General features: G+C 33.3%; 1 protein-coding gene across 5 annotated transcripts; it reads right to left on the reverse strand.

Moving 5' to 3' along the window:
• Positions 1 to 2705: 2705 nt before the first annotated feature.
• Positions 2706 to 108316, reverse strand: LOC123696481 (putative polypeptide N-acetylgalactosaminyltransferase 9). 5 transcript variants are annotated; one of them, XM_045642664.1, is made up of 14 exons: positions 108124 to 108316; positions 71719 to 71780; positions 22781 to 22810; positions 11982 to 12010; positions 10716 to 11336; positions 9921 to 9965; positions 8830 to 9022; positions 8377 to 8546; positions 8058 to 8222; positions 7461 to 7924; positions 7194 to 7376; positions 6237 to 6341; positions 5280 to 5408; positions 2706 to 4830 (listed from the first exon to the last, which is right to left on the reverse strand). In XM_045642664.1, exons 5-14 carry the CDS (start codon positions 10945 to 10947, stop codon positions 4669 to 4671), a joined length of 1848 nt encoding a protein of 615 aa, XP_045498620.1. In that variant the 5' UTR covers positions 10948 to 11336; positions 11982 to 12010; positions 22781 to 22810; positions 71719 to 71780; positions 108124 to 108316; the 3' UTR covers positions 2706 to 4668. The 5 variants fall into 5 exon arrangements, with proteins under 5 accessions (XP_045498620.1, XP_045498617.1, XP_045498619.1 ...); XM_045642661.1 differs by lacking the exon at positions 6237 to 6341 and adding an exon at positions 6919 to 7026; XM_045642663.1 differs by lacking the exons at positions 6237 to 6341; positions 108124 to 108316 and adding exons at positions 6919 to 7026; positions 90133 to 90150.
• Between the last annotated feature and the right edge of the window lie 35863 nt (positions 108317 to 144179).

Raw genomic sequence — 144179 nt, forward strand, 5'->3', positions numbered from 1 at the left:
CAAGGAAATTCATTTTGTCACTTTCCTCCGCTCTAAATTGATAACGGCCATGTTCGACAACCGGACATTGCTAAACAAGATTCCTTACCACATTTATTATAAGAATATTTAGGTATAACTTGGGTTTCGGAAATTCAAATAACTGTTTATGCTAATAAACGTATTTTCCAACGTAATATAGAGTCAGGAATTCTATAAAAATCGATAGAAAATTATAGAAACAAGGCATACATACATTTCTAATATTTAATTCATCATGAAAATAATAAAATTTTCGACTATCCTTATAAATTTTAAAAGTCCATTTATAGAAACCATCGACGAAATAAAACAATAGCACGAAAATTGAGCACAATAATTTTTTGCGTTATACTTTTTAATTAAAAGTTCGCAAAGAAATGTTTTCTGAAATCGGCTAATAGGCACCTTCGAAGGCATTAAAGTTCTACGAGTGTAGCGGATTCCAGTCACGCCTCGTGAGTTCGTAACACGTTGGAGCTACGAGCTCTATGGTAACTTATTTTATAATGGTTGTATACATACTTAAATTTAATACGAAATTGAGAAAAATATGTAACTAATAATATACACCGAGAATCGCCGTTTGTTTTTGAATAAATATTTTAAGCTCGTAGTCATGGACTGATAAGCCTTTTTACTAATCCACGCTGTAATCTCAATGTCCTCTATATTAAATTTTACTTTCAACATTTTTTTTTAATATGATAATTGAAAAACGGAAAAATATGTGAAAGTGAGTATGTTTAATGTAGGTTATTCAAATTTGCAGTATAGTTTAATTTATATGTAAGCATAAAATTATGTTAGTGTGCAATCTTGCAACACAATTTTGAAGTAAGTAGATAAAATCTTCAATCGATTGTATCTACTAATCTAATCGATAAATCTGGTGACAAAGGTTTTATATCATAAAATTGAGTATTAATTTAGTATATGGAACAGTTCTATTATATTTAAAGCACGTGCAAATAAATATTTTGTGCATTCATTACTTTTAATTTAATAAAATAGAAATATACTATCCCAAGCCTCGAATATTTCAATAATTAAGAAATAAATCAATAAAATAGGTTGATAATAAAATGATTTTAAGAGTTCTAAATGTATAATAAAAATTTTATGGAGTAATACGAGTTTGTGGACAGGTTTTTATTTACAACATTAATGCTTGTCCGAATTTTATTGTGAAGCTTCCTAAAACAGGCAAAGACACATAAATAATAGATGTTTGACCCAATACTTGTATTTAATTATTTATGTGGACGTCCCTTTATTATAGGGTGTCCAGTGGTTTCAATAAAATTACTGTGTGTATACGACCAAATAGAATGTATTGTAAATAGAAATCGCGCTACAAAGTAAAGGTTTAATAGCAAAAGGGTTATGGAAAAAATGAGTATATACAAGTATGTACTCTGAAAAACATTGTTTTAGGATAGGTAGGTAATAAAATTAGTATTTTGAATATTTGGTAGATATTGTAATGATAATAATTCATAATTAATCTTTTATCGACTCTTCTATCTTCTATTAAGTATTTAGTTTAAATTGTGTTGTAGAAAATCTTAATCTAAGAAATGAAGTTTCAAATCTGAATCGTCAATTCAATCATGAAAATACATTTATAGACAACTAGCTGCTCTGCGCGATTTCACCCCCGTGGTTCCACTGCTGTTGGTGATAGCGTGATGATATATATAGCCTATAACCTTCCTCGATAAATGAGCTATTTAACACCGAAAGAATTATTAAAATCGGACCAGTAGTTCCAGAGATTATAAGCGCGTTCAAAACAAACAAACAAACTCTTCAGCTTTATAATATTAGTATACTTAGATCTATTGTAGCTCGATATTTTTGTTTTATTTTTCAGATGATAACAAGTTTCGCAATTCGTATTAGAACCAGATTTTAGAAATAATTATCTTAACATTTATCAATAACTACCTCTACATTCTTCTTCATCAATAGATATTTAGTTTCTGATACTTACGTACCTACATTGAGCACTGTGTGTCATCCTGTCGGCTAATTTGTCGTGGTATAAAATAATATTAGGATTCGTTGAATAATAACTATCTCGCTAAGAACTATCTCGAATGAACATTTTTAATTAAAAAAAATTCAAATCGGTTCATTCGTTTGGGAGATACGACACCACAGACAGACGATGAAGTTATAATTACATACCTACCTTATAATAGACTACAAATAATAATTAACCCTTCATAAAATAGCTAATTTATTTATATCAGAGATATAAAAACAAACCTAAAATACTTTTAGTACTTACCTCGTAGTTCTTAGACTTTGTTTTTGTCCAATTTTAATTCCAAATGCGAGAAATAGCTGATCGTGAGAGAATTTTATCCCGCTGCGATTTAAGTCGGTAAAGTAGTTTTCCTTCGTATGCATTTATATTTTAGTGAAAGAATATACTTGCATTTAATGTATTTACTCGACTATTTACTAAATATCTATTCACCCCTATTTTGCCAATAAATCAAATATTGAATAATTATTTCTTTAGGGGTAAATAGGTGATCAGTCTTCTGCGCCCAGCCTGCGACTGGGAATCGAACCCAGTACCACGCGCTACTACGCCCCGGCACTAAACCTTACACCAAGGCAGTCGAGGTAACAACTGATATGATATTTTGATTATTAGAAATAAAACAACAAAATATAAATCCAACATAATGCTTTATTTTACAAATATTACTACCGCCATTTATCGTTACGACACGATATATTACATTTAGAGACATTGCATTATATACAGAAAATTTAACATTCAAATACAATTATTACGTAAATATAAGGCACATTTATAACTTCCTAACTCAATATTATCCACTATGTATCTGTACACATCTTAATATTAATAAAGAGAAATTGTATCTTTGCTACAAGGCAAGTAAAAGTACCTTAGTAGTAATTTATTTATAAGAAATTGAATATCTTTGCGAAATATTTGCCTCTCTTTATATTGTAGAGTTGTAGCCAACAAAATTACATACATCTAAGACGTTATTAAGGAAACTATTACAAATTGTTTTCCGAATATATATTTCTGAATAAATAAATATACATGGCAATAATTACAATCAAGTACTTATACTGAATTAAATTTTTTAAATATTAAAATTTGACCAAGATAATGAATTTACATCAAATAAAATAGAAGTCTGTTAAAAATAATAACTTTGAAAGATGAAAAAGGCTTCTTTCCCACGCATTTTGCCTAAAAGCATTAGAAACCACAAAAATAGTTGAAGACTTTATAATTCAAACGATACAAAATTATTAATATCGAAGGCAATACAGAATCGCCTCCATAGTTCATAAGGACTATTACACAACTAGTTATAAGAAATGTTTATAATAAACAATCTTCCTAATCTCATAAATGCTTATTTATTTATATACATCAAAAAATATAAAGGAAGAGCTACACAATAGATCAATCACAAATTTTACACATCTAGAGTTTCATTAGTGAAAAAGCACAATTTTTCTATTACGTAAAAATGCGTAAGGTAAATAGTTATTGTTAATATATAAATACATAACTATTTAGAAGCCATAATATGCTAGTTTATTTAATAATAATGTACTGGCAGTATCGAGTATTTATGTACAATAACTATATTTGTATATCACAAACAGGAATGTTAAATGGAGATAATAATATGAATGTTAGAGAACATCAGTTATAGTATAATACAAAATTCGTCTTTCTATTTAGTAAAATAGAGATTCAAATAAATACAATTTTAATAAAATACGAAATAAATAAAAGTAAAATCTGATACAATTTAAAATAGCTCTTTTGATAAATATTATATTTTCAAACGTGGAATTTTAACAATAACTCTGATATTATAACAAAATCGAAAACAACACTTAATTTTCACCGTAACACTAAATATAATATTTTAACATCTATATTATATACAAAGGAAATACTCTTTACATAGAGCCTATAAGTTATTCAGTCAGTTAGACAGACTCATTTCAGTAACTATTAACATAATATTGAAGTAAATTCGTTTAAACAATAAAATAGATTTTAAAATACATAGTATGTTCATACTTTGAACAAAATAATGACAAGACAAACTACATAACTAACTAAACATTGAAGATATTACATCAAAAAATCACATATTATATCTGTAGTAGGACCTAATGCATATTTCGATAACATTTGTTATCCACTGATACTAACAATATGTAGTCAAGATATGTACATTTAATAATTTCCTATTAATTTCACATTAAGACCTATAGTTAATACTTCACAAGGAATACTATTAGGATATGGTAATTTACAATTTGATATGACTTGACATCGAGTCGGCATAAAATCGTTACAAAAAGAACATTTACACGTAGGAATTTCAATCATAACAACTAGTCTTAACAGTACGAAAATAGTAGTGAACAGAGAATCGATAATGCTAACATCGATTCATCTATAAACATTAGGCCTAGAGGGGTCGAAGATTGTTTCGGAACATCAAACGATATCTAGAAGCACGATGCGTTCAACAACAAGTGATATAGAACTAGGGGTACAGTCACAAGGAGAACTCACTCAGTCCATGTCTGTTATATGAACAGCAGTTCGTCGTAGGCCTCCGGCTACTCAGCCGTGAGCTCGGGGCTGAGCCGCTCCGGCTTGAAGTTCTCCATGTTCCACATCTGCCGGGACTCGCTCTCGTTGCACGTCTCCATCACGATCTTGTCCTTGTTGCGGTTTATTGACATGCACTTCTCGCTTGAGCCGTGCCGTAACAACTTCGTCTGTAAAGCGATTGAATGGGAGCTCATTTTTAGGGTACATAATATGTTGTGATCTATAATGAATATGATAACCAAATAATTTTGGCTGCATAATTTAAGAAACTAACTAAGATTTCATACGATCAATTAAGTATTGCAAGAACTGACTCAAATTCTCTATTATGTTTCAGAAGGTCTTGAAACGTGGTCCTCTTTTACATATTATATAATTTTCATCACCATATTCAATTGGACCCTATCCTTTAACTCAACTGCAATTACCTGATTCTTTACAATGCATGCATACATTTTAAAGTATTTGTAGAGATACTCTTAATCTTAAAGTACGATGTTTAATACAACCATGTTACCAAAATTCCCAGACCTCAAAGGGCATAGAATAAAAACCATTGCGAATTCCTTAAAAGTACGTTATTGTGGTTCACATAATTGAAAGGTTATTAACTTACATTGGGGTCATACAGCCATAATTGATTACCCTTGGCACCATGGCACGGATACAAAACAACGTCGTGGCCAGAGTAATCAAGACATGTTTCGTCTCGGCGAATTTCACCGTTCTTTGAATACATCCAATACTGAAAATGTCGACATACAAGTTATAATATTGTTTTAAAGTTAAGTGAAGATAAATGAAGCATCAAATCCAGTGAAAAAGAATAAAACATATATTTGAAATAAATTGTGAAAACAAAATTTATATCATAAAATCAATGGGCAAGATAATTCAATGCTTATCCCAAAACCATATACATAATAATACAATTAATTAACATCAAAATATAATATAATAGCTGCAAGCTTGAACGTTAAATTAAAAAATATATAAAATATTAATCATACATAACTATACATATAATACATAAATAACTATACAAAACAGAGATTAAGAAAAAGTTAATATGCATAGGTAATGAACTTAAACACTAATTTATTAATCGTATCGACAGTACCAAGGCATTGAAGATACATGATATTTATATATTTTATAATTTTATGTAAAATAAATATGTATTATTAATAAATAAAATACATTTGTTTTGTAGAAAGCTGTTTCGTTCGAAATACAAGGAGTTAGTAGAGCACACAAATCAAGGCACGAAATCATAACACAGTTAGTTTTGTTAATGTGACACAAAAAGGTGACTGGCCCAATTTCCAATTATAAGTCAATTTATGATTCTGAATTAGATCGACTATCTTGACTTATCAGCAATTCTCCCTCAATGACTGTCAAAAAGTCGATATTTTTCTTAATAAAAACGACTTATAAATTGAAAATTGGAACCAAGTTAGTCATGACATTGTAGGGCGTGCCAAACTTACCCAATATTCTATGATCACTAAACACCGACTACTTGATGAAGCGAAAGCTTATGTGGAAACGATGGCATTCAATAACAAACCTGGTTCCCATATTCTCCATGACAAGGCCATAGGGTTACTGGTTTTTTCATATCTTCAAAGCGAGCCGCTGAGTCGATGCACATCTCCGAAGACGGATTCGCGATCTAATGCCATCACAAGTTTTAAAAGGCGTGCCACAATAAAGCAAGCGTGCAGATGAAGTTATTTCTTGAGATACGACAATAGGAACTCATGAAAACTATAAATTTGGACAAAAAATACATCTCAAGAAATAACGGATAGTGAAAAAGTGGTTTTTCTAATGTTAAAAATACATGAACCACTTATTCTTCATATTTGAATAAGTTCAGAGGTGGAATGAGACGAGTAGGTACCCCACAAATTACGCACTCAACACAATACGTATGTATAGAGGTACCTGATTTCCACCACCTCCGTGGCATTTATGTAACATTACTATTTCTGGTTCTTCATCACTTTCCTGAAGCCCTGCACCGTCGAGGCAGTAAGGGCGATCGAGCGCTTCATTCCGAATCTAACGATTATCGTCATACAAAACCAAGTGGATCAATACGTGCATTATATGATAAACGGATAATAAAAGGGTAAACATTCAATTGTGCAAAATGCGAGTGCAAACGAAACGAAACAGCCAGACACAAAACAACAAATAAAAATCTTCAACATGGTACTGCCGAGGGCTCGTAAACAATAAAAGACCTGGTTTCCTCCTTGACGGTGACACGGATAAAGTCCGACTGGTTTATGGTGATCTGACTTGCGCGTCGGTGAATCCAAGCAAGTCTTTTGGAAGGCGACATTTCGAATCTGCACGAAAATTGGTACACAATTTTGAAAAAAAAAAGGTTTTTAATTATTTTGCACTCGTGAATATTTTTCATAAAATTAATCCTGTAATTTTTATTATTATATAAGATATCGCAAAGTTTACTGTAATTCTATTTAGACTAAATGACAACATCAAAACAACGTACCTCGCCATGTGCTACTGATTCGCCGGGAATGAAGAGCTCAGGATAAATATTCTTCAGGTACCATTCAAAAGATTTGCATCCAAGATTTTCTCGTAGCGCCACTCGACTGCTTATGTCACCGTAATCACCTTTGTCGTTACCGACGCGCTGATAATAATACTTTGCATAGTCGTCTAGCCATACCTTTAAGAGCAAAATTCAAATTTGTTTTCACAATATTTTTGAAATTATTAGTGTATAAAGTAAAGTAATTGAAAAAGTTCGTACCTCAGCCAATCGCACAGAATTTTTCTTCAGCACATTTACGCCTGTTCGCCATTTATACGGCGATCGTTTTCTAAATATATGGCCTACGTGAGAACAGGGAACGATTTCTAAAGTTCCACCGCACATCCAAGTTTTGAATGAAAGTTCTAGGTTCTCTCCTCCCCAAATATCGAAACCGCTATCATAGGTTCCGAGTCTTTCGAAGAATTCTTTGTCGATCGCAAACAGACCACCGGCCATAGTCGGCGACCAGACCGGCTCTGCCGTGTGTTTGTGTCTCGCACGTTCCCTCGCTGGTACTGGGTGCCAATTGAATTGGAGATTCCAGTCAAAACCACCAACATTGACAGACGACGAGTCTCTGTAGTGATACTCGAGTGTGTTGTCATCGATGACATCAATAACGGGACAGACGACTGTTGTCTTATTTCGTGCGATTCTATCCAACAAGGGTTCAAGCCAACCTATAAATACACATTATTATACTCATAAAGTATGTAATGAAGAGATAAAAATGAGATAAACGTGATAAAAACAATAGAAAATATAGTTTTATTTATTCCTGAAAGATTCCTGTGTTAAATCAACATCAATTACCTTCGGTACATTCACAGTGACTATCGAGATAAGTTAGGACGGGGGCCGTGACGTATCTTGCTCCAAGCAAACGGGCTCTTATAAGACCTTCGCGCCGGGTGGCACGAACGATACGCACTTTGGGAAGTGCGGACATGTAATCATCTAGCTGTTGCATTAAATGTGCTGAAAATAAATCATATTATTGGTTTTATTTGTATTGAGATCAAAACTAGGAATGATTGGAGCAATAAATAATCTCAAAGTCCTTAAAAAACACGCGTAAATAGAGACATTAAAATTACGTTTATGTATCATGTAAGCCACATATTTTACTTACGCATATCAGAAAAGTCATCTACAAGGACGATCTCTTTGATTAAATGCGGAGGCGATCTATCAATGACTGAATGGACGGTCCTCAAAAGAACTGACCACGCCTCATTGTGAAAACATATCACTACAGACGTCTGCGGTAAATCCTCTAAATATCGACCGGGCTGTTTACACCTAAAAATTACGATTTATTAATTTCAAAAAATATTTTTACAGTGTCAATACAGTATTAATAAATAATACCTTCTAGACGGATAAAATTACAGACAGAAAACAAAACAAGTCGATCGAAACGGAAACACATAATATCCATCCCACAAATCTATCTGGTCATTCTAAGTGAAGACATCCTATGAAATATAAACGTTTGTGCCGCACTATTTCTCATATTATATTACGAAATACCATCTACAACCCGTACCCTATTAAATTACCCACATATCAAAAGGATGCTTACCACTCGTCCCTCGGGTCGGGCAGCTTCCTCCTAATGGATATTAGGTCACTCACGTACTGATTGAATGCATTCTTTTTCCAACCTTCCGAAACGGCCGTTTTCGCCTCTTCGCTGATATTTTTGGGTAAAATTACCGGCTTCCCGAGCTCCCCAGGTGCATTGTCTGAACCTGGCGCGGCAATCACTCCGAGCCCTGCGAGATCAAATTCAATTATTGGTGGGTAATTCAATTTGGCCAAAACATGCCAATCGGAGTTTATATGTTTGAACCTTTTCTATTAGGTTAGCAATAAATAGCCATAGTAGACTTTAATTGTGTTTTGTTTATTAATTTACACACACAACAATAATAGGTAAAACAATAGGTACACTATAATAACTAAATATAGACTTTGTGTATATCAGCAAAGGAACAACACTTGAATAAAAAGTAAAATAGCAGACCTAAGTCCTTTTCAAAACTAATCATTCCACAGACGTGAATGTATAGACGGATTTGATAGGATATCCGATATAGCACTCCGTCGGACGCGCGGCACGGGCGCTAATACCAGCGATTAACAATATCCCTTCAACTCATGAGAACATAACCCATTAGTTCGCACTTCACGTTGAATTACTTTCGACGCTCATATCGTTTAACTGAATAGGTACTATAGTTTAGATTAGACTTAATGTTACGATGGAAGTGTTATGAGAGTTTATGGACGAGAAATTGAGTTGATTGCACATACATTTAAAGCAAACCCTGATATTGTCAGCGTGATGACATAGCCGATGATATTATGGTAAACGTCACAAATGAAAGTTTATGTCCAACGAATGCTCTGACTCCTATCATAATATATGCATTGGATAATAATCATAATAATACAACGAGCTTCCATAACTGAAACTAATTTGAAGATAAAGATAATTTGGTATCGACTTATTCATTAATTAGGAACGCTTACTAAAAAACTGAATAAGTTGGTTTGTGCAAAAGTGTCGATACTTGAAAGTGAAGAATTGAGTTGGTTAGTTTGTGAAATAACGTGGTATTTATTAGAACTTATTCTATTAATAATAATTAAACATGCAATTACATTTACCTTCGTTCCCTGCGATCCGACCAAGCCAATCGACTCTCGTCCTCGCTGTGATGGATAAATTAAAATTATCATGCAAATTCACTGGATATTTATTAAGCTAATATTTACATTATCATGATATTAGAACAAAAATAAACAAATAAAGTGGAAATCTAAACAATGTAAATACTTCGTTTAATTTATTAACGTTCAATCCAAATACTAGTTTCATTGAAATTTTTTAATAAAAATATTGACTAGTGAAGCACTCGAATACCATAATGCATGCAATTTGTGCAAACACGCAATTGTAATGGTAAATTGAAATGCGAAGTGCAAACATTTTATAATATAATAGAGAAAACCTCTTGACCGTAATTACCAACGCTTATTCTTCTAAATACACTTCGCGGAATAACGGAAGCTCGTATTCTCAGGAGTTTCTAAGGAGATGAAAACAATACTAAAGGCGGAACTCTAATGGAGCCATGATTTACAAGGGTCATAAAATCCCGACAGACGATGTAGCGTAACGAGAAAATGTTGCAAATAAATTTTATATTAATTACACATTTTATTACATAATCCTTCTTCATGCAGAATGATGAAACAATGGATAAGCAGACAACATTTTGCTTAAGATAATGTAATTTTATGGCAAAATCTCGTCACGTAATATTCAGTAGTCTTTTTGCAAGCATTAAATGCGACAATGTTGTGAAATAAACCCTTTTGTAATTTACGTAAAGGCGAGAATAATTGCTTGTTTACATCTAACATCCAAAGCGCATGCATTACACAAAAAGGTTTACTTACCGTCGGATAAGTTGTTTCCGTACGATTCACTTTTCCTCTTTGTCGCAGTCGGCTTTGCCATTTTCAATGGTTTCGCTTCTGCGTCCTCGTACTCAATGGGAGGAGCGCCGATAGCGTTCCTCGCGGCTCCATTAGTCGTTAACAACGCCACCATGAACCACAGTGCCGTCAGTATTAAAACGGCTTTTAGAATCAACGTCCGCCGCCGTAAGAAGAACATGCTGTACTTCATTTTTACTATGTCACACTATTTCTCTAATTATAAATTAGTTTTCCTTCCTTTGGGTAACTTTTATATTATAAAAGTTAATTCTCTAGTTCATTACTTCCTTAATTAGCTACAATTGGAAATACTTTTGTAGATTTTGAGCAAAACGTTAACTAAATAATCACATACAGGTGACTAGCATAATACAAGATATGTCCAATTGTTGGTGATACTCCGATATGATAAAAGATATGATGATGCTGGACGTCTCCTTTCTTTTTACATGACTTAAGTTACTTGGAAGAATTATTCTATAACATTGTACTAGTCTTGAAATAGATTAGACTTTTTCCGAGCTCTTCGATTCATCTCTGATCATTCCTTCGTCTGTATTTGTCCATTGTATGAAAAAGCTGAAATGTAAATAATAATAAACATTTAGCAGCTTATTTCAAATAATAACACTAGTCACTACCTATCAGGCATATAAATTAAATATTATACATAAAACAAAATAACTAAGAAAAACCACCAGCCAAATAGATCCGGCAAGTACTCATTCACATTAGAGTGGTTTCGTGTCGATTTTATTTATGTTAGAGAAAAGGAATTTAAGCAGACAAAAATAATACAACGAGAAAATCCCTCAGAGAGCAGATAATGAACCAATGAAGCTCGCTCGAATACCCATCCTACATGTTTGTATAGTCGCCGATCTTTCGTCAAATTCCCGCCTCCTAGCTGCATCAGGGGTAATTGGGTATCTGTGCTGGCTAATTTTGAACTGTAAATTCTAGATGTAGGGTCGGTATTCGCTGAGATGTGCATAAATTTCATAAGTGCTCTAAAATATGAAATTTCAGATACGATCTGATTGCACCGACACCGGCGATGCAATCTTACGCTCTTGGATACCGAAATTGAGCGAACGTAAATGTAAATTTCGTGCAATTTGCTACTCATCGTTATTAGGTATCGTTTTTGAACAAAGCGTATTTGGTTTTGTTTTTATAAGTAGCGGATGGTTTAACATTTAGTTGGTCGCTCATTCAACTTACCAAACTTCACTAGGATGCCCGCCAAAAACCTGAAACAAAAAAATGCAAAATAAGTAATCGAGTTTAGATACTAATCAAGAGAAGTGCTAAAATTAGCAATACAAATATAATATATTTGCGGACAATATGTTAAATTAATAAACTAGTCTAGTGTCATTATAAAAATTAACTTAAAATGAAAATATTTCCTACTTAAAGAATGTCCTAAAATATAATAATAATGAACCCTGTTTATACATAAGTATAAAAATGAATTTAAATAGCCACTAAAACAATCTCTTTTTATTTTTTATAATTATTATTCCAATAAAAGATTTCACAATGTCGATTTTTTAAAATAAACCCAATATTAATACTTTTGTAAATTTACATACTAATTAACGATTTAAATTTCGTGAAACACCTCATTGAAAACACCTTTTATATAATATAATCACATTGTATTTTTTATTAATTAAACTTGGCAACTTTTATTATTTTTATTGCCGAATAAAGTGTGTCGCAAAAAAAACAAAACACTCTCAAAGGCTTCATTTGCAAATCTACCGCAAAAGTTAATACGCAATGAAGTTTCACAAAACTTGGGTCCCTTGATATTATTATATTGTTGTGAAAATGCTGTTTTAATATTACAATCTATAGAAACGGCACTCAAATGAAAAAAAGGACTCAAAGATCGTAATAGCATATGAGTTTAGCAGAAAATGCTGGCTGAATGAAGGTTATATACGTGTGTTAATAGGGTAGCTATCAATTTGATTCCTTCCTTTCTTTTACTCGGTAGACAATTTGATTTTATCAAGTCTTCCTTTTCGACCCGCATTCAATTTCTTTGTTTCCTAATACACTTAGAACATGTTCTTTTAAATATCTCGACTCTGAATGACGCACTTCAATACCATTAGTGAAAATAGGACAATAAATTAGGCTATAATTATTATAATGGATAAAAGTAAATTAGTCCAATAAACGTTACCATTCGTCAGGGAACTTAATTATGATTTTAGAGGCAATTAAATCGTGAACCTTAAACTATACGGCCTAATGTCAGCGATTTATATGGTCGCCTGAAAAGGATGAACGTTTATTACGGAGATTTACGTTATTCTATTACTCGACTCGTTTCTGCAGCATAATTTACAAAGTCCATTCAATTGAAACTTTGAACATTTTTATATCATGTATATTGTATTTCGAACATGTTTACATTTACGCAACATGTTTGAGTTAGACAGATGTATAAAATTTGTTATTTACATATGCCAGATTATGAAAGCTAATTTTGATTGAAAATTATAACGGACCGTATTTTATCTATATTTAGAACTAGCTTCCGCCCGCGACTCCGTCCGCGCGGATGTCGGTCTTCGCGTGGATGGTTTATTTCTTCATTTTGAGTAACTCTGACAATGATATCTTATAAATATATATTGGACCCAAATACGGCTAGGCCTATAATAATACGCAACGTGTGTTCGCGGTTCTACAGAACAACGTCTATGGATAAAACTGAAAAGATTAATTTTTTTCTACGTATTTTATTTAAAAAGTATCCTATTATACGCCCAGGATAATAAGGTATAATTATACCAAGTTTCATCGAAATCGAACCGTTAGTTTTCACGTGATGCAGACAGACAGACAGACAGACAGACAGACAGACAGACAGACAGACAGACAAAAAATTTTTTAAACACATATTTGGGTTTGGTATCGATCCAGTAACACCCCCTGGTATTTATTTTTTCAATATTTTCAACTTATTTTCAATGTACAGAATTGACCCTTCTACAGATTTATTATAATATGTATAGTTACAAATACAATGAAATGAGATGACAGAGAGAATTATGAGTTTAATGAATAAACCAATTTACGGTGAAAACAATATTAATATGTTAATTATTATTATTATGCATACAATATATTTTATTCCAATAAGAACGACCGCTCGCCACACTGGACACGTCCGCTCGCATCAAAATTCATAAATTTTATGCGTCGCGCGGCTTTTTTTTTTTTTTTTTTTTGTGTGGTGTTTCTCAATGTTAGCCAGAAGGGCTTCTACATTTTAACGCGGACGCGGGGGTGAACTGAAGGTTCACCCTGGTAGCGACATGCACAAGGGCGTCCCCCCTTGACGGGGACCACGAACCTCGGCTTGAGCTGTCGCTTGAGTGGAGGAGGCCAGAAGGGCCCTAATCGGACGGGACGCGTCGCGCGGCACGGATCGCAGTCCTTATATAGGAGTCGTGGCAGGCGTGGCATCGTGCGGCTCTCGTGTGACGCAAACGGTTCAAGCCAAATCCGACTTTCGGAGCTACATGTTACGGCGCTGAATCCACTGCGGTATAGAACAACGTCTATGGATAAAACTGAAAATTTTAGTTTATTTTTTTTTCTACGTATTTTTCCAGGATAACAAGTATCCTATTTTACGCCCAGGATAATAAGGTATAATTATACCAAGTTTCATCGAAATCGAACCGTTAGTTTTCACGTGATGTCTTCACATACAGACAGACAGACAGACAGACAGACAGACAGACAGACAGACAAAAATTTTTTTAATCACATATTTGGGTTTGGTATCGATCCAGTAACACCCCCTGCTATTTATTTTTTCAATATTTTCAATGTACAGAATTGACCCTTCTACAGATTTATTATATGTATAGATATGAGTATACTAAATATGGATATCTATAAAATGTGTTTTGATTAATTTAATTCTATCAATCGTTAATATAATATTTAGGTACTACAAACAACTAATAAATACACGTAACACACTTTACAAATATCTAATCTAAGAAAGAGTCACATACCGAAGTTTTAAATAATAATCATCACGATCATTCTCCTGTCGTAAGGGACATAAACACAACAAACTATGTCAACAGAAATCCAATTGTCACAAGTCAATTATTAACACGAAACCTCAAGCATGTAGGTGCCTACACTCTTTATGCCTTCATAAAGTTTTCACACGTCGTAGTATGCAGGTCGCAAGGCTGCACGGCGGTCACTGGCCTCCTCGGCGCTACTAATGACATTTACTGGGAATTAATGCCGTACACGGTTGCTTTTAATCCATTTTATTTGTCTGATAATCCAATATTGTATTGACACTTCAAATGTTTTCGTGTCAGGGCGGCGTTGCCAATATGTCACGGGTGATGGGGTGGATATGTGACAAGTTGATGGGGTTTTTTGTTATCTATATATGTAACGGAAATAAATCGCCAAATGTTTTTTACAACTGGAGAACGGATCGACCAATTCGCTAATTGTTTAAAGTTTTTGTTAAAACACAAGGAATGTTCTTATGAAAACCACGAAATAGGGGCAATAGGACAGAAGAGCGTCTGCTGGGGCAGACAGTTGTTTATAAAGAATATTTTCTGTCGCACAGATATATACATTATCTAGAAATTAAAGACTTTTTAACGGATTTTAAACGCGATTTATTCATTCTATTATTTTCCCGACGTTTCGAATACTTTACAGCGAGAGACTGTCTCCCCGTGACCACGCTCACGCTCGCTGTAAAGTGTTCGAAACGTCGGGAAAATAATAGAATGAATAAATCGCGTTTAAAATCCGTTAAAAAGTCTTTAATTTCTAAATGTATAATACTCGCGTAAAATCAAACCCTAGAAAATACTATATAAATTATCTTTTTCGTATCTTTTGTGGAAAAATATTTAAGAAAATGTTTCTTATTCATTAATGTGTTAACTAGAATATTTTGCTTAATTGGATTACGTAATTGCCAATGCGTTTATAACATTAAAAAAAACGCTTTTAAAATTATATCAAATATATATAAAAAATATTACTTTAACTGTATTTCGCTAAATCTTTTCCAAGAGGCTTATTTTCCCAGAATAAAATACATAATAATTGTGATTCCGTTAATACTTATTTTCCCGGCCTTGTTTCTCTGATGATATCGCTTATGATTTTAATAAGAGTTAATGTTATTTTATATATAAAATTCTCGTGTCACAGTGTTAGTCTGCATACTCCTCCGAAACGGCTGACCGATTCCTCTGAAATTTGGTAAGCATATTGGGTAGGTCTGAGAATCGGCTAACATCTATTTTTCATACCCCTAAGTGATAAGAGTAAGGCAGAACAACGTTTGCCGGGACAGCTAGTAATATATAAAAGTCGGTGACTGACTGACTGACATAGTTAGGTATCTATCAATACACAACCACTGAACAGATCGGGCTGAAATTTGGCATGCAGCTTGATGTTAGGACGTAGGCATCCGCTAAGAAAGGATTTTGATCAACTCTACCCCCAAGAGGATAAAATAAGCGATGAAAGTTTGTATCATGAAAATTTATCTTTCCACGCAGGCGAAGCTGCGGGCAACAGCTAGTCAATTAGGTTTTATAATGTGGTTAATTTTCTGTATTAAATATTTTCAGATCCTTGTTTTCAGTTGAAATCGCCACAGAGGAGTCACTCAATCGGAATTGATTATATCTTTCAGGAAATGCAAATACGAGAATACAACGCATTTATTAATTTGGAAATACGTGTTTGTATGATAATTAATAAACTATGTTGTATTTAATATACTTATTGATATTATATTTTTGTTTTAATTATATTATCATATTCACATCTATTTTTAAACATATTTTTTTTTCTTTCTTTCTTATTTATTAAATACTAGCTTTCCAACCGAGGCTTCGCCCGCGCAGTCAAAGAAAAACCCGCATAGTTCCCGTTCCCGTGTGATTTCCGGGATAAAACCTATCCTATGTCCCGGGGTAAAAAGTAGCCTATGTCCTTTCTCGGGTATCAAAATATCTCTATTATACCAAATTTCATGCAAATTGGTTCAGTAGTTAAGGCGTGATTGAGTAACAGACAGACAGACAAAGTTACTTTCGCATTTATAATATTATAAGTATGGATTTAGTTCTTAAGTAAATACACCAATTATAATGTGGTAAAAAATTGTAAATGGACTTGTAAAAAGATTTTCCATACATGTTTTGTTCTTACTGATTTTCAATCAATTTCTTCTAGTACTTAGTAACAAAGCAGGAAACAATATTTCCTATTTCCGCCTATTTCTTATTATTTCCTGTTTTCCTTATTCCTTCTAGAACCTTTGGTTTTCATGTTCTTTCTTTCATTTATCATTAAATACCCGTATATACAATATACATAATATTCAACCCGCCGAATATACACAAATATTAATAGCAAAACATTTTTATTAGCAAACTAAAAAAATGTGTTTACACCGCTTTTAACTCAAAAATGACTGAACGAATTTTAATGATTTGTATTTTGCTGGATTCAATAACTTTAAACATTTGAAAACCTTACAAAAATGTCTATCGGCGGTGGCGGATTGAGTAGTTAATAATAAAAAAAACACTAATAAGATACACCGGAACCATCCACACCACTACTTACTATTGTCATCACTCCACGTGATTCCCACACTTATTGCGCACATGACAAGGCGCAATTTGCCATCTAACAACTAATTAATCGATTGATTTGTAATTAAACCTGACATGCACCGTTCGAGGCGGATGATCACGGCCGTTGATCGCCGCATTAGGACGCGCCTTGGGGAAAACTATTACGTGTATTTACGCGTTTTCAATTAACACGTGCAATTTGTTCTCTAATAAAATGGAATTTTTATTAAATTAGCAATGATTAAACGTGGAGTTTACTTTGATGGAGATGTTTCTTAGCAACCAAGCGACACTTTACCTAACTACGTAGTTAAACAACAAGTTTTAATTATAGTATCGGCCAACAATTTTCCACAGTCACTGAAAATTGTGAGATTCAATGTCAATAATAAACATCACATACACATTTGCGCAACAAATACTAATTTGTTCTAGATATATAGGTTATGATGAATAAATACTTATAAACCATTTGAAATATACTCATCACATGAACCGTCCCACAAATATTTTAAATATTAAATAGTAAACTTATCTAACGCATAGCATATAAAGCATGGAATTTCTATAATCACGTACGAAACGAGCAGGAAGCCTTAAAAATCCAACAAATACAAGTCTACAACATACTCCTGCGAAAACAATAAGGGAATTTCAACCAATAAGTTAATAACCCGTCCCAATCCTCGACCAATATGTTGTAAAATTTAATCACAATACGATGTAAACAGACATTGAAGTATGAGCTTAATAAGCTAGAAGATACTCAAATGGTTGTTTAATATTAAACCGCTTTGTTGGTAAGAAAATGTTTTCGTGTGGAAAATTCGTAGTTGGCGGCGGTTCCGTAAGCGCCATATCCTTTGAGCGTTTTACCGTTTAAACTTTGTTATTTCTTTGTAAATAATTAATTAGATAGAAACTTTTAACGCTGAATTTTATTAGTTTCCAAGGAAATACAGAGAGTAAAGAAGAAACTGTTGATCTCTTTAAATAATAATCTGCTTAAATATGTATTAATATTATTTTATCACAGAGGAAAAGCACAAATATTTCGAATACAGAAGTTCATAAGTCCCACAAGAAAATATAAAAATAATTCCGTCCGTTCGCACAGAATGAATAATATTCAAAATTACATCGAAACTTATAGATTCCCAAGTTTGCGTAGTGAAAATCTCGCCTCCATAATTCATATGATTGCAAAGCGAGCATGATTCCTGCGATCTCCCGCCAAAGAAATAGCGACGATGTATGGAAACTTATTCATAGTTATCTGATGCAATGAAACTCACGGTAGTTTTTCTCATCGATTTTACGTTCGAACCTTATAAATTATTCACCACTCAAACTGAGTAGGTTGGAGTAGGTACTATTTGTGAATCTTAATACACATTTCAGGTACCTCGTTAATCACTATTATAGGTAAATGCATGAGGAATGAGGATAAAAGTAATACAATACCTACCGCAGTTTTAAGAAGATTAACAATTACCTACAAATTTACATTGCAAAATGATAATCTCCATTTTATAAAGCTGTATTCAAAATAAAAAATATTACTTAAACTCATTATCCAGCATGATAACCGAATAACAAAGACACAATACCACTGAGCGCCCTTATTATCATCAATTGTATTAGGCGGTATACCTGACTATGCACAAAATCCCTACTCGAATCGCTAACGATACGTACAATACAATGTACATAAGAAATAAAGGAAAATTTACAGAGCAATGATGTGAGGGGATCTCTCGTTTAATGAGACCACAACTTAGCTGCAACGAATCGCTTTTACTCGCTTCTAGGTACGTCTCCTTAATTGTGCCTAGAACCACTAGAACACACAATTCTCTTTAATAAATCAAATACTAATACTATAAAGCTGAAGAGTCTGTTTGTTTTGTTTAACATTCAGGATCTAGATAGGTGTTAGATAGCCCATTTATGGAGGAATGCTATAGGTTATATTATATCATCACGCTAAAACTAATAGGATCGAAGCAATGCGGGTAAAACCACGGGGCACATCTAGTACGATATAAAACCTACTTAATTAATATTTGTATTGTTGTATCTTAATTGGTTTCTGATCTTGTTATTTATAGATCTCCTGCTAAGTTTCTCCAATACAGTTAATACCTAATAATAATTAATTATTAAGGACATAATTAACTATAATTTAGTGAAGTAGACAATAATTTCAGTAGTGCTTTATCAACAATGAAATCTAATTCAAACAATTTTTCTCTCTTCTTTCAAATCCTAAGTTCTAAACACGAACTAAAATTCGTCTTAGTTAGAGTATTATTCATCCTGTTTCAGTCGCCTATTATCACGTAATTATCTTACTCCTTTGCTTATTTATACAATCTTTTGAAAGTTTTCTTACATCACCGTGCCGTTTCGATGATAAACTTTTAATTTCCCTCAAGCACACGAGGCATGGTGATGCGGTTAATGCCTAATTAACCACAATCGCGAATTCAAAGTCAGCATAATTATGTATTCAAATCTCGAATGAATTAAACGTTTAATACCCAAATCTTCCATTAATTAGCTTCATCCATAACAATGAGATGATGCTATACTTAAAGAGTTTGGTTAAATATTACAAGTTGAATTTCCGAAATCTGCCAACTTCTGTTGCTCGGCATAATTGTGTAATACTTTGTAAGGCTTCTTCGGGTTGCTTTATTGTTGTACTTGTACTTCTAAAGTGAATATTAAAGTTCTTTAAACATGAATAAGATCGCTTAGAAGGTGTTACTGGCCATGTTAAAATGTCCTTCCGTTTCTAAATACGACTGAAGTCAATAATAAATTACTTTTAAAAAATAAGATAACACCATTCAGCATTTAAAATTAATTTTACATTGATATCAACTGCAACGGTAAGATACAGCGTGTGTGCCTGCGGGTATTTGAATACCATTGGAATTTGAATTCCTATCATCCCGTTCAAACCAATTGCAGTAAACAATTGAATTATGTTAATAATATTAAAATAAACGATAAATACTGCTCGGATAGCGTAAGCCTGCACCAGACGTTCCCGACGTAAAATATTAAACGCGACGTATAAATTCTTTAGTTACAGCCGTAAATTCACACAAAGAACCCACTGCCACTTGCTTAATTCAGGAGTCTAGCGCATTTTCTTATTGTTTACACTTATTTATGTCATACATAACAAGCCGGCTACATGTTGCGGGCGACAGTTCAGTTAAACGCGCTCATCACAATAAAATATGGCCTCCCACTCAAGCACAACAGTTAGTAGCGCTCACAACATTATAAAGTAGAGAATTATGTACACTAGTCACTAGAATGTATGAAAGTTATAAAATGCACAGCAAACGTATTTACATTACGATAGTAGATACTTAGGAAAATTATTAATTGAAATTACTTAACATTTTTATTTTTTATTTTTTCAAAATAATGTTGATTTTTCGATGGTATTTTCTATCCTGATATACGCAAGAAGCAGATTTAACTGTCCTTCGCGATAAAATGACGAACATCAACTACCTCTTACAACTACGACCTTCTAGCATCAGTAAAAGTCGACACCCTATGTTCTTTTTAGACGACTTCACCATAAACACGATGAAAGGGAATGTTTTAGCGATACACTCGTACGTGAAAGCGCGGTTTATTTGAGCATCGATCAGTCCACAGTTTCCCCAGCGTCGATTACAGATATCTATTACAGATTCACTTTCTAGTTTGGCCATTTAGCTCAATTACCTACGTTTTAGAGGCTAAGTGTGAATATCTACGTAACATTACACTATTTATATTTGAACGAGGTAACAGTCTTGAGCTTCAAAATAAAGAAGAATTTTTTTTTAAATTATGTATTTAATTTGTAATATTATATAGGATGAACACCAACAAATTGGTATAAATGTGTTCAAAGTTTAAAAGTATAATATAAAAAATTATATTAATAAAGGTATAAGGACAAAACCTTGTCATTCCTTTTAATATAATTAATAACAATGTTCCTACACCTGATTAAAAGTACATTTAGAAAAATATCGTGATATTTAGCACGATCTACGAATCAAGCACTTACGCTGAGATCACCCACCGTGTCTAACAAGACCTTCGCCATGAGCGGTTGCTAAATTAGAAAAAAAAATTAATTGGGCTCTCTGAAGCAGCAGACCTTGTAAGGACAGGCTGACCTATTTGCATATATCTGTAAATTATTATTGAACTAGCTGCTACTTGCGGCATCACTCGTGTGTTATAGATAATTTGTTTGGACATGAGATGTTTCAGCGCGGTAAAAAGGAGCTATATTATTAATTCACTAACCTTACCATATTTACCTACCAACCTAGCCAAATCTATCCTTTATAGTTTATACCATCTCCAAACACAATATTATACTAAAATCGATCCATAGAAATGAAAGACAGGCAAACAAACATACTTGCATTTATAATAAAAATGAATATTTGGAATTGACGTTGAATATAAGTTAAACTAAAAGTTACTGCGTGAGAACATTGCATCGTCATCATCAGAGATATAAATTGTATTTCAAAAAGCTCTCTGTAGTGAAATGTTATAATTCTCAATCTAAATCCATTACATTTCCACGCGTAAAATCCACATGACAAGCACATAAAATACAATTTAAAAGTGATGATATAATGTTTCGGAGCAATGGGATAACCACTTACATCCTGACAAAAGCAAACTACGTCGAAACAACGAGCGAGCCGAAAAGTTTTAAATAATAATAAAAATTAAATCGACTCCGACCATTTTATTTGTGTTTACATTCCTAAAAACTTGCGTAAGTGCCTTATGCATTTACCCAATAATGTAAACGTTTATTTTAATGTTACTGATTCAGAGAACTGATACAGGAATAAACCTACAAACCAATAGATAGTTAATGATCGATTAAGCTTCACTCAGGTTACATCAGCCCTAGGAACGATTGCCTGACATTAATCGAAATTAATCGCGAGCCCGGCATAATCACGTCTTACTCCATTACGCGTACATTAAAGCTATCTACATGGACCGCATCGAAAGGGTATCCCCATTAGCCACATACCCGATACATTAATAACTTCCCCGTAATGATCCCCAACTCTGGCCTTCACTTTTCAAACGTAACGGGTCAATTGATCGAGTTCATGTCCCATCGGCCCCCGTCACTCACAATAGGTGAATTAATGGCTGAAAGAAATGACATCGAACGCGGCTTTTATTGAAAATGTTTAATGGTGTTTTTCTTCTCTTAGTATATTTTTTCATTCTCTTCCATTAGCCACCGTAATGTGTTTTCTTGCGGAGTCGAAAGCTTACCTTTTTGTTTGAATCGCCGTCGCACCGTAACTGTCGACAAAAGACGTTTATAAATCAACTGTTCGCGTTGAATAATACTGAATAAGGAATAAGTGACTTTTATCATGTTTAAATTTTGTAAATAAATGAATAAGACACTTTTACATAAAAGTATAATGTTACACAAAACAAAAGGGACGTATCCCCTTTGTAGTTCGTTACTTTTATCCTGAAGATTCAAAAAATCAAATACACGTAATTTAATATTATAAAGGACTCGGATCCGGCTTAACCCGATCGCAACAGAGACAGGTGACCGAAAATCACGGTACAAAAGATCCTTAACGTATGATAGGCTTAATTTATTTTCAGAAACCTTTCTGAATTAGAATCGTATTTGTCGAACCAGTGTTTTATGTTATTATTGTACGGTGTACCTACACAGTTTTCTGGCGTCATACAGTATAAGACGGATCTTATGTGTCAAAATATAAGGAGAACTCAGGCGTAAAACTGTTAAAAACTGTAGTTGTTACCTTGTACTAACTATATAATAATGCTTCGTCTCATCAACGGGCAGTTTAGCTCATTCATTATTAAAGTGACCCAACATCGTAGGCACACTATCCAAAAAATTTCAATCAAAAACGCTCCTCTTGCAGCTCGAGTGGCACTTAATGTTCAACGAATTTGGCAACCCTGTCGATGCAATCTCGAGAGCACTCATGGACCCTCGTTATACCGGCGGATGGCTATTAGGACCGCGAGACCGTGGTCCGACGTGGACGACCGCCCAAAACACTTACGGGACGCGCTGATCTCCTGGGGAGGACGTCGGTATCTAAGGGCCATGTTAAAAGAGGATATTAGAGGTTGTAACTTTCATCTTAATGTAATAAACGCATTACTTTATTTCTTATCGTGTCTAAATGTGTGCTATCGAAATTGTTGTAATTAACTAGAAGTATAGCATTTGGACTACAACTCGATAAATCAGCACCTTCATGGAACTTCAATTTTGTTTATTGATTTAAACTACCAACAGTTAAAGAAAAAGAAAAGCAATATAAAAAAATCCCTGTTCTTAAAAAATTTCTCAATGTTAAGGTATATCAATGATACCAATTAATTTTCCATCCCACTAAATACATCTTAAAAGGCTTCCCTTTAAACATAACATTACTGTTTAATTGTTTATAAGAATAGAGCAAAAGCCGTGCCGTAATACGGGGCGACGTAAGGGCTTAAGAGCTTTAAAGTGACCACACCATTTCAGCTTCCGTCCCTACGAGCCCCCGGGCTACAATATCACCCTACACCTCAACAAGGACCCGACGCCTAATTGACTTTACATCGGATTAATAATGGTTCAGCCCTTAAATATGTTTACTGGAGACCGTTACGACTAAATATTTCCTTGAATAATACAATATGTAAGGAAAACACGCTACAGATAATGGGTAGTTAGAAAATTAAGTTAAAATATCATCAACGATTTTAATAAAGGTTAAATTAGGATGTTACTATTTAAAACTAAAAGGGGTAACGATTGTTTGAATTGGCTTTATTCGTAATAGGGTCAATGACGAAGAGAGGTTAAATAATTTAACTCTATTATTTGAAGATATAATAATCGAATGCAATTCAATGTTGCGGCTTGGTTAAATTGTGAACATAGGTTAAATATAATGTATAATAATAGTAGTAAATAGTATGACCCACTATTGATTATGATAAGATTATGAAATTTTAAATTTTAAAGCTCAAATAAAACAAGTAAAAACCTTATTGCATTTTCAATTCACCCTGCACTCACACCCTTCCAAATCTAGCATACAATAAGTTAAATCTAAATTGTAAACAAATTAAAGAAGAGACAGACCCGTACACGTTTCTAGCTGTATTCTAAAAACCCGTTTCTGAGTATATCAATAGCGAGTTACGTTCCTTTCTTAGCGCCAGGACAAAGTTTTAATCACGAAATGCAAGTAGCAAAGCGGTGCAAACTTGGCATCCGCACTTTCAACAGCCTTTCGCTTTTAATAGATTGTCAGGCCGTATAACAAGTTGGTGCACGATTGTTACTTATTGAATGCTAAGCACTTACCCGTACGAGTTTGAGTTTCAGCGTCACTGCGAGAAACTTCGATGGAGATCTTTTAGTATCCACGTGCAAGAGTTGAAAGCGCTATTCGTTTTATGATCTGAGTTTTGTTCCTTTAAATATTGTACTGCATTGTCTCTTGTTTGAGCGTCTAGAAGTATTTTTATAAGTTTTTTAGTTCCAGGCAAGAGAAAAAGATTGCTTGGATAATTTTTATGTTATGGATAAAATGTTACGTATAATAACTATTAAGTTCCTCTGCACAGAGTAATTAATCATCATCATCATCATCATCATCAGCCCATATACGTTCCCACTGCTGGGACACGGGCCTCCTATGAGGGTACAGGCCATAATCCACCACGCTGGCCAAGTGCGGGTTGGCGGATGACACATGTCGTCGAACTTTTTAATTCTTCGACATGTCGGTTTCCTCACGATGTTTTCCTTCACCGTTCGAGCAGTGGTGATGTTACAACATGCGCAGATAAATTGAAAAATCAATTTATTTCCTGCGCGCTTATTAATACCGCTAATTAATACCGAAGCTTAATTAATTTATTAGGCAATATTGGTATATTGTATTTTGCTTAAAAGGGGTGCTATTAACACAACTAACAGGCATCTCGGTACATACTAAAACAGTGTAGGTACGTGATACAATCAAACGCTTGCGTCACCTCAGATATCCATCTATAACCTGCCTTCACAGGCGAGTCACGAATGCATCATTAAGAAGCTTCCGTGTGATTCCCGCCACTTGAGATAATCTTTTTGTTATCTATCGACTGAGATTACCTCGTTCAATATGTTTGCGAATGTTTCCCATTTGAGGAATTATGCGTGGAACACGTTTGTCGAATAAACATAGAATGTATATCGAGTGCAATGAACCGGTACAAATTTCTTTGAGTAGACAGCGTGGACGATTATTGGATAGTTAGAGACACCTACATAACAGTTGTTTACTAAACATCGTTTAATTTGTGTTTTCTTATATTCACATTGTTAATAAATTTGCTTTTAGTTTGTTTATTTGTATTTTTTTGTTAGATTGAGCACCTACATTAATTATTTTAACACAAACGGCCTAACTAATAAACAGTTAAACAAAGGATAAATTTTAAACCATTTTCTACCATAGCTGTGTCCTGTTCTTGCTCACATGAAACGTCAATCATAAAAACAAGACAGGTTGTTGCGATAACTAATCCATTGAATAGCGAATGGGTAACATTATTAGTAAGACCGTAAGTTTATAAAGTGTCCATGCTTTATCACCTTAAAAAACACATAATAGGTATCATATCATTTTTTGCTTGATAACTTGATAAAGCGAATAATAAAGTGTTATGTTATAATATATTAAGACGTAATAATATTAGTTCCCAGGCGTCGTAATTCATTTTTATACTCACAAAACGTAACTATACACAATCTCCCTATAAATCTGGGAAATACACAAAGTATGTAGAAAAAGACTTTGAATGTAGCGGTGATAGATTGCTCCATCATTGCCCCCATTTGCATAATGAGATCCATAATGTTGACACGTAAAGTCTGGAAAATGTATTCTTATGTAGGTTTAGTTGAATTAAGCTTTTCCTCTTCATTTGGGAGATAATTGAAAGAATAATACTAAATAAACTGAAAATAATTATGTTAGATATTTTTTAACATCGTAATTATTTTATGATTATTATTTCCTGTATAATAAGATAAAAAAATCTAACACATAGAATTAGTACGTGTAAAAGAGAGATGAAGATGCATTTAAAGTTTTTATTGTTTTATTATTAATCACAACAGATAGAAACATTATTTAAAATAATTTCAGCTTTAAAACTTAACGCAAGATATATACAAATATGTGCATATTACAATAGTTTATAATAACCATTATAAGTGTAACATATTATGTACCTATAGAAATAACATAATACTATAATACCCTTCACACATCACACTTGCGTCAATAGCGATCAACTAATTAAACCTTGTTAACATCTTATACATTATTTGGAGACAAATTAGCTAGAACATGAATTAATATAACGTAATATATCATGGTTGATAGGATCAAACAATGTACTAATCAGAGTATCGATGTATCAATATATAACAGCATTACTATTGAATCAACAATGCAATAATAATTGGTTTTTAGGGTTGTCGGTCAAAAACTATCAAAGGAACGAATGGGATTTCATTCCTTATGAAATAAATATTTATTAAGATATTTTATAGGATTATCCAAGATAATGCAAACAAGAAATAACGTACCTACGATAATAAATAGCTACGTTTCGCTAATTACAAAGAGAGATTTCAGCGTGGCGTAGGAATTAAAGAAGAAATAAACTTATAGTTTATATTACCATAGATATCAGAAAATTTTCTAAGAATATCTCAACTAGCGCCCTATTCGAAGCGCTCCATTCTGACACCTGCTCGACGGGCAATCACGGCGCAAACGTTTCAATCGAGCGGGCGGTGTGCACGATGCTCCAAGTTTTAATTACACCCATTAAGTGCTAATGTTAAATGAAACTAAAGGCTACAAAGAGCTCATTACTCCTAAGCGATCAGTCCTCGGGCCCCGCCCTATTGCTCGATTGCACCGCCTCCGCTACAAGCTTAATTGCCTTCCTTCTTTTAGCGCTCCTTTGCGTCTTTTTTCATTTAACTAGGAAATCGATTAGTGTGGGTTGTTAGATCTGTTTTGTGCACACATTGTACGAATCGTAATACACGCCAATCATGTAAGTTGTAACGTAGACCTATGACCATCGTCCATCATACTATTTACAAGCATTGTGAAAAAAAAAATCGTAAGTATTTGGACCGTTATACTAAAACACAAGTTTTATTATTTATCGCGTTGAAATATAAACATTCCTCCGTAAAATATTACATCAGCGCAAAAATTAATTAATAAAATGCATGTTACATTAAAAGCAATACCTGAAATCAATATATTATCACACTCACGCTTCACGAAACACGGTATACCTACGTCACATATTCAGGTCATATGGTACGAGTGCATACAACGAACGAGCGTTGCAATTTTTCTAATGAAACACACGTAAGTATTGATACGTAAGTAATATTTCATTTTATATTCGTAAAGTTATCTTCAACATCAATCAATATTAATAAATAATATTTAAAAACATGATATTTTAGAACGCAGGGTCAGATATTTTATTCTCGTAGATGGTCAATACAATAAACTTGTATCGTATTACAGTAAAGTACCCATCTACTTAATTACAGGGTGTACAGCTAATTAAATTTTTATTATAATCTATGCAGAAAACAACCTTAATCCTAACGGCATTGTATTAAAAAAAACTGCAGTCGACACTGGCAGACTATCGAAAACCGTCGACTATCAATTCTTCCAATTTTCATAAGAAGCGTTCCAAAGATTTTGGTGGCAGCGTTTCCGCAGAGTCAATAAATCAAAGCGACGATGTCGAGTAAGCGCTTTTCATCTTTTGATCCGGCCCACCGATTTAAACTTCCTCTTTCGTGGCGACGCAATGATTTGTTTTCTTTTAAAGTGTTTGTGTTTACTCTATACCACTTTTGTGTCCATTTATTGTATAGTTATGAAATAAAGATACTAAGATATTTTTTTCAACTTATCGGTGTTTTTTAAGCTTATCAAACCATTGTTTAAAATAACGATTAAAATTACTTCATTTATTATGAAAAAGTTGCATAAAACAATGAAAAATAAAATAAGAGCACCATGTAGGCAGTAGGTAGTACTCTATGAAAACATTTTAAACACAAATAGTTCAAGTAAAATAGGGAGTTATCCACGTTCCATTCCTTTGTAATTTATACGCTTTTCCCATTCACGGTTAGGGCAACCTGGCGCAGTCTACTCAACGCCAGATGTCGCTAGGAGCGCCGGTACATCCGATCTTAGATCCCAGGTAAGATTTATTGGCCAACTGATAGTGTTCTATTAAAAATTCGAACCCTAATACGGAACGCTTTACGTGTGAAATACCGTGTCTGCGATAGAAACTGCAGGTTCAGATATAACTACAAATAATATAACAAAAGTAGACAAATAAGAGCCATACAATATTTAGGTACTTATTCGAAAATGATACAAATTGTTGACCTTACACAATTAACGTATTCATTGCTTTAGATTGCAGCTTAACTAATATTAAATTTAACTAATTAGTAAAATTCCTAAATTTCCTAAAAGTCCAAGGTCAGCCGAAATATTTATTAGCTAATAACATCTTTAAAGATCGCACTCAATCAATATGACGAAATACAACGACCTCCAAAAATTAGTCAGTCTCCAGTCTCTGTTACACGAGAAATATTAAAACAAAGAAATATGTAAATCGCTATAACAATTCATATTTAGTTTTCATACGCGAAGGTGCCACGAATATAATATGACACCAGAACGAAATATTGTTGTAGCTTATAAGCTATGTGTATAGTTTTCTTTGGCTAAAATAGTATTGGATCCAAGGACATTTTTCCAACACGTGTGACATTTTAGAGAATTGCAATTGCAAGGCGAATTTCTTCTCCCCCGGCGCTATTAAACCTTTCTCTGAGCAGAATGACAAATGGTTTACAGCCACATTTAATACTTACATATTGCTTTCCTTTATTGCGAATTTGTTTAAGCGATTCGGGGATATATAGGTGAATTTTGTACCATTTATTTAACATGGTACTTGAAATTGGAATAATTTAAACGCTTGGAAACATCTACGGATTATGTCTTGGTAGAAATAGAAACAACTCTTATAATATTAAGTAGTTTTATAAAAAGTGCTGTTACCTAAAAGCATCTTCCAAACTAAAGATAAATAATCAGCATTTGAAACAATTAAAATAACACACACATATTATATCGACAACTATTATCTTTTGACTTCATATTAATTGTAGTTTGTACTGTTGTAATATTAACTAATCCATATAAATTATTATTTTATTATATCAATATTAATTCACAAGCTAGTCTATAAACAATACGATACGACATAACAACAGCCGATATCGTGCCGTATTAGTCGCAAGGCCATCGATGAATTCCACAGGATCGTGTATCATCGTAATATATCTCGTATCGTATGAATGTCGCTCCAATTTTTATGAGTATCATGTGTTACAATTCATTATGAGCGAGGCTATCGAGTGAATAGTTACGTTTTATAGCAAGCAACATATTGCGTTTATGCTATGTATATTTTCATTAATTTTAAGAGCAACAATGAGAAAGAACTTGTTTGTTTTTCTTCTTTAATTTTGATGATCTACAACGTTGCAATAATTTTATGTCTTGAACAAATATTCGACGTTCACAATTAAATATATCCCGAATTCCATTACCTACAAGATAAAACGGGCACATATTCTACTTCTAATTGAATACACCCGTATTACAGCTGACTGACGATTATTCCGTATTCCGACAATAACATTCATTCGTGTAACCTCTAGCTTCTTGCAGCATTAAAAGGATATAAGGAACGTTATAAGTTGCCAACTAAACCCTCGTAAACGCAACACGAAGTTTTGGGGCTGAATATGTTATGGTATTATAAAGGCTATAATGCCACCCCACAATACCAGCATCGGCTTTAACGTGAGCTCTAGGGACTTGGAAAATGAAAATATATTACAATGATAAGTGAACTTTGTATGTTGCCACAACGATTTTGTTGGACGTGGACCGGCATTAGTTTGAACGATCTGCCTTAATCCCCTTACATGAATATTAAATGTAGGGTGGGAAATCATTTTTTGTAAAAATTCAAGCTTATAATATAGCGACCTTTTTAGTTACTTAAAAAAATAATTAAACAAGAAACCTTTATTCCAAATTATTTATGATAATATATGTGAATTGCTAGTGTAATGATATTCAGTACACAGTAACTGGGATGTGGACCCCTCAAGATCAATTTTGCAAACACGAATTACGTTCTCAGCGCTAACCTGCTATTTGACCACACAAACATCGATATCGCATCAAATAATTCAATTGATAGGGGCACGAACTTGATTTGGTAAAAGCATCTACTTCCAACTCCGAATATCGGTGAATAATAGAAGAGAGATCACGATTGCGCCGATCGTGAGAGCTGACGGTACAAATAGTTCACAGAGCTTTTGTTATTATAATAATAACAAGGAAGGATATCAACAATCAAAGTTTAAGATGAACGTTTTAATCAGGTATACGATAATATACTTCCTTAAATACTAAAAGGAATAGGGAGAAAATATTCAGATATCAACATTTAAAACACACAAAAATGACTTTACAGTTCATAGAATGTTTCAAAATAAATCTTTTGATATTATAGCGAGTTGATAAAGAAGGCAGAAAGCGAAAAGACATACATCATGCAAACAACATTAACGTATCGAATACAGCAGAAAATAGACATTGCGGCAAGCCGAGAGGAGAACTGCGATAAAAAGATCTTACATAAATCATATCTGAGCATAACCCACTCGACGACATACACAGTTTCAGATATATCTCATTGTTAGTTCTGCGATTAGGGAACCAGCAAAAAATACGAACATGGTATGACTTTTAGTGGCGTCGCATTGTGAACTACATCATATAAATATTACTTTACATCATACAGAATATTAGCGTGGAGCTGCTGTGTTGAAATTTAAATTTCAAAAATAACGAGTCCACAGAGACCGCTTCTTATCACAGAACATAAGTTTACAATGAGTTCCCTGGTTTTAATGTTTTCTTTTAAAGTAAAAATACAACGGGGAAAATGTATACTTGAAAATATTGCCCACAAATCCTTTCATTGGACGTTTGGTGGTTTGAGACGTAATGTTAAGAAGGCAATTCAAAACACGTGAAAAAAATTTAACAGGGCGCAAGCATTGTTGCTAAAGCTCTGCGAGAATTTTATAAAGACATGCCTATAAACTTGTGGACAAAAGAAAAAAAGTTTTATTGCATTTTCTTGATAATATTCATGTTATATAATTAAAGAGATTAATTAGGAAATCGTTAATGTTTCCATACAGCATCTAATTACACTCATACGCACATGGTATTATTATGACACAAAAATATATATATATTTATTTTATGTAGGTACACGTACATTAATGATTAGACACATCCAAATCGTTAAGCAACAAAAACTTCACCAAAATAGACTGCAGTTCCATGAAAGTAATTTAACTACTTCGACGAAATATAGATACATTGTCGGCTACACAGTAAACACTAAAAATAGTATAAGAATCCTACTTAATTAATGTTATATTACTTTGGTTTCACATACATAAACGATTAGACACATCCAAAATTTCTAACAAAATCTTCACGTAAAACAGGTATAATTTCATTTGTTTTTGTGTTTTAGGTAAAATTTAATTTATCACCTATTTTCAATATTATTTATTATTTTATGAAGTATGAGAAAGTCAGAAAAAATTTCTTCTCACAAAGAGCGTTTTCATTTCGTCACACAATTTTCATTCAATCGAACTAACATCACAAGGATTGACTTTGCTAACTTTAATATTACTTCATTTTCAGTTCACTGAAGTTAATAAAGATTAAAACACTTTAAGGCTCGTTAGAGTAACTGTATTTATTACATTTTAAAGAACTTTTCCATTTAATTAAGTAAGTGAAGGAATTGAAATTTGAATATCGTTTCGAAAGTAATAAAAATTCAAACACACAAAGCTTCCAAAAGTCGAAAACGTATTTCTAACAATAATAATATAAGCAAAACGCTACAAATAATAAATGTTCGTACAACACAATTTCCCGCTACCGCGTTATATTTATACGCTACGCTACTAAAAGTTTCAAGCACCTTCGTGTTGTACGTTTTCACGTCAATTCCGACAAAATATCAAAAGGATCAAAGAAGTGACTTTTCAAAGAGACGTATCGGTGTTAGTGAACCCGGGGGCTCATATTAAGTCTGTAGAAACTGATATATTTGTTCCCCTCGAGATATTTGCAACTTCGCAATTTGTCTACTTCGAATGTTTGAGATTTATCACCCACCTATCTATCTATCTTTATGATGATTACGATTTTATACGACAATATGTTAAAGTAAATAATTTAAAAAATCACGGCTACTTTAATAATACTTGATGACAAAATGAGCACCAATATAATAACCATAACCAAGGCAGAGATAAAGGGATTATCCTTAGATATGATATTTAGATGCTATACCTAAAATGGTATCATCTAAAATAAAAACCCCAAAAAACGAGCACATTCAACTAAAACAAAACCAATCTACGAGTAAGCGCGTATACACTCTCACTAAAGCAAGCTTTATACCGATAACGGCTCTTCAGGCTATAAATTTAAACGTAACGAGAAACAAAATATCGTGATTACAAAAGAAAGCAATAAGAAAGATTGTTTAAGATATTGCAAGTGAAGTTCCAGCACACCTGAGTCGGGAAGATCGTAAATACACGGGAATAGCTAAAGTTACAAACTCTCCACAATCGGATCTTGTGACTGTATCTATATAATAATGCTCAAAAACGATGAGACATCAGTTGCCAGTCGATACTTTGTACACGTTTAATACTGTTTTATTTTTCTAAATTCAGTGCCTACATTGGTTCATCGTATAAGGACTGTCGTTAAATACCAATAACATAAAATAATTAATTATACTAAACGATTTCAACATTTAAGTCGCTCCAAATTTTTACTACATATTTTTATGTCGCGTGAAAATTATTCATCAATATAAATTTAGATGAAAGAGTATTATTTTCACATTTAAAATTAAATTCATCCATGAATTCTGCATAAAACCCAAAGGAACATGACACCAATTTACAATACCGCGACTGTACTAAACATATTTGAAAATGCCAATAATGTACCCATCTAATACAATGCGAGGAGCTCCCCCGCGTGTGATTCCAATGCTATCAGTATATTTTACAATTCAATATACTCCCTCCCTTCCACGGCACCTACGGAATGGCTTCAACAAAATGAAATTACATAAACTTTCCTTAAATTCCAAATATTCGAGCTGACTTGGGAGCCACTTTACCCGTATCTGCCTTAACGTAATTCCGCTCTATTTGTATTCCCTGTCGAAAAACAGCCAATTGTTGGAGATATCGCTACCCCGCATACCGTTCTATAATATTTTTCTATTTTTGGTACCTCTAAATGTGGCTTGAATCATACATGATACGCCTACACTCCTGTGTACAGGTTACCTGTTGTTAGTTTAAACTATAATATTTATTATACGTGTAAATTTTCGTTCAAATAAAAGGAGTGTGCGTTTTGAAATTGTGTTCCCTCAGACTCGCTTTTTCACATGTGTTGAATCTTCAAGTAAAGTATTTAAAGCCTCGTACTAGTGCATTCTTTCACAAGGCCAGACTTTTGGCACAAGCAATTTTACTCTAGGCTTTACGGGCATTCACCACATTCCGAATGTTTTGTAGGATTTGGAATGTGTAAGTTTGGGCTAATAAAATAAAAAAAAACCTGAGATTCGTATTCGAAAGTAACTGTATGTAATGAGAAGAAAAAAATTCGAGTCATGCAAATAAATAATTAATGTACATAATTGTAATGTTATTTATATTTTCAAAATTACATAATTCACTTATAATTATTTAAAAAAAAAACACTGTTGATTAAAATATTCCAATAAATTATATAGCCTTGAAATTGTTCGCAAACAATTTCGTTGAAATGTCAACTGAGATATTTCCCAAATAATTTCCTGAAAAACATTTTTTAAGATTTTATTTTGTATAAATAATAAAACAACAAAACTTATTATAAATACATGAAAATAAATGAATTTATTTGTAAAATAAATGAATTTCAGAAAAATATAAAATCGCTATCACAGGGACGAAATAAAATATTTCCTGTATTTGATTTATAAGGTTTTAAACATTTATTATGTGAAAACATCCGCCCATAACAATTCCATTAGTTGCGTGCAAACACAATATTAAAAAATAACAAGATCCTAGAACCGTGTCCTTTGCCCCCTTACACATGTCCCCTAAAAAGTACACAAATATTTTGACCGTGCAACATAAGCCGCTTTAATGTCCTATGCTTCGTCTATATAAAACCACGTGTAAACGTCACAACGGTACGGACTTAATCTTTTCTGGCCGATCGCTCTTTTTCACGGGTAATGGCGCGATTTCCATTGCGGGGCGGTATTGCGGAAACATCTCACGTCCGGTACTGCCGTTGGTTACTTCTTTTTTTTATTTATTTCATTCCCAAAGCAAAAATAAATGTTGCTTTTAAAAGCGTTGTTCGTTCCCTAGTTCGTGGTCCCTTTTTAGTTTCTTGGTTGTGAGTTTTGTGTAAAAGTTATAGATTTTATAACCTCTTTGGGTACAACGTATGCTATGAATATTTAGTACTCGACCAAGACGTACGCAAAAGTATGTAATATCTTTGGATACATCAGAATGATGCCCAATGAAAATGTGTTCACTGTCAGTCTCAACTGCTTGGCATATGACGTGTATTAAAATACTTCAGTCACTTTGCTAGAAAAGGGGGGACAGAGAAAGTAATAGTCATGGGCAAGGTGGAAAGAAAAGGCCCCAAGGACGCTGTCTAATGCGCTGGACTGACCAAATTTAGACGTCTCTGGAGACTAATGTATGTGAAACTAACGATAGACTTGAAAAGCATAATAGATAGTGACACGATTCAAAACTTTACTTTCAAGCGTTCTCACTATTGTTTTAAACAAGCAAGTAGTACCTATTAATTCAAAATAGATTTAATACTCTTTTATACTCACTATTCACTCACTTATCTCTTTTAAATAATTTATAAGCTTTTTATTTCCTTTTGAGGCATTGTCCTTTTTTGTCAAACTAACTAATCCTTCCGAAGTGCTCACATCTGAGCATAATAAGTTTCAATCCTATAACAAGCCTAAGGTTTAAAAAACCGATAATACAGTGTTGAAAAAAATAGGGAAATTGCTTACTTATAACCGAGTCGTAATGGAATCATTAACAAGAAACAATTATAGTTGGTGTTTGTGTTTACATACGTACAACGTATGTGCGGAACAAACATACAATGTAATTAGTAGAATAACCAACCTTAGGGAAAATTCTCAGTGGCGTAAGATAAACAGTCATTACGCGAAATAATTAAAGCTCACCGAAATCACTGAAGTACACTTCGATTTTCCGCTAACGAAATTCGACTTGGCAAAATTTAATAAAACTTGTTGAAAATTCTTAGTTAAACATAACTCAGTGATTTAATAAATGTTATTATGAAGAGTTAGTTATTCACAGCAATTCAGAGAAACATCGTCGTTGATTGCTGATCGAAAAAAAAAGTATTTCCGGAAAACGAATTATTCCGCTAAATGTTTTTTAATTGATGGTTGTTTGATTGTGGGATTATACTATACATTTACAAACTATTAAAATATGTCAATCATTTAGATATTTGTACCAAGGGCCAGTTTAAGTGGCAATTAAAATGTTAATTTTATTACTATTCTTATTTTATGGCAAAAGGGTAGAAGTTCATGTGATGTGAAATGGTCAAGTCAACACTGCTCGTACCAGTGTGGGAGCAAATGCTTTGTAAGACCTAAAATAATATAAGCTTTCTTCCTAATAGAAAAAATTTAGTTTTTTACATTCTGACAAATCTCCATGCTTCATCATCGAAATGATAAAGCGTCTTAACTTTAATTACATAACATACGGAGCAAAATACTACATTACAAATTGCAAAATGATTGTATGTTTGATGTCGTATTTTCACTTCATATATTAAACGTAGAACGCTATTCGTAAATTATAATACTAATGTCTCGTTATATACGTTTTGATTTTACACAGATTATACAACAAATCTAATTAATTCTCATTTAATCATCAAAATATTTATTATACAACTGTTTATATTTTTAGAACATTCATAACAAAGCAAATTGTGTTTCAAGTTGTTAAATTAGTTCAGCATTGAGAATATAATATTGTAGCGGTAATACTTAATATAATTAAATGGAACTTATAACTTCTCTGAATAAATCATACAACCGCCGAGTACTAAACATTCTTGCGACGCGAAGATTCATATTGTCTTTGTCAAGGATTTCACCGGTTACAAACTTAGTCAAACTTCATGAGAAATTTGCCGAGGCGGTATCTTTTATAGCTGCTTTAAAGTTAAATTTGTAAAATTGTTGTTACACTTGTTTTGCGAATACTGTCGGTGTGCAGTGGCCGACATTTTTGGCAAGTTCGAGGACCACTTAATTTCGCAGGACATGCTTATTTTGAAATTATTATTATTTAAATTAATGACACATTTTTATGTACTCAATAATTTACACCATTCAAATTGACACGCATTTAACGTGAAAGTAATCACAACAAAATTGAATAATTACATAAACACGAACGCCTCTGCCAATCGGGAACGTGACAACGAGTCTATCGCTTCTGGATTAGCAGAGCACATTTTAACGTGACATCACTGCCTAAGCAGCTATACCGGCGTAATAAGTTAATACCCCTCTTTATGAAGAAGCCCCTAATCAAAAGGCCGGCACGGTAGGAGCATCGAGCCGATTACTGTGAGAGGTCTGATTGAACGCCGATGATTAAACGGGAACTAGCGTCATTAGTGGAGCTCTCCATTTCCATTATTAGCTATCAAATCTTCAAGTTCCATTATTTTCGTCAGCGCTTCGATTGTAATCTCACTGTTTGTTGCTCGGAATTGTTTTCCAGCATCAATAAATGTCAACTTCCATTTTCCACTTCCATTCAAACAGGTTTTATTTGACAAGAGGAAGGGTTTTTTAAGGAAAAAATCGGCAATGAGGTTTACAAGTTTTTTATCAACCTTATGCAATTCTTTAGAAACTTAACAATATTTAAAAAAGAAAAATATGTTGCTTAACATTGTGCGAATATTAATTTATACTTTAATAACCATGATTTAAAGCCCTAATTCCGTTAATATCCCTTACTTTGCAGATAGGAAGGGACTGAGCAATTAAACACAAGACAAAGTCGCAGTGATTGATGCCATAGCTAATAACACCGTTTATAACATCACATAAATCAGAGTATTACCTGGTATTACAATAAAGTATAGATCTTTAATATTACAAGTTAAGATGAAAATAGTTTGTAACTGGTCTAAATTTAACATTATTATGAAGGTATGTTATGAATTAAACTTGCAAAGTTAAATATGACTTAGAAATATATTATCCATCTAATCATATAAAGGGCCAGCTAGCGCCAGTCAAAATGAAGGATCGCAAAAACTTTAATTATAAATATAACCCCAACAAGCATGTTTATTGGCGTTGAAACCGCACAAAAACACCAGGCAAACATAAAACGTATGCTGTACGTACATATCGCATAGCCTATAAAACATTGATAAACGCGTACCTGCGCTCGAACCGGTGGCCCGAAAAGAGTAATAGAATTAAAACGGAACATGACAGGACTCGCGTATAGTCGTTGGTATCACTTCGATACGTGGGAAAAATAAAACACGTCGCCGGTGCCACATCGCGGCAATATTGGCTGCAGTCTCTACGCTCTACTGTCGAGCTGCGAGGTAACGAGGTTTCAACTATTTTACTTTATCGAATCTTTTCAATAAATTTACGGGTGTGTGCTATATGACATTTTTTTATTATTTTTTATACGTGATGGTCTTCTTTTAACTAAGTTTACAAGTGTTACCACTTGTAACTCCTTACTAAGCTTGATGTAATATATGTGGCACTGAGAGGTCTTCGTTACTTGAAAAATTTGCACAAGCCTCTGAATTTCGATGCAAAGATGCATGTAATCAAGAAGTTGAAGCGCCTTACTTACTCCAATCTTATATCAAACATTCGCCATACCTGAAACCAATAAAAACCATCATTAATTCATTGCTTTGAAAACAATATTGAATTACAGTCTACAGCTTTATAAAAATAATGGTCAAAAGGTTTTTAAAACCTATTTGCTTCGTTTGCAATTCCATAAAAACGCAACGAGCACAACTTTTATTACAGACACAAAGCAAATAAACACAAGAGGAAATCCACTATGAAAATAACAGCATTCTCGCCACGTCAATAAACTTGATTGCAAGAACAGGGAATGCTGCAAAAGGCTAGCTAGAGAAGCACTCGACTGTTCCAGGCAATGTATAATTTGCGTCATTTCATCAAAATTACTAGTCTTGCTCGGTATAATCTTCGCGAAACTTCGTTTTTACTGAGCTCACGGAATACCCTAAGAGACTTTGGAGATGAACTTTTACGCTTCCCGCTCTTGACTTTTCATTTGAATGGGAACACCTCGCGCGACATGTTATCGCGATGTGCGTTTCTATTACCGTGAACTACTTCGAATAATGCACGATTCACATGTAAGCTTGGCAAAGTCGCAGTGGCTAGGAAATGAAATCATACCATTTTAAAGAATTTAATAATTTTTTATCATCATACCATTCGAACACAAGTACTTCAACCTTTTTATTGGCGTTTACAGATGTATTTATTCATATTACAGAAGAAACGTTGTCACGTTTTATATGTACCACGTAAACAAAATAAAACTGAACCCTTAGTTTACAAATCCGCTAACAAGATTACAGGGACAAAAAGTATAAAATAACGCGTATTTGAGCCATGTTGAACAGTTTTACGATTACGAGCTCGTTCTGTTAAAAATTTACTCAGGGCATTAAATTCCTGAATTGATACTTAAGCGGGTCAAATAAGACTGTGCATTGAGTGGTTTATAAAGTTATCAACATTTTTTTTTACAATGAACAAATTAAATTGTTCCAGTGAAGAAGTTTTCTTCTTGATGTATTATTAAAACATTCAAATTTTAAGATTTTAAGATCTTATCCCCTACCTACATAAACACAAACATTTTCTTAAATATTATATCTTTCTTATACATAAATCTGTCAAAACTTACACAAATTGAGAATATAAACTTTACTTCTGAGTTCTAATGTAAAATTTATTTACAACAATGAGTATTTATGAGTAGCAAACAATCCACTGCTCGTTCGTTTTCCTTAACATCGAACGCACAAAGCAAAGTTCACTCCATAAAAGTTGGTATGTAACATTATCTGCAACTACAATAGCAACGCTGCGAATTCTGGACGAATACATTATTATAACGATAAATTGTGAATACAAACTGGCTGGCACGAGCGCGGCTAACTAGCAAATCCCTCTAACCTCATTATAGCGACACTGGCACCGCAACGTCAGTATAATTCCATCGTGTTAATTTCGGTTAGCGAAGACGGCACGTGACAAGTACTGGAAACCACATCATCTCGTGTGTACGACGTTGCAGTATATACCCCACTTAACACAATATTGAGGTGTACAATAAACTTGGCAAATTATCTCACACATTATAACTCGAGCAATATTGTTCCTCCTTGGGGACGGAGAGATGAGATGATAGTCGAGTCACGTTTCCGTGTGAATGGGCTTGCTTGCTCGAGGGACCACCAACATCCTCGCAAGGGAAATTGGCGTTATGCATTACCATATTATAAAAATGCGATGTAACTACGACTATCCAGTGACCTAACCCTACCCATCACTGTTCCTTTTTGCTTTAACTTCACTTTTACGTATGTTTACAAAATATTACGGGAAGAGAAACTGACTATCACAAATTGGGTAAACATAAAACATAAAAGATCTAGCCACTTTCATTTCCTTTGATTCGATCTTCTATACGAGCGAAAACAGACAACAATTCAAAGTATCCGTTGAAGGAAATAGATCACGAAAGAACGAACAGGAATTTCATTGAGGAGCGAACGGTTTAAAGTAACAAGTCGGTCTCGAAGATAGGTGGAGCAGGAAAACTCATTTCGTCAAGTTAGTAAGAGATCGTTGATATAAGTTTTCGGATAAAACGTAGGTACGCGACAAGAGTACACGTATAATCCGAATTTACCAGATTCTTGAGCAGATTGCGCGTTCAACTTTGCAGGTGTTCCTTCGGGCGGAATTTTCGTTTGCGATTTATCTAGTTTAACATGACGTCGCATAATGATATTCAAACTTTGCTACAAATGAGATGGAAGGAAGTGTTTTTCAATACTGTTAAATCAAGATAAGGATTTATATTCAATTTAGGTAAGAGTTTGAATATACATAGTAATCTAATGCGTGGTCAAATTAAAATTAGATTAGTTATTTCAATTTAAAGACGGGTAAATATGTACTTAAAAATAATAATTTTCAAGTAATTTTCATACCTACTTTTCCATGCTAAATTAACCATATTCTAACGCTGCATATAATAGCACATTGTGATATAAAGGCATTGTCTCATTACCTGGCTCCGTTTTTGTTAATGTTCTGTAAGCTAATGATTCCAGTTGAATAGGATTTTAACTTGTGAATTTGGATGAATGCGAATGAATAGAAGTGGGTTAAGAATGAATACGGTAACCTGAAAATATGGATTTCCGTTTTCTGAGCTCATCTCAGTACGAAGTCATTTAAGAGTTTGGGGAAACCAAGCAATTTACTTAAATATGGTTTAACGAACTCTATATAAGAGGATTTTTTTGTGTTTATGTACCTAATTATTACAAATTGCTATTACGACGTGGTATCTAATACTCGATAAATATTAATTTAAAGGGACATGAGTCGTGACATATTTCTTAAAAGAATAAATTACAATACACATAAATATTTCCAAATATGAAATATTTCATGCATAAGTTTATAGCTAAGTTACAACGGCAGTATATAAAACTATAAAACCTAAATTGAGTTCGAAACATTCAATATCATACGTGAATGTGCTCTAGCAATAAAATATTATCATAATATAAAGATTCGATAAAAACGACGCGATATTTACGACGTAAATAAAATTTCATTCCATTCTCTCCAAAAACGATAGCTATTCTCATGAGTTTATGGTTAGAAAACGTATTCGTTCAGTATAACTATAACCTTACGCCACCATAAATATTTATGTCTGACACCGTAAAGCCAATGTCACGCATCGGAATGTAACGAAAATTGAATACGTCTCTGCTCCATATAACATACATAACTATACAAAATAGTCTCTATTAGAATCATTTATTATATATGTGATAGTTTTCTACGTAAAGAAGGCTTTCACACCTTCATGCTAAATCTACGGAGCAATTATGACAAATGTGAATTGGAGAGATTATCGATTCCGTTAAAAGTCTTCATTTACATATTCTGAACTCTGAAATCATAAAATATTATTACACGATAGTAAAAATCTTACAAAATCAGCCACTGCATTTTATTTGAACTGTGAATTATACTTAGCATTTTATTACATTTCACAATAACCTAAATCGATTTCATTAAACTTCTTATTCACATATCATCACATCAACTCAAATTAGTTGCCCAACGTAACTACTTACAAGCGTTTACAAATACATTATGATTTTTAGATTTAGCAAGCATAATGTTCCATTGACTAAATTAATACCCCGGCTCATAAAACGAGGCCATTGCTTCGTAATACGCGACCGTCCGCACACTCCCATACACCATTATGCTAAAAAGATAACGGTGTTGTATCGCCGTTCTATGATAGTATGGACCACCTACATCATTTCGTAAAATTTTATTCATACACTCATCTACTATTCACAAAAAGACAGGGGACACGAGGATTCGCACAAATGTTCCTACTATTCTAGATATGGGTTTTGCGAAAATAGAGCAATATTGTAATGTTATTGTGAGAAACATAGAAGCTATGTATGGAAACAATTATATCTGCACAAAATGAACATAATAATTAATCCCTCAAACAGATTCTAGAATTGTAAAAATAAATCCTGCATAACAATACGTGTAGTATTTAATCAATTCGCGTGAATCCAATAATTCAATAGTTAAACACCAATGTTAACTAGGTGTAAATAACGATTGGAACTCATCAATTATATTACGTTGTACGACATAAATATACAAAATGATCCAACGACATGAAAAAAAAGGTGTGCCGAGCACACGTGTAAGAAGTGAAATTCTTCTTTGACAAGATTCAAAGATACCAAAATCGTCGACTTACTCCATGACGTGACCGTATTACCATGACGCGACCTTGAAATTTTACTCTCAACGCGCCTAAACAAGTTTCACTTCAAAAACATTTATCACAGAGAAAAGTACATTCGTAATAAATATTCCTTGTAAATTTGGCAGAAGCATCATCCAATAAAGTTCGCATCGTCGAGATGACATCCCACTTTAGCTACCCAGATAGCGGACAGGTAACAACATCCCACTCGATATTGGCCCAGTACGGCTAGGGTTATCGTCGGAACGGATTAAGCCTTCACTCGGTTTATTCTCTCGACTTTATTAACAGCTCAATTGGGAATTCGACCCCTGAATGAAGAAGTAGTATGATTTCCTACTATGCGGGAAGATATGTACCTACATTGGTCCCTAATTTATTCTTTATACAATTGTAAATTAATATCGAGTCTTTAAAAATAACCTACATTAGACAAATATATAGACCCATCCTCTGGGTAAATATTATGATACCTATCTAGGTAATCAGGTATTCTATTAAAGTGTAGGTTTCTTATAAAGTTATTTTTCAAATTAATTTCCTATCTACTAATGACATCAGTGTAGTATGTGTATTATGCATATTCATAAGGACATTCAACACGTACAGTGTACACGTTACAATTAGCAATCGCAATGACGCTCAATTTTTTCCCGCGCAACCAGTTTTCGATTTCCATTCCTGCTAACCCTACCTCGTGGTAGAACCAACGATGCGTGTCCAACTCTATCGACCGTGTACACTTAGTTCATCCATTATCTAGATAAAATCAAAAGGCAACGTGTTTTGTGTGCTACGTACATTTGTTATTAATAAGTTTGATTTAGTGGAGGCCGTTGTTTAAGTTTCCGACGGCAATTTATGAAAATCCGTGTCATTTTATCGAAAGCACGTAGACAATTGTTACCTATCGCCCGTGTAAATACAAATGGCGTATTCTAAAGTTAACTTTGTAGTTAAACAATAATTTGTTGAGAATAGGCTTATGCCTATGTAGTTTGTAATGCAATACATTATTTGTATTTTTTATTTTAAATATTTTATTGACGAGGAAGATAAGAATTGATAACTTATACGAGTAATTAGTTCTGCTTGAAGCCTCATTAGCATAACATAATATGTTAGCCTTGAGGACATATTTTAATCAAGTTAATGATTTTATTAATTTATTTGTTAATTGCAATATGTTACGAACAGAAAAGTATGGTTCCTTATACATTATTTTATAAAAATCATAAAAATAATTATATAGGTAGGTACCCTTAATAAAAACAAATAAAATTAAAACAGATAAATTCTATAAGTACCTAGATACTTCTAGAGTTAAGCTATTTTAAAATTGTTCTACTAAAATTCCAACACTAATTCGAATATCACCTCTACAAGGCACAACAATTACACCTATACATCAGTCGTCGCATTGGCTCAAATTACGTTTCGATTCGGCCAATTTCACCTTATCTATCACGCGACGAGTGCACCGTACACTCGTGTCACAATATCGATGTACGTCTAAATTCGAGATCGCATCCACAATTAGATTCCATTTCCCCCCACCCATTACCGCATCAACGAGTGCCTACCACCTACCACCACCGCCCCACAACGATAATCCTATTTTTGCTAACTCAATTCAGCAACCGAACGGCCGTATTCGGTTAGTCTATCAATTTTCCGTTGTGATTGTTTTGTAATTTCAAAATTCGATGTTGATAACTGTTCATTATTTAGGTATTGCAGTTAAAGTTTCCGTTAATCTTAATATATAATATAAATCTCGTGTCACAATGTTTGTCCTCAATGGACTCCTAAACCACTTAACCGATTATAATAAAATTCGCACACCATGTGGCAGTTCGATCCAACTTGAGATATAGGATAGTTTAAATATCAAATCGTTTTAGAGAAAGCGGGCGAAGCCGCGGCCGGTAAGCTAGTTAAGTTATATATTCCTAATTTTATAAAGCAGAAGAGTTTGTTTGATAGCGCTAATCTCAGGTATTATCTACTGGTCTGATTTGAAAAATTTTTTTCACTGTCAGATAGCCCATTTATCGAGGAAGCCTACGGGCTATATATGTATTATTATCACGCTTAGACCAACAGGAGTGGAACACTGGGTAAAACCGGAAAAAACTATTTCTAGCAACTTCTTGGGTGGATAAATATTCAACTCTCACATGCATATAAAACAACTTAAGGTTAATGGAAACACCACGGGTTGAATGATAACTAATTCATTTCCCTTTATTTCCGTAACACATATAGACAGACACGGCCGAAGTTGGTCTGCGATTGTAATAAATTTAAAATAGACTGTCTGGAATATTGATTAAGCCTGTGTGGAGGCGAACTAATTCAGTTGTACCTAACATACAAATTCTCGCTTGAACGCAAACATTGTTCTATACTTAGTACCTACTTTAAATTTTTTATGGCAGAGATATTCAATGTTGCTTTTTCAGGTATATTGACGTACCTACATACATGATTTTAAAAAAAAATATCATAACCTTTTGAAAATGTACGTTTACTTAATTTATATACCATGTGCTTTCTTAAGTATTTCTTTGACTTATAGAAACAGCCATAAACTTACTCTTTCTAGATATTCTTTTCAAAAGCCGGCTACGGGGAAAGTCCTAATTAAAAACAGAAGTTTTCCTGACACAAGTTATAAGAGACGTAAGTAAAATTTTTTCCACACACGAAATATTTTACTAAACTTTTTATTTATTATAGTATAGTAGTACCTATATATAACGAAATACTATTTTATTGGCTAATTGAGTAAGAAACGCTTGCAACTCACTCATCCCAGAGATCAGAGGTATTTTTGCTTGACCCGATGTATCTACATAAGAATTATAAAGCTTGTTTTATCGTAAAATGCATTTGCGATTCTGCCATTTAATACAATGTACTTACAGTTGAAATTCGTATGTATTCGAAACCTGAAGCCCGTTTAGAATTGGCCAACTTAAGTAAATGTCAACGGAGCGGTGTGGTTTGCATTGTCAGAACATCTAGTGGGTCAAGGGGCTTAACGTCGTTGCGATGCGTTGCCTTTTAGAATGCTGATATTTAGTTTTCCTTAAAAATAATGATAATTTAAATACTTACGTATAGCTGCTAATGTTATAATATAATAATTATTACGAACCTACAATTCAGGATTTGCAACATTTACATATTACATCATGTATTATTTATACTATATAAAAAATGTTTAAATAATATTACATCTAATCAATATAATAATCATAGATTCATAAAACCGGTTGACTGGAGAAATACTAATAAATTAATAATATGTCGATCGATTTATCCTAAACAGATAAATAAACAAATAACTCATTCGCCTATTAAATAAACATGCACACAACATCAATAAAATCATATCACCACAAAACGTTTAAACACTACACGTTGTATACACGCATGTTATTTAGTTTTACACAAACATTGCAAACGATTACAAAAGATAGCATCTCTACAGTCACATGGCACAATGCGGCATAAAACCATTGTAACAATACCGTAATAATATTCGCTAATACTTACAGGTATTGCATGGTCGGCAATGTCACACTCCACTTACAATACTAATGCGTATATGACATGCTCATAAAGTAAACAACGCAATTATTTATAGCTTCATTCTTAGTTTTTTTTATAGGTACAAATAGTTTTATATTGTAGAAATTATTTTATACACGCATTAAAATCATGACGTATTGATTATACAATTTACTAGCTTTCCGCCCGCGGCTTCGCCCGCGTTTTCAAAGAAAAACCCGCATAGTTCTAGTTCCCGAGGGATTTCCGGGATAAAACCTATCCTATCTCTCAAATTGGATCGAACTGCACATGGTGTGCGAATTTTATTATAATCGCTTAAGTGGTTTAGGAGTCCATTGAAGACAAACATTGTGACACGAGATTTATATATATTACTAGCTTTCCGCCCGCGGCTTCGCCCGCGTTTTCAAAGAAAAACCCGCATAGTTCCCGTTCCCGAGGGATTTCCGGGATAAAACCTATCCTATCTCTCAAGTTGGATCGAACTGCACATGGTGTGCGAATTTTATTATAATCGGTTAAGTGGTTTAGGAGCCCATTGAGGACAAACATTGTGACACGAGATTTATATATATTAAGATTATTAAGATAAGATAAGATTAAGATAAGATTTAATCGCGTTACTGTTACTAATAATATAATCTTTGAATTATATAAAAACCTGTTCACGTTTGTGTCCGTCAAAATAAACTTTAATTAAGATCGTTAGGAATTGATAAATCATAAAGATTATTTGGATATCTGTTTTGAGATTGTGTCGTAAAAAAACTCTTGCCCAAGTCGTTAAGAATACAAAACATTTAAAGCTCCATGAAGTCGCATAAACGACAATTAATATCAATCAAAATTAATTGTCGGCGATACGCTCAAAGCCTCCGACGTGAAGCGGTCGGAAATTTGCAAAGAAAGTCGGATAAAGTTTATTGAGATAGCTCGTATTATGGCCGTCTGTGATAAGATATTTGAAATTATGATTATAGTCGTTTAGATCTATTGTCGCTGCAGAATGTCGAGTGTGGGATCTATGTACAGTACGTATAATATAACAAAACAGACCTCCTTCCTTAGGCTGGTTGCAGAGCTTCACCGACCATCAGTGCGCACGTCAGTCGCGCTTGTCATATGTATGGAAATACCGACCGACCATATACAGGGTGTAATCGTTAAGTGTGCACAGGCGATTATTCCGTAACTATTACAGATATCAAAAAACTTTAAACTGATATCGAAAGTATTTAACCTAATGAGTAAAATGGCCATAATAAATTTTTAAAAATAAAACGAGAAATATCTGAAAAATTAACTTGAAACCCTCCCATACATTTAGTATGGGATACGAATATCCCATGTACATGGGTTGATCCAAAGTAATGATAATCAATATTAAACAAGGTCATTACATTTATAATAATTATGTAGTTCTCTAGATAGTCTTCTAACTAGAAAATATACTTCAATATTTTTTTCCTAAACTTAAAAAAAAAACTGACTTCATCCACAAAAACCCCTCCACGCGGCCATCACTTCGCTGTCGTCTTAAAATAATTTATTGCTAAGAAAGTGTTTCTTGTGCCGAGGAAAGAGATAAAAGTAAATAGGGGCTAGATCTAAAAAATAGGGTAGGTGTTCAAGCATTTGGAATGCCGATTTTTGAATGGCAGCCATCGCAACTGACGCTTTGTGATCTGGTGCGTTGTCTTGGTGAAACAGCGTTCAGGTCCGCAGTTTGCCATGTCTCTTTTCCTTACTAACCTACCGCAATCTTTTAATTTGGTCTGTTTAGTAAGAGCACAATAAAGTGGCTACCTTTTTAAAATATTCCACCATAATTATTTCTTAAGCGTCCCAAAAAACTACCGCTTTAATCTAACCTACTGATTTTCACTTTGAATTTCTTCATCGTCACTTTGGAAGCTCGCATCCAGGACATTGATTGTTTTTTGGTTTCAGCATAAACATGGTGAAATCGGGTAACGTCCATGATCACAAAACGTGACAAAAAATTATCCTGATATCATTAAAAATTTAGAAATTTACCCTCTACATGTCGAATCGTTGTTTCTTCTTTTCGTCGGGAAACATTCTGGCACGCACGGTTCACATTCAAATTAATGTAAATAATTGGAAACGTGGCCTGTTGATATGATTTTTTGTGATTACTTAGTGAATACATGAGCAAGCAAAAAACATTTATTTTATATTTTTATGTGCACAGGAATACCCAATTATCATTACTTTTGGATCAACCTAGTACATTTAATATGAAAGATTTTAGCTTTTTCTTTATTTTTTTGGTTTTCTGCTTTAATTACTTGGCAAATTTGAAGGGAAGTTCATTTAGAAACTGTAAATAGAGCTCCTCATTGTATTGCACAATGAGGACATCACTTCGAAAATCTGCTATGAATACAAAATGTATGGGAAATAAAATGTATGGGAGCGTTTAATGTAACATTTTTGGATATTTCTCGTTTTATTTTTAAAAATTTATTATGGCCATTTTACTCATTAGGTTAAGTACTTTCGATATCAGTTTAAAGTTTTTTGGTATCTGCAATAGTTACGGAATAATCGCTTGTGCACACTTAACGATTACACCCTGTATAGACCGACCATACGTACGCGTATTTCCATACATATGACAAGCGCAACTGACGTACGCACTGATTGTCGGTGAAGCTCTGCAACCGGCCTTATGACAAAATAAGATATTATGTACTTAATAAAAAGGTGGTCAAAACCCTTGATCTGTTAGTATACAAGTAGCTTATCACTACTAGGTAGACATTAACACGTCACATGAGCATAATAATATCAAGTTATTATAATGTTTATGTTCGCATAATTTCATACATCACATTCACCATGAGGCAAAACTACCTAGGCATAATATTTCATCAGTTATACCGGATCATACATCCAACCAAGGTTACATACGAGCATGTTGTTATGGAAATGAAAATGCATTATTGTTTACTCACACACTTGTATACAAAACCTATTCTGCATAATCAACTAATCTCTAAGATTGCCCGCCTTGGCCGTAATACGTTAAGAAGAATAGTATGAGTATCGAAGAGTTTTCAAAAATTGATTTCAATCTTTGGTTTTTAACTTGTTCATCGAATATCGTAGTACATAACCATTTCGACCGTCTTGTAGTATTACAAGTTACTTTTTATTTTATTTTATTTTGTGATATTTTATTGGACGGATAAGTTTTAACCAAGTATTCCTAAATCAATCAACAATCCTAAGTCAATCCTAAAGAGAATTAATATAAATTCTAAAAAAAATGCAGCTTAAGGCTTTAATCGTGAATGGTTTCAATAATGAAGTGATCACCCGTTACACAGCCAATAAACGTTTACCGCGCCGAATATCGTGCAATTGAATCAAGTGTCAATTGCAACGCAATTATCGGAGTGTGATGGCGAGTGGCAATATCGATCGAGGCATACCTTACACCTTATTGTATGGTGTCAACGCATACAATCTAGTAGGTATACGAGTGCCATTACATTGGGCATTAGCAGCGCGACAGAAGCGCGTCAGAAGCATATCCCTTCACATTATAAGAACAGCCACGACGCAGTTTTGAAGTGTGATGCACATCACTTCGTTGGGAAAATATTTCAACAACAAAGCAGGAATAAACAATGCGCATATTTTTTCCACTTTTTAAAGGTTTTGTCGTTGTAATCGGCCGCAGCGCGACAATCGCGCTTCTGTTAATACATACTATTAAATTTTTAACCGACTTCAAAAAAAAGGAGGAGGTTATCAATTCGGCCGGTATATTTTTTTTTTTTTTTTTTTTTTATGTATGTACACCGATTACTCCGAGGTTTCTGAACCGATTTACGTGATTCTTTTTTTGTTCGATGCGGGATGGTGTCGAATTGGTCCCATAAAAATTTTATTCGGCTAGGTCTAGTAGTTTTTATTTTATGAGCATTTTTGTCTGTACTCGATGACTTAATTTCAATGTAGCAAGTAACTTTGATTCACTTCCCGGTAACCGATTGAGCTGAAATTTTGTATACGAATGTAAATTGGATAGCGATGAAACATTATCATGACATGGAGCTGATCTGATGATGGAATCGGAAGGTGGCCATAGGAACTCAGTAATATATTGACTCAATTTTATCGAGTTTGGGCTCGTTTGATTCGTGTTGAAAAATACACTAAAAAGTATTAAATAAAAATAACTGCGTTAAAAAACAACCGACTTCAAAAACGGAAAAGTAAGAAATAAAAAAGATTTGATATTATTAATTACTACATATTATTTTTATGTGCTATTTATTAAATAGGTTTGAAGTCGGTGCCAAACACTAAGCACTTAGTATTAAGCCCATGCACCGACATCAAACCTTTTTAGTAAATAGCACATAAAAATAATATGTAGTAATTAATAATATCAAATCTTTTTTATTTCTTACTTTTCCGTTTTTGAAGTCGGTTGTTTTTAACGCAGTTATTTTTATTACATCTCTATAGTCGCGCAGCTGCTGCGTGAAGGCGCTCTAAGTGGCCTTGGGCATGTGCCAAGTGCCAGGACGATGTGATCGCAACCCTATGGAATGTATCGCTTGGCAATCCATAGCGCCGTAAAGTTATATTAACAAACATTGAAATTATGGGCGAATCATTGACGCTAATGTCATTAATGAGCTCGCATGTCATTAGTGTGCTGTGTAGTAATATAATAAATACAATTTCATGGTAGTGACCCGTCATTTTCGATTATAAGTATATTAAGAAGAGCTGGAACGTCAACACATTTACACATTGCACATGTTAGGCCGGGAGATACTGACACAAAATTTCGGGTCATTTGTAACAGGATGGCGGTCTAGAGGGGTCTTACTTATCCGACGAGTGTGACTTACGCCTACGCGACTAGTCCGCCGGTACCAGCATTCTGACCATCATTTTTCTTTTTGTCATTGCGTAATAAGACCTCTGTAGAACCGCCATTCTGTTACAAATGACCCGAAATTTTGTGTCAGTATCTCCCGGCCTATGTATGTGTCATATTTTGCAATTGTTTATAAATACAGGGTGATGTTATTGGTGTAGTACGAATATCTAAAAATCTATGAAGAATTTTGTGATACAGTAAATGGAAGAATTATAGACTATTTTACAGTATTTAATAAAATCATTTAATTTTTTGTTCATTTTCATTAGAAATGTCAATTTTTCTCACCAAGGTGGAAATTTGGATGATAAGGATCTTGTTAGAAAAATATAAATTCTGACTAAAATCGGCATTTTTTTTTCAAAAATCAAATTAGTTACTAATTAATAATCAGAGTTATCACCCTTTACATTAATTTACAAACGATATCGGTTGTTCTTACTTAAAATTGAATACCAATGTCTTATTGCGGTATGTGTTCTTTGGAAGTGTTCGTAAAGTTGTTGATCCGTAATTAAATTTTGCGGAAAATCTTTTAGAGCGCTTAGTTGTGACATATCCTAAGCATATTTAATAGAAATAAAAGACGAGCGAATATCCAGAATAAATCACAATACACATGTCTTTATGACATTATTTAAAAAAAATACGCCAAACTATACACAATTTTTACTTGATGCAATCCTCAAAGATCATGGACATAGTGTATTGCGCCTTCCACCATACCATCCAGAACTCAACCCAATAGAGTTACTATGGGGCATAATTAAAGGGAAAGTAGCATCACAAAATGTGAACTTTAACTTGAAAACTGTGGAAGAATTATTTAGAAAGGAAGCAAATGCTATTAGTCTGGATATGTTTAGTGACGTTTGGAGAAAGACGCGAGAACATGAGGAAAAATATATTCAATTAGAACCAAAAGTAGATAATTACACTGACTCATTTATAATAACATTAAGAAATTCCGACGGCGAAACATCGAGTTCTTCGAGCGATGAAAGTTTCAGTGAAGTAGAAGATTACGATTATGATTAAATAGATTCTTCTTCTTCTCTATAGATACTGCTTTCTGAATTGGTGGTAAATGTTAAAACTGTTAAAAGTGCTTCTAGAAGAAGTCTAATTGTATAAATGTTTGAGTTTGAGTTTAAAACCAATAGTGTGAAAATTATACAATAAACATGTACCACGTATTTGTTAGCGCGTATTGGTAGGTATTACGTAGTTACTTACTACAAATATAATATTTCTTAGATATTTTTACTCGACCAAAGTCAGGACAAGACTGCTCCGCAACTGCAGAAGACGTCCGTCATTTAAATCATTATCAAAACAACCATCCGTGTGTTGGGACTTGGGAGTGAGCGCACGTGTTATTTGTATTGTTTTTATGACCTGAAATTTAATTATTATTTGATAATTGAATGATTATTAATACTTTTATCCAATTGATTATTTTTAGAATAAATAATTAAGTTCATCAATTGATTTACTTTTTAACCGACTTCAAAAAAAAGGAGGAGGTTATCAATTCGGCCGGTATATTTTTTTTTTTTTTTTTTTTTTTTTATGTATGTACACCGATTACTCCGAGGTTTCTGAACCGATTTACGTGATTCTTTTTTTGTTCGATGCGGGATGGTGTCGAATTGGTCCCATAAAAATTTTATTCGGCTAGGCCTAGTAGTTTTTATTTTATGAGCATTTTTGTCTGTACTCGATGACTTAATTTCAATGTAGCAAGTAACTTTGATTCACTTCCCGGTAACCGATTGAGCTGAAATTTTGTATACGAATGTAAATTGGATAGCGATGAAACATTATCATGACATGGAGCTGATCTGATGATGGAATCGTAAGGTGGCCATAGGAACTCAGTAATATATTGACTCAACTTTATCGAGTTTGGGCTCGTTTGATTCGTGTTGAAAAATACACTAAAAAGTATTAAATAAAAATAACTGCGTTAAAAACAACCGACTTCAAAAACGGAAAAGTAAGAAATAAAAAAGATTTGATATTATTAATTACTACATATTATTTTTATGTGCTATTTATTAAATAGGTTTGAAGTCGGTGCCAAACACTAAGCACTTAGTATTAAGCCCGTGCACCGACATCAAACCTTTTTAGTAAATAGCACATAAAAATAATATGTAGTAATTAATAATATCAAATCTTTTTTATTTCTTACTTTTCCGTTTTTGAAGTCGGTTGTTTTTAACGCAGTTATTTTTATAAATTATAATTTTACAGGTAAATTATGAGAGCTTTCATAATTATATTTGCATATATTTATCTACAACGCACCCATTTTACAATTCAAGTCTAAAATGAAACTAGAGTCGCATTTATTTTTGAACATACTGTAAGTGAAATTGCATAAGTGTGAGTACTGTGAACATGCCAGCTTTCCTTAATTGACCTGTAGTATTTTGGTAAATTTCAGTCTAGAATATCACAATTAACCTATTTATATCCACTGCAAGTTCAAATTAAGCTTCGTAAAAACATTTCGTAGAGACATCGCAACAGTTTTGAGTTTTTATAGCAACCATAATACATTATATATTTCGTTGACATTAATAATTCAGTAATTTTACATAGCATTAAACCTGTGATTATACCGTTAATATTGTAGAAACAATTTTAAAATGAAAAAGCAACATCATACATTTTAAGAATTTGGCCCCGAAATTCTCTTCATAAAATAGCAAAATTAATTAAGTGAACATATTTTATAAGCTCATTAAATTCGTTCAAAAGTTTTAATTCGTACGTAAAAAGGAATCCTTATCATAATACCTCTTTGGTACTTTTAAACCAGAAATTAATAATAATATAGAGCAATTCGAATAACGGATTTTAATAAAAAAAATCGATACAGAAAATTCGTACCTAGATATTTTAATGGCATCGTAATAATATGATATCTACGATTGCCTATATAATATTTTATCAGAAACATACTTGGTAGGTTAAATTGTGAATCTACCTCCTTTGTGCAGTTGGTTACAAAAGGTTAGGTTACAAAAACTATCAGATGAAGAGATGGAATACACAAATCTTCTATAAAATTTAAAATAACATTGTTTTTAAAGCCGTAAGCTTTAACTTGAAAAACCACATAGGTACATACAAAGTGCGATTAACCTTTCTAAAAATTACAAAGTATACTTTATAGTTTGAACTAAAGTGTATCTACTTTAAAAAACATGAAAAGAGACTGAGTTCAGACGAGTTTTCACGAGAACTATAAAATGTAACCTCTTGTGACAATTTACATGTTTCACAGCAAGAGCTTGTTTAGCTTATGGCCCCAGTTCGATATTCAGAACAAATGTAAAACATATAGGTATTGTTTAACTTAATCTGATTCCGCGGATGCGTGCATATTGTGTATATAGGTAGAAAAAGATGCAGCCGTTGTACTTGAGAGCCTGGCAAAATTTATTATTAATACACAGTTTTTTCAAGGTAATAAACATGTATTTGTCACAAATTAGATGCTGTGCAATACACCATAGGTACTGTATAATATATTGAATGTGTAATTACAAAACGTATAGGTAAATTATATCTAATAGAAATCCCTACTCACGCATGATTCTAATATTTTATTGAAATTTACCATTATGATCGGCGATAAATCTGTAGACAATTATGCAAAACAACATCCATACGACCAATTCCAATTACTTTTACGCGTAATAAATTCCTTCGAATTTACGTGACTCAATGTTTGCGTCATTATGTTTTAGAACTATTATAATAGCAAAGTTAGTGTCACAATAATAATGTTTTATTGTATTCGGTTGTTTGGTAGTTGTTTTAAATCAATATATCATATTATTTACTCTGCAATAGCACAATGCAGTACTTAAGTGAGGATGATACAAGAAATAATCGATATCATATTCGTAAAATTTCTAAAAATCGCAACACCCTTAAAAACTGTCTCCTCAAAATTGTCATCAACTCTCGCGGGCAATTACGATTTATTATTCCGAGCCTTAAAGTCTACAAGCGTCCGACTTTCAATCTGTACGTGGCTCAAGCTCAACCAAACCGCATGTCCTGAACCAATTCCATTCCGACAAGCAACTGAGAGCGAAATTGCTACTGCGAAACGTGCAACCACATTTTCTTTTAAAAACTTTACGCTCGCGGTACGTCGACATTTTTGTTGTAGAGGATCGTTGATTACTCGTATGTTGTTTTTAGTTGTATGTAGCTTGACAAATAATTAGAAAAAATGTAGAGTAATATTTCCTATTTATTGTGAACCTTTAATATTTTACTATCTTTCCACCCGCGGCTTCACCCGCTTTGTCTAAAACTTGCAAAATCACAGGTAGTTTGCGTAGTTTTAAAGATCTAAGCATACATAGAAACGCACAGGACGCAACTTTGTTTTATTATACCTAGTGATGTTACCTTATAAATAAGTAATTCGTAAAAATATGTAGCTTAATTTCTAATTAATTGAACATATTAGTGATAAAATTACGTAATTAGGGGTGTTCATTATATTCGTAAGTAGGCGCACCTGCGTCACGCGTGGTAAGCTGTAGGCCCACGCATTGGTTTCCAAAGGACGAGACAAAGGAAAGACGTAGGAATGTATTACGTACACGCACATCACATTTTATATCGATTCAAATTAATTATTTTATCTTAAGAGCAGTGGTGGCTCAGTAAGAGCAGTGGTGGCTCAGTGGTGAGACCTCGGACTTCGAATCGATAAGTCCGTGGTTCGAGACCAGGCGAGCGCGCAGGAAATAAATTGATTTTTCAATTTATCTGCGCATGTTGTAACATCACCACTGCTCGAACGGTGAAGGAAAACATCGTGAGGAAACCGACATGTCGAAGAATTAAAAGTTCGACGACATGTGTCATCCGCCAACACGCACTTGGCCAGCGTGGTGGATTATGGCCTGTACCCTCATAGGAGGCCCGTGTCCCAGCAGTGGGAACGTATATGGGCTGATTATGATGATTATGATGATTATGATGATTTTATCTTATACAGTATTTTCCTATTTTAGTAACCTAATACCTACCTACATAATATTATCATTTGACTGAATAATACACAACATATTAATTATCCGTATAATATCTATATATTTGCATATTTTTATCCATGTAACCTTTCATTTCACATTAAATGCCAAAAAAAACAACAAAAAAACCGAGAGCCCCAGTAGCATGCACGTTCCGTTCACAAAGATGGCTCTACCTTCTACGCAAAGGTCACAGACTAACAACCTCGCGATGGCACAACCGGCTAGATAGTAGATGCCCATCGTTAAACGTACAATCACTTTGCCATCAAATGCGCTGTTCGATATAAACACACAAACTTAAATGTGTGAACTTATTGCTTTTAACAAGTGCACACGAATTAATAGGAGGCTGTTCGATATAAAAATATTTAAATGTGTGAACTTATAGCATTTACAAGTGCACACGAAGTTCGTATCACCTAGTAAGGATATAATTGCAATAGAATTACAATTTAGTGCTATATCACGATCTAATGTTTTGAAATTTGGCACAAAATGTTTTACTTCACAAAGGTCAATAGATAGGGTCAATAGGTCAATAAAAATAGTTGCCTTCCTTTCATACGAGACGTTGCTTATTTGAAAAATTCTTCCCATTTTTGCCTTGTTTAGTTTGCTTTCTAAATATATCGAAGATTACTAACACTATTTGCGATTAACCAAGTTTACTAATAAAACCTTTTTTCAGTGACGATAGAATCCACAAAAACAGGAGTTACTTAATTTCAAGGTCATTGTGAGAAAAATATAAAACAATACCACATCGCGCATTATTTCTATCGTAACAAATGTCACAATATACTTCATTATCATCATGCCACCTCCAAAGCTCCTTTAAAACATCGCCACACGACATATCGTAACTCGATTCCATTCTATTTCCATACAGAAGCAGCGGGCTATAGCCGTAACCTTTAAATTCACTGCACCATCTGACACAAATGGAATCTTATTAACACGTTACTTGAATATCGTCACGACTGCGCGGAGGTCATTAACACGTCACGTCACGGTCCGTGTCGACACATCCAATGTTTCCAATGAACGGTTAATTCTAAACGCATTACATTTTATTTTTATTTACAGTGTCGTATCACGATCTTTTAATGGTTGTTTATATTTTTTATCTCTGTATCTTGGTAATCGAAAAAGATTAGTTTTTTTTATTACTCCTTAAGATTAAAGCATTTTATTGAATGTCGATGTTTACAGCAGACTGCGTACACAATGCGTACATGGTAGTAGTTAGTAATATTTGAAAAAAATAAATAATAGTAACACACTTCTTGCACCAAAGCACAGTTGTTTAACTAACCAGGGCGGGGTACCAGTTATGAAAGCAAATTAGTAAAATATTATTTTCTTATAATGCAAACACTTTTTAATAATACCATTAAACCATTCGAGCTCCCGGGAAAACCTCAGAACTTATTATAAAACCCTTATAATTCAACCGTCTCACACAAGAGCCCAACTTCTGCGGAGTCAGATTTAGTTAAAATATTATAATTTGCTAGCACATAATGTTCACGGGCCACTCCACTTAATTTTGGAAACGCTCCAAGTGGTCCCGTAATTTAAAAACATCGCAAGTCTACGATAGGCGCCTTACACTCGACTCGGTTCCTGTTTTATGGCGAGATTCGCTTACTTACCTCACGGACTTAAAGTGAAAAAGCTTTTACCTGAAACAGAAAAATGAATTATAAAAATAGATTCATAAATAATGGATGCTGTGAACGGATCCAATTAAAACGCTCCAGTTTTGAATTTCTAACTTTAACAACAAAATTTTATGCGACTGTAAATAGAGTGGAATAATGGATGACTAGAAATAACTTTTAGAAGCATACAGATATATTGCTCTAAATCATATCACTCTACCTATTTAGAAAGAGGAGATTTTTAGAATACTATACAAACACGAATTATTATAGAGCAGATACAAATGTGAAACAATACTAACTATGGCACGGTATGTATATAATCGTAACCTCAATGTGCCTGAACTTTAAAGTCAACGAGAAAAGTCAGAAAGCCATGGATTAGTCAGTTTAAAATAAACCGTTTACTGGATATGTTTATTGCTTATGCCCACTGCTCACAACTATTAGGTACCACATACTACACAACTAATATTATTTTTATCTATCGAGCATGTTGCTTCTATTTCAAAACAATCGCTCACAGCTGATTAAAATAAAATACTGGTTAATTGGCAAGTTGACGATAACACAGAAATTTTGTCTGCAGTCATCTGACGCTTACAGACGATGATTGCTACTGATAAGACGTAGAAATTGCATTAGTTGCTTTAACAATTTGCTGGTAAAAAGCGCACAATTCAAACCTCTAACCGGGTCATATAACTTCGTGGGAAAAGCCATTCACTGGCGTCTCATTTCGCGATTCGCCTCCATTGTTACAATGTAAACATTATGACATAATTATTACGTTTAAAGTATAATTTAGAGCGCTGTTTTAGAATGCATAAAACTTTTTATTATATTTTGTTCATTTATTATTTCACCGCGGTTCACTTAAAGAGCCGTTAAAATTTTATATGCATTTAAATTTGGATTAACAAGTTCCTATTTTTGGGTTGTTATGAGCGGGAAGGTAAGATATAGTAATTTGGAAAGGTCAATTGGGTTATTATATTATTGGCTTAATACAAATAAACTGCTTATACTTAACAAGTTATAAATAAACGAATTATAATTAATAATCTAGTATCTACTATTTAATGTCTGTCTTTGTTGTTGTATTTGAGGTGATTTCGCATTGCGATAAAGGTTTAGAAAGATAAATTTAAAAGTGAATAATTTGTATTTTTATTATTTATATCTGTCGTCAAAAAGTAAAGAACACTTAAAATTAATCCACGTTTTGTAGAAATTATTATTACCAGTTCAATTTCAAAAAAGGCACACATGTACTATTTTAAAATCTATTTTATTAACATTTTGCCTGCGGCGGTTGTTTGCTATTTAAGTTGACTGAAACTATTGTTTCACAAAACCATTATAAAAATATCAATTTCAATTGGAGTGAATATTAATTAAAAACTTTCAATATTTATTTATTCAGTCAACTGACAAATTTTATTTGTGTCGTATCAACTTCACTTCGGTGTGCCATTTATAAACAAACAAACAAATTAAAAAGTTCTTCTTGTATACAATGTTGAAGAATAACCTTAATAAATACATTTACTTATGCTTTAAAAAGACATAGAGAACTTGAAAGTAAAATGTGCATTGAACTGTTATAACTTATAATCAATACTCATCTATTTTATACAAACATCTTAAAAATTGTAATTGTAGGTAGTAGAGAAACTACATGTGTGTGAAGTCCCATATCCCCGTAGTGGGGTAAGGGGCAGATGCATTATGCATACATCTGTTTCACTGATCGATTTTTCTTTGAGGACAAGTAGGTGATCAGCCTTCTGTGTCCTACCAGACCGAGACATTTTTTTTTTCTTCGTCTCCACCGGGAATCGAACCCAGGACCCCTCGGTTCTACGCTCACGCGTCAACCACTGTACCAAGGAGGCGGTCAGAGATCGCTTCTCAGCCTTTTGGCTAAGATCAAAGTGTAGAGAAACTACATACTAGATTATTAATAGTTAATACCAATAAAAATGTTAATAACCTGCAATATAAAAGTAAACATATTTTTAAATATTCTATAGTTAAATTACGATATATTCCCAGTAAATAATATAAAATGTCAAGGTAAGGCCGAGCCTGTAACTTGAAACATAAGAAACACAATCCCGGCTGCGTTCTGTTGCTAAGATCTTTGGTTACGTGATATTGATTGTGTGTCCTTTTTTATTTCAACAAATCTACTTTTCCTTGTTATATAATCTGTAAACATACTCACACAAACGTGTTACTTACTATTTTCGAAAAACGGTTTTATGATAGCTATTTGTAATTAATGATTTATCAATATCTTCTCGCTAGGTGGTATTAATAATAATAGGTACATCATAGCAATAATATAATTATTATAGTACATTATTGTTTCTATTTTTACACTGGCAAAGTTCTTATTAATTTGATCACATGAGTAAAGAAAACTAAATTAATTACCTACTCATTGTTTCCTCTATATAATAGATCGCTTACTAATCTATAATGAATCTTTTCGGAACGTTAAATAATATGAAAAGCTTAGCTCAAATTTTAATTTAGTAAGAAAACACTTGTACATATCCCAACTATAGTTTCAAGAAGTCAGCCAGGTATGTTTCCTAAAGTTTAACCAAGTAACAAGTAACTGCTAACTCGCATCATATTATGAAGTCATGCAAGAAAATTGCAACATAACAGTACTTATTATCATTATATTTTAGCTGCTCAATAAAACAAACAAGAGCTTCACAGCTATTAAAGTTTTTTGTTGCTTTTACATACTTAAGAGGCACTTTTCGAAGAGAATGCAATCTTTAGAGCTCATCAATCATTATGTAGGTGCGTGGCCGTTTATTTACTGGCCGTAGTTATTACGCAAATGATATATTGGTATAATTACGTTAATAATCTAGAACTAAACAATAACAATGATAAAAAAATTGCAAAAAAACAATTACCATAAAAGCTCATTAAAAATATTTCCATATCGCTCCGGCATGATGGAAGACACGGGTGCGAGTCTCGCCTCGTGATCGCATTTTTTTATTTAAAAATTTCTCAAATATAAACATTTATAGTTTACATAATTTATCAGTCAACTATTATTGGCGATGGTTTCGCTACAACTCAAATTGCTTTTAAACAAACCCACCATAATACAAGTAGTTCAAATAAATATTCCACGACGTCTATTAGAAAGCATTGCTTGCACCATCTCGATCCGTGCTAATACACTATTTACGCGCAACACTCACGGCGCATTATGCAAAGCAATACATATAATATACATATAATTAACCTAATCATAATACAATCCAATTGGTTACCAAAGCGTATTCCGTCAGCGGTCCATTCAGAGCTATCGCATCTCATAGATGAGATTACAGCTGCGACGGTGTCTCGGACACGTAGACATCTATCAGGGATATCTTAATCCCATTTCTGTGGGATGATTATATCGTGAAAGACGTGACATGGTACAGCAATTACGTGTGTCACGTATTTATAGGTGAATTATATGGGGAAGTGATTAGACGCTCGAATTGAATAGCATTTCTAGCTATGATGGGGCAACGGTGTTAATTCCCATGTATCAGAAATTGTAATATGGCATTCACTATGTTACTATACTTACTAAAATAAGGAGCGAGCGTCGATAAAACCTGCCGCGTACGATCATTATGATTATGTTATCATAATTTGTATTATAAAGAATGAGCACTTAAATTACAGCGATCTTTATGCCTGGATCTTTACAACAGTCTGGATGGCTTTAAATTTGTGCTGTGCCAAAAACTGCCGCTCGCCTCAATTCTTCTTCACCTCAAAATCATGACGTCTAATAAAACTGGCACTAATTTTGCATCGCGCACACCTTAACCCCTTGACAAAGTGACCAAAACCGAACAACAAAAGTGCATCGCGCTTGACTTATTTAGTCAAGGCCGACTGGATAGCTAGATCGATTACTATATCGTAGTGCTATTGTTTTTCTTTAACAGGTCCAGTATATTGAGCGCACGTGCCGTAATTAATAGTGTGACATGTCTTGGATAGTTTTAATTGAGGACCGCTTAATGGTTTTAATTAAATCTTGACATACATTGTATGTAACATGTTGATTATATAATGAAGGACTGTACAAAATGCATCATTATAGATGCAGCACAAATGATGTAAACAACGATAAACTACTTCGTTGTCAATTCACGATTAAACTTCCAAAGACAAGAGAATCATAACACTCATAACAAGCATACTTTAAAATAAACCACGAATTAATTGAAAACACGACTTTTTAATTTCAATCTTTTTGAGGCTTAAGAAAACTACAATACTAGAAAACTATAATTTGACGACGCGGTTGGCGCAGTGGTAAAGTAACTGCCTACTGAGCCGACGGTCCCGGGTTCGATCCCCGGTCAGGGCAAATATTTGTGTGATGAACTCAATTATTTGTTCTTGGGTCTGGGTGTTATTATCTATATATGTATTTATTAAATATTATATTTTTCGTCGCCTAGTACCCACAACACAAGCCTTAATTGAGCTTACTGTGGGACTAGGTCGATTTGTGTAATAATGTCCTATAATATTTATTAATATCACTCCATCTCCATCTAAATAAACTCATGAAGGACACAAATAACAGACATTATTTGGCGGGATCGTTACGAAGCTGCTTATAATACTCTATTCTCCTCGCTTCGTATCCTGGTTCAATAGGGAGCACGTTCATTCAATTGAACCACTATTGTTATAAAATGGCTCCTAATTATGTAAATTATTGAGTTTGAATTCATTCATTTCCATAATTTGATTAATTCATTACCTACCACTTATAAAATATATTTAATTATCTATTTGCGTACTCATTGGCAATGTGTAACTGTATTAGCGAAAAATATGATATGCCGTTTTCCCTTTTATGTCACCGAATCTAATCTAATCTAATCTAAAATATGTATTACACACACACATAAACGCGCACGCACACACGCGCACACACACACACCCACACACACACACACACACACACACACACACACACACACATGTAGGTATATTTTAAATCCTAAATAACAATAAACTTATGTCGTCCTCGCTACCTAACCATAAACTTTTGAAATATGTGAAAGATATTTTATTTCTGTAATTGTATTTTGTTTCCGAGGGCGGGGACCTGGTGATCTGTGATACCGGTTAAAACCCATTTCAGACACCAGCTCCTCCAACTCCAGCTATGTTTTATAATTTTGTACGCATGTAGATCTTATGTGATTGGGAATTGTGAGGAGAAATAAATAAATGATTTGATTTGAATCACAGCATTGAATGTAGCGCGGCTTAAAAATAAACATAATAACTGGTCACTATATTTATACATTCAATAGGTTATATTAATACAATACCAATTTATTCAATCACTAGCTTCCGCCCGCGACTCCGTCCGCGCGGATGTCGGTCTTCGCGTGGATGGTTTATTTCTCCATTTTGAGACCTCTGACAATAACATCTTATAAATATCTATTGGACCCAATTCCCAAATACGGTTAGGCCTATAATAATACGCAACGTGTGTTCGCGGTTCTACGGAACAACGTCTATGGATAAAACTGAAAAATTAAGATTAATTTTTTTCTACGTATTTTTCCAGGATAAAAAGTATCCTATTTTACGCCCAGGATAATAAGGTATAATTATACCAAGTTTCATCGAAATCGAACCGCTAGTTTTCACGTGATGCCTTCACATACAGACAGACAGACAGACAGACAGACAGACAGACAGACAGACAGACAGACAGACAGACAGACAGACAGACAGATAGACAAAAATTTTTTTAATCACATATTTGGGTTTGGTATCGATCCAGTAACACCCCCTGGTATTTATTTTTTCAATATTTTCAATGTACAGAATTGACCCTTCTACAGATTTATTATATGTATAGATTGCTGTCGTCAAAAAAATTTCAGCAGATAGCACACAAAAAGTGCGAGGAAAGGCTCCTGTTCGATGGATATAAATTTAGCACGTGATAATAATAATAATTACAAGGACCTACTGCATATGTTTACAATTTGATGTTACCCCCGAAGCTTACACAAGTCGTGATAATCATTCACCGTACCGCAGAAATAGATTAAAGACATCTTAAAATTACCTCAACACCTAGTACTCGAATACCTCCGTGTTCCCAAAATACATTTACTCACAAACATTCACATCATTCGCTTTGAATCATAATAAGACATAAAAAACCAAATAAGTACGTACCTACCTACTTTATAAAAATGACGCGCTCATTCACCGTGAAATCAAAATTGTATCATCAAATGCCTACGTACAGTTCGTACAAATAGAAACGTCAGCAAATGCGACGCCTCGTTGAATATTAATAACGTTTTCAAAGTCATACCAACCCCAGCCCCAGTGTGTTGTAAAATATTCTGTGTATTAGTAAACATTTGAATTCGTGTATACCAAAGACGACTTCATGAGAAGATTGATAAAATAATCGTTACCTACCTAACTACGCTAGAACCAGCAACACCATTAATTTTTCACGTTATATTGGTTTGTGGTAAAAATAAGTGTGGTCAGTGGTTAGTAATTTATTTTTGCTGCATCGCAGAAAACAAATATAACGTTAGAAAATAAGAAGAAGCTTTAGAAAAAGGCATTCACTATAACAGAACTGGCGAAAGAATATGAAAGTAGCAATCGTTTCTAACACAAGCCATCGTAGCATATTTTTATTTGTAAGGTGAGAATGAAGTGTACGCGTATTCATTGATAGTGGAAATTCAGTAGAATCCTTAGGAATCCGTAAAAATGGCACATGCTAGTCGATAAGCCTCCTACACCATTAGCTGCTACTGCTACGATCACTCACTTGTTAGGCATCGCGGGGCAACAATCCTAAATATCAATCTTCATTTTCTACACATGCGTTTCAAATATGGACAAACGATCTTCGTATGTTTTGCTATGTTTGATATCACATATTTTTAACGTAGTTATATTATGTTGATGCAATACCCTTAAATTTACCGTGATAAAAATCTAACTATACTTTTTGAATCCAAATGTTATAAAATATTCTGAGATAAGAGCCTTAATAAGCAAAAAATGTTTATGTATCTGTGATCGTATGCTTGACTTACTTTAAAGTTTTCGAAACGCTTATGAAAGTGATTTGAAAACCGTTCATGTATTTCCTAAAAAAATATGAGCTAAGTAATAACGATTTGAAATACATTGAACGATCAAGTATTCAAATAATCTTCGCTTTGGAAACGTGTTTCAACTACCCATCGTAAACCTAGTACACAGAAGCTCACAGAGCTATAAAAACAAAATCGATAGCTTTCTCCAATAGCTGGCTAGCTTGTGCTGACGCCAAAAATAATTTTCAAGTTGAGAGCCCAAAGGATTCCAGTTATTAATTTAATTCCCATCGTGGCCGATGGCAAGGAGAGGAAGTTTCATAACGGTCGTTGGTTGAACTTTACCGTACCCACTGCACTAAGGCCGCCGCCACATTGGCTGACTATAAAGCGCTATAAACTAGTAAATATTGGTTAACTTTAAGCTGTGATGTGCTCATTGTTGAGCCAATAATGGAAATAAATGAGAATGAAAACAATACGTTGCAATGAAAAATGTAAGTTTGAAATAATTGAACACCACCTACGCCACCTTGAAATAAATTATTTTGCGTTGTTATAATATAATTATGCTACTGGTATTATTAATTATTCTTCTTTACTAATAAGAAAACAATCAACAGTTATATATTGTGGTTATATTCTCTTTTATTTTAAACAAGATAATACAAAACATTATAGCACTGTTCGATTAAGAGACAATACGCGTCAACGTGAACGCGCCCTTCCACGTTCATATTCTTTTATTTCAAGGGACACAATCAAACTGAACAAATTTTCTCTCACAAGATTCTCGTAGCGGGGAACTCAAATGAACATTTCTTACATTTTTAAAATAATTTTCGTTTCATTCGTGACATTTCCCGTCGTGTTCTTTAATTCCTTCCGCTTTAATTTCATAATGATTCACAGAAATTAACTTTGTAATTAGTTATACTAACGGAGCAACAGAGATCTAACAAATTGCCTTTGCTTTGACTAGAAATTTTAATAAGGAATAAATCGAGAAAACTATTCAAGGGCATACAGTGTAATTTGAATATTTCATGTGATTTATGTTTTTGTTATTGCAAATTTCAGTTACAATTATAATAATATCTAGAATTATAATAAGGACTATTTGTTTATAATTATTATAGTCATAACCATACTACGTCTTCTTATTCTAATACACTAGTTACGCAGTTCGATAAGATATTTTGTGTTAATTATTTTTTATAAGTATTATAAGTACACAAGCATTTTGCAATAATTTATAATATTGCATAAACTGCAGTTTAAGTTCAATGAACTAAATGATAAATGTGGAATACTTAGGTATATATCAGTTATAACATATTTTTATAATTAACAAATTAATTTACGACTTTCATAAGCACTTTCTCTTGTTTTTAATTCGGCTATTCGCTATGGATATTTTAGTCGTAAAATGTTAATTTTAAACCACCATTTCAATTTGCATAATTTATGATATTTACTAAATTAGAAATTGGTGATAGCTGATATAGAGAAAACTAGTAGGTATTTATGATATTATGCAAAAATCATTAATATCCATACAAAGACTATAAATGCGAAAATAATTCCGCCTGCCTGTCTGTCTCTTCTTCACACAAAGAACCTGAGGAAGATCATATCCCAGGTTTTATCTCGGAAATCCCAAGAGAACGGTAACTATGCGACTTTTTCTTTGACTAACTTGGAGTTGGAAAGCTACTCGTAAACTTGCAAGCATACAAATATTAAAGGAATTCGCTTAGTGATGATGCATTTCTCAGCCGTCATCAAATTTATATAGAAATTGGCACAAGAATCTCAAAATATATATATGTATTAAATGCGGATGTTTTCACAAAGGCTCTGAAGTATTCAAATGAAGTACCGAACACACTGTAAACATGAATTTTAGGTTGGGTTTGAGACTTTGGCAAAAGTTTTTTTGAGAGGATTTCAAACATGATATTAAAATATTAAGTAGATCAGTCAATAGTTCACCGTACCTACACGTCTATAAGGTAGACGTGTAGGTACGGCCTTGGTTTACTTAGTTTTTCGCTCTAGTTGTGAAATTTCAATTAATATCTGGTTTATCGAGATTAAGAACTTCTATTCGCTCAAAAATTTTATATATTACATAGATCTTAAGTGATATTATTAACACCGGAATATGTACTACACGCAAGTTTATAAATTATGTAGTATGCAATGTAATCTAATTGAATATGATTGAAACGTGTATTCAATTGTGTAACGAAATCAATACTAAACAGTTATATTACAATACTTAAACATGATGTTTTATAACGCGGTTCACATAATAAAATCGATCATTCGAAACATCAACATAATATATTCATTTTGCTCTTTCATTTCCTTGTTTATTTATCATACAAACAAGTATGTCATATCCTACTTTAATATATACGTATATGTATATCAATCTTCTACAATATCGTCCACTTATCCTTTCATATGTATTATTTATTTAAAGACTAGCGGTCCGCCCCGGCTTCGCCCGTGGTACATATTTCGCAATAAAAGGTAGGCTATGTCCTTTCTCGGGTATCAAAATATCTCCATACCAAATTTCATGCAAATTGGTTCAGTAGTTAGTTTAGGCGTGATTGAGTAACAGACAGACAGACAGACAGAGTTACTTTCGCATTTATAATATTAGTATGGATGTAACTATATGAAAAAAATTAATAAGCATAGGCACTATTGGAATGATAGTACATGGATGGAAACTGTCAAATACCTATCACAACCAGACTAGGAACAATTTTCTCATTACAGTAGAAAGGTAATTTCATTATTCGTTAGTACCAAACAGACGAATCAATTTCTATGAAATTACAATATGAAGAGAAGCATTTTTACGCAATATAATCTACTAGCTTTCCGCCTGCGGCTCCGCCCGCGTTTTCAAAGAAAAACCCGCATAGTTCCCGTTCCCATGGGATTTCCGGGATAAAACCTAGCCTATGTTACTCGTGGATAATGTAGATTTCGAATGGTGAAAGAATTTTTAAAATCGGTCCAGTAGTTTATAAGCCTATTCATTACAATCAAACAAACAAACAAAGTTTTCCTCTTTATAATATTAGTGTAGATGAACAAATCTCCACTCTCGATTTCAAAGGTAAGAACATATTATTATAACCCTATACCAACATAAATATTCCCAGTTCCACAAATGACGGGATAATTTCAAGTTTAACCTTATAAGATCTACTCAGACTGTTTGACATCATTTATTTTGGCCGCGTAATCCCTGGAACGTGTAGCTCGTATTATGCTAATGTATGACTACCTTGAAAGCGATACAAAATGTCGTATAATTTTTGTTTTCATAAATATACCGGAGATGAGAGAGATCTTGAGATGGATCTTGGATTATGTAAGGGGTCACGATTTGACATTTGGAGTTTTTATTTATTAACGCCGATGGAATACATTAGGCCCGTTTGAATTAACGATTTGAAAACCATGAATATTGATACGACGTGAATATTTAATAGAAATAAAGGTTATCGTGGAAATCGAAAGTGATACATATTTTATTCATATTATTTCAAGAGCATATTTGACATGTTTCGGACGGTATTGATCTACGACCTACGAGTTGTGAATATTAATGATATCTAATTATATCCAGATATTTTGGTATAAATCGCCATCCGTAATAACACTTTACAAGATTCACATCCACTCAAGCAAAAAATACATACCTATAAGTATATTAAGAAGAGCTGGAACGTCAACACATTTACACATTGCACATGTTAGGCCGGGAGATACTGACACAAAATTTCGGGTCATTTGTAACAGGATGGCGGTCTAGAGGGGTCTTACTTATCCGACGAGTGTGACTTACGCCCACGCGACTAGTCCGCCGACACCAGCGTTCTGACCATCATTTTTCTTTTTGTCATTGCGTAATAAGACCTCTGTAGAACCGCCATTCTGTTACAAATGACCCGAAATTTTGTGTCAGTATCTCCCGGCCTATGTATGTGTCATATTTTGCAATTGTTTATAAATACAGGGTGATATAATTGGTGTAGTACGAATATCTAAGAATTATATACTATTTTACAGTATTTAATAAAATCATTTAATTTTTTGTTCATTTTCATTAGAAATGTCAATTTTTCTCACCAAGGTGGAAATTTGGATGATAAGGATCTTATTAGAAAAATATAAATTTTGACTAAAATCGGCATTTTTTTTTTTTCAAAAATCAAATTACTAATTAATAATCAGAGTTATCACCATTTACATTAATTTACAAACGATATCGGTTGTTCTTACTTAAAATTGAATACCAATGTCTTATTGCGGTATGTGTTCTTTGGAAGTGTTCGTAAAGTTGTTGATCCGTAATTAAATTTTGCGGAAAATCTTTTAGAGCGCTTAGTTGTGACTTATCCTAAGCATATTCAATAGAATTAAAAGACGAGCGAATATGCAAGCCAGTCTAAAACTTGAATATTTTCTAAAATGAAACTAGAGTCGCATTTATTTTTGAACATACTGTAAGTGAAATTGCATAAGTGTGAGTACTGTGAACATGCCAGCTTTGCTTAATTGACCGATACCTGACTTTGATTCAAAACTTTCGTTGAAAAATCAAAACTATTTTCGTAATAATGAATTAAAAAGTTACAGTTTCAAACACATAATTGATAATTGATATAGATTTTATAATCTTCAGAAGCTTGCCGGAAAATTCCCACCAAACCTCAAAGTTATTGCAAAAAATTAGGAGTTGTTAAACCAATTATAATAACTGCAAAGATTACCTTTAACAGCGTTATAAAGAAATTCTTATGAGATGCACGCGGATGCAATTACGTGCTGAATATTCATGCATGACTTCATATAAATATTTCTTACTGTTGTGTTGCGCAACTAAAGGCTCCTACAGACGTACCGACGTATGGTGACACAGAAGGGGCAGCATTCCTTTTAAATATATTATGTTTAAGAAGAAGCTTTCCAAAATGAAGGATGAATATTGTACCTTTAAAATTTTTAACCGACTTCAAAAATGGAGGAGGAAAATCGTCTGTATTTTTTGTCAACCGAGCTACTGCATATAAAATTAAAGGATACAGTTAGTATTGCATTGTCTCTTTCAGTACAGTAACTGTTCAAATGCAAATTCCTTGTCTTGTTACACTTCTCCATATTAGTACTAACTGCAGTTCTCAACTTTCAAGGATACGAATACGCCGCTTTTCGCACTTTCAATTGTAACATTTTAGAAAGTAATTGAACTGTTCCACAAATTTTATTATGTTCCGTATTTCATTCTAAATAGCCCAAAATACCTAAAGGTGAAAAGTGCATTTAAGTAAAAACTAGAACAAAAAACAAAGACCAGCTAACCAATAATTTATTAATTAAAATTAGCATATATTATATTTAAATACATAATTGGCCTTCATAAAAAAATAAATAGCCAAGCAGCATATCAGTCACATGTCATAAATTAATATTATATTCAAACAAGTTGCAATTAAAATCTAGAACGTATTCATTAAGAGTTACGCATTCCTACCATAGATACATGAAATATTTTAAGCAACTAGTGATTTTATCTAATCCTTTCTGCGATTGATTGGCGCTCCGATATACATCTCAAACAAAATAAGCAAACAATGGTCACGCAGTATTTCGATGACTCGAAGCCACGATAGCTTTTATTCCATTTAGACGTTTACTCAAACAAATCCTATTCAAAGGTTGTTAGTTGTTACGTCACGAAGAAGCACGATGCAACCGCCGACCTTTACTGTGCCTTCACGTCCGGGTCAATGATGGCATTCTTTGTATATGAATAATAAGCCAGCCCGAGAGCTTTATGAAATATAAATTTAATTCAATTAAATTTAATACAATAAAATAAAAATTTAAAGCGAATTTTACTCAATTATTGGGAAAGTAAATGAAAATATTATACCTATGAATCGTTCTTAGTCCAACTAGGAACACTATTAACTTCTAGGAAAAATAACGCATACATACCAACCGAGATAACAGTTCAAAGTATACTATAGTAGTATAGAAGGTATATATGATCACGATTTATCAAACTGACTCAGTGCACATTCACGACATTTTATATGGTACATAAAAAGCTTACAAAGAATCCAATGACACAAATCATTAGGTTATATCCTGCAAGCTAGTGTCGGTGTTTGCGAAGCGAGCGCAATTTGTTTTAATCTCCGGAAACATATAATAGTAGCTATAAATAATTACTCTATGTACCTTTGAAGCTGTGAAGTGATAGGCTTTCGATGGTTCTATAAATCAGGGTGACGAGCGCGTATCTGTAAAAGAAGAAACACTTTAAAGTTTAGTTCATCATCATCATCATCATCAGCCCATATACGTTCCCACTGCTGGGACACGGGCCTCCTATGAGGGTACAGGCCATAATCCACCACGCTGGCCAAGTGCGTGTTGGCGGATGACACGTCATGTCGTCGAACTTTTTAATTCTTCGATATGTCGGTTTCCTCACGATGTTTTCCTTCACCGTTCGAGCAGTGGTGATGTTACAACATGCGCAGATAAATTGAATAATCAATTTATTTCCTGCGCGCTCGCCTGGTCTCGAACCCCGGACTTATCGATTTCAAGTCCGAGGTCTCACCACTGAGCCACCACTGCTCTTAAAGTTTAGTTACCAAAAAAAAAAACAAAGTAAGTAAAGTAAAGTTTAGTTACCAAAAAAAACCATAATTAAAGATTTGTAGACATTTCCCAAAACTTTATCTAATAAAACTTGTTTTGTAGCAACTGGATAACACACTCAACAATTATAAATATAAAACATTCCGACATATAGCCTCATGATATTTAACTAAAATAAATATTTAACATTCGATTAATAATGTTAGAAATATGTTTGAGGTCATTTACGCTTTAGAACGTACACAGAATATTTTAAGTAGATATTATTATGTATAGAAAAAAAATTACATCCTGTCTCCTTTTTATTTCTTAACCTTTAAACATACTGGATCCAGAATGCAGAAGAGCATAAAGTTTTATAAAATGCATGCATACCACTAACTAGTTTATAAAAGGGCGGATGGTATAGGTACATGTAATTATTATTAAAACTTGTTATATGGGTGATAAAAATAACATACACATCCGCTTTAGATAATTAATTTCCAACGTCGAGGTATATAGTTAGTCATTTCATTATGATAATTTTGATTGGAATAATAACGATAACATAATTCACATTTCATTTTCTAGAACCATGCACATTTTGACGGTGTGGATTTAGTAAGAATTGTTTATCATTGTTCAAAGTAATTTGTAATTTTCTCACACCAACTCCATTCATATATCTACTATCTGGATCTACAATGACCTCGTTAATTAAACCGAACTAGAATATTTAATACACAGGATTATCATTTCCAATCGTACAAAATCTAAATACAATAGCATTAACGTGATCAAGCAATCATACATTTCGCGGAATAAGCCAACCTGGGAGACGTTTTCTCAGTATAGCTTCAATCTCTTCCTAAAAAACAAATGAATAAACCGCACCGTAATCTGCACAATAGAAAACATGTCTTTCAATAAGCAAGGAGGAAATAAAACAATCGTCGCATCCTTACATAATTCGTTAGACGAGCATCATGTTCTCGCGAAATACGTGATCACACGCGCCATGGGATTTATTGCTAAGGCGGAAAAAATATCGTCTAGATTACGTAGACGCACTGCGTATATTGCTTGTTAGTTACCTACGTAGTTACGCACGTATCCCACTCCGAGTGTTAAATTGAAAAATGTACAGAAGAGTTAACATCTGTCAATGACAGCAACGAAACGTACTTAGCTATTTCGCACGATACAGATGGAACAAAATTAATTGTGCTCGTACGTCAAATACGTGGAAACGCGCTTGTGTTATAAAGAAAGATAATTTCTCTGATATTGACCGTGTTGTGGGCAAAATATTAGTTCAGGATACATCGCCCATTTTTGCAAGTGACTACTATCAAGCTGATTTTCCGTTTGTAGCATTATTTTGATGAGACACCGAATAATTTCGTGTACGAAACTCTCGATTGTGGTAGCTAACAGAGATAACAAGGATAAATTTTTTTGATTTGATGGTTCTCAAATATTTATTACGCAATTTGTAGGACAATATGTCTGTTGAATTATTTAAACATTAACTAAGTGAAAACAAAAAAATCAGCTTGTTAGTAATCATTTATGATGACCTCGTTATCGATACACTTTGGAAAGGGGGACTCTTTGAACAAACCATAGATTTTGTAGGACAAATATTTTTTCGAATAATTTAGGTAATTATCTTGAGATTGAACAAAAAAAAATTCAGTTAGTAATAAATATTTGAGAACCATCAAATCAAAAATTTTTATCCTTGTTATCTCTGTTAGTTACCACAATCGAGACTTTCGTACACGAAATTATTGGGCGTCTCATCAAAATAAAGCTACAAACGGAAAATTAGCTTGATAGTAGTCACTTGCAAAAATGGGCGATGTATCCTGAACTATATGGAATAACGTAGAAGCTTTCTTTAACGTTATCATCATTAAAATTTGATCAGTAGATACAAGTATATAAAGTAGGTTATTTGTCGATGAAAATATAAAATATCAATTGTAAATCGACATTACAACGTCTAGGAATAATACTAACACTACTGTTAAAATTACTCTTACACTCAGCAAATATATTTCACCTACAAAACCAATCTACGAAAAAAAAAAACACACACAGCAAAATAAAGTTGCCATTTCCACTTTTATAATTCTATACAACGTGATTCGTACACGCTAACGAAGTGTCACAAGTGGTTATTTAATCATTAATAAGGTTACACTCCTGTTCGTTTTCATGAAAGAAATTGTAACAAATGCGTTCCTTACGGGTCAGCGAGTCACGACACGCGCAAATGTGGGTCAAGTGTGCCAAGTCGATACACTGACTGTCTAGTAAGCCCATTTCGTTTTATAACAAATAAATTGCGAATAACATTCCGAATTGCGCGCGTGTAATGAATGCGAAAGTATCATTGCGTAGAAATCAGAACGTAGGCGTTTTTATTTATGTGAGATGGCATGATTTTGAAAGGTTTTTCCTTGAACTTCATTAGGAGTTTATTATGGTGAATGCTATTGGTTTTTAACAGCAAACATTCTACAAGCAAACGATGTTTACAATAGACGTATAAACCCATTAACAATCCCATACAGCACAAGTTAATAACGCTATTTCAAGCGACGACAGCGCATCAAAAAATTAATAACTCACGAAAGAAGCCAAGCCGTACCTTTTCAAATAGGAATGGCGGACCAATAACGTATCGGAGTATCATCAGTGAATTGTAGAGGACACGAAAGGTCACAGTTGAGGCGAAAGCACCGACTTTCGCTGCACGATGACTCGGCCAAGTCGCGCCAAGCCTTAATGTCATAGATGAGCGACCGATGAGAGCTTTGACGTATAATTTGTACCAAATCATTATTCACTTTCAAACGCTCTTCCTATTTCTTAATTCGATTGTGTCGGTTCTTATGTGCGGTTTTAATGAACGATTTTCCCAGGGACGTTATCAACTGTGTTAATTGTCAGGTTTTTTTTTTGTTGTTAATTTATTTCAATATCTGAACAATACGTATTTGTGAATATTTTTTGGTAGATATTTGTATTTTTTAAATATAAAACTTAATGAATTTTTTTTTCATGGCATTTAAAACGATAATCATTACGAAATGAATATTTAAACGAATATTTAAATGCATTTAATTCAATTAAATATTTAAGAATTAAAACAAGACATCGTCTACGTCTAAAAAATAAGAAAAAAACTTTTATTTGGCATTCATGCAGATTGCAGTTACGAAGAGAAGACACGATATCTGCTATACCGTAGGGAACTGTAAAAGTTACAAACCAACTTTGACTTCATTCACATACCTTCTTAGACAAAGCAAGTTTGGCAAACTTTTATCGTTATGAAAATATAATATTATCTCAACTTTAAACACCGCTTTTTATTATCCCACGCGCTCAGTAGAGCAAAAACGGATTGACCGATTTAATAAAATCGTGCCATTGTACTCTCTTATTTAAATGGCTTCTATTAAATCGGATTCTCTGAGGAGACACTTCAATAGCTTACTTCCTATAATGAAATTAAACAAGGAAAATGTATATAGGTATTTATTATTATAGACTTTAGTGATACTATAGCACCTATTAAGACACCAATATTAAATCTTAATTATAATTTATATTGCGTAATTTTTTAAGCATACAACAATACTAGGCAAAGCATTTAGCTTAATAATTTTCATTTGTGTTTGATTTCTAGTTATTAGTTAAGAAAAAATCAATAAGAGAAAATCTTCGCCGCAGACTTTCTAGGTGTACCAGATCAAGTCTATTTTGAGGTATTTTTTTATATTCGTAAATGGTTTGCAGTTAATTTACCCAAATTATAGTTTGTGGTATTATTGACACGTGTGTGAAAGATTATCTTATCAAAATATGATCTAAGAACTTTATCGAAAAAAACATTGCAACGTAATTTGTGATAATAAAGGCTTGACATAGTTTCCATAACAAAAAATGAATTTCTCATAATGATTATATCTCAATCAGAATCAATTAACGGTTATAAGATAAAAATGATTTAATTGATAGACTATAATAACGATTTCTAGAATGTATAATCTAATTGCTAATATAATATTTTAGCTTGAGGTAAAATTTTATTTTATAGCAATAAAATTTTCAAGCATTCCTCAAAAAGACTAACAAACGAAAAAGGAACAATTCATTTCCCGAACACGGCTAGAACGTCAGCCGAGGAAACAAGACCGACTCTTGCACAAATACTTTAATCGGATTACATTACAAAAATGGCGAACCCGCGCGCATTCACAGAAGCGAAAACGGCTTAGCATTAGCACTTACAACAATAGCAGACATTTATGCAATATCTACAATAACTTCCCAAACAAAAGATCGAATGCGCACAATGTATTCATCACAACTCGACCGCAATGAGAACATCCCGCCAGTTCGCTGCTATTCGATTACTCAATTGGAGATGATTGCAGAAATAAATCTGTGCATGACAATAAATATTATCTATATATATAAATATTATAAAAAAAAAAAGTCATCGTACGCGATTTACGTAATAAAGTCGACTTTTAATTAAAATGCACTATTTATGAACGTTTAAAATTTAAATGTTATTTTAATAAATCGTATACATAATGAGTTTGATTGTTAACACTTGTACGCGTAATGTAGTTAATAATGCCAAGTAATTTTTACGCAATTATTTTTAATATTTTAAATGAGCATTTTCAGGTTTAATTTACGTTTGCGGAACTTTTACGCTAGTCATGTTTGTTGTATTTTTTGTACACAATTATAGTTGTATGTAATTTTTGTTAAGCTGTTATTTTATATTATGCGTAGAAATATATTCTACACGACCTTAATGACTGAGCCACTTACTTACTTATCATATTTTATAAAAGTAATCTATACTAGGCGAGCCCAGTTTGTACGACGAGATTCATGCAAACAGTAAACACGCATCAATTAATGACTGCGCTTGTTCGATCTACACCCCTGTCTCAAACGCTCACAAACCTCCTCATCACTTCAGTTCAAGAATTTAAACCTTTTCAATTCCATACCATTCGAGGGCATCGCAGCATCCGTAGGCATCACTTATCAATCAGCTGAACGAGTGCTCAAGCCGAATCCAGGCGGCGAGTCATTGACCGTGCGTTATCCAACAAAGGCGAGATTACTAATCAAACGACCTCCGGTAACGGTACTACAGGTTTCCTAATATGCGGCGATGCCACGTGTCGCCGATCCGATATTTGTAGAGATTAAGGTTTAAGGTTTAAAGACATTTATTCCCATTAAGACATTAAGTCACTTACATGAGAAACTTAAATTTTAAACATAGGTATTTATAAAAAATATCATTCGTTAGTTAAAAATTTAGAGTAAGTTACATACTATAAACATAAGTTTAGGTTAGGTACTCATTCATTGCATTCAAAGTTTGAGCGTGTGGTCTTCCAGGATGTGTTTCGCTAATTGTTTTTTGAATACAATGAATGAGTTTACACTTTTTAATTTGCTTGGCAATCCGTTATAGAAACGTGCTCCCTCGTATGTTGCCGTTCGCCTTCCATAATTCGTTCGGATCTTCGGGAGGGCAAGATAGCTAGCTCGTCTATTAGGATAGTGGCGATTTGATGTTGAGAATATTATATTTGTATTTATGTTTTTATGTAGCGCTTTGTGGATGAACATACACGTATTATAAAAGTATAATTGTTTTAAATTCATTATTTTAGTATCGTCGTAGATTTTATTTGTAGAAGTTAAAAAAGGATATTTAAAAATGGTTTTAATAATTTTATTTTGTAAAATTTGTAGTGGCGCTAATTTATTTTTGTAAGCGCTACCCCATACTTCTATTAAATACATTAGGTGAGGTTTGACTAACGTGTTGTAGATGGTGTGGCGTAATTTATGAGGAATGCAAGAAGTGATATTACGCAGAGATCTAAGAAGTGCTGATAATTTATTTTTTAGGTGGTCGATGTGATAATTCCATTTTAGAGAGCTGTCGATTCGCAAACCTAGGTATTTCTCATGGGTTTTATGTTCTAATACAACACCGTTAATTTTAAGTGGAGCGTGTGGTGGAATAATTTTGTTCTGAGCTTTGAATTTAATATAACACGTTTTAGATATATTTATTGTTAGTAGATTGTATTGAAACCATTTATTTAATTTATTTAAATCGTTTTGTGCTTGCTTTATCATGTCATGTATAGAGGGACCAAAATAAAACAGACAGGTGTCATCCGCATAAAGTGTTAGATGACCATTTAGTTTTAAATCTTGTAAATTATTAATATAAATTAAAAAAAGCAATGGGCCTAAAATCGAACCTTGTGGTATGCCACACGTAATTGGTAAGGGAATGCTATTGTAGTTATCTATTTTAACGATTTGTGATCGATTTTTTAAATATGATTTCAGCATGTCTAGTGCTTTACCAGTAATGTTAATGGATGCTAATTTCTTTATTAAAAGTTCGTGAGAAACGGTATCGAAGGCCTTTTGTAGGTCAATAAATACTCCCAAAACTAAATTTTTTGCGTCAATGTTCTGTTTTATTTTAGTAGTCAGGTCTATAGTCGCTGACAGAGTGTTACTTTTTGGCTTAAAACCGTATTGACGCACTGAAATAAAATTAAATGAGTCCAAATTCTGATTATTCGAGAATGTGTGATTTTTTGGTGGACATTGCTTGGGCATTGACATAGATTATTAGGTGACTGTGATATATCTAATATATAAAAATCAATGCCACTTTTCGTTGTAATTCCATAACTCGAGAACGGCTGAACCGATTTCGATAATTCTTTTTTTATTATATTCCTTGAAGTACGAGGATGGTTCTTATGTAGAGAAAACGTAAACATGTACCACGGGCGAAGCCGGGGCGGACCGCTAGTATTTTATATTGGACAGCTGCAGGTTATATATTTAAGCTTCATCATTTCATTTATTAGGGTTCCGTACCTCAAAAGGAAAAAAACGGAACCCTTATAGGATCACTTTGTTGTCCGTCTGTCCGTCCGTCCGTCCGTCTGTCAAGACCCTTTTTCTCAGGAACGCGTGGAGGTATGAAGCTGAAATTTATATCAATTACTCAGGTCTACTGTTCCTTGAAGCTGTGAAAAAATCAAACTTCTTAGCCAACGCAATCAAAAGATACAGCCGTTTCTGCCGCAAAGTTTCGACACTTGCAAGGGAATCAAAACCTACAGGGTGCTTCCCGTGAACTCAGAATCTTTAAATTTGGTACGAAGCAACGTCTTATAACATAGATAAAGGAAAAATTACGAAAACCATAAATTTTTAGTTACATCACATAATATATTTTTTTTTTAATAATTTTAAACTTACTACCCATTTCCTCATAAACGCGTAGAGGTATTAAATTGAAATTCATACCAAATTATGGTATTAAATACGTAAGTAGTAAATAGGTATTAAATACGGAACCCTCGGTGCGCGAGTCCGACTCGCACTTGGCCGGTTTTTTTTTTAATTTTGTAGGTATATTTTTCGACCAAAAATGTTACAGCAGAAATGCAAAATATGTGATCAAAATACTGTTATTATGTAAAGCTGAACGTATAAATAATTTAACATTGCAAGAGTAAATTATGGGTCGGAAGCCGAATTCTCAACACTCTTCTAATCATAAAATGGCATGCACAGTCCCAATTTCTTTTAACGTTGAACATCATAACACAAAATAAATACGTATAAACCTATGTATAATGCCCGTTACTTTTAAATTATGAAATACTTAATACTTATATTGCTCATAATAAATGGTAAAACATTCTACAAGCATGGACAGAAATATAGATACATTGCAAGATATAGATAATAGTGAAGCAGCTCGCGTCACACAGTGTGATGTTGAGCAACTATCCAAACATATAACTAAAGAAAAACACGATTTAACTATCATTTCTCAGAATATTAGAAGCGTATACAGCAATGTTAACGACCTTTATATTACACTTACTCAACTAAAATGTACAGCAGATATATTGATTCTCACTGAATGTAGACTTACACCAAACAAACCTATTCCTAAATTACAAGATTATGTCTCACATGCAACCACGAATCATATCAATCAAAATGACGGTGTAGTAACTTATATTAGAGATTCTGTACATGCTACAGTAAAAGAGATTAAATTAGATCAAGCTTCCTGCCTACAAATAGAATCGAATAACTACACAATCCTAGGAATTTATCGCTCACCATCTAATACTAACGCAGACAAATTTATAAACTCTTTAGATCGTCAATTAATTTCTTATAAATCTATTAAAAATACTATCATAACTGGAGATATTAATATAAACATACTGGCCAAACCAAATGAAAACAATAATGAAAAGAATAATAGAATACGGTATTTAAATATGTTGACGATGCAAGGATTTTTAATTGGACACACAATACCTACTCGCGAATCTAGCTGTCTTGATCATTTTATGTTAAATGTTGAACGAAACAAAACCTGTGCCCACATAATTATTCTTAATACGTCTATAACCGATCACCTGATGATATTCTTACACCTAACTAAAATTTCATATAATAACTGTCCTAAAACTCTAACAAAAATAAATTTTGATAAAGCTCTTATCGATCTTGCAAATATTAATATCTCAGAATTATTACACTGTGATGACCCTTGTTTATTGACTGGTCATTTGATTCAAAAACTTACAACCATCATAAAAGAGAATACAGTGACAACGACTATATCAAAACAAAAACAAATAATTAAACCATGGATAACAGCAGGTATTTTACGCTGTATAAGAAATAGAAATAAAATGCAAAAGAAACTTAAAATGGATCCTCATAACGAAATACTGAATATTACTTATAAAAGATACCGCAACCATTGTAACAAACTTATAAAAAAACTGAAACGCAATTACGAAAGACAAAATTTAGAAAAATCAACTAAAAATACAAAAAATCTTTGGAAAAACATAAACAAAATTACAAATTTAAAACAGGGAAAGTCGGACAATACAACATTATTAAAAATTAAGAACACACCCCTAGAATCAGTAAATTACGTAAACGCTTACCTAGCTAATATCGGGAATAAACTTGCGGACGAGATAGGAATATCTAACATAGGTGTAAAGACGCTTGAGGAAGAAGATACAAATTTAACTTCACTTTGTTTACTGGATACAGATGTTGATGAGGTTCATAAAGTTATATCCAATCTGAAAGAGGACAGTGCTCCCGGATGGGATGGTATCCCATCGAAATTTCTAAAATTAGCTGTAGTAGAACTGGCTCCTATCATTTGTCATTTAGCAAACCTATGCTTTCAGCAAGGCGTTTTCCCTAATCCTCTAAAACGATCGATCATTACACCAATATATAAGAGCGGCAGCAAAAGTGATCTCAATAACTACAGACCGATTTCTGTCTTATCCTGTATTTCAAAGGTCCTAGAAAAACTATTAAACATCAGATTACTTAACTATCTTAATAAATTCAACATACTAGCAAACAACCAATACGGTTTCAGATCTGGAAGATGCACAGAGGATGCCATTACTGCCTTAAGCACACACATAGTTGACAAATTAGACGTAAAAGACAAATGCCTTACTGTCTTCCTTGATCTTAAGAAGGCATTTGACACAGTTTCGGTTCATTTACTTATAAATAAATTAGAAAAGATAGGTATTAGAGGAACTCCACTAAAATTATTTAAAGACTACCTACAAAATCGTTCACAAAAGACTAAAATTGGACAATACTACAGCGATGACACAGATATAACAACTGGAGTTCCCCAGGGAAGTGTTTTGGGCCCTACTCTCTTTTTAGTATACATAAACAGCCTCTGTAAACTAAAATTAGATGATGCAAAAATTTACTCATACGCTGATGACACCGCAGTAGTATTTTCGGAGAAATCATGGGATGCCGTTCGACAGAAAGCTGAAGTAGGTCTATCAAAAATTGCTACGTGGTTACAATCTAATCTTCTCACATTAAACGCAACCAAATCAAACTACATTTGCTTTTCAATAACTAAAAAAACTCAACCTTCTAACAACTTTAGTATTCAAATCCACAACCAATGTAATCTTACTACATGCCATTGTCCTTACATAAATAGAGTCACCTCAGCGAAATATCTGGGAATACAAATTGACGAAAGATTGTCCTGGCATCCGCAAATAGATTTAATAACATCCAGAATTAGGAAGATAACATGGACTTTTAAAACACTTCGCCATGTTGCTGATAAGAACTTGCTAAACAAAATATATGTGACACTAGCGCAATCAATTTTAACCTATTGTATACCGGTCTGGGGCGGAGCCACAAAAACAAAACTTTTGGAAGTAGAACGTGCACAACGTGCTTTAATAAAGGTTATGCATTTTAAACCATACAAATATTCTACTGAACTCCTTTACTCCACAACGGGCCTACTATCTGTACGCAAATTATATATTCTTGCAACTATCCTAAAAAAACATAAGGCTACTACATATGACCCTAACATAACGAATCGTAGAAGAAGAGACATTATTCCACTATTTCATAAAACGAACACATCATTTAGTAAGCGTCAGTACAATAGACAGTCAGAAATTTTATACAAAAATGTAAATAAAATTTTAAATATATATGGAAATCGATATAACGAATGTAAAAAACATACCTTAAAATGGCTTAAAGAAATTAGTTATACAGAAGCAGAAGACATTTTAAAAACATGTGAATAGTAGGGAGTAAAATGAAGATGTTAAATAAAATAAAAAAAATAAAATCACATTTCTTAATTTCTTACGTACATTACACAAACAATAACATGCGAACACACATACACCCACACACACTCACACACGCACTCACACACACACTCACACACACACACACACACTCACACACACACACACACACTCACACACACACACACACACACACGCATCCATTCTACCAATTTTTAGAGTATTTTTATTTTTATGTATTACCTTATTTTTTAAGCTTTCTTTTAATTGTTAATGCCTAGTAATTGTTATGGAAGAGAAGCGCCTTCTAACACAAGTGAAATTTGTCACTTAAATGAAGGCACTTACCTCCAACCCGAGATGAAAACTTGTTTAAAAGAAATAAACAATTTTTATTTTTTTATTTTTTTTTAAACAATTTTTTTATCCTCCGAAAACACACAAAATCTACGTCTAGCTTACAAAATATATATTATGCATTTTACGCTTAGACCTTATTATACATTTTCAAACTACCTTGTTAAATTTAAAGCAAACGTGAAATTCATCTCGATTATTATACCAACCATTTTATCACTTTCCATTAAGTAAAAGCGAACCTCATTAAGGCAACCGCCGACCCTGGTCTCTGGATTGACATAGTACAATACTTTTGAAACACTTCTAGATAATATAATATTGTGACATACGAGATTCACTTGACCCGTAGACATAAATTATGCTAATTGGGTTTAGAATGTTGTTCGATTTTAGGAAACTTTCTCGTCGCAATATTATATAGTGTATAAATATTAAAGTGTCTCTTGTGAGCTTATTGGAGACATAAAACAGTTTTAAAATATTCATTTTGTCTTTGAAACCGGTACGTACCATTTCAAATTATATTCACAAACAAAAAATAACATTGACAAAATTAAATGGGTTTTACGTCGTTTATTTATATTAACACATTTGATGTTACAAATTTACGGATGCATAAAAACTTGTAGTCTTAAACTATATTTATCATGTTATTTCAGTACATTTCTATAGCTCGATTATAAGCAGACATCGTAATTGTAAACTAGTCCAAAGCGACCATGGTCAATGCCATCGACCTTGCTAGAGCCTTAGGCGTGAAGTTTATTATTACTCGTTAGATAAGCGATTAATTACATAACAATTGGTAAAAGAAGGTAAACAAAATATTCATTTTCCGCATTATTAAATGTGTTATTCACTGATATTAATTAATACACCAAATATCATAAATTCCGTTGGATTTTAATCGCTAATTAATTTTAATAATTATAAAATATATTCATCAAATTTATAAAAATGAATTAATGTTATACAATTGCTTATATGTAACGTTTCGATACTATGATCAATGTTCATTTAATGTTATCTTGAATTTTCAATTACAATATCCAATTTTCACTTTCAAGCCACTAACTTGAACGAAAAAAGGGAATATAATAAGTACCTACCTTAAATGAGTGTATTTCGCAAGTTATCTCTACTCACCTTCGTAATTATAATGTGATATTTTGAGAATTCTTTATACAAATAAATCCCGAATTTAAAATTGCTAATTAACCAACAATTTACATATCCATTTCAGAAACGTAAACTAACATATCACTGAACAAAATTTGAACAAATTATATTATTAGTTTAGGATGAAGCCATTAGAGAATCCTCTCCCTCGCATATTTATAATATCATTGTGAGGTAAGGAAACCTTTGTACCGTATATGAAATTAATACTTTCCTATAATTTTATTCGCCACTAAAGTGGTCCGGACTGGTTCATCGTATCAAGTAAACATTTCTATGATAAAAGCATGATAATGCTAATGCGTATTAACATATTATTCCTTATGCACAAAAAACGATATCTTAAATAAATTCAAGACAGTCCATTAGTAATGCACACTAATCATAAGATTAATAATTTAAATAGCAAGAATTAGTTAATGAATTGTAAATATAACTTCTATGGTCACTAGGTAAACAAATCATAAAGCGCTCATTATTAGCGCTATAAGGCTCATCATTTAGTCTACCACAAGAACAAAACCGAGACAAAAATATCCATACCGGAATATGAACAGTTACACAGAGGTTGAGCCAAGCCAGACTGTACTCAAAACAATACCATATGAATGGTCAAGCGGCCTAACGGTCCGAGCATCTACATTCAGTAACGGTGTGCGTTTTTGTTCAAAGCCGTATGGCAATTTGCTACATTCCGCCGTCGTTCTGAGAATGGAAACCATGACAGACTTGAACCTTCACGAGGATTCTCATTAATCAAGGTCACTTTTTGCGGCTTCAACACTCACCTATGCCATTACACGTTGCGGTCAATACACTATACCTACTATAATATAATATGATAGATACAAGCGCAGGCAATTTTACATTTAAACGAACGTAATATACCAACTGTACAATTATAGTAATATAACACGGTCCTCTAAATATTAAAAAAGTGACTAGAAAAGTAATCAACTGGATATTTGTGTATTATAAAGGTATCTAGCATTTAAATGTCCACACTTGAACCATTTCATATTATGGTTTTAAACTGCACTGTACTTTGTAATATTATGATATCAATATAATATATAACTCATAATCAAGAAAATCACTCGTTGCAATGATTGCGAAACAACACATAATTAAGATAACAAATTATGTCATGGATCATTCAGTAGATACATACCTACATTAAAATCAATTAATATCAAAGTTTAGTCTACAAATCCCAATCAATTAAAGCATCAAATACATTTACAAACATACAATAAGTACGACGTCAAAATGAAAGGATAACGAAAAGCAAAAAGATCGTTAGAGCGAAACAAAAGTGAAGATACAGGAGTAAACATTGTTACCAGTGAATTGACACTTGATTTGAACAAAGAGAGGCAATCCGACGCACAATCAGGCCGTAGGAGGGAAGCGAGAGCATTTGGTATCCATTTATCAATTGTAGTCGTCGATAGAGCGCACAATGACTACTATTTATGAGCTCGAGACAGCTGAACTGAATTTGAGCTTAAGAAATGAGGCCACAAATGGATTCATTCATAATCTATGATTGGATATGTTTGTACTCGTTGGATGTGTTAAGCAGATATTTGCTATAACAATACACACATGTTTTATAACAATATTTTTTGTATCGATAACGACGCCCGAAGACATGTTAGTTTTGTACCAAAAGGAATTGTTTTCAAAATATGATATATCTAATAATAATATGTAGGCAAAAATGGCTGATTGCTTTATTACTAGGTTCTTATAACATGAAACGTTACAATATCGTTTATTATTGCCAATTACAGAGTACAGACCAGTATGATGGTTTCATCATTCCGCCGAATATACAAAAAATCCTAATAAGAAAGTTTTTTCAAACCGTCATGAATCAATCTCCCAAAGTTAAAACGAAATCACACACAACACGTCATACGCACCTTAATACCATTACAACATATTAAGCCGACTGTATGAGGAAATTCAATTAAACAACTTCTTAATATCACATCATCATTGTGAATGACAGCTGCGTTACTACAATGAACGACGGTGACTCATTATAACCAAACACTTTTGATAACAAGCGAGAACAATGGAGATGATGTATTGAGGTAAGACATAACAATAAATAATATACGATCTAGACATCTTACAGAAGGGCGAATAATCACTAAATTAGAAAAAAACTGCCTACGCTTCTCCTATTTGTACGAAATCATCTTTTGAAATGTATCAAATCAGTAAACAAGTTGAAATCTCGATGTTATGGAAAGTTTAGAAAATTACATAAAGCGCATCTTCAAAATATTAAATTAGATAATGATAGTAATAAAGGCTATTAAGGAAGTTGTAATGTGTTTTAGCAAACCAATTAATACGACCAGCACCGATTCACAATAATAATTCACATCATCAAAATTTTTACTTGCTGTCGAAACAACTTTCCAATTTGTTTAGAAAAAAACTGTAAACAATATCATATAGTTCATGGCGCAAATTATTGTTCGTAAGAGGCACTTTGACCTAGAATATATAATAAAAATATTCTAAAATTCTTATTAGATGTGCATAAATTCACTGGCCACTTCAAATAAGATAGAAATTACCACTCATAACTTTTTAATACAAATATAATTTATGGTAACCGCAAACAGACACAGTTATCAACTTTTAAAAACGAGAACAACCTTATAAAAGTTAAACTTACTTCGAATCAGAGCATGCGAGATACAACTGTTTTTGTAGGACCTTTTTGAGGTCACTGCATTAATTATATCGAGGTGCTTGAATGATATATTTTCACTACTATGTTAAGAATATGATATTTATTATAAAGTCTTTCACTATTTGAGTTTATGCGCACAATTTAAACTTCTCCTTTATCAACGTCTAGTGGAACTAGAATCACAAACTCGTATAAATTTGTGAATTTCTATATAAATGTGTGATGCGGTATTTCGTTAGTATCAGAATTTCTCTCAGCGGAATCTGATTGGAGTTCGATACGTAGATATATTATTTATCTTAGAGGAAGTAATAATCTAAAAGCGTTACTTCGTACGAATACCTGTATTTGTTTAGTATATTCGTTAGCCAAAATTTGGTACACAGTACAATAATCTGGATATACAGTCCGTATTGCGGTTCGCATCCAATTATGACAAGTTAAACATAGAGAATTACGGTTTAAACAACATTCAGTACGATTGCTATAACATAGGCGCTTTATATGTATATCTTCAACGTATTGTCAAAGTCTGTGATCTAACTGAGACAAATGGGTTAATTTCTTATCTAACTATCCATAAATCGGGTCATTAATATCGTGACGACCGCCCCGCAGATCGTTATCCTTGTCTACATTTAAAGCATGTAGATAGGGCGGATAACTAATGATGTTTCGGGGTCAATATTTCAGTGGTGCCAGGACGGCCTATAATGTTGTTAATTGGTCCCTAAACAGGAGTGCTGCGAGCACAACGATCACGTCGACAGAGTTATGGCATTGCGCGAGACGTGAGAACATTTTAATTTATCGCCCCGTTTATTGATATTTATGGGTGGCGGTGTGAATACTTATATTAGTGCAGTGGGGATATTTTTATATTCATTCATAGAACTGTCTATGAATGTAGACTATGTTAATAACGATACGGTTACACGTTACGCGTTTTGAACTGAGAAAAACGATTTATTTCATGACCATTTTAATGCGGATTGCTTCGCTGACAAAAACACAAATATAAGCATCATAATAACTTCCAAAAAAGTATTGATCATGAGGCATAAAACAAAATAAAAACTCATATTAATCTAGAAAATGTGTGACGAAGATAGAGTAATCTCACTAAACTGCAATTTGCTATCGAAACTTTCTTCAATAATACTCGGTATATTATTACAACGCATAAATTTATTTCGATTGCGTACGACTACCACTGGTAGCCTTGTAATGGCACTAACATCATTTTATGATCACTGTGTGATTATCTCTAATTACGCGCATTTCAAGCAATTTGTCGTCATTACCGGCCGACCCGCCATAATTCTGCAGGTTGACGACACTAGTTGTATTCACTACATCCACAGTTGACATCCATAATGCATTACCCGGCATTGCCATTGCAAATAAATAAATTAGTGTAATATCGCCCGACGCCTTTATATATTCTGATCAAACGACCACGCAGTCACAATAAACATTTTATTCTCACATAAACAAACGCATTTCTATAAACCGCTTTAAGAATTACATGCCCGCAGTACAAAACATAAAGCGCGAATAAAACGTAGACCGCATACACCGTCAAGAGTTTATGCACCCATAAAGCTACTACAGATAAACTTGTCCGAATCACAAGTTGTACGCCACTATGCGCCGTATAGAAAACAAAAACGTAATGTTACAGCGGTTTACGGAACAATAAAGTGGACGAGCGGCAATCTAACCGACCGTTAAAAACAAGAAACGACCGTGCCATGTATCAACATCAAACCCGGTACAAGACACCGGTGCGGAGGGGGGTATGATTTAAATAAGAAATAGGTACACATGTACAGAAACTTTATAGCCTCGAAAGGTCGACATGACGTTGTTTTGTGTGTACAAAAACACATGAATATTACCTCACCTTAGGTACACTGTGTTTTTGCGTATATACCCAACTAGTTACTTAAAAGCCATTTTATGTTCTATGATGCCTTTGAATCATCTTTCTTCGAATGACTAACAATAAAGGAAACAGTTCGTTAATAAAATAAAAATTTATTAATACAAACACGTACCTACGCTGGCGTTTTATAATTTTATTACTGTGAGACAGCAGTACTTGTTTTTGTTGTGGCATTACTCACATTTAATAGATCCATCTATGTATGATTAATGTTTTCCGTCACATTTCTCGCTATCTATCACTATCACAGCTGCTCCTAGGGCCTTAGCCAAACGTCAAAACGCCAAGGAATAGAATACGCTATCGATAGAAATTGACATAAGCGTATGATGTTTTGCATAAGGATTCGGTCACCCTACCAACGACAACGACGACCACGAACAAAATTTTCATCCAGTCGCAATTAAATAAAATTGTGCAAAACACAATTAAAATGAAATTTAAGAATTTCCTGTCGTATTGGTGTTTGGAAAAAAAAATTTTGAGATCAATGGATAAACAAACAGGTTTTTCATAGAAACGGTGGCTCCTAGAAAAAAATGTATTTAACCTTTTTTATAGATAATTAGATTATATACAATTTTGGTTCAGGTGATTGTATGATAAACTTACCGTCTCGGCGAAAATCGCAAAAAACCCTATTTCTTTTTATTAATTGACCTCGAATTTTTTTATTCCTGAGTACCAGAATGACGGGAGATTTTAATATTGATTTTGAACAAATTTCGGCAAGATTGGAACTTTGGTCGTGGTCGTCTGCGTCGTTGGTAGTGTGATCGAACCATTACCAAAATGTCATGAGCTTATGTCAATAATTAGCGTTAGCAGTTTCTATTCCATGGCGTTACGTACGTTTGTCTAAGGCCCCTAGTCTTGTTAAAAACTTTCTTCAATAAAATGAACATCAAATTACATCGTAACATGTAGTTGTTTAATAAATTAACGTTCTGTTTATAGACAAGTCAAATTTACCTTAACAAAACTACATCTAGCAGAACTAAATTAAATCCAATCCTATTAGTAAAACATCGAAATACACTAACCATGTACAAGATGATTCAACAATATCAATGTCCAGCTTCGCTGCATAAATGCCTGATTAATTCACACGTACATACCTGTAACAAAAGAATATAGTTAAGTCAGTAAGCATAAATGTATATTTAAATAGCTATTTACGCACAAGACAGTTTTCCTTATTTGTCCAATTTGATTGTCGTGAATTCAACACAACATAACAAGTATAAAGAAAATCATCAGATTATAAAAGGCCTATCTATTATCTTTAAATATGAACAAATTTTGGTATGTTTATAAGATATTTATTTTATATAAATAGTCGGTACTTGATAAAAATCCATAAAAAATTACCACTTTAATATACTAGGCTAGTAAATAGTGGCAGTTCAAACCAGTACTTAAAACGAAAAAAATATCTCATTACTCATCATCATATAAAATAAATTTAAAGAAGTATTGCATTGCGTGACTCCATCACGGCTGCGAGAAAATAAATAAACACGTAACTAAAACCTAGATTGCACTAATGCACCAAATAAAAAAACTGTACTTTAATCATATCGATATCCGATCGCTTTTATGGCTGCAAGAACTATCGTTCAGTATGGACTTTAATAAAACGCAATACAAGCGTGGAAACTCATTTTTCGCTCGTTTTACATCAAATCAGTGCAATGATTACATAAAATCGAAATGTGTTTCGTTGATAAGAATGTTATTGTTACAAGCGCGCTAGGTAATCGATAGACGATAACCATCGAATGAGTTTGCTTTGTGAACAACTTTTTTGGTTTGTTGGTTATACATATTTTTATTTTCTAACAGCTATTTTTATTACGATCAAATGGGTAGATAGTTATCTGAATGTGGAAGATTAAAATTAATTTGATAAATCATAATAAAGAGTGAAGATTTAGGATTGTATCATTTAGAATTGATCAATTATCAGGCGTTATTGAGACTCATCTTTGTTGTATCTAAAGACTTATCAAAAGGTTAAAGTCATTTATGGTTTTGCTAGTTATATACCATTCAATGTATCATTTATTTAGCTTCACAAATATCCGAGTAAAATGCCTCTGACATAAACACACCGGATTTCTTCGACTGACATTTGAACTACGAAACCGTACAACATGTTTGGGTATAAGACTTTATTTTACTACCTTCTTTTATACAATCATTTACTTCGAATATTACATAGCACGTGGCCAACATAGTTATTCATATTTACGAGAAGTTATGAAATTTGGAATACACTATTAAATTCCCACGCACAATGCAAACGAAACCGCACATAAAACGTTACGCAAAATAATGCACAACGTTTTATTTGATAAAGCCAATGTTTTAATACATTTTATAGTCACGTAATTTTGTAAAATGCTTTTGTAGCTTATTTTTACATCACACGCTTTTGTCACGGAAATGTATTTTAAATTTTCATATAATATATTATATAATTTAAAAGGAGATAGGTATACATACAATTATCAGCAAATTATGTGTATTTGATTAAACGTAATGGAATTGCGTTGCAGTTCTGCTGAAAGCAAACAAAAAAACACATCTCCTCATTTAAGAAATACTATACACCACCTATCTATATTTTTGCTGTCTATAAATTTTTTTCATCATTTAATACACCTACCAAGTACCAAAGCGCATTTACCATGCACTAAACCAATTTTAGTACAGGATACATCGCTCATTTTTGCAAGTGACTACTATCAAGCTGATTTTCCGTTTGTAGCTTTATTTTGATGAGACACCGAATAATTTCGTGTACGAAACTCTCGATTGTGGTAGCTAACAGAGATAACAAGGATAAATTTTTTTGATTTGATGGTTCTCAAATATTTATTACGCAATTTGTAGGACAATATGTCTGTTGAATTATATAAACATTAACTAAGTGAAAACAAAAAAATCAGCTTGTTAGTAATCATTTATGATGACCTCGTTATCGATACACTTTGGAAAGGGGGACTCTTTGAACCAACCATAGATTTTGTAGGACAAATATTTTTTCGAATAATTTTGGTAATTATCTTGAGATTGAACAAAAAAAAATTCAGTTAGTAATAAATATTTGAGAACCATCAAATCAAAAATTTTTATCCTTGTTATCTCTGTTAGCTACCACAATCGAGACTTTCGTACACGAAATTATTGGGCGTCTCATCAAAATAAAGCTACAAACGGAAAATTAGCTTGATAGTAGTCACTTGCAAAAATGGGCGATGTATCCTGAACTATTTATAAAATTACCGCATTTTTTATAATGTCACAAATTCATAGAAGACAAAACAAAAGTTCGCGGTACCCATTAAAATTAAAACGAAGGGCTGGCGCGGCGCGCGCGGGCGTCTGTTAATTTTAACAGTTTTAATGCATTAGCGAGATTGGCCCGTATTATTGGCCGGGTCATTGTAATATGATGTCATTCGATTAAGCGAATAGTGCATTAATAACTAACTTGTTTACTTGCGTCGCTCGGTGTATTCGTGTAACTGAAGTGCGTCCGCACTCCGCACTTATTCGCTCTTTGTGTATATTGACCGTACGCATTTACTTATTTATAGTGCTTCTACGAATGAACACGTGTTTTCCATAGTACCTATATTATGCTTTTGCGGTATTTACAGTAATTGGTGAATGTACTTAAATCATATTTAAATAGTAAGGAACCTTTGTCAATTATCTAATATATTTTGACAAAAACGTATAAAAATCGACTGTTTTCCAAACGATGGAAAAAAAATTAAAAAAAAATTACTGTGACAAATAAAAATTTTCGAATGGAATTGAAAAGATAAATGCGAAATTATTAGGTAACAAATTTTACAGTCAAAAAACTATTGCCATAAAAAACTGCATTAACAAAAAACATGCCAACATAAAAACAACACACCAACAATAGGTAATACGTTAAAATTTATGTTCAAACTTTTTTCCATCGATACCTACCTTAAATAGATTTTATGGATCAGCGGAAAACCCCAATGGAGTTTTATGTCTGTTTTAGTCTTAGAGCATTAATATTTTTGTTTTGTTTCAAACAACGGATATTATGTATAACATGTATTTCTAATCTATAATGTACTATATTATAATGTAACATAAGGGTCATTATACAAAAATGGGGTAACTCAATGTCACCAGCCAATTTATACAAAGTCTTATTATATTTTAATCAAATAACAATCTATTTTAAAACAATAAAGCGTCCTTTATTTGGTCACTCACTTTCACTTCTTTATTTAAAATACAAATTGATAAAAAAACCAAATTAATACTTAAATAATCAGTACTTTGGCATGTCACAACTCCGAAAACCAACAATCAAGTGACTATTTTATAAACATTATCATTGATTAGAGAAAACTTACTAACTCAGGACAATCTTTGATATACATAGTATTATATAGTATAACTTTCATAACGAAATGTTTAACATTTTATTTAAAAAATAAAAATAAACTTTGTCATCGTTTTTATTGGTCAGTCCGTTGTGTGTTTTTTAAATTTGAAATTCTCGCTAAATATCACCAAGTCGAGGTCAAATCCCTGTCTAAATATTAATGTTGGTAATGAAGTTACGTGTGCATCCCATATTTTGATGGCCGTCATAACTGTACCAGCGCTAGGGTTGTGTTTGTCCTCTAAATTCGTGCTGCGCCAGTCAACATTTCAGTCCTATGGTGAGTCGTTATTTTATTGTTAAACTGATTTTTATTTTCATTCATACATGGTTAAGTATGATTTGTAAAAATATAGTTTGTTGATATAATAAATAAGGCAAAAAAACATAATTTGTGATTATAATCTCATATTAAGTCCCTTTTTATCAATCCGCTGGCATCAGTCCTATGTCAGATATCGCGCCAGTGGACTGACGCGACCCCATAGTACTGATGATTCTATCGTTTTTGAGAACTTTTATCTTGATTGCTATTGGTATAAGCATTTCTATTTGATATTTCAGTTTAAAACATCATGCGCCACGCTAAAAGAAACTGAATTTGACTAGGGAAGAAACATTTAAAAAAGAGTAGCAAAGAAAAGAGCTATTGAAACAAACTACTAATAATCTTATTTAAAAGATCTTATTTTATTTTAATTATTGATTTTGATGCTTTCAGGGCATAGCTTGTTATATGTATTTATTAGATAAATACGTAAACGTATAATATTGTGAAGTAAAATTACCTCAAAATAACATAAAAGTTAATTATTTTAATAACATTATAAAAATGTCAAAAGGCTCTTATGAAAACTCAGATGAGACTTTCATTCAAGCCTTTGGTTAAAAACCATGAACCATTTTATGAAAATTAGTACTTTTAACATAAATAAAGTTAGATTTTTAGGGCTCCGAACCTCAAAAGGAAAAAACAGAACCCTTAAAGGATCACTTTGTTGTCCGTTTGTCTGTTAAGACGTTTTTTTGAAGCGCGTGGAGGTATCAATTTGAAATTTATATTAAATACTCAACATTAAGAACCCTTGGGGCTGTAAAAAAAATAAACTTATAACGCAACGCAATTAAAAGATACCTACATCCGTTAATACTGCAAATTTCCGCAAATTTAAATATTCGCAAGGGAATAAAAAAATACACAGGATGCTTGCCGTGTATACAGTCTTAAAATATGGTAAAAAGCAATGTCTTATAACACATATAAAGGAAAAATTGCTATAAGTGTAAATTTTAAGTTACAAACATAATAAAAAATAGGTTTGTTAGAAGTCCAACTCGCACTTGGCCGTTTTTTTTGTTTCTATTGTTTGTGAATTACTTGAAATATTAAGTAAAACTAAGTCAAAGTAGTAAGTTAAGTAAGAGAGTAAGAATATTCACGTTGCGTTAAATGTCAGAAGGCTGTTTTGAAAATTGAGACATTGTTTTTTCCCAGTATCACAATATATTATCAATTATCATTTTTAAATGTAACTAAGTGATTTTAATACTTAAAAGACATGTGCCATTATTAAAACTGAGAGATTTGTAGTAATTTTCATTGAATTTCTTTAAGAATATTACAAAATTGTGTTTTTTATCAGTACTATGTTAGCCTTGTCAGTCCCCTGGAGGCCAAATCCAGAAAATTTAAAATATCTCACAATCTACTTAAAAAAGTGGCTGGCCCGATTTGGAACAATATATTCATTAGATTAGCTATCACATACACCCTAATTTGTAATAATCTGATATAAAAAATATAGTAAACAAAATATCCTTAAAAGTTACCCCATTTTTGTATAATCACCCATAATCATAAAGTTCATAACAACATCTATTACGACTGTTTACGTTAATAATTATATTCATAAATCTCCTGATACATATCAAAAACATAATATCTATTTATCAAGACTCAAGAGTAAATATTTCATGAATATGGGAAAGACACTTCAAATAAGCGAACATAAGTTAATCAAACAAGTTCATTGACACGATATTTTTGGCAAACCTTTCGCTCATGACTGTGTTTAGTAGTTTTTTTTTTTATTATTAACACTTGAATATTTAATTAACATGTACCTAGTTATTATTCTTTTGGTTCTACTTAACTACTAAATAACTAATAAAATTTTAGCAACATAACAAGAATAAATAATACCTATAAAAAATATGCTTGGAGGTACATACATAGGTAGGTCACAAATTAACCTTGCTAGAACAAATTAATGTACAATTCCCACTATTTTATAAAGCCTGATTTCCTACATAGCTTTCATATCTTAAAACTATACCTGTACCACGCAGACCCAATTGAAAAATAAAGCTTGCATAAACAATAGAATAATATTGTTAAATTACCGTACACTCAACCATTGTGCGTTTCATCAAATTGCCAACAATTCCATATCGCAAATACTTAATACGTGCTATACGCTAATATCATTTCCTTCATAATAATATGGTGTTTATCAAGGCCATACCGTTGGTGCATTATAAGCGTAATCAACACCAATATTCAATTCGATTCGCCACCTCATTAGCTACAACGCTTCTCACAAGATCTTTGAACTTTCTCACGATAGTACCTTTATAGCCTCGGGCAGCTTGCGGCCCGCTTTAGGCTACGTACATACTGCATTTTGCACTTTACGATTTTACATAACAATTCTATTTTATTGAATAAAGACGTTGTTAAAATATTTTTTTTGATGACATCTCAGCAATCAGGATTTTAAAGCATCACAGTAATCCCTATTTATATATTTTACGTCATCTGTTGCAGAAAATTTGAACTTTATACCACGCTGCTTTCTGTAAGCTATACAAACTACAAAGACTCAAATAATATAAATCCGTAAATTTAATAGGTACTTGTCTCGTACAAAATCACAAACTAATATCTTCACTGTGGGCTCGCCCTATGCGGTTAAACAGGTACCTACACTTGACCGATGAATGGCCAACGGCAATGCTAGCCAGTCTAGATCCCATTACCATCGTTATGTACTCTTGTGGCATCGAATGGCATAAATTGTTCCACAAATACTAATTCATTGATATAGTACTTACGTATTGGTATATTGTCAAAGTGTAACGTAAATCAATTTAATACCATGATATGTAACATTTATCATCAAAGAACGCAGACAGTTCAATTTTATCATATCTTTTCAATATCTGTACTAAAAAAGTAAATTTTTTGAGCAAACAAACTATACGTCACAATTAAAATTTCCAGAATTTTTCAAATTTAAGTAAGTAGGTATGTGGTATTTATTTTACGTAATTAATCCAATTATGTCGATTAAAAAGGCGGAAAAGGGTTGTTGTTGTGAGTGTATGGTTAAAAACAATGTAAAACAGTACTATTTTTGTACACTTTGATAAGAATAATTTCTGAAATCTGAAGTTCATTAAATGCTGTCTCAATTTTTTCCAGTTTTATTTTAAAAAAGAACTAGTTTTTGCCCTGTCCACAAAAGTAAATAAAATATTTAACATTTTGTTGTGCGAAAAAAGAAATATTTTCCGTAAATTGACAGCTTTCCTTTCCTTTCCTTGAATAAATCCAGAGCTACAATTGAAGCGGTTTCGCTCTACTGTTTTATTTATAAACACCTTACAAGTACATATATCGAGATATATAACAAACAAAAACGAAGGTATAAAGCGACTCATTTAAACAAGATAGACAACTTCATCGTCCTAGTGTTCTCTGCTCCAATTATTTTTTAACACGCTTTTATTAGCTTCACCTGTATAGTTCATTGAAATTTTAAATTTTCAAGATGGCGGCCGTGGGACAAGGGTGGCGACCCCACAAACTTGGTGATAGCTTCACACTAACCCCCTCTACACATCAAAAAAATAAAATTGTGTCCTCTAAGAAATGCAACCCCAAATGTAACTTTTCAACTTGGACTAGTATGTTTGGATGTAACTGTTGACTCAAGAGACTTGATTTTGACTTTTCTATTCAAACTTTGAGACTTATATCAGTTCAATAATTTCAGAAGTTCATTTCAATCGTGTTTTTCTTATACTAGGTACATAACTATATTTTTAACATTTTCAAGAATTATTTAAGTGATTTAGATTTTAAACCATCAACCAATCAATTTTAACTCGCCTAATCTAACCATATAATGTGTGGTGCATTTCTATAAATATACCATCAGTTTGCAAAAGGTGAACGCACACCATAGCGGTTGAACGAACCAGTTTCATGGGCAAACCTAACTACCTACGCATTTCATATTACTTGTCCAGTGTCTCTGAAGCCAACGTCCCATTGTATTTATTATTTCAATGATTCTCAAGTATTGAATTTCTCGACTGCAATGAATTGATAAACCATATATATTTATTATTAAAATTCGGTTAGATAAATATACTTTCTTACTTGGAGGATAATTGAGACACTCAGTATATCGGTTACAAAATTATTTCAAAATCAATGAACAAGGAAACGTAAAGGTTACACCCGCCAGATGCGTCATCACCCCACTTACAAACTAACCTCATTATTGAATTTAGGATAATGTTTTCTCCAAGAACTTCGCTATATTAATATAGTTTCAAAACATTAACGTTTAAACAAAAAACATCCCATACCACATTACCACACTGTTCTTATATTTTTTTCTTAAGAAACCTGTTAGCAAAGCGAAGCTGCTTATTAAGAAACTATAAATTTAAATGCATATATTATAGCAGTATTTAAATTTATAATTTGAAATGCATAAAACCCTCGTCGCGCAGGCTATTAAAGCAACTATCGAGGCGTCAGCTGGTTGCGATTGCAGTAATATTTAACCAGTTTTTATAGAAAATAGTTTATATTCAGGGTAAACGAACTACTTGATCGACCTTGAAGATTCTATAAATATCGTAATGATAGCAACGCTTGAGAAAAATATAATAAAACAAATAAAAAGATCCATCATGCGTGACTGTATACATACTTCTCTTTTTAGGACCAATGTCGTGAGACTCGTGACGTTAAAGTTCTTATTAAATAAAATTATTGAAGATGTAAGTTTATAGGAAAACCACAATTTTTTTTTATGCAATAGGAGAGCAAACGAGCAGACGCGTCGCCTGATGTTAAGCGAAACGCGCCGCCCATAAGCATCCACTGGGAAGAGGATGTGTTGCTGTCCTCAAAAAGGAAAGAGAGGGATATCCCGGGAATTTATTTACATTACTGCCGGTTTTTCAGGTGCTTAAAGGCACTCTTTTTGAAAGTCTCCATGTTGTAAGAACTCGGGAATACCGCCGTTGGTAGGTCGTTCCAGAGCTTCACAGTTCGCGGGAGAAAGTTTCGCGTAAAACGCACTGTGGAACTCCGCCAGCAATCGAGGTGGTGAGGGTGGAACTTATTTTTCTGGCGGGAGGTGCGGTAGTGGAATTGAGCGGGTGGGATTAGACTGAAGAGTACAATTAGTAAAAGATACAAATTTTGTTGTTCATCCATTATTAAGTAACTATACCACGTTACTACTTAAAAACATTTACCTCCTTAAATACGTATTAGCCATAATTATTGACGTAGGCACTCCAAAAGCTTTATACGTGGATCTACTAATAATATAATTACCATCTACTATAATGAACTTTAAGCTTCTTCTAATAGTTATTTGAGGAATAACGTAAAACTGAAAGAGGCAATATGGCAGTCTTGAATCGATCAATCAACTTTACAAAGATGGTTAATTTGTCAAGCAGTTAATTAAGACCAATCGGTCAAAATGTGGTGGTATTTTAAATTGCTAAAAAAAGGAAAACCGCGACAAACGTTCTCCCGCATACATTTGTGCAATGCTGCTTTACCATTTACACCCTTATCGCAATGATGTAGGTCATATAATCGTGTTTTCGTTGTTGCCACAATACGGGGGCAATTTCCCTTTTGCGATGCCCTCACATTAATCTACATCGGAAGTTTACAGCACACGATTACGCGCGGTGACGATAATGGTGAAACAACAATGGCCATTCATTGGCCAGCTTGTCTGGAGAGTTTGTTGCCGCACTACGAATATAGGCTGGTTCCATAAATTCTTTTTTTGATGCATTACTTCTACGAAGTTTTGCATAAAATAATCCATTTAGAACTAGGCTTTGTGACATAAAACAGCAAATTACTAGGTAATTGGTAAAATTTTCTTCATAATAAATAATTGATTATCGGAGTTACGACCTTAATTCGGCCGGAAATTAATCTACAAGAACAATAAAATGATTGCCGTATGTTCTTATATGGAAAAAATGAACTTTTCCGAGAAGATAATAATTTTAAAAGTGATCGTGAAAGATTATCCTTGGACAAATTTATCCAAATAAGCTAAATACAACAAAAATGTCTATCTGGTTAATAAAATCAATGCTAGAGGTCAGATAGTATCCAGCATACTCTGCCCTTTCCTCACTTAATTAAACGCAACTCCTTAACTTTATCGCTGGTTGCAGAGCTAGACCGACCATCAGTGCGTACGTCAGTCGCGCTTGTCATATGTATGGAAATTCATAAAACTATTCATAGCTAGACCGACCATACGCACACGTATTGTCATGCGCATTAGTGTCATAGTCATACAATTGTTGATGCGTATCGTCAGGACCGACGGTACGCACTGACGGTCGGTCAAGCTCTGCAACCAGCCTATTAGTTGCTTACCGCCGCTCATCTGAACGACGCATCTTTAAAATAACGTCTGAACTGTCTAGAAACAGCGTTGAAAGTAAAGGTTAACATATAGCTTATAGTCTACATAATATAGCGACAGGAAAACTTTCAAACAATATTCGCTATCCAACCACTTTCGAATGGGTTTATACACGATAGCCAATATTTTTAGACAAACACGTTCTAACTTCTACCACGCTTTGTTTATGAAATCTTCACAATGACCGTTGCTTAATTTTCGCTTTATACCATAGCATTTATGCTATTTTAATAGGAACACATAAAAATTAAAGTTATATGAAGAAAGTCTTATTCAAGATTGCATGGTAGATTTGTGTACTAGGGTGGATTAATTTGTTATTCTAATTTCTACAGTAAAAAGTTTCGGAGTATAAATTATTTATTCAGATCGACTCAAATCATATTTTCAAGAAATTTCTTAATATTCCTATTTTCCTAGATCCAATAATTGTTACAATTTTAATGAACCGCCAAATATCACAACAAATACATTCAAATATTCATGCACGTATTCAATGAAACAAACACATTTCATAGTTAGACCTTCGTACATTTTATAACGTTATCATTTCACACATATTAGTTTCAGCAATTACATTTTCGATAATTTAGCGCTTATCATAAAATTGTTATACAGTCTATCAGAATATTAAATGTTACTCATAATGATTTGGTTTATATTTAACGACTTAAATTCGTACCTAATAATGATATTCATTTTTCTAGATCTGGGCCATTACTGAAGAATAATAGGTGCTGCATATATTTTATTACAAAGCGGAAAATATACTCCGTGCAAGGCAACATTTAAATTGTGCAAGTACCTACTACCTATCTATGCAGATTGCAGAGAGATCTAAAGCAAAACGCATACCAGGGGATAATCCACTTGTAACTAAAATTCATTCGAGAGAACCTTACAACATTTGACTAACAAAAAACCTGTAGAATGTGTAATTAGACAACCAAAAAACTTTAGCATACGATAAGAGCCAGGAAACGTAGCCTATAAAAATAAAACACGCTCACATGAAGCTACTGCAGTCGCCGCAAATCGAGTAATTTCCAGCCAAACAGAATTTACATTAAACAATTTTGAGGTGTTTTTAATTAAATCATTTAATCATTTATTTGTTTTATCAAAGTGTAGTACAATAAAATTGATTACAGTAAGAATTGCGTATAAAAATAATGGGCACGTAATAAAGATACCCTAGTCCCCACACTAGGATACCCTGTGTTGTGGGAAACTAGTCTCTTCCGATGTTACATGAATATATTTTGATTTTACAAAATTAAGACTATTATTTATTGCAGTGTAAGAAGTACAAAGAAACAAAAAATAAAATACTTAACAAACTCCAGTGTATGAGTGTGTGTGTGTGTGTGTGTGTGTGTGTGTGTGTGTGTGTGTGTGTGAGTGTGTGTGTGTGTGTGTGTGAGTGTGTGTGTGTGTGTGTGTGAGTGTGTGTGTGTGTGTGTTTTACTTTTCACTAACAAGCAAAGCTTCAGTTTCAGTATAATTTAAGTTGAGTAAAAGTTGCTCTAATTTCTTTTTAAAAATATATATTGATGAATTTATGATATTTACATTTAATCTTTTAATAAACTTATTGTAGAGGAAAGGGCCCCTATAACTATAAAAACGTTTTACAAAATGGGTATTACATTTCGGAAGCGTGAAATTGACTCGTCTTGGGGCTCTTGATATTGGTGTAAAGGTTTGCTTTGACATTTTGTGAAACTTTTGAGCGGTAGCCAGGATGTAAAGTTGACGGACTGACAGGACTTTTGCGTCGGTGTATAGTGCAGTAGTAGCGTACCGAAAAGGTTTCTTGTAAGCAACTTTGAGTATTGCCCGTTGAGCGCGCTCAATTTTAAGCATCAGGGTGAGACCACCGCCTCCCCAGACTGAAATGCAATAAGAAATAATGGATTCGCAGAGTGCTTTGTAAACTAGTTTTATTGTATGGGCATCGGCAACTGAACGTAATTTTTTAAATATGTGTATAAGCTTTCTAATCCTGGAGGACAGTGTGTTTATCTGAGGTTCCCAGGAAAGTTTGGAATCAATAATGACTCCTAAATATTTGATTTCGTTAACTTCTACAATTGATGGACATACACAAGAAGAAGAGTTTGTACACGAATGGATTCGAAGATCTAGCGGCGAAGGTGGGACAGAGCGACTCGTTATACTGAAGCTAATGAATTTAGTTTTGTCAATATTCAAGGTTAAAAGGTTGTCCTGTAACCAAGAAGCGACAGTGAAAAGACCATTTTGTGCTACAGCTTTTACTTCATTCCAAGAGTCAGAATAAAATACGAGAGCTGTGTCATCTGCAAAAGAGAATAAATTAGTATAAAGAAGGGAAATGGAGCAAAGATCGTTCATGTACATTAAAAATAATGTAGGAGCGAGCACGCTGCCTTGAGGTAAGCCATATGGGATGTTCATTAGAGTGCTATGTTGATTATTTATGCATACTCTTTGACGACGATCAGTAAGGTAAGAAGTGAACCATTGCAGAGCGATGCCTCGAACTCCGTACAGTTCCATCTTACGTAAAAGAATGGGCCGCGAGACAGTATCGAAAGCTTTCGCCAGATCCAGGAATACCGCGATGCATTTCTGTCCCGAGTCTAATTTGTTGCTAATGCAATCAACAAGGGAGGAAACCGCACCATCAGTAGACCTGTTCTGGCGAAAGCCAAATTGGTTGCAAGCAAGTAGCGATTCTTTTTCCAGATAGGAAAGAAGTCTTTTGTTAATGACTTTTTCCAAAATTTTGGATAGCGTCGGCAGAAGAGATATGGGTCGATAATTAGAGAACATTAATTTGCAACCAGATTTATGAATTGGGATGACATTTGCAATTTTCCAGTCATCTGGGAATGTACCCGTAGTAATACTGAGATTACATAAGTAAGTAATCGGGGCAGCAAGGCAGGTTTTTGACATTATAATCATTTTACTAGGAATGTTATCCCATCCACAGCTGGCAGAGGGTTTGAGGCTACTAATTAAATTGGCAATTTCGAGTTCGTCGGTCGGTGTTATGAAAAAAGATTTTGTAAAATTTGGTATAGATAATTTATCGGCAAGAAGATTCTCAGAGGTATTGAGTTTTTGTGGTGTTTTATTTGCAAGATTTTTACCTATGCTAGTAAAATACTCATTAGTGTTATATAGTGACTCGTCGATAGAGTCAGAATTGCCTACGTTGTTTTTTTAATCGTTATTTACACGATATATTTGATATAACTAACTCGGTAGGAACCTATAAGACCAATGACGAATTGACTATTGGAGTTTTAACGTGAAAATATGTACGGTCCACAATCGACAAACACAAAAATATGGTGATTATTATTTACATTACCTTTGTTTCACACGGATAAAGCGAAACGCAAAGAAATTGATACAATAACATCAAGAGCAAGTAAGTAGTGATTATTTTGACATAAGCATAATTACTTCCATGGAAGCAATGGAACAGATAATACACCTATTTCCACGTGTTCCCACGAAGATCGTTCCGGGTGGAACGGAAACGTTTGAAACAATTATAAAAGAGCACGACAAAAAATTGCGTCATTTTCCTTAATTAGACGCGGACGATTGTAATTTTCATATTGTAATGAAGCAAAAGAACCGAGGAAGATATTACATCAAGTTAAAGAGGCAGAATCCTTGAAAAATGGATAATGTAGTCACGGTGTTGTTGAATTAACATATTGTACTGTGAGACACTTATGTCTCAATATAAAATTAATGAATGTATCAATTCCAGGACTGAGGTCTATGTCATTTCCTAATAAATAAAATGAACGATCAAATTATGGACTACAAAGCTCTGTCTGTATGGTGTTTTTTCTTTTTTGTATCATTTTGTAAAAAACTAAATCTTTTCCAATTTTCGACCCTTTCCAATTATGTATTAGTTTCCTAACTTTTAGATACTTCATCAGCATAACCAAGACACGTAATACATTAAACTGTAGTTTCAAAACAGTCTCCGCTCCAACAGATTAGAACGTCTGGGGTTTTAACACGCGAACTCCAAACGCCTTAAAGTACAAGTTTTAAGACGCATTGTATGGCTATAATTAAACACCTCGACTGTTGAGACAAATTTACGATCGTATAAAGCGAGTCCACAATACGGCCTTACAGCTGCAGGATCCAAAACAAAACCTCCTCCTAATACTGAGTTGACATTCGAGAAATATGATCGCCGGTATGCATAATTTTGATTGCCGCTTAAACAAAGCGCGCCCAAATTAAGCGGCGTACTCGAAATTCTGCTGATTACGCAAACTTCAGCTATTACACACCAAAATTACAATATGGTACGCGGTATTTCTAAAGGTAATTTAAGATGTGCTATTATGAAGGAAACGTACTTCATTAACGACTAATTTATGTGAGCATAACTAACAACAGGGCAATAAAAAAAACATTTACCCATTACATTTTTCATTACCCACTATAATGAATTATGCAAACACCAGTGTTGAAAGTGAAACCCATGCTGATATATGACACCATATATGATTTTCTAATAATTATACTAGAAATACGGTGAATATTTTGAATGCTCAGATTTTTTTTTTTTTTTTTTTTATGAGAGAGGAGGCAACAGAGCAGACGCGACGCCTGATGGTAAGCGTTCAGCGTCGCCCATAAGCACCCACAACGCCAGGGACATTGGGAGTGTGTTGCCGGCCTTTTAGGAAAGAATACGCTCTCTTCTTAAAGGTCCCCAGATTGTAACCATTCGGGAATACCGTACTAGGAAGCTGGTTCCATATAACTGATTACGAAGGATTTTTTTGATTCACGAAGGAATAGTTTTACATTAATTAGACAAATAACATATAAGGAAATCTTATGATATTTTCTGGCGTTAAAATTGCGAGTTTTGTTTTCAATCATGATTGTTAATTATAGGTATGAATCTTTCCGCATCTGATAGGGCCTTCAGAGTTAATGAGTTTTGATAACTAACTAACATCCGTGAGCGGAAAGCCATTGAAAGGAGCCGGCGAGTCACCGGACGCTTCCACTTTCTTCATAACTTTAAACATTTTCAAGGCTTCCGAATACCGTGGTTCCGGGAGCTCGAAAACTATTTACAACTTACTTCTTCCCACCAGCTCTGTTTCTACAAATATGACCAAGTTGTTTCGGAGCATGACTAGCGGATAATATCGAACTGTTCGTGAATTGGCGACAAGGTGGAGTAAGGTGAAACGTCTACCGGTTGAACATGTATTTTATATTATGATGAAATTTTATTGAGACGCATTGATTCCTATAATAGTCAGATGTAGAAGTATTAGCTTCTTACTTGGCCGTTATTTCTTATTTACAGTGAGACAGATTAATTATGATTACTTTAATATTTTATCGAAAAAGGCAAATTCATTTTAACTCTAACAAACAGCCGCATCGGATAAAACCATCATTACCTCGCATGGCATTAACAAACCCATTTATTTGGAAAGTACAATATTGGAGGACAAAAAGTTGAATAATATACAGAAAACAGGTGTAAATGATAATATTATGTTTCGAAATATATCTTCTAATGTACATTACCAATCACTATATGCAAATGGCAAGCGTTTTCCCTTGACTTGCCGTCGACCTCTGCAAATGCCTTGCCACTACATCGTATTATATTATCTGAGCTTGCCACATTATGCGCCGACGCATCATACCTTTGCTATGTTTAATGACTAACAAGCTCATAAAGCTCTTTGTTGGAGAAATTAATTGTTTATTCGTTTAATTGTCTGTTCCCTGTACGGCAGTTTTTATGTGATATTCAGTAACTAGGTAGGTATGTGGCCTTTATAGACACAAAGATTAATTTTTTGTCCTTTCTGTCACTGTTATTTATTTGTGTATGTCACATCTAGGATATAGGTAAATGTTTTGCAGCTAGAATTTAAATGTTTTGTAGTACCATGGACCCAATAAATATCTATATTCGTCCATGGTAGTACCAACTACAAGTTATAATATTATATTTTCTATACTCCTGCGACGATTACGTTATCTGTTAGACATCTGTTGTTTATCGTACTGATAATTTTGATATACACAGTATAAAAGTACAGCATAAAAAAGTAATTAAATTGTATGCAGATAAGAGTTTTGGGTTACACGCACTGTTACAACTTACAATATCTATAACTGAGGCCCTGCGCAGACGACAGACTATCCGTGACGCACTTTTTAGTCTGTGAAAATAGAACCTATGCAATTATATGCAGTAACGCACAAGACGCGCAAAAAGTCCGGCGCACAAAAAATCCGTGTAATTCGGGCAGACCGCACCGCGCCGCGGCGCGCCGCTCCGCACAAAAAGTGTGTGAAAAAAATAGAACGTTTGCTTCAACACGCGCTAACGCAGACGGCGCACACTTTAGTCGGCAATCTGCATTTGCTAGGGATGTACGTAACGCACGCGATCTATTATCATGGCGCCAGAGATCTATTATCTAGACCAGTGCACCTCCTCGTTGTTTTTTCTGAATGAGTCAAAGCAGGTCACAAAATAAATAGCAACTCATCAAATGTAGTAACAGACATTTTATAAAATTTGAAAAAAATTGCCATAATTATGTTGTTTCAGAATTGAATGTTTAGTATGGAACTGTCCCTTCAGTAATCTTTCCGAAAGTATAGGATGTACCCAAAATTCTCTATTTCTTCTTCTTTTTCTGTACTTCATGTACAAAATAATACTTCGTGATCTCTGCACAATTTCGATAGCGTCTACGTCCCTACAGATCTGCCGACAAAATGATGGAAGATGTGCGTCGTGTGCCTTGAGTCTGTGAAAAATCCGCGACCGACTTTTTGCGCGCCATGCAGACTTTTTGTGCGCCGCAGACTCGATCGCACAAAAAGTGTGCCGTCTGCGCAGGGCCTAATGCAAATTGAAAATTTTTGTGAAGATTCACCTAGGTACAAACTATTAAATAAGGTTATCCAGTATCCACTACATACAGTAATTACTAATTACTGTATGATAATCATAATTATTATATGAAATACCTATTGTCGTTATTTTAGTGTTGAGTAAACAACCGGAAATCTTCTGAAATTTACTTTTAAGAAATATTTATTGTTGTTGAAAATAAATTACTTAGGTAGGTATAAATATGTGTGACGTGGGATAGGTATTCCCGAGTGAGTCACCAAAAAATTCTTATTGAACCAACTTACCCAAATCAAGGTCTTTCTTTTCTTAATACCTACTACCTACCTAGGTATTTGAAAGACTTATTGATGCATTCTTCTTTATAAAGCCAATTAAAAATGTCCTTAGTAGGTAGGTAGTCAAAATGTAAATTACAGTATTAAGTACCTAAGTAGGTAATTGGGTAGGTATTTAAGTATGGGAAATTTATTATCATAATATAATCACGCTATCTTGCCTTTGATTTTCATTGGAATTAATGATAAATATTATCACTTAAACTATTCCGAGATAAGAAACGTGATGTGTGCAACTTATACCGATGATAGTACCGACAAATAAATATTTGAGAAGTACAAAATAAAATTCATGATTTACGGTTAGAAGTTTTTGCGTCCGTATTTATCGATACAAGGATGAGAAACAAGAAACAATTGAGATATTTCGAAGCGATACTAAAACAAGAATCCGAGCAGGAAGAGTCAATGAACCGAGACGCAAGTTAGAAATAAATCATCCGATCATACAATCCTTTACAAGTTCAACATCATAAGGACCGGACAAGTGACATTCCGTATGCATCCAATCGCATTATTATTTGCAAGGTATAGGCACCAACCTTGAATGAGAAGGGGGTCCGTAGGGTCATGCACGTTCCAAAGCCAAATCCAGAAGTGTGAAAACTGTTCTAGTGTGTATAATTCATTTTTAGCACGACACTAACAATCCACAGGTAAATTTGAAAGCTCGCGTAATTGGCGCACACAGCAACGACACACGTCCACACGTGACGACGCGCAGAGTACGACTGAAGATGAGGTACGGAGTACGGACTACGGAGTACGGACTCGGGACTACGGAGGTCCGTTCGTTCGGAGGTCGTTGGCGATTGGAGGAGCGAGGAGTGGAACGGGATGCGACAGTGAGATGCGCGCACCCGGCTTCCGTTCGAATCATTTGATAATACATATTCGCACTGAAAAAAACTTAAGTAATTGGCGCCACAACGTTGCCATTTTTAAGTAATTAAGCACGTTGCAGCGCCGCATAGTTAAAGAAAGTTTAATTTAAGTATCACTTCGTTTTGTGTTATTAGTTACATTGTTACTTTCAGCAATAAGAGTTATGATCACATAATATGTACATGCTTACATTAATTATTTAATGTTAAGTTTACAGAATTTAATTATATTTTATAGTAACGGACTTCTGTTTTTCGGAATTCATACCTACTTACGCCTACATAACTAGGTAAAAGAAACCCTTTACCCTATAGAGTATCAACTACCTACCAAAAAATAATTATTTCTTTAGTCTTCCTATATTTGAAGATTATGATATAAATGATATCCTGTAGCATTCTTTTATTTATGAATATTTACAGAGCCAATGTGGGTAAAAATTTAGTTTAAAAAACTTTATATACCTACCTTTATAGTCCTACCATGAAAATATATATTATTCTGTTCATGTATCACGTACTGATATACCCTAGTGCAGATAGAATAAAAATAAATATATAATTTTATTTTTATTATCCTTATTACTGATAAACAAGTGCATCATGTTAAACGCAGTCAATTGCACTATATATACTGGTAATATTGTCCCTTATCACAGGCTCGTACGGCTATTATCGCACACTGATGGTAGGTACTCTGTTAGGGATCTACACTGTTAGGGATAAATTTGTTTTATTTTTATCGTTCATATTTCCGCACAGATAAAGTTAGTGTTGAAAGGTTTCAAAATTTTACCATATTTGTCAGTTTTTACATGTATAACGTACCTAGGTATGGTTAAAAGCGTTTAAAATCCCCTAATACCTACTAGGTATAAAGTTTTGTTTACTTTATTCTTATTTATTATCACACGTGCTATTCTAATCTGTTTCTTGTTCTTCATGTTTTGTTTCTTCTTTCTATGAGGAATTCAAGATTCACCCCACTTGAATTACGAGTAGATAACTTAGGCAGGTATACATCATTTATTTATACCTAATCAATAGTATTGCCGCCGCGCCCCTTGTTCGTTAATTTTCAATTTGTGTAACAAATCACTTTTTCGATTCATTTTTGATGTACAATGAAATATATTCCTATTATGCCAATACGAAAACATATTTGCGAAGGCTTCACAAGCAACTGCTATTTTCAGGCGTAAGTCATAACAATATAAGTTTCACACATTACAGCTTTTATTAAGCTTCAGCTATCAACTTGTGTGTCTGTGTATCATCAAACAGTACAAGTAGAATCTGACCCACTTCTCGTGTTCAATTTTACAAAAATATCCTTATACGTATTTCTACCTTCAATAATTATTATTGTATTTGTATAGTCGATTATCAATACCGTACGACATACGTGATACGTCACTATAATGACGTCATTTAAATAACTACGTGTGAGGTACACTTTATCACTACTCTCGGTCTGTTTCGTAATTCGTTAAATTAACGTCTTACAAGTATTGTTTAGAAATTAAGATTACCTACTAACCTATAGCAACTAAGTTTTCTGTTACATTTCAAACACAAGCCAATAACTGCGTTAAAAACAACCGACTTCAAACTTGCACAGACAGAAATGCTCATAAAATAAAAACTACTGGGCCTATCCGAATAAAATTTTTATGGGACCAATTCGACACCATTCCGCATCAAACAAACAAGAATCACGTAAATCGGTTCAGAAACCTCGGAGTAATCGGTGTACATACATAAAAAAAAAATAAAAAAAACATACCAACCGAATTGATAACCTCCTCCTTTTTTTGAAGTCGGTTAATAATACGTATTGTGAAAACAATTGCAGTATCGCTGTTTATCTATTGAAGGAAATAAAAATCCTTATGTTTGCCGTATGCAAATATTTCTAACATCAATAAAATGCATACGCTATCAGCGCTTATCAGCTCAACGCAGTCGCAGCGACATCGACATTCGAATTTTTAGGAATCGTATTTTTACTTGTTTACTCATATTTATATTGACGTCACCTTATTTTAAAAGATATTCACATGCGTAGGTAGGTACTATAAATGTTAAAAACTTTATATAATAATAATATAATATGCATACTAACATGCATATTATATTATTATTATATAAAGTTTTATTGTAATTAATATGTAAAAAAACCTAGAGTTCGATTGTAATTTGTAGTCTATAAATTAAAAAGGATGACAACCCATCTATATTTATAACTCGCTAGTACATTTTACAATAACTAATCTATTTTCAAAATAGACCCATAAATCAAAACTTTTTATAATTTCTCGTTATTACAGTTCTTTCAGTTATTTTCCTTTTGAAACTCTTTACTTTATAATATTTTTATTAAGAAAAAACCAGAAGTACCACATACCTATTGATATAATATTATTAGCACAATCAACGTAGGTAACGTGTAAGTAAACATTTTAAATGAATAATTGAAATTAATACAATTAAAACACATGTGTCAATAACACTTGTACACACATGTAATACTAAAGGAAATACGTAAGGAAATCATTTTGTTCAAATTCAATTATGTTCTACGCTATTTAAATTAGGTACCTACTTCAAATATTATAATATTAATATTTCACAATCACTACAAACACATACTTGGGTACGTAATTAACCGATTACCCAAAAATAATGTTAATGCCCAAATTGAATTTATATTTTTTGGTTTTTATGGCATTCAAATGCTTTATAAATATAAATTTATAAAGGATAGAAAAAATTCGATCACGAGGCGGGACTTGAACCCGCATCCTTCGCGCCATTCCGGGGCGGATGCCTAACCAACTCAGCCACTCGTGACCCGCCTGAGCAATCGAATTTATTCTATCCTTTCAGTTTTATGTGTCTTAAGGGACACACCGCGCGCCATCTATTGAGATGATTTAACAACCATTTCAACCAATATGAAGCACTTTTCAGTGAATACAATATTGTAACGATGGAACACGACCTTTTCTTGAATTTATATTTTTTGGTTTTTATGGCATTCAAATGCTTTATAAATATAAATTTATAAAGGATAGAAAAAATTCGATCACGAGGCGGGACTTGAACCCGCATCCTTCGAGCCATTCCGGGGCGGATGCCTAACCAACTCAGCCACTCGTGACCCGCCTGAGCAATCGAATTTATTCTATCCTTTCAGTTTTATGTGTCTTAAGGGACACACCGCGCGCCATCTATTGAGATGATTTAACAACCATTTCAACCAATATGAAGCACTTTTCAGTGAATACAATATTGTAACGATGGAACACGACCTTTTCTTGAATTTATATTTTTTGGTTTTTATGGCATTCAAATGCTTTATAAATATAAATTTATAAAGGATAGAAAAAATTCGATCACGAGGCGGGACTTGAACCCGCATCCTTCGCGCCATTCCGGGGCGGATGCCTAACCAACTCAGCCACTCGTGACCCGCCTGAGCAATCGAATTTATTCTATCCTTTCAGTTTTATGTGTCTTAAGGGACACACCGCGCGCCATCTATTGAGATGATTTAACAACCATTTCAACCAATATGAAGCACTTTTCAGTGAATACAATATTGTAACGATGGAACACGACCTTTTCTTGAATTTATATTTTTTGGTTTTTATGGCATTCAAATGCTTTATAAATATAAATTTATAAAGGATAGAAAAAATTCGATCACGAGGCGGGACTTGAACCCGCATCCTTCGCGCCATTCCGGGGCGGATGCCTAACCAACTCAGCCACTCGTGACCCGCCTGAGCAATCGAATTTATTCTATCCTTTCAGTTTTATGTGTCTTAAGGGACACACCGCGCGCCATCTATTGAGATGATTTAACAACCATTTCAACCAATATGAAGCACTTTTCAGTGAATACAATATTGTAACGATGGAACACGACCTTTTCTTGAATTTATATTTTTTGGTTTTTATGGCATTCAAATGCTTTATAAATATAAATTTATAAAGGATAGAAAAAATTCGATCACGAGGCGGGACTTGAACCCGCATCCTTCGCGCCATTCCGGGGCGGATGCCTAACCAACTCAGCCACTCGTGACCCGCCTGAGCAATCGAATTTATTCTATCCTTTCAGTTTTATGTGTCTTAAGGCGCGAAGGATGCGGGTTCAAGTCCCGCCTCGTGATCGAATTTTTTCTATCCTTTATAAATTTATATTTATAAAGCATTTGAATGCCATAAAAACCAAAAAATATAAATTCAAGAAAAGGTCGTGTTCCATCGTTACAATATTGTATTCACTGAAAAGTGCTTCATATTGGTTGAAATGGTTGTTAAATCATCTCAATAGATGGCGCGCGGTGTGTCCCTTAAGACACATAAAACTGAAAGGATAGAATAAATTCGATTGCTCAGGCGGGTCACGAGTGGCTGAGTTGGTTAGGCATCCGCCCCGGAATGGCGCGAAGGATGCGGGTTCAAGTCCCGCCTCGTGATCGAATTTTTTCTATCCTTTATAAATTTATATTTATAAAGCATTTGAATGCCATAAAAACCAAAAAATATAAATTCAAGAAAAGGTCGTGTTCCATCGTTACAATATTGTATTCACTGAAAAGTGCTTCATATTGGTTGAAATGGTTGTTAAATCATCTCAATAGATGGCGCGCGGTGTGTCCCTTAAGACACATAAAACTGAAAGGATAGAATAAATTCGATTGCTCAGGCGGGTCACGAGTGGCTGAGTTGGTTAGGCATCCGCCCCGGAATGGCGCGAAGGATGCGGGTTCAAGTCCCGCCTCGTGATCGAATTTTTTCTATCCTTTATAAATTTATATTTATAAAGCATTTGAATGCCATAAAAACCAAAAAATATAAATTCAAGAAAAGGTCGTGTTCCATCGTTACAATATTGTATTCACTGAAAAGTGCTTCATATTGGTTGAAATGGTTGTTAAATCATCTCAATAGATGGCGCGCGGTGTGTCCCTTAAGACACATAAAACTGAAAGGATAGAATAAATTCGATTGCTCAGGCGGGTCACGAGTGGCTGAGTTGGTTAGGCATCCGCCCCGGAATGGCGCGAAGGATGCGGGTTCAAGTCCCGCCTCGTGATCGAATTTTTTCTATCCTTTATAAATTTATATTTATAAAGCATTTGAATGCCATAAAAACCAAAAAATATAAATTCAAGAAAAGGTCGTGTTCCATCGTTACAATATTGTATTCACTGAAAAGTGCTTCATATTGGTTGAAATGGTTGTTAAATCATCTCAATAGATGGCGCGCGGTGTGTCCCTTAAGACACATAAAACTGAAAGGATAGAATAAATTCGATTGCTCAGGCGGGTCACGAGTGGCTGAGTTGGTTAGGCATCCGCCCCGGAATGGCGCGAAGGATGCGGGTTCAAGTCCCGCCTCGTGATCGAATTTTTTCTATCCTTTATAAATTTATATTTATAAAGCATTTGAATGCCATAAAAACCAAAAAATATAAATTCAAGAAAAGGTCGTGTTCCATCGTTACAATATTGTATTCACTGAAAAGTGCTTCATATTGGTTGAAATGGTTGTTAAATCATCTCAATAGATGGCGCGCGGTGTGTCCCTTAAGACACATAAAACTGAAAGGATAGAATAAATTCGATTGCTCAGGCGGGTCACGAGTGGCTGAGTTGGTTAGGCATCCGCCCCGGAATGGCGCGAAGGATGCGGGTTCAAGTCCCGCCTCGTGATCGAATTTTTTCTATCCTTTATAAATTTATATTTATAAAGCATTTGAATGCCATAAAAACCAAAAAATATAAATTCAAGAAAAGGTCGTGTTCCATCGTTACAATATTGTATTCACTGAAAAGTGCTTCATATTGGTTGAAATGGTTGTTAAATCATCTCAATAGATGGCGCGCGGTGTGTCCCTTAAGACACATAAAACTGAAAGGATAGAATAAATTCGATTGCTCAGGCGGGTCACGAGTGGCTGAGTTGGTTAGGCATCCGCCCCGGAATGGCGCGAAGGATGCGGGTTCAAGTCCCGCCTCGTGATCGAATTTTTTCTATCCTTTATAAATTTATAATGCCCAAATTTTTATTTTCTTTTTTCACATAAAAGAGATCGGTCAATTATTATTGCTACATAATATTGTCAGCACATCCTGTAGGCTGTAAGTCTGTAAGCCCATAATAATTATCACAGATGCAAGCTCGTAAACAAGTAATAACTGCGTTAAAAACAACCGACTTCAAACTTGCACTTGCAAAATTCACAAATACCTACAGACAAAAATGCTCATAAAATAAAAACTACTGGGCCTATCCGAATAAAATTTTTATGGGACCAATTCGACACCATCCCGCATCGAACAAAAAAAGAATCACGTAAATCGGTTCAGAAACCTTGGAGTAATCGGTGTACATACATAAAAAAAAAAAAACATACCGGCCGAATTGATAACCTCCTCCTTTTTTTTGAAGTCGGTTAAAAAACGACCAAGTGTGAGTCGGATTCGCGCAATGGTTCCGCAAAAACCTGTATTTATAAATGTTGTAAATTTAAGCTTTTCACATTTTTTCCTTGATCTTATGCTTTAAGACGTAGTGTAAAATTTCAAGATTTTGTGTTCACGGGAAGCCATGTAGTTTTTGATTCCTTTGCAAAGACAGACAAAAAAATACAATGATCACTACTAAGTACATTAATTAAAGAACTGCAAATCCTTTATTAATATTATTCCGATGTACCAATGAATTATTACGACTCACACTATAATACTACAACTATTATAGTGATAAGAACTACAATCTCCGAACATTATGACGCATATCTTTCTTTCCTGTGCACTTCTGCATTTTACGTTATCTGTGGGTCAATTAGGTTCATTATCGCCGTTTATTTACACGCCCTCACATAACCGTTGACTTAGGTCGCCGACCGAAATTTGTTTGTGTAGGCTCGAACAGAGATATCATAATATGGGAAAAAATGCGTAAAAACTAACAATACGACGAAAAATGGTATAATCGTGGACAACTAAGAAGTTATGTTTCTTCTCGCAAAATATTCAATTTATGAAATAAATGACCTAAACATTTTTTTATTCCAACTATAGGTACTTGCTAATATTATAAAGCTGAAGAGTTTGTTTGTTTGAACGCGCTAACCTCGGGAACTACTGGTCCAATTTGAAAAATTCTTTCGGTGTTAGATACCTCATTTATCGAGGAAGGCTATAGGCATATATCATCACGCTACGACCGACAGGAGTGGAGCCACGGGGGTGAAACCGCGCGGAGCAGCTAGTTTTAATATGAAAAGCAATAAATATCAGGGCCAAATATTGAATAATATTTTCGTTATTATATTTTTTAAATTAGTAGTATTACATGTTAAAAGGCGGGTCCACACAGAGCGAGCAGCCTCGCGAGGCAATTGCTGCGCGAAGCCATTCGATCTATGTGAACGTGAATCAGCCGAGGAAAGAGAGCACACGCGAATTCCTCGGCCGAGCCACGTCCACACTGACCGAGCTGCTTCGTGCTGCAATTGCCTCGAGACGCTGCTCGCTCTGTGTGGACCCGCCTATTGACGTAAGTAACTATGTGATGGAATATTAATTTATGCGTGGGCAAACAAATTGTTGGGACAGATGTCGTATCTTTTGTTTAAATTTAACAAACACCCACACGTTTCAGTACCTAGGTATTTGATCGACAAAACATTGGAAATCTAATTATAATATTACAACACAATTCATGTAACTAGCTACTTTTAAGTAAAATAACTTCTATAGTTTCAAGGATTATCTACGACCTACTAGATTTTATGTAGATTGAGCGTCATTCGCTTGGTACCGTGGTAATGAAAAGTATCTAATGTGGTCATCCAGAGTATAATCTATCTCTGTACCAAGTTTCATACAGATCCGATCATTGTTTTTACATAAAATAGTACCTAACAAACTTATTTCTAATTTCTATACATCGTTTGATAATATAACTATCATTATTTATTTATTTTCAACACAATACCTATTTGTCCATAATACAGACAACTGAACAATTCTGAACAATTAGAAGGTTATTTATCGATCAATTGTAGCGATGCTTTCGCTTTCACGATCGCTATAATTGATCGATAAAACCAATAAAACATCACACCTAACAATCTAGAAAACCAATTTCCAAAATATAATGAATAAGGCAACAAATAATGTAACAATGTACCCCGTTGTATACATTCATTACAAAGCAAGTAGGTACAACACGGCACAGCGACCGATGGAAGCAGGAGTACCACTCTCAAGGCACAAAAAGAAACAGGATGGCGCGAAGCAATTTGTGTCAAGTTTCCAAAGAAACCGGCAACAATAAAAGTTGGAGAAGCGTCAGCGCTTAAACGCGAAAGGGTTCGCGAGTAATGAATAATATTGATAAATTATTCAAAACGCAATCGTATTATATTTTCAGTTAAACCTGGAACACCGCGGCTGCCATAAAGTTTCGATTTGGAAATTTCGTTGTTTCTACGCGTCGTAATTAAAATATGTATTGTGCGACGATTAATATGATCAATGGGGCGATTTTGAATTAATTAATCACATTTATATTCCATATCAATAAATATTATATTCGCTTTCAAATAATTTATCGTTTTTTATTTTTTATATCCCTAAATGATAATTAATTCGGAAGGTACAACAACGTTTACCAGGTCAGCTTGTACCTAGACAAATGCCTGAAACATACGTATCACATCCGCTATAACACTGAGGTTTTGAAGATCGTAAATTCAAATTAAACATCTTTTAAAACAAATTAATACCTACGCTTCTAAATAAATTCTAAACGATTTCCATACGTTTTTAGATTTCTAACTAATTAACTAATTTCATTTATATTTCCCTGCTTTTGTATGATAAATTCCATAAGAAATGTTTGTCTCAGTAAGTCTTTATCTACATTAATTCCTAGAAATTATACAATTAAATAACGCAGAGCTGATTACAATTAATAATTAATCTCTTGTGCTGCTAATTAATGTGTATTCCGATAACAGCGATGGTAATTAATTGATTTCCATTACAGTTTTTTTTTTATTGAAACTTATTTTAGAGACATGCTTTTAAAATATTTTAATACTTGTTAAATATGTAATGCTGGGCCACATAATCTTTCTTCATTAATTTTAATTTTCCGGGCTTTCTCCTCTTCTTTAATATTTATGCTATGGATAATAAGCTGAAACCAATCATTGTAAACACATACAGGTGATGTACTAATAAAAGTTGGAAACATAGAGTACGACAACTACTACTAGGTAGTAGGTACCCAAAAAGCCCGATTCTACTTCTGATGCAGTTGAGTTAAAGAGTGAGAATGCATGATTTTATTTCCTATTAACATTTTCTCACCGAACGACCATAAAGGTTTTAATCGTCCCATTAACAAGCAAATAAAGAAAGGAAGAAACAAAAGTGATCAAAGAAAACAAATCTTTTGTTGGCATGGATTACGCATCATTAAGATAATCGGGTCATCTAAACTGACATAGAACTAAGTAACTGACTGGCTTATAACGGCCAGAAATCGAAATACATAGTATAGAGATATAGATAAAGCTGAAACAAACAAACGAATATGATATACCGGTAAAATTGATAAATCTACATAACTATTATAGATAACAAAATAAATTATCTATTACATTTTAGCCGACTTACGTTCTAACAATTTGAAGCGGTTTCTAAGAATAGAACTAAACTAGTGTTTGCACACTTAAGTCTCTATAACAAGTAAGCTTTTTACGACATTAAAAGTTAAATAAAAAAGATAACGACTTTGCACAAGGCTGGTTTTAACGCCATAAACAATGTTTAAATGGACAATGTTTGGGCGGACCAAACAGATGTCGAATTTAAAGCGTGATAAAAATTCATAACAATAATTGCTTTAATTCATAGCATTATGTCCTATGGAATTCTGCTATGGGGCAGGGCTGCAGATATAGAAACTATATTTATATTACAGAAAAGAGCCATACGCTCTATATATAATTTACGTGCTAGGGACTCACTAAGAGATCTCTTTAAGAATACTGGTATCCTCACAGTACCATCACAGTATATATTTAATAATATTTTATATGTAGGTACACAAAAACGCAGACTTACACACAAGAGTAGGAGATAGACACCGTTATGGCACAAGGAACCGAAATAAAATTGAAATGCCATTTTACCGGTTAGCTAAAGTTAAAAATTCATTTATGGGCCAAGGTATATTTTTTTACAACAGAATTCCTCATAGTATTAAAGAGTTTAGTAGTGCTAAATTTAAAAATTATGTAAAAAACGTATTAGTTCAGAGAGCCTATTACAGCATTAAGGAATATATGGAAGATAAAAACCCATGGAGGGTTGTCGCGTAAAAACCACAGGACAGTTCTTTGGCATATTATGATATATACGTACAGTTACTTACATATTTTGTAAAATTAAATTGTAATACTGAAATGATTTAAAAGAGCAACTATGGAGTTTCTTGCCGATTCTTCTCCATAGATACTGCTTTCCGAATCGGTGGTAAATGTTAAAAATATGTATTGACGTTTCAAAAGTGCTTCTCGAAGAAGTCTAATTGAATAAATAAATGTTTGAGTTTGAGTTTGAGTTTGAGTTTGAGTTTGCTTGTATTTTTCATATAATTGTCTTCCTGTATCTTTAAATAACCTATACAAATATTTAATTACGAACACGATTAGATAATATCAGATTTTTGCATTAGCATAACAAAAAAAGTCGGGTCAAGCCGCCTTTGAATAATCACTTAATATTTTCCGATCTCATCCCAAAAACGATTCGGCCCGTCATAGTAATATAATTCAATCCTCGAAGACATCCAACCTCACAAAGGAAAAGAGATAAGAACCAATTACGTCCGTAAAAAAGTCAGACGATCTCTTCGACTTTTATATGAATACAATATTTCTTGGTTGTCAGTTATTTTACGCGATTATTGAACGAACTAAATTATTTGGTAATCGTCAATCTATATAAATACTTTTAACATCATATTACAGCAATAAACTAACAATAGGTAAGTACGCAATAATTAACTGTGTTATGTAAAAAGCTCTAAAAAGGATTGAAACGTTGTATTTTATGTCTCCAAACCTACAATAAGTCGTTGAGTTAGAATAATTATAAAGTTAGTTCAAAGAAAATCATAGATTCCTGAAATAGCAAGCGAAATTCTATTAAATAATTACTACTTACAAAAAGTCACAGACATCAGGAGGACAAGCGTGCCATCATGCCTTCAAAACATTCCTTTTCCTAAACGCATTAAAAAAACACTATCAAACTAATCCGACGCCTACAAAAACCGCAACACAGCTGCAATTAAACAAAATATACAGTTTTCTAATCCCCGTCGACGTTACGAGTATAATCTCTTGTCAGATCTATAACGTTCTGTGGAAACAGTTAAAATTAATGCAGTTGAAACTTTTGTTTTGACACGGTACCGCAATGCAATTAATCAAGGTTTTCTTTATTCACACACGTACCTAATAATAATTATGTTTCCATTTCAGAGTGTTCATTACTGGAGTACCTATAACACAAACTGAGTAAAAATAGCCAGTTACGATTATGCTAATACAATTATGAACTTACAATATTTATCTGAAAAGATTATGAGTGTCGTAACACTGAAGTACTAATTAATGTATGCGCATCCCGTTAGCAAATCCTTCTAAGGTTACGAAATATATGAAACGCATTAAGTCTTGGCATTTCACTAAACTGCTCGTATGTCAAGTTAATGCTAATTAGTCTTGGAACGATTCAGTTTAATTAAAACTTTTCGTGCAACTCACAAAACATCAAGACAAAGATTCCCGCCACTGAGAGCTTCCATGCAGATTGTATAAGAATAGGAGCTCGTCACAAATTAACGGTACGGTAATGAGAGTACCTACGTCAAGAAGCTATTTCCGTAATAAGGAAAAATTAATATTTCACAGCCTTTGAACTTCAATCGTTCTATTTCCGTACTGCTTAGTTGTACCGCCCAATCGTATTTAGACGCTCTACAGTATACTGTATCAAACTCTCTCAAAGCTTCACCACAAGCTCACGACCTCTCACAAATAACAGCCATTATAGTATTTCATTTAGTTCACTCTGTAACACCTTCGCGTTCGCGGCATAAAAAATGCGCGGTTTTATCCGTAATTGGATGGATCTGAGTCAACCTTTTAGAGCCTACATTATGCGTTAGATTTTTTACTCGCTTCAATGGATATTTCGCATTCACGGATATTAATAAATATGTACTTATAAAAACTTATTTCAATTGCTAATGATAGACAGAGAAATAATTTTTTCCACCAGATAAGTAAATAAGAATTTTCTATTTGTAGAAGCTAAGCTAGTTGCAATGATGTGAATAACCGATACAGCTTATGTATGTAAAACCTTCATAAAACACGTGAGATATGTTACAGGTAATCCTTTTGTTGTTACAAATTCTTACAATGTCCCAAATCTTCGTAACCGACTCTGGGACAAGTCCTCAAAGTGAACAGTAAACACCCCAAGTTTGATGTCAACAAATCTGACAAGTCTTCCCATGCCGTGAGCACATGCACGACAAAGTTGGCTCGTTTTGATCGCAGCTTAATTTTATACAAGCACAAGTTTGTGTCCATTGGCCGCAAACTTTAGTCCACCTGTTTACGGAACCATTCATTACAAGTTATATCGTTAGTACAGGGAGCGTATAAATTGGATGTTGTTAAGCGAAGGTGCGCCACCATCGGCGTTATACTAACGATCTTAGAAGTATATTTATTAACTCCAAGATTATTATTAAAAGCTTTATTCGCCGCCATCATCGCTTTCTTTATTCTTTGGTAATACTCGCATTTCTGGATTTCGCATAGTAATGAAAATTTATTGGTTTGTTCTTTACACATCTCAATAGAGATAATCACAACTTCTAACCATCATTATTGTGGCCACAACGTATCATTTCAAAATTTAAACATAATTAAAATTGAATGAAACATGCATGATATCATCCAATTGTCGTGGTAGCATACGGCTGGGATTACACAACTTCATTAGACACAAGGTAGAACTTCCAATATGCAACTTAGTAGAAACGCAGAAGCTGGAACCACACTGCATATTGATTTATATGCAATATCATATTAACTTCCACGAACAGACCAAAATGCACACATAATTTAATAAACATATTCTACTAAAGGTTATTATATAGAAAGCAACTGATTTACGTCGCTAATAGTTATTTAAATTAAGTAATTTAGTAGTGTTTGTAAGTCAAACTAATTTCCAAAACTTGATATCAATAGAGTCAGAGATTCTCTTGGAAAAGGAATAAGGAAAGGAATAGGAAAAATTATAGTTACACTAGCTGATCTTCTTTAAAAAGATTAGGGCTCGGAATCGTCGATACTAATATAACAACTTCTACTAGTTACATATGAATCTTATTGTCGAATAACGTAAAAAGCAAACTTGCATTTCGTTTTAATTCACAAGAAATAAGCATGCATAGATAAGTTTATAACTCGATTTGTAATCTGTTTAAAAACGCAATTTGAATGAAGACACATACAAAATAAAATAAAGCAAACAATTGACTTTTTAAGGGCTTAAAAAATAAATCAACATTGTACGAAATCGACTGTAAAACGAATTTTCTCTTATAATACGAACATTTCAAGACAACGTACACGAAAAGATAATCCGAGAAACGCTCAGATGGGCATCTTAACGCAGATTACCTGTTATACTAATGTAAGCACTCAGGCTTACCTCACAAAATATTAATATTAATATGGATAAAGCCATTTAGCACAGAGACTACCTACTTAGAAGACACGTTTCGTTAAGAAATTATTTCATTTTATGCACACAAATACTCAGATTTCATGTTTAATATTTTATGTTTAGATCCTTGAAGCACTATGAAAGAATATTTGCTTTTGATTAACTACAAAGTATATCAATTATCCTATTTATTTCTCTAATGTAATATTCATCGTCATATTTTGATCAATCATATTGTAGCCAGATTTATATAAAACGCCTGTTAAAATAAATGAGCAATTTTACTGTAAACAAATAATCTCATAAATATCTTTGTGCGTTCGTTTTACATATCTACTCGTTTATCGACACTGCTAATGAAAAAAAAATAAAAAAATACAGTTACTTAACAATGCATGAAATTTAGCAAATTCCTAGAACTTTATGCAATGAACAAAACGTTAAAGCAAATACAGATATCAGTCTAGCAAAACTTTGCTCGTTTTAGACCATTCTGAAACTTTTAACTTCGCTCAACTCTCTAAATTGGAACACCGTGCAATGTGAATTTAGGTAGGTGCTTGTTATAGTGCATATAGTAGTTTAATATCTGATCATTTTGTAAAGTATGAAATTTAATCTTATATATAAAAATGAATCGCAAAATGTGTTGGTAAGCGCATAACTCGAGAACGGCTGAACCGATTTCGATAATTCTTTTTTTATTATATTTCTTGAAGTACGAGGATGGATCTTATGTAGATAAAACGTAAACATGTACCACGGGCGAAGCCGGGGTGGACCGCTAGTTTATTATGAATATTACAAATGAAACGTTATTTGAAGACTCGCTGTAGGTAATAACGTGCCTGATTAGCTTGGTGTCTTGTTAATTTTAATAGAGCGAAGGATATTTAAAGCGTAAATTGTTTTATACAAGACATCTTTACTTTTATGTATAACAAAACAATTTTATTATCTAAGTTTAATAACTAATTATTATTATTAGTGGTAATAGGTACCCAAGTTTAACTTGGTTATTTCGTTTATAGATATCAGTCAATTTCTTTTTAATGCTTTATACACTTTGGTACTAAATTTTTTTGCGTAACTGGTGGTTCTATCAGTAAATAATTGTCTACCACACACAGCACAGCTCAAACCTGGGCATTCCACCTATACACTAGCGAAGTAATATCTCAATATTGTATGCAATTAGTAAGGAAATTGACGCGTGCCGTCATGGATGGAAGCCACGAATATGTAATGAGGCAATTAAGTGCTGGTGGAACAGCGGCGCGCTAACGTGTGCCCTTTGTACGCGCACAGAATTACAGGGATTGGTAGGGCGGCGTCGTAAGGCGTACAGTATGCTAAGAACATTGTGCTCGTTATGTGCTAACTTAAAAATTTACCTATGCCATAAAGTCTACGCATAAACAAAACGCGTAAGGCATTAGAAATTATTGTGCGGTATAGAATTTGCCGCGTAATTAATCCACTACTCTTTGTAATACCATTAAGCAAATTTTATATTTAGGTATTTAGATAGATACTAAACATTTTCATTTAGAGCCTATACTTAGACGCTCATTTTAGGAAGATAACAATGTTATCTATTTTGTATATTATGTTGAGCAGTTTTATGTGCAAAAGGCCCCCCATTATCATTGCTCTCTTATCTTAAGGCTCGTTAAGGTAAGCATTTTACGAGCCCTTTTTACAAGGACGTAGCACTCTGATTTTTAAACATTTAACTGATAACAAAGTTAAAGGGACGGAAAGTGTTTTAACTTTTAATAGGAATCAGAAAAAGGTAGGTAGGATATGGATGTAAAACCTACTAAAAATTTTTTACGAGTCTCAAAACAAGTACTTACCTACCTTTTGTGTGATGTATCCAACATATTATTAGGTACTAGCTTCCGCCCGCGACTCCGTCCGCGCGGATGTCGGTCTTCGCGTGGATGGTTATTTCTCCATTTTGAGTACCTCTGTCAATAACATCTTATAAATATCTATTGGACCCAATTCCCAAATACGGCTAGGCCTATAATAATACGCAACGTGTGTTCGCGGTTCTACGGAACAACGTCTATGGATAAAACTGAAAAATTAAGATTAATTTTTTTCTACGTATTTTTCCAGGATAAAAAGTATCCTATTTTACGCCCAGGATAATAAGGTATAATTATACCAAGTTTCATCGAAATCGAACCGCTAGTTTTCACGTGATGCCTTCACATACAGACAGACAGACAGACAGACAGACAGACAGACAAAAATTTTTTAAATCACATATTTGGGTTTGGTATCGATCCAGTAACACCCCCTGCTATTTATTTTTTCAATATTTTCAATGTACAGAATTGACCCTTCTACAGATTTATTATATGTATAGATTAAAGCAAAAAATAAATCCTTCTGTGTGAAGTTTGTGAATACTGCCATGATTATTAGGATCATCTTTTAGACCTTTAACATCATGTTCATCGCTATCCGAGGTCCTAAATACAAGCTCATTGTATTTTACTTTTTCATTACGTATATTTTTCTTCCTATTTCTGCCAGATAATAAAAGCCTTTTGGGGGCCGAGTCACCTCCGTCCGTAGGAGTATACCCAGAACTCTGAATCCCTACACGTGGCCCCTGGGTGGTGCTAAACAGGTGACATGGTGGGAGACATTTGTCGCGGCTATAATGACCACCCATCAGCTGAAGACGTGTCGCCAAGCGTCCGTGTTCCGGCACGAAGAAGCTGATGTAGCCTTATGCTTCCTGAGTCTGTGTTCCCCGACGAGTACAATATGGAGGTCTTCAAGAAAAGAGTGAACAGGTACCTTCTAGGAAAGCGCGCTCCATCTTAGGCCACATCTCAGCTTTCCATCAGGCGAGATAGTGGTCAAGCGCTTTCCTATCAAACAATAAAAAAAAAAAAAGTTAAGGTAAAGATTGATTTTTTATTACAGAAAATTATAAAGATATACGACTTGGATCGCAATTAATTAAGAAAATTTATACATTTAATAAATACATTATAGCGCAGCTTTTCAAATAGCAAGTTAAAGAGCTATACAACCTCGGAAATTTAATTACTCCCGTACCGACACTATAGACACCATCCCTTAGAAGCGTCAAAATGAATTATGGCACTTCATTAAGCTGAAGTGCTGTCTTTAGTGACTAAAAAGATTCCATTATATGGAAAATGGCCGCTGTCTCGTTAATTTAGCGCACTAACTGTTTTTATCTGATATCGTTAATTAACTCATAATTTATGTACAGGTAATGTAGCTATAATTTGATTTGATTTTTTCAAATTTTTTTCTTAAGTAACAATTACAATGTTCTGTCGGTATATATATTTTATTAGCATCCATCCTTCACTTCTATCTACTTTTAATAGCATATGAAACATTATTTGAATGACCGGCATAGGTTGGTACTTGGTAGTGACCCTGCCTTCCAAGCCAGAGGTCGCGGGTTTGATTCCCACCCAGGGCAAATATTTGTGTGATAATTGTTTGCTCTGTGTCTGTGTGTTAATTAATCTATGCTAATATTATAAAGCTGAAGAGTTTGTTTGTTTGAACGCGCTAATCTCAGGAATAGATAGGGAGGCGAGGTAGCTAAATGGCGTAATTCAACGGCGTCGTCGAGACTTATCAAAATCGAAAGATAAAATAATTTCGAAAAGAAAAGCTTCTATGGTAAAAACCATTTTAGCGGTGGGTTTGGCGTGTACGGATTTTCAAAAATGTAAAAAAAAACAGTTATTTGGGCATTCTCGAGCGCGTCAGATATTCATACTACGTATGCTCCAAGTGCCTCTGATAACAGCGGTATACTAATCTGCCGGTTTGCGTGGTGGGGCTAGGCATATAAATTCATCAAAAATGCACAAAAAAAAAATTTACTCGAGCGCGTCAGATTTTCGGAAGGGGTGTTAAGTAGGCCCCAAGGAAGCTCCCCTTAAAAAAACTGACGATTACGGCATGACGATAAGTTACGATGAATTTTTGAAAATGCAGAAAAAAAAAGTCCTTTTGAAATACTCGAGCGCGTCAGATTTTCATAGGGGAGGTTCATCTCGGTATCCTGAAAGCATATTTTCTTAATCTGACAAAAATGTTGGTGGGTTCTCTTAATCTGACCGAAAAAGGTTTGTGGGTTTCTTTTTTTGAATCATCGTTATTTCATATCAATTTTTCTTACCACCCTCAGTTTTCGAGATATACTCAAAAAACCGGGAGTTTGAATTTTTATAATGCTTCAAGTAAAAAAAGTTTTAACTTTGGACAAAAATGAAAAGAGACCTTTTTTTGTAAAATAAAATTACCTTTTTTGTTTATTTTTTTGGAAAAAGTAAAGTTCGCGACTTATATGCTGCAACGCGTTATTTGGAAGAAGAAATGGCTCCTCCAGACTTCCGGTCATGCGGAAACCGGCAGATTTTGTATTTTTAGTAAGTTTTAGATTATATTCTTCAAAATAAAAATAAAAAAAATCGCGCTCGAGAATGCCGGATTAACGTTTTTTTTTTACAAGTTCGCGACCCTATAACTCGGCGGCGTCAAGGACTTATGGTCAGATTAGTTAAATTTAGTCTAAAATCAACCCCCAATATCTTAATCTGACGCGCTCGAGTATTTCAGACTATCGATTTTTTTTTTTACTTATCTGATCGTCTATCCTAGGCGCGCGTCACTACATATAGAGCTAAATAGTTAACAAGGTTGTTCTATTAGGTCTAAGGTATCTCTCATATCTTAAACTGCCACGCTCGAGTATTACAGAAAATTCCCCTCTTCGCCTCCCTATCTAGAACTAATGGTCCGATTTGAAAAATTCTTTCGGTGTTAGATAGCCCATTCATCGAGGAAGACTATATAGGCTATATTATATCATTACGCTACGAGTGCTACGACCAACGGGAGAGAAGTCACGGGGGTGAAACCGCGGGGAGCAGCTAGTTATCTATACATATACATAATTATTCATTTAAAATTATATGTGTATGTATGTTTATCGGCCATCTGGTTTCCGTAACACAAGCGAAAGCTAAGTATCAGATCGTGCCGAGTGTGAAAAATTGTCCTGAAATATTTAACTATTATTTAACATATCATAAATTCACATACTATACCTAACTAATAAAAGGTCACAGCTACCCAGTGCTTACTAAAAATCACAAAGTTAAAGATTATATCCATAATCTTGCGAGCGTATCGCGCTTCCGTAGCCGGATTAAATGTGAATCTGCAAACAAAGCTACTGTGTCAGAGTTACGCGTAAAGGTTTTACGGCAACTTTTTGAGACGTGGGATAAAGACTTCCACGTGACGACGCGTGAGTGAAAATTACGTCGTAAAATCATGGAAACGATTTCACATGTCGTATTTAAATTAACACAACAAGTAACTATTTATAAACACACAAAATTTTGACTCGTATTGTAACATCTTTCTTAAATTTAAAATAATTGCAAATTTTGGAAAAAATGCATCGAAAAAATTGTTAAAAATAATTTTTTTATGCATTTACGTCAGCGTTTTTGAACTAATTGTATTGCTCCGAACTTCACGCGCGAATCTATACATATAATAAATCTGTAGAAGGGTCAATTCTGTACATTGAAAATATTGAAAAAATAACTAGCAGGGGGTGTTACTGGATCGATACCAAACCCAAATATGTGATTAAAAAAATTTTTGTCTGTCTGTCTGTCTGTCTGTCTGTCTGTCTGTCTGCCTGTCTGTATGTGAAGACATCACGTGAAAACTACCGGTTCGATTTCGATGAAACTTGGTATAATTATACCTTATTATCCTGGGCGTAAAATAGGATACTTTTTATCCTGAAAAATACGTAGAAAAAAAATTAATCTCAATTTTTCAGTTATCCATAGACGTTGTTCTGTAGTAGGTACCGCGAACACACGTTGCGTATTATTATAGACCTAGCCGTATTTGGGTCCAATAGATATTTATAAGATGTCATTGTCCGAGTTACTCAAAATGGAGAAATAAACCATCCACGCAAAGACCGACATCCGCGCGGACGGAGTCGCGGGCGGAAGCTAGTTATAAATAAATTGGCATCTTATAACTATGTATGTGTACAACAAAAACTACCAAAGAAGCCAATACATACACTGATTAACAAAAGACCCTACAAAGACCTCCCTACCGAACCTCAAAAGCATTTCACTTGTCTGCAGAGACCCATTCAATTAATGAGACGAATGCTGCGAGGACAATACACTGCCATTATAGGCTTGAAAAGAAATTTCTATACAAACATCGGAATAAAAAAAAAATATCCATATTATCTTATCAAAGAGGTTTTCGATGAAGCATTGAATTCAAAATAAACGATCACCTAATTGTACGCGAATATTCCAAGTCCATAATTCATATTGATGCACTGCTATTGGCATTTAACCCATAAGAGCTTTTCAGTATATCGAGTCGTCCTGTTAAGTATATCGAGATATACAAATAGTGCTATCTATAGATAAAATTATATAGTTAACGAATGACAATTAATAATTTCTTGAGCCATTGTATTCTTTGAACAGTGGAAGCGGTCCTTAAGGAACTCTATCTTTTTATATTAAAGAGGATAACATTTTTATTGAACTATATTGAACAGGATGAAATTTATCCCTCGTATTGTTTCTGCTAATTTTCGGTTATTCAGCCATTACCTTACCGCATTAATTTAACGTCGTTTTGATTTATACATTTAATAAATCGTTAATCGGATAACATTTACACTAATTGAAAATTTGTGCATGACCATATCATGAATTATTATTTAATGATAGTTAAAATATATAATTTACTACGCTGCCCAGCCAACACAGATTAGCTGAATAAATTTTGCGTAAAAGCAATTCTTTTAACTTTAAGCTGGATAAAGTATTTGTATAACTTCTGTGTAAGCGCTTATACAGATGATATTCAAGCAATTTGGGCACAAAATATCTTGCTTCAATTTGGATAACATTTGATTAATAGCCACATAGCAGCTGAATAAATGTACAACACACTGAATATCTTCTGCATAAATTCTGATTTTTCTTTAGTCCAGAAATTATACAGCTTTTATGCAGTTGTTAATTTGTGAGTTCAGATATTCAAATGATATTCAAAATTCCGATCTTAGAAGTAGTTTTACAAAGAAATTATGCAAGTAAAAAATGTATAAATGTATTTTTAATTGTGACGAGAGTATATTTTGTGTTATTATTACTTGAAAATTTGTTAAAATGTCCGCTGATGATCACTTCTTCAAAAATTGGGTAAGTAAATTGTTTAATACATTTATTATGTAAGTATAAGGTGAATTATATAAACGCATGGCACTTTACTGTGAATTATCAATATGATAATTGTACATTTTTTGAGCGCCTCAAGATAAAGCTACAATTTAAAAGGTAAACAAATGTGAAATAATATTGAAAATAAATTATCTTTACTTTTTATCAAATTTCAGTCCCAGCAAATAATGAGAATATAATTTTATATCACTGCTAATGTTTCCTACTCACTAAACAAAGCGTTTCATAAGATAAATGGTGAGGATTTTTTTAAAGATGTTATGTCGAACCTTATATTAATGGCGGATGCCAATGCGGCGGCCAATTTGAATAAAAGTGTCTAATTCAGTGATTATTTTGCTTATTTCTGCATAATAGTTCACATACGACTACATATCCAGAAAATATTTGGTTTAAAATACAATAATTATACATTTCTCAGAGAATGGTCTTAAATAACATAATGCAGTATAGTCTTATTCAGCTTTTAAGGGTTCTTTTTATAGAAAATAAATCCATAAATATTTGAGGTTGATGAGACCTATAATTATGTGGGTAGGACCCACTATTAGGTATTTAAAGTTATTTATTACAACTATGAATGATGCATTGCGTAATATTTAGTTAGACAATTGTTTATATTACCAACTAAAATATTTATTAATTTATTATTTTAAACTGAAACAATTATAAGCTTAACTAATATAGAAAAAAATTTTTTTTTTTTCAGAAACATGTTCAAAATCATTTCGACTCGTAAAAAAGGCCGGGTTGAATTATCAACAGTGCCCGCTTCTTGGGAGAACCAAGGAAAATTAGAACTACTGGCCAAAAAAAAAATGGCGAGCTTCTTTGCAAGAACCCTTAAATCCTACCACAGCCGGACTGGAACACCTACAACTGTACATTAAAATAATTTTTATTAAATTCAGAGTTTTCTTCCAAATCAGTAGAACTTGTATCACTATCAAATTGTACAGTCTGTGATTGAAATGCAAAGTTGTCACACATATTATATAACTCTCGTTATCTGCACCTAAAGTTGGACCCGCGGGTCTATTTGTTTGAATCACTAATCCTGATGGTGATGCACAATCATCGTGTACAGAACCCTCTTCATTATATCAGTTTTGTCACAAAATGGTGAAATATCTGGATATAAACATACGATATCTTCAACTAATCAGTTATTTGCTGCTTTAGATATCCACATTTGTAACTGATATTGTTTTAAGCTGAATATAAGACAATTGTACGCTTATAGCGCTATAAGTTAGGTAAAACAAAGAGTTTATTTACAATTATGCAGAAGTCAGCTGTGTAAAGAAGAAAAAATCTAAAATATTCAGCATCTGAATAAATTAGTACCATTTCGTACACTATCCAGCTTAAAGAAAATATTTCGTCTACTATTCAGCGTTTTGCTGTTTAACTGCTTTGCTTGAATATGTTATACAGGACAATGCATAAACTTCAGCTACTGTGCAGATAATAGCTGTTTCAATTACTTTTATTTGAATATCGCTTGTTTAGCAGATTCTACTCTTGATTACTATTCAGCTTGAAATAATACCACGAACTTTATACAGAATTTAGTAAGCTTACAACATTATTTTAAATTATGAACTCTCTTATTCAAAATAAAGCAATGATGTCAGCTGAAATACAAAAGTAATAAAACTTGACACTGATTAGTGTGGTATATTTTCGCTACTATCTGGCTTATGTGTTGGCTGGGTGGGTTTGCTCTGAAATAGTGTATTTACGTTTTAGGTTTATAATTATGCACCTATAATTCACCGAAACTAATATAACATTATGTACTCATAAAGAATATATTGGAAGTTCTACTTTGAACATACCTATTAATAATGAACAAGTGTTTAAATTTCAATACGGAAATAATTAAAGATAATAAAAATTCGCGATGCATTTATTGAGAAACCAAACAATAACTCAGCTTTATTACTGTACCGAGCTTCGGGCAAAGCGTACGAGAATATTTTCTATATATATTACTACCCTACTGTAATATAAAATTGTTCCATCTCCGATATCAAACAGAATCCAGAAAAATTTATTACAGCCGCGTAGCATTATATCTAGTTGAAATATTTCAAATTTTTAATCGCTCTTTCTGCCGAATTTAATTTCAATTTATATTCATATTCAGATCGCCATTCGGATGCACTCTCCCCAAAAAATATATTCAATGGTTTCAATTATTGGGCTCCGTTGATTACTGGTGGTTTTCTGGCTTTTAAATTACCTTTGTTATTTATTTAAATTGTTACCCTTAAGCGCCGGTCGTTACTTATTTAACCTTTATTTAATCTACGTATTTTTCTCTGCTGTTTAATTCGTTTTAAAGCTTTTAATATGTTTTTTGTTACATTTTAAGTTGCATTGAAAATAATATGAAACAAATAAAGTTTATAATTTAGTAGAATTGTCATTTACTATGTGATATTGAAGCTTAAATCATGATTTTAAAACAGAATAATAAATTATTTACGATAGAAGCTAATTCAATGAAGGTTTACGGTCCACTCCCTAAATTAAAAAAGATGACAAGACTGTATTAATTAATGTATAAAATAACAAATAGTATTGTTAAAGTATTTAATCTGACTAACTATGGTGTTTTATTAGTCTAATTTTTGTAGGAGATAAAGATAATATCATGCAAAAACCGCTCACACACGATACATTGCACACAGGTATTAAATTATTAAAAGTAAAACCGAAATTCTGAAAGTATTAAAACGCGCAGATTTATCATCAATGTATGCACTATATATTGCCTCAATATTAGTTTATCCCAATTTTCCCATTACCCATTATAGTGCATTATAAATCCTTTTTAAAGCATAAAGAAAACAAAACTGATCTTTATTATTTCCAGACATCTGCCGCCGTTGAGAATGATAATGATTTAAAAACATTCACATTATTTCATTAGCGACATGGATGTTAATTAAGCTCACACCGTAATAAAATTCATTACTACACGCTCAGTTTGATCCATCAGGTATGTAAATGAAAGGCAAATACAGAGAGGAATGACCATTCGCATGACATGAGGACGCGTCGCTTTAACTCAAATATTACGGCCCTATTCGATGCACCATAAGTACCATTCGAATCATAATAGATTTTAGGACTGTACCCATTACAATATAATATCATACTATGACCGTAATAGGAACGTGTCAGGATCGGAAAGCAATACCATATGCTCTACTATGCCCACTAGTGTGTATATTAGATGAATGGATTATGGATATATCGAGGGCAGTGTTTAAGCGCATAGGTATGTGTTCTTATAAAAGGTGTGATGTTATGGAAAATAAAGGTCTGACCCACATGTGAGTATCTAAACTGTACTTGGTAGATCGAATACAAAAATGTTTAAATAACTAAATTTAGTAGTCTAAAATTCTACTATCTACTAGACATTATATTATACCTAACTAATTTCGATGCAATTTTCGTGTATACCAATTTAATTAAATAACACAATTAAAACTTTAGCTCGTTAAATGAACTCCGTGATGTTGCGACTGAAAATCTATTGATCGTATCAGCACAAACGATACCACACTTGCAAACTATTCTCAAGTTAGATCAAGTTAAGCTGCAGTCTGGTCTTGAAATAACTTATTTATGAATCGACTGGAACTAACTGTTAGTTTGTAGGTAAAAGTTGGGTTAGTGATCATAATTGAAAAAGTTTAGGTAATACGGTATTTTTGGGTTTGGTCCGCTGTTATTAACGATATTTAGGTTAAGATTAATATTTTTTAAGTACAATGCTAGAAATTCATTACAATACAACTCCGCGGAATTTGATAAAGTTTTGTAACTACCTCAGTTGTCTGTAAAATAACAAAAAAAATAATAATTCATAGCTCATATTATACTAAAAAGCATTGGACCAACAATTTAATCCAATTATAATAATTAACGGCCGTAATGAAGTTATTAAAATACGCCATCCTTATACTAGCCGAGTTATTTTTGAAACTGTATAGGTACAACAGATCTGCCCTTCGCGTAGAGAATGTTTAATTTGAAATTAATGAGGGGCCGAAAGCCACTGTCGAATCGCGCCAGTCCCGCATGCAAAAACCACATTGAAGATGCTTTGTCGGCATTATTTATTACTTCCAACAAGAAAATGCGACGGAAAACAAGACGTCCACAATGTTATGTCGGCTATTCGAAAATTTCGGTCTGTCGTTTGAAAGTTTTTGCGATACGCTCCAGTTGCTAATTAAAGTTCCATTAAATAATTCAATTTAAACTTGTTAGATGACATCGCTTGCGCGCTTAAAGTTGTGTAGAACAAAAAATGTTAGAATATTAAATTCTTGATACATTTTAATTTTGTTTTAACATAGCGGAATAATATCATTAAAGAATAGCTACGCAAAATTTGCAAAATTATTTAAACAGGCGTCCCAATATTTGTCTCCGAAATATCGTGATTTGTGTAAATGTTGTCAATATTGATAAGGGTTGTAGTCTGGGATACATCGCCCATTTTTGCGAGTGATTACTATCAAGCTAATTTTCCGTGAGTAGCTTTATTTTGAGGAGACGCCCAATAATTTCCTGTACGGAACTCTCGATTGTGGTAGCTAACTGAGGTAACAAGGATAAAATATGTCGATTCTATGGTTCTCAAATATTTATTACTAACTGATTTTTTTTTTGTTCAATCTCAAGATAATTATCTAAATTATTCGAAGAAATATTTGTCCTACAAAATCTATGGTTTGATGAAAGAGTCCCCTCTTTCCAATGTGTATCGATAACGAGGTCATCATAAATGATTACTAACCAGCTAATTTTTTTTTTGTTCACTTAGTTAATATTTATACAATTCAACAGACATATTGTCCTACAAATTGCGTGGTACGTTATCCCGGTCCTACGCTAAAAAGTTGTAGTACAGATCCTTGATATAAAAATAATTACTATCAAGCTGAATCTTCGTGAATAACTTCGTTTCGATGAGTCGCCCAACTATTTCCTATGCGAAAATTCTCAATTGTGGTAGCTAACAGAGGTAGCAATGATACAATATCTCGATTTGATTATTTTCACAAATTTAAAAGAAGTTAGAAAAATTAATAATCGTCAATTTAAATTCAACAAAAAATTGAAAAAAAAATTGTGTTGCTTGGGTTAAACATAAATGAAATTTATGCCAAGCTTGGAGATCAATTATCTTGTTCACTCGCTATATGCCATATTTTTACAGGGAATAATTTCAATCCTGCTTTCTTTCGTAAAGGAAAAAAGAAACCTTTCAGTATTTTAAAACAAAATGAAAATTTTCAAGAGGCTTTTATTCAAATTCTACGAATTAAAAATACAGAATTAACAACAACGAATGAGGTAGTTCAAATTATTGAAGTGTATGTATGCAGAATGCATTCATTAAAAACAAAAAATGATCTGAACAAAGGACGGTATGGGTTATTTGAAAAAGGGTATAAATCAAAAAATGATGATGAAAAAATTTTAAAACAAAAAATCGTAGGATATGATCCTTCCAGTTTGCCACCAACAAATCAAGAATTGTTGCAACAAATTAAACGAACTGTATTCATCTGCAATGTATGGTGTAATGCACACTTGCCCCACGGAAAAATTGCCACAAATTTTGGATGGACAATAATTGATGGTAAATATCAATATTATTGGTTTGATGGTCCCCAAAGTCCATCATTTGAAGAATTATCCTCTGACTTACAAGGTACCCTAATAATACTTTTATTATTTAATGATTGATTATTCATTATTATATAATTTACTTAATTTTTTCATGTTATTACAGAGTCAGATATCACGAGTGAGGAAAGTGAAACAGTTGAAAATGACAGCGATGTTAGTAGCGAAGATTTATCAGATGAATCTGATGAAGATTAACTTTTATGTTCACAAATTTTTGTACCTGGTTTACTAAAAAATAAAGTTGTTTAAATTTACAAAGCTTTTTTCACTGTATCTTATTTTACAAATAGGAAAACGAAAAAATTTCAATTCTTGTCGGACTAGTGATACATACCTGTTTTCTTGTAGGACGTTGTTTCATTTGGGCAGAGAACACACTAACCTATTATGTAATATTTTTGTCCTACAGTTAGTAATGAAAAAAATGGTTTTGTGGTATCAACAATTTCTAAGCGTAGGACCAGGATAACGTTCCACGCAATTTGTAGGACAATATGTCTGTTGAATTGTATAAATATTAACTAAGTGAACAAAAAAAAAATTAGCTGGTTAGTAATCATTTATGATGACCTCGTTATCGATACACATTGGAAAGAGGGGACTCTTTGATCAAACCATAGATTTTGTAGGACAAATATTTTTTCGAATAATTTAGATAATTATCTTGAGATTGAACAAAAAAAAATCAGTTAGTAATAAATATTTGAGAACCATAGAATCGACATATTTTATCCTTGTTATCTCTGTTACCTACCACAATCGAGAGTTCCGTACAGGAAATTATTGGGCGTCTCCTCAAAATAAAGCTACACACGGAAAATTAGCTTGATAGTAATCACTCGCAAAAATGGGCGATGTAGGTATCCCAGACTATTGTAGAAAAATAGGGTGAAGAACAAAATATTAATAGTAAAATAATAAGTAATGTCATTTATGGTTCCAAATTAAAATGCAATGCGGAATAGTACCTACCTACTGCGAAAGGCAGAGTCCGACTAATTCAAAAACAGAAACAGATTAACAACTGCCTCCAATGATATTTATTTAGCATCATTCAATCCCGGACCATCCACTAAATAAAGCCATTACAGCGCTTTAAATCTACAAATAGCTTGTTATAAACGAGTGGCAATTTGTATAGCGTTGCACTAGCAGCGTGGAATAAACCGCAACAGTACTGAATGCGCTTTACATTCGAGCGTTACCGCGAAATTAGCTTGTAGTATCGTCTGTCGTTTGTGCACAGACCGCATACATTGAATCGGACTAATTAGGACAAACAGTAGGTAGGTATCTATTTAGTATTCAACTACCCGAATGACCCGAGCAGATATCGTTTTTGGCTGGCTGAAAATATCCAACCGTTCGTGTAATTTACGTATCTATACCTAGGATTTGAAGCTAATAAGTCATAAGAAAACAATAAAGAAATAAGATAAGAGATTCTAATACGATTATAGCCTACAATTCAATACCAGGCGTAGGTATGAAGAATATTTTAGTAGGTAGGTACCTATTATGTTATGTGATTTCTTATGTGAATTTTCATATATGTACAGTTTACACAACAATATCAATATGATATGAGGAATATGCGGCTTTCTATTTCGTGATAGTGTATTGGGGTGAAATTACCATGGTGAGCTCAATATTTTCATAAAAATAAGAAACCTACCTGAAGTTAATATATAAAAAACACTGCATTATTTCATTCTGATGCATAAACCTTTACAGCTTTACTGTATAATATTATTCTAGGAAGGCCTCATCGTGAGTTTTTGAGTAAGTAAAAATATATTTTAGTGCGTACAATGTACATAACTAAAATATACATAAAATTTTCGAAAAATAATAGAATTAAGTAAGAACGTGACTTAAAATTTAAAGAACAGTTCGGTATTTAGCTAAGAAACATTTAATTCTAGTACTAAAGCACCATAAAATTAAATTTACCTTATTTTCTGGAGCCTCTACACTATTTCACACACACAATATTTTTGTCCACAATTTTTACACACTAAATATAGGTAGTATTAGAGCAAATAATAAAAATTATAGCCTTCGAAGGCAAGTCAACAAAATAAACCACAACAAACAAAACTAAACATAACCTGTAAATTCTGAAAAATTATTTACATATTTGAAAAAGTATTTCATTGTATGTACTTATTATAGGTAGTGCTTTTTTAGAAAAATATCACGGTTTCTTTACGAATTTATTTACTTTTTCAAACACACACTCCGCGACGCTTCTATGCGGCTTGTGTCAAACTGTCATTTGTTGGCTGCCATTTTTTTCACGCATGCGCAGTCTATTGTTTTCTAATGCGCAAAGCGCAGCTTTTTCAAGATGGCTATTAAAATAAAAAGTCTAGTTTGTATATTTTACTCATAATAATTAATATACGTAATAAAAAAGTTTGAAATAAATTAAAAACGGTTTGTATTTTTTTCGGTATTTAAAATAAAAAAAGTTCGTTTTCTACAACGCATTGTCCGATTTTATCTGTGCCTCTTAGAAAAATAAACATAGTTACTATAGATTAAAAAAAAAGTAAAACATTAATTCTAAATTTTATTAATTTTCTTTTAATATCGGAACGACGATCAAGTTAATAGTTGAAAAGAAATTTATTAGGACAGTAGACACATAAAAGTGAATAATTATTCCTGCCTACACTAAGTTTTAAATTAAATTTTGTGCAAAGTTAAAACATTTAACCCCTAAAATTGTCTAAGTTAAACCACTCAGGGCCCTTGTAATCTAATAAAAGCGGTATGAGCCCTGCAGGTAACCAGAGAAGTGACTTATGACAAAACTTCCAAACTAGTCCAGTGACGATGTACTTGTCTCAACTTTTAATTAAAAATTTCAGAACTCTGATTACATGGGATTTATACAGATATAAAAGCTTACTTACTATGTGGTTATCTTGGAGCGATCATTCTTTAGATTCAAGTAAGTATAATAATATGATTCATTGAGGAAATATTATATAAGATATAGGTAATAGTTATATCTTCAGATTTTGATCTGATACGTATCTACTCTTCTTGATTTTTGATACGAATCTATTATAAATAATATTGCAAACTTCAAGAAATATAATAATTAATAACGAAATAAAAAACGAATTAAATTTATACTATTCTCTGATTTCGCGATTAGATTTCGCTCGCCTCCTTGGTACAGTATAGGTACCTAGTTGACGCGTGAGTGTAATACCGAGCGATCCTGGGTTCGATTCCCGGTGGAGACGAAGAAAAAAAATGTCTCGGTCTGGTAGGACACAGAAGACTGATCAGTGATCACCTACTTGTCCCAAAAGAAAATCGATCAGTGAAACAGATGTATAATGCTTACCCCACAAGGGGACATGGGACTTCACTTTTCTATAGATTTACATGCAGTAAAACTAACAATCTATTGGATATTCGAGTCGTTAATCGCTCGAAAATATAACGATATTGTCAAAGTTTGGAAATTTATACAGTCTCTTTGAATTGATAACGGCTCTACGTCTTGTACTACCTAAGATACTTACTTAGTCTCTCTCTCTCTTCCTGAAATTACCATTGATAACTAATAAAAAATAATTAATAAAAGAAACTCTGGAAGGAACGTTTCATATTATAGCTTCAAGTATTGCATCATTGTATACAAATGATGCTATATGTTGAGGTGTCTCTTTGTTTAATTTTGTATGTCCCGCCTAGGCCCTAAGCAATGTCATCATCAATATAACATTTGATATTAGAATAATTTAGAAGCTTGTTATTTAGCGTAAATAAATACAGGCGATGTAGCGACTAAATACATTATTGCATTTAGGACATTAGACACAACTAGATTATATGTTTTAGTACAAACCTCACGTAACGTGGAAACGTATTAATGCATGTGCATTCGAAGGCCGTACCATAAATTATTAACGAAACATTCTCGATTCTGAATTTTTTTTTTTATTGTTATACTCAATAATAAATGACGGAGCGGCGATTCAAAAAACTAAGACACTGATAAAGTTTTACAAACATATTCACACAGATGCTTTGGCGCATTTTGTTACTTATCGTTTCTGTGATACAAGGAAAACCAATGAAAGAAAACACTGCGCTCTTCGGCTTTTTTTCCCTCAAGTGAGCATCGTCTATTTTCAATAATTTAATTGTAAGAGTCCACTGTTATATTTATTGTCATCATTTCTCAGCTATTATAAAAACCATGAAATTGAAGTCCTCAAAACTAATTATAAACATGTATATTTCTAATATTTTAACATATTTTAAGCATATATTTGAGAAATACAATATTAATTATTAATTGTATTATTATATTTTTTTAATATAAATCCGCAAGAGTTTATCGTGTGCTTGCCTAATAAACTTAATATTCCTACATTTTAAACAACTAGATTTCCGTTCAGACTTCAGAAACATAAGTATACCTAATATAAAAAAAAATAAAAAAAATAAAAATCATTTATTGAACAAGGTTCCTTACATCATAATATAGACCCCAGACTCCCAATATAGCTTTCGCTGTGTTTCAGGAGTCTGTGCCTTCCCGATACATAATGTAATCTTTGTTCTGTATGAAAAACTATAAAATTTCAAATCATGGGTACTAATACCCACTTAGGTTTTGACTATTTTTTACTCGAATTTACTCACATTACTTATTTACAATTATATTTTACTCATGAATATCATAGTAGGGGTCATAGTAAAGACGAGACGGCAAGTGTGAAATTGCTTGAATGTTATATAGTATGTATCGCTTCGACTGATATAGTGTTTTCAAGTATTAGTATCAGTATATTAGAATTTGGTGCTTCGAAATATTTATTTAAGACTAGCCTTTACATTCGATTTCGTCCGTAAATGATATGGTATACTCAAACTCTAACTCAAACATTCATTTATTCAATTAGACTACTATTTAGTAGCACTTTCGAATCGTCATTACATAATTATTTTAACATTTACCACCGATTCGGAAAGCAGTGATCTATGGAGAAGAATCGGCAAGAAACTCCATAGTTGCTCTTTTAAAATCATGTCGATATTACATAATATGTAACTTATATCTAAATACATAATATATCATAATATACAAAGAACTGTCCAGTGGTTTTTACGCGACAACCCTCCATGGGTTTTTATCGTCCAATGTCCATATATTCCTGAATACTGTAGTACGCTCTCTGAACTGGTACATTTTTTATATAAGTTTTAAATTTAGAACTACTAAACTCTCTAATATTATGAGAAATTCTATTGTAAAAGCGTATACCTTGACCCATAAATGAATTTTTAACTTTAGCTAATCGGAAAAATGGCATTTCAATTCTATTTCTGTTCCTTGTGCCATAACAGTGTCTATCTCCTACTCTTGTGTGTAAGTCGGCGTTTTTGTGTACATGCAAAATATTATTAAATGTATACTGTGATGGTAGAGTAAGTATACCAGTATTCTTAAAGAGATCTCTTAGTGAGTCCCGAGCACGTAAATTATATATAGAGCGAATGGCTCTTTTCTGTAAGATAAATATAGTTTCTATATCTGCTGCCCTGCCCCATTGTAGAATTCCATAGGACATAATACTATAATATCCTCTATTGACTATAATATAATATCCTCTATTGACTACGATATAATATAATCATCCTCCCACGGCTTCGCCCGCGTTTTCAAAAATAACCCCGCATAATTCTCGTTACCGTGGGATTTCCAGGATAAAACTATCCTTTGTATTAATCAAAGTTATCCTCTATATGTGTGATAAATTTCAGTGTAATCAGTTCGGTAGTATTTGCATGAAAGAGTAACAAACATACATACACATAGTCATACATCCAACCTCACAAACTTTCGCAATTATAATAATAGGGTAGGATAGGATAGTAGGATATTATAGGATAAGATAGAAATGTTATATTCATAAAGTGTTTAAGTTCCAATTTTCATCCAAATATTGTAAATGGAATAATTTACAGACAGTTTTCAGATAACAGAGATATTCAAGCTATAGTCAATAATACTAATTAAAATGTATGTTCAGCAAGTACTATTTACTACAATGTAGGTATTCAGTTATTGTCAATTAGAAATTCTCATATTTACCTTCATCTTAATGTGTTCGTTAAGATTAATATCAAATTTTTTCCTAATAACGACGAAAATGAAAAATATGATTCTTAAAAAATAAATTTGCGACGAAATGTGACGGAAATCGTAGGAAATAAATGATTTGAAGGGAATATTTTCACTCAGACGTATTTCCTTATCGCAAATGTATGTCGGAAATTTATTACAAAATAAGAATGCATAAAATGTATATTTCGCGATATGATTGGTTTGGTTTGATGGATGTTTACGAAATATTCGTTCACGTTCTTTTAGAAAATTTAGACAAATCGTGATCAAAATGAATTTAAAAAAGCAATTCATATTTTCGGCTCAATGTTAACACCGTTAAAACGATTATGATAAAGAATTTAATATAGTTAATCATTGGCTTTCATACTGAACAATAATTATTTATAGATAACATTACTTGTCATTTTTATATCGCATCCAATAAAAGTGTCCCTAAGCCACAAATTATAGTTTTCACAAATTAACTTATTTCAAGAAAATGTGTCATAATTTATATGAATAGAAGCTATTGTGTGCTAATATTTTAAATTGTAAAACCTACATCAAATGGTCTAGATCCTTTCTTATAGCATTTAAATTGCATATAATAGAAACAACCTAGGTTTTTGTGAATAAAATTTTACGAAACAATTAACCGAAACAAAAATCTACTTTAAACCCAAAAACAAAAATAGTAAAATCTTTTCGAAATAAATATATTTATTATGAACAAATCAAACGTGGCCACGGTCAATGAAACCGAATCGCTCCGAATTTGGCACAAACAGCAAATTCGATAGCTTTGTGTGCAATTCAAAACGCATTTAATGAAATTACACAACTCGCTCTGCTGCTATTTGTATAAAATATGATATAAATACGTAGATATATTGTATATCATTTATTGTACTTGTATTGTCTTGTTTCATGTTGTGTTGCTTTAATTTTAATTATTGTATTCTGTGTCAATTGTGTTTGTTATTATTGTAGAGTCAAATAAATGATTTATTTTCTTTTTCTTTCTTTCTTTTCTTTTCTTATATATTTTATTGAAATATATCACGAGCAACGGGCGCTTTAATTTATTTTACACTAATGCGGTCCACGGATTGTCATTAAAGATAAATATTTTAAATACGTTTTGTGAATTATTATTTTTAACGCTTTAGAAAATACCCAAATGAAAATAAATCTAATTTGTTGAATTGCTATAGATAACCATGGTCTTGAATTTGGCAGAATAAGGAAATTTATTTCGTATATTATTAAGACGCCAAATAACTCAAGCATATTATCAGCAACAAACACACAAAAATCTCTGTCGATCTTATATTTGGATCGACGAAAAGTGTAGATAGAAGTAGCACGACAAAATCTGGATGATTATTAGCCTATTTGTCTTCAGTTGTCTCTTCGCTCACGATAGTTGAATCATGTTATCTTACCTTGACGTCTAAATCGAGTACCGTTTTTATAAATCGAATATTTTGTTATTAACTGCTAGTCTGCGTCAAATTGACTCCTGCGTTTTCGAAATATAGCTATATCTTTTTAAATGTCGCGAATCCATAGCTGTGCGTTTAGGACATTTCATAAGTAACTGAGAGCTACCCTATGGTATACGTGTCAATACATTTAATGTAACCGATTTTGAAATATAACGACTACGTGAGTCAAAATTACGCATGATTATCTTTACCGTGACTTTTAAGATTTTGACTTCTATGGTAGTTTGAATATTTTTTGGCTTATTATTACTGTATATTGTGACTTATGTTAAAAAATTATTTTTATACATATTGAAGCAAATATAGAAAACATTTGGGGATAGAAAATTGGAAGAATATAGTATACTGGCCGCTCTTATGCAAAGCGTCGAGGGTCCCTGTGAAGCTACCGATAGTGAAGTAGGAGGACCACGAAATTGAAGATGACGAGCAAAGTGACACAGAAGAAGCTTTTCCTGATGAGGTATAAAGCAAAGATGATATATTACATTCAAGCAAAAAGCGCAGTAGATGCATTAGACCGAATGTGTTCTCTGATGTCCTATAGTAGGAAGACAATGAGATGGCCAATGGCTTTATTTTATGGAATCATTAAAATTGCCTGCATATTGCATATTTTTATAGCCACGATGTTAACAACAAAGCACGAAAACATCTGAGTCAAAAAAACATAAAATATAGAAACATGGAACTGCCTTATTTGTTTATGTGTGGGCGTTTAGAATCACCAGCTTTGAGAACATATTTGCTTGATAATATCACCAATTTATTGCCAAATGAAGTATCTGGTACATCGTAAGAAACTACTGAGGAGGTCTTCAGTAAAAAAAAAAGTATTTACTATTCTTTTTGTCCTTCTGAAATATGACGAAAGGCAAATGCGTCCTGCAAAAAATCTAACATAGTTATATGTCGTGAGCATACTTTGATATGTGCTAAAGTTATTTCTCATAAATTTTTCATATTACTATATGTACAACATATATATAACATATAAAAAAGTCTGATAATTGTGGTAAAAATAAGTTTTTATTAGAAATAAAACGTATTACAAGAATTCTAGATTTAAAGCAGACATTTAATGTTTTCATTTTTTTGTATGTATAAAAATAATTATAAATAAATTATTTGTAGTATGAATTATTCTAATATAACTGT

This window comes from Colias croceus, chromosome 12 (genome assembly GCF_905220415.1).
Source record: "Colias croceus chromosome 12, ilColCroc2.1".
Classification (NCBI taxonomy): Eukaryota; Metazoa; Arthropoda; class Insecta; order Lepidoptera; family Pieridae; genus Colias; species Colias croceus.

What these genes read in the sequence shown, in the direction of transcription:
- LOC123696481 (XM_045642662.1), bottom strand. Translation starts at nt 10,947, where the DNA reads ATGAAGTACAGCATGTTCTTCTTACGGCGGCGGACGTTGATTCTAAAA. An exon ending in CCCGACCCGAGGGACGAGTG is followed by an intron (nt 8,547 to 8,829) that starts GTAAGCATCCTT and finishes CGTAATTTTTAG; the next exon opens with GTGTAAACAGCCCGGTCGAT. An exon ending in AGATGACTTTTCTGATATGC is followed by an intron (nt 8,223 to 8,376) that starts GTAAGTAAAATA and finishes ATTTATTTTCAG; the next exon opens with CACATTTAATGCAACAGCTA.